Source organism: Phodopus roborovskii, unplaced genomic scaffold (genome assembly GCF_943737965.1).
Source record: "Phodopus roborovskii unplaced genomic scaffold, PHOROB, whole genome shotgun sequence".
Lineage (NCBI taxonomy): Eukaryota > Metazoa > Chordata > Mammalia > Rodentia > Cricetidae > Phodopus > Phodopus roborovskii.
The window spans coordinates 4,739,853-4,884,031 of NW_026126443.1; the positions used below are offsets into that span (position 1 = coordinate 4,739,853).

The 144,179-nt window shown below is 37.9% G+C and overlaps 1 protein-coding gene across 1 annotated transcript; it reads left to right on the forward strand.

Moving 5' to 3' along the window:
• Window positions 1–9,739: 9,739 nt before the first annotated feature.
• Smc2 (structural maintenance of chromosomes 2) lies at window positions 9,740–55,358 on the forward strand. Its single transcript, XM_051187804.1, has 24 exons — window positions 9,740–9,964; window positions 10,663–10,812; window positions 13,797–13,919; window positions 15,473–15,511; window positions 16,567–16,677; window positions 16,879–16,923; window positions 18,000–18,233; window positions 18,419–18,568; window positions 25,330–25,563; window positions 26,600–26,759; window positions 27,153–27,270; window positions 28,081–28,219; window positions 29,048–29,167; window positions 30,621–30,825; window positions 32,996–33,131; window positions 36,439–36,563; window positions 37,890–38,083; window positions 38,881–39,024; window positions 41,481–41,675; window positions 43,384–43,584; window positions 44,997–45,113; window positions 48,667–48,827; window positions 51,270–51,417; window positions 53,580–55,358. The coding sequence occupies exons 1-24, from the start codon at window positions 9,797–9,799 to the stop codon at window positions 53,736–53,738; spliced, it is 3,576 nt and encodes a 1,191-aa protein (XP_051043761.1). The 5' UTR covers window positions 9,740–9,796; the 3' UTR covers window positions 53,739–55,358.
• Window positions 55,359–144,179: the final 88,821 nt, after the last annotated feature.

The window sequence follows — 144,179 nt, forward strand, 5'->3', positions numbered from 1 at the left end:
AGCAATTAATTTATTAAAGTAAAAATACTGATGTCTGTCTGCCTTAATACTTAAAATTTTATCTCCCCAAATAGATTTTACATTTTGGAAAAAAATCTACATTAGATCTATACAAAACTAAAAATCCTACTAGATGACAGCAGAACACGCCTTTAATCCCAGCACTCAGGAGGCAGAGGCAGTGAATCTCTGGGAGTTTGAACCCAGCAGTGTCTACAGAGTGAGTTCCAGGACAGGTTCCACAGCTAAAGAGAAACCCTGTCTCAAAAAAAAAAAAAAAAAAAAAATTAAAATTCCTTATTCATTCCTTATTCATAAAAAAAAGTGACCAAAGGAAAGCAGCAGAGCTGAAGGTAAAATTTTATAATTCATCAGAGCCAACATAATTAAGGGAACTCATTGGAGTTCAGGAGCTATGGGAATTACAATGGACAAAATATCGTTATTAAAGTGATGTCAGCTAATTTCACAGGACAAATTGGCTGATACCATGGGAAGGTGGGGGGCATACTAGTATAGATAAGTGTACTTTTTCTTAAACAAAACTTCATAAAAATTAACTAACGTTGAAAAACAATTTCAAAATAAAAGACCTACTCTTGGTCATTTAAAACTGGTTCAAAATTTCTGTAAAGCCAGGAAGGCAATATTAAAATACATACCCATAATGTTATGATTTAAACCTCTTGCCACAGTGTTCACATTCTAAAATCCTAAATCCAAAGCAATAGTATCAGCAGGTATAGCCTTTGGAGCAGTCGATTAGCAATTCATTGGCCTTTATAAAATAGGCCTGGCAAAGCCTGTATCCTTATCAGTGGCTCTCAACCTTTCCAATGCTTTGACCTTTAATACATCTCATGTTGTGGTGACCCACAACTATAAAATTATTTTTGTTGCTACTTTATAACTGTAATTTTGCTACTGCTGTGAATCGTAATGTAAATGTCTGATATGCAACTCCTATTAAAGGGCCATTGACCCCCGAATGGGGTTGCTACCCACAGGTTTCAAACCACTGCTCTAGGCAGTAAGAATACAGTTAAGATGGATACCACCCACAAAGTTACTTTTACCACACACTGACTCTGCTAGGACTTTGTCACTGGAATGCCTAGATTCCACAAACCAGATGTAGTAACTTTCTATTGTTCATGAGATTTCTGTAGCACTACATTAAAATAGCACACAGGCCTTACGTTCTTATATATACCTCACTGTGCTGGATAGTTTTTACGTCAACTGGACACAAGTTAGTTATCTGAAAAGAGGAAAATGCCTCCAGAAGATCTGGCTATAGGCAAGCCTGTAGGATATTTTCTTAATTAGCAGTTGTTATAGGAGGGCCAAGCCGATTGTGGGTGATACTACCCCTGGGCTTGTGGTCCTGAGTTCTATAAGAAAGCACACTGAGCAAGCCACAGCAAAGCCAGGGGCAGCACTCCTCTGTTGCCTTTGTGTTAGCCCCTACCTCCAAGTTCCTGCCCTATTTGAGTCCCTGCCCTGAATGCTTTTGATGATGAACCATGATATGTAAATATAAGTGAAATAAACTTTTTCCTCCCAAAGTTTCTTTTGGTCATGCTGTTTCAAAACAGAAGCCCTGTTATAAAGCTAGAGCCCAGCAGACTATCTGCAGAGGCCTGTGTTTCCAAGCTGCCTCCATTCCCTGGGGACTTCACAGACCCTAACCAAACTCAGCCTTACTTCTTCACCCCATCCTTGTGTCTGCCTCCAATACCCAGGGACACTCTTAGCCTGAGAACCTTCTGGACAAGGCCATCCTGGGAATCAAGTAAGTGATGGTCACTTTCCTCCCTGTCCACTACTGTAAATTCCCCAGCCTGACAGTAGACCATCTGCATGGGTCTGCCTTCCCTCTCTGATTCCATTCCCTGCGAAGTCCACAGACTCTCTTGGCAGACCCAGCTTTCCTCTATCATGTGAATCCTTTTATACACATACACTCCATTCTAGCCCATCTCTCCTTATCCTTCCTGTCAGCCCCTAATACTTAAAAATACATTCTACCCAGGACTCCTAGGTGGCCACACCTGACTCAGGCAACCCACACCAACCACATGGGATAGAAAATTCACACAACAAAGACCAGATATCAACACCTAGAATTGCAATCACCCCTAACCCAGATGTCTAGACATGAGCATAAAAACACAGTCAATAACCGCTAGAACAATATGTCTTCACCAGAATCCAGAAACCCTATGACAGTATGTCCTAAAAAAATGTAACATAGCTGAAGCACAAGACAAGGACTTCGAGTAGGTATTATGAAAATGGTCAAAGATCTGAAGGAGGAAATCAATAAATCCATAATGAATTCTATGAAAACACAAGCAATCAGTGAAATGAAAGGAAGAAAACAGTTCAGGACATGAAAGGAGAAATAAAATCATTAAGAAAACCCACACTGAGGGAAATCTGGAAATAAAAAAACCAAAAGCCCAAACTGGAATTTCAGAGGCAAGCCTTACAAATACAAGAGATAGATGAGAGAATTAAGGTATTGAAAATACAACAGGAAAAAGAAGGAGGAGGAGGAGAAGAAGAAGAACCCCCCCCCCTGTCAAAGAAAATGTTAAATATAAAGAAAAAAAAATCTTGGCAAAAAACGTCCAGGAAACTTTCAACATTATGAAAAGACCAAATCTAAGAACAACAGAAGAAATAGAGAAGGAAAAGAAACATGAAATATAAGTAATGTAAGACCCAAATTCCAAGGTCCTGATGGGCCGATGGGAGAGCCCTACAACACAAACATCAAAACCAGGAGAAGCAACAAGCAAAAGGTATTTATTGAACGAGTGCACTCGGGTGTCTGAAATCTTGGGGAAAGCTGTACACCCCTCAAAGGGTTCAGGTTCCTTTTTATAGAAAAAAACCACAAACCAATATACATGCATAGGGCCCAAGGTGACTGATTACAAAGTATGATCTCATGTTTGAGAGATCACCCAGGTGTGACCTGTTCTTCTTTAAAGGATAAACCATAGAATGACTTGGAAAGTCCCCAGACTGTCTGTTGGGCTGGTATGACCCAGACAGGGCTGTTCATCTGGGACCATTTGTTCCAGGGTTGGGGTCTATTTTCTAGTGGTGGGCCAAGACCTGTGAGAAACTTCTTTCATACTCTGTCTTTCTCTTGGCTGTTCATTTAGAGCCTTCAGTTATTCCACAAAGGTTTGATGATTCCCTATTTAACAAGGTCAGCCTAGCATGTAACCACTAGCCCCATCACCATAGTAACCTTTCTTGTTCTCATAATTTCTCATCTTTCCACCCAGGTCCACGTCCATTCTTTGTGATTTTCTATATTCTGCTTACAAGAACTATTTTTCTTTCCCTTTTCTATATTCTTGCTCTGCAAACTAAAGTCTTTCAGTAAAAGGCACAGAAAATATTTTCAACACAATCACAGAAGAAAATTTCCTTAACCTAAAGAAGGAGAAGCCTGCCAAGGTACAAGAAGCATAAAAAACACCAAATAGACTAGACCAGAAAAGAAAGTCCCCTAGGCATATAATAATCAAAACACCAAATATAAAACAAAGAACATTAAAGCTGCAATGGAAAAAGGCCAAGAAACATATGAAGGCAGACCTATTAGAATTATACAGAACTTCTTAGTGGAGACTCTAAAAGCTAGAAAGGCCTGAACAGATATGCAGCAGACTCTTAAGAGACCATAAATACCAGCCCAGATCACTACATCCAACAAAACTTTCTTTTACTATAGATGAAGAAAATAAGACAGTATCATGTTAAAGCCAAATTTAAGCACTATCTACTAGTCTAGCTCAACTATGTTCACTGCTGCTCTAGTCATAGTAGACAGAAATTGGAAATACCCTAGATGTTCATCAACTGATTAATGGATAAAGAAAATGTGGTACCTTTACACAATGGAATACTAACAGGCTTTTTAAAAGAGTCAAATATACACAATGGAATACTACTCTGCAGAAAAAAATAATGGTATCTTGAAATTCGCAGGCAAGTAGATGGCACTTGAAGAAACCATCCTGAATGAGGTAACCCAGTCACAAAAAGAGGAACACAGTATGTACTCACTCATATATGGATTTTAGACCTACATCAAATGATCACCAGCCTATAATTCACATCACCAGACAAACTAGGATACAAGGTGTATCCTAACAGATTCATATAAAGTCCCTCGCAGAACTGGGAAGGGACAAGTCCTCCAGAGCTCAGGTGAAGTGGGGGAGGACAGCAAATGGAGAGAGAAGTAGGAGAAAATGAGGGGGAGGAGAGGAAGGCATGTGCGACCAGGAGGATTGAGCCTGGGTAGGAATGGAAGATAGGGAAGAGAGAGAGACAGAGACAGAGAACATAAAAGAGGGAGCCAATATTGGTTTGAAGATAAAATTGAACACAAAGAAAGGTCGAGAGAACTACAAGACTGCTCCCAACTAACAATCTCAGCTTCCGTGGAAAGGCTATCATAAATGCCCTTCCCGGAGAGTGAGATCAACAACTAACTTCTCCATGGAGCCCTCAACTAATGCCTGTTGAAAATAGGATCAAACACCCATACATAAACACTGAGTCGAACTAGAAACCAGAAGCAGATGGAGAGGACACGGCAGAAGCACATAGAGACAGCTTACCTGAACAAGGAGGAGCTAAGGGCCACTAGACTGATAGCTGGGAAGCCAGCATGGGACTGACTCGGGCCCCCCTGAATATGGGTCTCATCCAGAAGGACTGAGCAGTCTAAGAGACCTCAGACAGTGGAGCCAGGATGTATCCCTGGTGCACAAAAGGACTTTGCAAACATATCCCCCATGGAGGGATAACTGCCTTAATCTAGAGACAGGAGAGAAACCCTAGTCCCTACTTCACAGGACCTGTCAGATCTACATGACCCCAACTGGATGGCATTCCCCTACATATGGAATTGGGGTGGGGGATGGGAGGGGAGGGTGTTTAGAGTGCATGTGAGAGGGCAGAGAGGGTAAAAGGGAGGGAAGGAGAGAGGGATGGCTGGGGGAGGGAGGGAGGGGGAACTGGGATCGACATGTAAAATAATAAATTTTAAAAAATGCTTTGACTCCAAAATTTAAGTTGAAGGACAAGTTACTGGGGAAAAGGATTTCTATTTTTGTTTCCATAGAAAATGAAAAGATGTGGATTCCTTCCAGACTAATGTGGTTTGATCACGCCAGACCGCCTGAAACAGAGTACAAGCTGATCCTACATTCAAAACAGCTGGACAAAACAGCCCTACAGACTACAGCTAGGATATCTGAATCTTGTTCAAATCCCCCAAGACAGCGCCCCTTACCAGCAGGAAGTAGTTTGGAAAGAACGACGCCCAAATTCCCAAATATTGTGTATAAATGTTTGTTTTCATTTAATTGGACTTTGTTATATAAAATTAAATAAAAAAAGGGAAAAAAAGAGTCAAATCATGAATTTGGTAGGTAAATGGATGGAGCTAGACAGAAATCATCCTGAGTAAGATAATCCAGACCTAAGAAGACCAATATAGTATGTAATCTCTTCTATGTGGATGCTAGTTGTTAACTCCTTAATAAAAAAGCTACAATCCCTATAACCACAGAGGTTAAGAATAGAGTAAGGGACTAGATGGGAGGGAAGGGTTTTCCTTGCAAAGAAAAATAGAACAGATAGTTGTGTATGAACAGGGGGTGGAGGAGCACTGGAACAGAAGGACAAAACAGGGATGAAGAAGGGAATAAGGGAGGGATACAGAGTAGGACAGCTAAAATACAGGGCTATTTGATGGGTCTTATGGAAATCTGATACATTAGAAGCTTATTAAAATAAATACATATATTTAAGATATCTAAATTGAAATCACCCAATAATGGGGGAGACAAAGCACCAATTAGACATCTTTCATCAACAAAATAAACCTCTAGTGCTAGGGATAGGTTACACTGAATCAAGAAGTTGGCCAAAGGTGTCCCACAGAAACCCCCAAGCAACACAGGATATTGGTTGTACTCTACAAATGGATGGTAAGGCTCAAATGCTGAAGACTAATACCTATCAACTCAGCAAACACAGGGAAGTCAAACTGGAGCCTACCTAGAGCCTTCACCCCTACTGAATAGCATTCACGGCATGGGAAGGTACTCTGCATACTACAAATTCAGAAACATAAACACCAACATGTAGCACAATAAATAAAAGACCCAGAGACAGATATTGGGGTTCAAGCTTCAAGCTGAATATCAGAAAAGCAAAGCAGCCAGCCACTAGCTCTTACTTCTACGTCAGCTCAGACTGAAAGGTTGATCCTCAAATTGCTCCTGACATTTCTGCTCCTCAGAATCACTCAGACTGCTATATTTTCCTCACCGTGGCTAGAAACTCCAGAGATTGAATGCCTTCCTATCTTCAATGTGGCTGGAGAATGAATGCCAGTTGTGAGACTGGTTCCTGTCTTAAATACCTCTTAAGAGTCCTGGGATTAAAGACATGTGATCTGAAGTGTTGAGTTCATCTTTGTCTGAGATATTTCTCTTTAGGACTGGATCAATTTTGTGTAGTTCAGTATGTCCTTAAACTAACAGAGCTGATTCTACCTTTTAATTCTGACTCCTGGGTTTAAAGTGTGTGCCTCGAGTCTATGGCTTGAGGCTGACTTTGCTTTCTGAATCCTCAGGCAAGCTTTAATAAATTGTAAATATTACCACATCAACCCAGCTATAAAAGTTTGATCTAAAAGAGTGACCTGCCACCAGAATAAGCTGGTACAACAGTGGTACAAAAGTTGTAGGGGAAACCAACCACATGAGCAGAAATCTATGCCCACCCAACATTGCCTGGGTGGCCAAGAATCTTAGACAAGACAGGAAATCAGTCTTGGGGAAAACAAAATACTATCATTCTGCTAAAAGAATGTAGCAACAACAAGGCTCCTAACAACATTCAATTATATTCATAGATAAGTGTTTTGCTAAGCCATCATCAAAGAAGCATCCTCCCTTGAGATGGGAACAAATACAGACTCATAACTGGACAATGTGCACAGCGAAACCTTGGGACACTCAGTCCTAAATGGAATGTCTCCATCAAATCCCTCCCAGCAGGGCTCTGGAAACTTTGCAGAAGAGAAAGCAGAAAGATCCAATGAGCCAGTGAGGATGGAGGACACTTAGGAAACAAGGTCTCCTAGGCCAAACAGGACTGACACACATATGAACTCCCAGAGACTGTTGGCATGCAAAGGGCCTGCACAGATCTACATCAGATGGGGTTCCAGTGTTGAGAGGTAAGATAGAAATAATCCCCATTTCTACACACAGAAGCTCTATCCAATTGATTAATGCCTGCAAAGAACGTATTTTCTCCAGTGAAGTCTCACTGGGTATAGAATTCACACATAGGGCAGGCAGGCAGTTCCCACACCCAGCAATAAATGACCAACATGAAACAAACTCAGTGGTATTCTTGAAGGGGTTTTGTCTCACAATATTCTTTTTTTTTTAACCGTGCAGACCTTTTGCTTATATATTATAGTTTCTGGCTTTTATTTTTTCTCTCTCTCTCTGTATGAAAAAGTGTCTCAGCATATGCATGATTCTGGTGCTTTTTCTTTTGCTCTTTTTTCCTGTTTATTTTGTCCTAATGTTTTCATTATTATTATTTTTTTAATTGTCATCATCATTTTAGAATCCTTTTTGTATTCTAATGAGACAGAAAAAAGGCTTTGGGTGAGGCTCCAGAAGTTAGGGAAAAGAGAAAACTAATCAGAATATAAGGTATTGAAAAAAATGTATTTTTAATAAACATAAAGCCAAGCCCTTCCCAACTTAGTATCGATGCGCAAATATAATTAGCCATAACACCCTGTTGTTAAAAACAATACGCACTGTAGACGGGATTAGTTAGCTATTACAAGCACTGTAAAATTAGCAGTTGTAGATAAAGCTGTAAGAGTACATGCTCCGTAGTTAGGCTGCCTGGGAACACAATCCGTCTCTTCATTTTCAAGCCTTTTAACCTAGAGACTCAAAGGACTCATCTGAAACGAAAACAAACGCGAACACTAGGATTCCCTGTTTGTGGAGGAACCTTTGACAGCCTTTGAAACACAGCTATCCAAATGCATAGAACTGTGTAAACACCTCAACTTTCATGAGAAGCTTTAGCAAAACTTCCTGAACCGTCAGGTCAGCCGTTGCTTATCATTAATCAGCTTTTCAGCGCAAGGAATCGCACAGCCATTTCAACTGCACGTTATCGCAAGCAGAGGGTCCCGCCTGAAAACTGAGACGTCCCTTCTCCCCCTCCCCCCGCCAAAAAAAAAAAAAAAAAAGCCGGCGCCTTCAATTTAGTACGGTCTCCATTTTCCGGGAATCTCAGTGGTCCGAATTAATACAAGGCTGACAAGATACTTCGAGGCAGCCGCGGTTTCAACAGCGCAACTCCTCCTGGAAAGTCGACCGCGAGGAGGCGGAGCCTGAGGACAGACGCAAGTGGCCGGAAAAGGACCAGAAAGTGGGCGGGGTCGGGCACGCTCGAGGCCCAGACCAGGAAGCAGTGCTGCCCGCAGCATGCCTGCAGCGGATGTGCGCTCGCCCCATTTTCATTTGCACTTTTCATGCCCACAACATTATAGCCCCTACCATCCCTTATCGAGAACATTATTTACTGTGGCCCTGTTGCTTCCGTATTTTTGCTGGGGACAAAAGGTAAAGCGCTTCAGCCAGGCATATGCTGGGCACCCACAGAGGACAGACGCCTCGGAGGCGGGGTCCTTTGCTCGCGCCGAAATTCAAAGGGACAGTTCCGGCACGGTTGTGGGTCCGCGGCGGACGGTGTACCCGGGATGCTGGCGTTCTCCCGGTAGCATCCCAGTACAGGTCGGGTGTCCACGCTCTCCGCCTTGGCGCTGTGTAGGGACTTAGCTGGTTTCCCAGGCGGGGGCGGCTTTGTGGCGGTTGCGTAGTGCAGCCCTTGGTCGGGCCTGATGTCTAGGCGGGAGGTGGGGCGCGGGGGAGGGTCAGGTTCCAGGAGGGACCTTAGGCGGCAATTAGAGATGTGGACTGTTGTTCATCCGTAAGGGGGATCAAGAAATACGTGAGGGAAGCGAGAGGACGCTGGAATCTGAATTAAACAATAAAAAGCCGTAGAATGGATTCACTTCGTTCTTAAGGTCCGCTAACTATCCTGGTCCTGAGAGTCTTGCGTTCAGAAATTCATGGCAAAGAGCGTAGCGGAACTTAGGATGACGTGGATAGACAGATCATTACTGCTTAGTGTCATCTTTTACTGCCTTGGAGGAAAAAAGAAAGGAGAGGATGGGCGTTTGTGCTTTTATTGAGGGAGAGCCAGGAAGACTCATCTAAGGTGACCTTTGTGCAAAGACGTCTGCAGTAAAGGGGTGCCCATTCTAGTACCAGAAAAGCGCATTTGTGGCAAAGAGAATGAAATATGAAATAGTTGCCTTTATTAATTGCATTATTATTAGAGTGCAAAGTTAAGTCTAGGAAAGTGGGCAGTTGTGATAAAAGTTGGTGACTTCCAGGTTGAATGGTTTTAATTTCCAGGCAGTAGCCAACTGTTGGATATTTTTAAATCCAGGAAGCTGTTTTTAAAAATAAAAGTAGTTTGGCAAGTGTATTTTTTCAGTGTTCTACATTCTGATGTATTCTGTCATATTTACTGTGATTTTTTTAACATCTACTTATGTGATATTATTTCTGTTTTATAGAGACCTGACTTGTAGCTTGTTGCCCAACAAAGGCTTACTAGCCCAAGACAGTCTAGAAAAAAAATGTATGTTAAATCAATCATTCTCGAAGGATTCAAGTCCTATGCACAAAGGACTGAAGTCAATGGTTTTGATCCCCTCTTCAATGCTATCACTGGTTTAAACGGTAGTGGAAAATCCAATATATTGGACTCCATCTGCTTTCTCCTAGGCATCTCCAACTTGTCTCAGGTAAAGTGTAAAATATCTGACTTGTGTAAAGTTTGGCTAGTGCATCTTTCTTAATCTTTGGAGATTATTGAATTCCCTTTATTACAGTGCAACCATTTAAGCCAATACCATTATTATTCCATTCTGTAGAGGAAAAGATAGAAACTCTGAGGTCTTGACTCGTAAGCTGTTGGAAGTAATGCCTGCACCAGCATGGTTACTTTCAGTGTAGGCTCAGAGTCCATACCTGCTCTTCTGCCTTATGGTGCCCTTTTAGGTGTTCTGAGATAGGGTGGCTAGTAAAGTTCATAGACACTACTTCCTTGAGTTTTGCTAAGTCATTAAAATTCAGAAGAGAGTCAGTTGTGGTAGTGCACACCTTTGATCCCAGAACTCAGGAGACAGAGGCAATTCCATCTCTATGAGTTCAGGGCCAGCCTAGTTTACAGATCAAGTTCTAGGACAGCTAGGGCTGTTTCACAAAGAAACCCAGTCTCAAAAAACAACAATAAACAAAAAATTTAGAATAGAATGAAAGTTCTGTTGAAAAAGGTACATATAGGTTATTGTCTATAATCTTTGTTTTTCATCCTGATGGATGTGACTGCCTGTTTCTTACTTAATACTAAACTGGTGGGTTTTCCAAAGCAAGGCATATATTTTTAATGCTGCTTTTGTACAATAAGATGTGTGGTCGATGAACTTTCCTTTAATTATAGGTGCGGGCTTCTAATTTACAAGATCTAGTCTATAAGAATGGGCAGGCTGGAATTACCAAAGCCTCCGTTTCAATCACTTTTGATAATTCTGACAAAAAGCAAAGTCCTTTAGGATTTGAAGCTCACGATGAAATCACAATAACAAGACAGGTGAGTAGCTGTCAAATATTTGGATACTTTATATTGTGTGACAATATTTATACAACCAAAGTTCAACTTGGTGGACCAGTGAGGGTTACTCACAGGTTTTTTTGGGTAAGGAATTACTACTTAATAGGACTCAAAATGACTCAGAGACAGCTGTATCATCCACCATGGGTGGCAGACAAAGCTAGGAGCCTGGTGCACACTGCACAGCCTGCAGGCAGCTCAGGCTATAGAGAATGTCTTTTCCGGGTACCTCATTGGTCGAAATCTCTTCCAGGCAGCTTGTCTCTCAGTCACCTTTGCAACTACTTTTCTCCTCTCAGAGTCTTCTCTGCAGCACAGTTTCCTTCCCTCTCAGGGGGACTCAGCTTTTATTGCTGACTCTCACAAGGAGGGGCCTAGTGAATCTGGTGAGTTTCAAGGAGCTCCTGAAGCTATCATGTTCCTGTTTGAAGAGCCTCCCTGCAGGATGGAACATTTCACTCAGCCTTGGAGGGAACTGTTACATAACACTGCAGCAGCACCATGATAGATTAGAGCAGTAGTTCTCAACCCAAGAGTCAAAGGACACTTTCACGTGGGTCACCTAAAAATTCATAATTTACAGTTATGAAGTAGCAATGGAAGTAATTGTATGGTCGGGGGTTACACCATGAGGAACTGTATTAAAGGGTCACAGCAGTAGGAAGGTTGAGAACCACTGCATTAGAATTTCTCTTAAGGCAGCTCAGCTGATCAGAGCATCTTTCAGACAGTTGCTGCTTAACATTAGCACTTCCTCAGGTGTCTTGTCTTAAGCAAGATGTCTCTCAGCAGTACTTAAGTAAAGATGGGGTGTGCAGTGAATCTGGTCAGTTCCAGGGATTTCCTGAAGGTTTGAAGTTGTTTGTGTCTTTTTTTTGAGAAAGGGTTTCTCTGTGGCTTTGGAGGCTGTCCTGGAACTAGTTTTTGTAAACCACAGATCTGTCTGCTTCTGCCTCCTGAGTGCTGGGATTAAAGGCATGTGCCACCAACACCCGGCATTGTGTTCTGAGTTTTAAGGAGCTCCCTGCAGGATGGAAATGTTCCATTTAGAAAGACCATCCTGTGTTCCAAGGAACTTCTCACCAACATAGAATGTTTGTACTGGGAGGAAATTGTGTAACGCCTTGGAAATGTTTGAAGTTTAACGTGTTGCTTGGCAGGATAGCTAGGTAAAAGCTGCCTGGGACAGTGTTGATGAGCAAATTTTAGGAATACTGACTAGAATCCTTCAGGATACCTTTTTTAGAGAGTCCTGAATTACAGAATGATGCTTCTGTCAGTAATGAACTGTGGATTTGATAGTGCCTCTCTAAGATGTGTCATCTGTAAGAGAAGTGAAAAAGATCTTGAGATTCTTCAACTTATGTAAGCACTCAGCTCTGATTAGAACTTGAGCTGTGCCATGCTTGAATCTTTCTTCCCTGTGAGCACTCCCATTACTACAGAACTTGCTTTCTTTCTAATCTCCTTTTGTAAAGAGATTATTAAAAAGTAATCTTAAATCCAGCAGACGTCTGTTAACTTAGTTTTTATGCATTAATCTTGCTTCTGTTGAGAATTCGAATATAAAGTCAGTCTCTTTTTTGTATATTTCCATATTTAAGTTGTCTGCAGGTCTAAATATTTTCTAAGTGGAACCTTACCAGGGCTTTCACTGAACTTCTTCCAGGTCCTTCATTAGCTTAATCGCACCAAGTATGTAGCAGCCTCTCTTTCCTCACCCTCATCATATAATTGTTTTTTTTTTTTTTTTTTTTTAATCTCTGTGGCCTCAGATTTAGTGTGACAAAAAGGGTTAGTAAAAATGGGTTTGAACAGAATTAGCATTTCTTCACTGTAGATACTCCACTGGTTTTCTCATGTTTTCAGTATCTACAACATGACTTAAAGCTGGTCTGAATTTGTTATATGTGTTATTACTTAGCTTCATTACTGCCATTTCTTTTAAAATCATTAGCAACCTTTCATTCATCCTTAATATTTTTTTCTTATAGTCAGTGCTTTCAACTTCTCAGTTTTGTTTTAAAATTCTGTTTATTCTCTCTATTTTAGCATTGTTGTTAAAACAGGATTTTTTAATTTTTTTATCAAACTTCTAATTTTTTTGGCAAGGGCAGGACAAAAATAAGTTCTTGGTAGGTTTTTAGTAACCATAAATAGCTACTTTTTAGGAATTGTCTCTACATGCCCATTTAATATACATAATTTTTCTATCTTTATTTGGGTCATGAGACTGTATTCTTACCAATTTCTTTTTTGGATAAAATCCTTGTTTTATTTATGGACACACCTCCCAACCTACTAATCCTGTAAAGAAAGTAAAGTAGCTTCTCAGTATTTATTCATTATTGATTAATTACTGATATGTATTGGAGATTCTTGAATACAGTTTGGTGTATATTATGAAAAGCAAGTCTCTTAAGTCTTTCAAACTTTGGTAAATGTGGCAGTCATACCCTGAATGGCAATTTTGGAATTACAGTAAAATCTGGACAGGATCTAGAATGCTATGATGACCGAAGCTGAAGTACCATTGCTCTCTTTCTTTGAAGTTTTCAAATGCCATTTTAATAAATGCCTTTTGGAGTTCTGTCAAGAATTCATACCAAAATCCATGTCTTCAGCTTTTTTGATCTTCTGTTCCCATTAGAAAGTGGAAGACAGATATTAATCTCTAAATGTGGTCAATTTCAGAACATGATCAATGTTATACATATTGGAAAAATAATAGATATGACCTGACATATGTAGTCCAGTGTATGTTAGGAGGGGTGTGCAAAGTTACATCAATTAGTTATTGAAAGTACCAGATTGTCCTAACCCAAGTCAGGATTCCTTTGGACTGGGCCACACATCTTCCCCTGTTAATACAGAATATTGCTAGGTGATAGCTTTTGTCATTTTACTATTTTGGTACACAATTTTCTTTTATCTTTAAAGGTTGTTAAATGCTTCCTTTTTAGGTGGTTATTGGTGGCAGAAATAAATATTTAATCAATGGAGTGAATGCCAATAATACCAGAGTTCAGGATCTCTTTTGTTCTGTGGGCCTGAACGTTAACAACCCTCACTTCCTCATCATGCAGGTATCTTGGTGGGATCATTTTGTATCTTTCATAGTAGTTTTATTTTTCATTTGTTGTATAAAAGGCACATGGGATTGTTTTTATATCTGCTTTTTTGTGTCTATTTGCATTTTCTGAATTTTTGCTGTTATATATGGTGCTTTGTTGCAGTTAACTTTGTAAGTGAAGCCAATATGAGGTAAGTTAAAAAGTCATGTGTCAGGTTTTTATAGCTGACAGAATGGCCACCCCTACCCCCCCAAAAAAGAAAAATGTCAGGAAGATTTTTCATCCAGGTTTTTTAAGGTTTCTTGCCCATTGTTGACCAGCTCCACTGCTCTGTGCCCAAGATGAGGCTGAAATATTACATGGGACTGCATGGCAGAGGCAAGCCGCTTACCTCATGGGGTCCAAGGATGGAGGAGCGTTGTCCCTTAGAAACCCAGTTTCTCAAGTGAGACCTCCACTTACTATTGTTTCTTACCTTTTCCCAGTACAGCCATAACTGCATCAGTGGATTAGACCATTGATTATGTCAATGTTTTCAAGATTCAACCATGCCCCTAAAGCCCCGCCTCTGAATGTTTTATTGAGGATGATGCCTGAGGGGATACTTAATATCAATGCCATAGAATCGTTATCTTATAAATGATTAGTATTAAAGCATTTTAATCTTTCGGAGATAAACTGAATGATGTCATTCAGAGACTTAGACAAATGAAAAGTAAACTAATATACTAGCATTATTTTATTTGATTCATTTACCTGTCCATTAAGGGAGTCAAAGCCAGTGTCAAAAGTGAGGATCCTGGTGGGACCATATGTTTGTTCATTTTGTGTTGCTGTAAGGGAATAGCATAGACTGGATGATTTCTAAACAATAGAATTTTTTTTTTTTTTTTTATTGATTCATGGCTGTCGTTGCAAGACAAAGAATATGGCACAGGCATATCAAGGGCAAGAGACTAAGGGAGCAAGCATGGCTGAACTCACTTATGTGCTCAGTAAACAACAGCCCATTATAAATATCATTAATCTCTTCACTAGCCACTCATTACTGCATCTCACTTCCCAGCATCACTGCATTGGTGATTACATCCCTGATGCATAAATTATGTGTAACATATCCAAACTAACTAAAATTAAAATGTTTTTGCTACAATCTGGCTTCTAAATTGGGTAGGTAGGTTTTGGTTTTGGAAGTGAATATAGCTGGTGATTTCCCACCAGTGGAAAAAATACAGTTCCACTTTAGGCCTGGAATCAGGTAATCTGCTTTCTGAAGATATATTGCAGGGCTAAAAAAAATAATCAGGATATGCTTAATAAGCCCACATGTCTAGTATAGAATCTTATACTTCTATATTTTTATTACAGCCCTCTCAGAAATGTCCTGAATTAACCTTGTATAATTTGTATCAATGTCCTTTCTATCATTTAGTAAATTAATTTGTGTCACTCAGATGAGTGAATTACAGCAGCCTTCCACTTAAATATTAAATGACCTACATAGGTGACTTTTTTTTTTTTTACAGCTCATTGCAGTTAAACTAAATTTGCTGTTTTCTTTTCAGGGCAGAATTACAAAAGTATTAAATATGAAACCACCTGAGGTAAGAATACTATTTATTTATAACAAAAATGGTGATTATATATACTCTTAATTTTCTATGCAGTCTTTTTTTAAAAGTTGTTTCTTACATAAGAACTTTTGGAAGCCTTGTCTGAGAATGATTAGTAACATAGCTTAATATTTAGCACTGTGTCATAGTTAAAAGGTCCTGTGTGAAGCAGTATAGCTAACTAGAGTTCTATGTTGGGATAAATTATCAAAGAAAAACCTGATAGAAGAAAGTGTATGTGAAATTAGCTTTTTTTTTTTTTTGTAGAATACATTAGGTGGGACAAAGGACTTGTAACTGCCTTAAAAGTAGTTGGTGTGATGAAATGAATTTTTTACACTTACTATTGAAAAGAGCTAAAGAGACTGCAATTGACATTATACTCTATTTAAAGTCAAGTTTACTTTCCCTAAGGTACTGTCTTAGTGAGAATCACTAATTTAAAACCTGCCTAACATACACAAATCACAATGAATTCTAGGAAGGAAATGATCTTCTAGAGATGGGGATTGAAGACAATTAGGAACTTTGTAAAAAGTGTTGGCATGTATTTTCATTGCACTGTTGGTGCCATAAGACACTGTTCTCACTCTGAATGGAGAAACAGAAGTTTAAAGTTACTTCTCATAGCCTGTCATTTGCCGTAGTGTCATGCCTTGGAATTAAAATAGTTGAAGTCCAGCTTAAAATGGTTTTAAGAGTAAACAAAAAAAAAAAAAAAAAAATAGAAGAAGGGCTACTTTCTTTTTTGTATTCCCTTCTTTAGACTTGTATCAGGAAAATAGGAAGAATTAGTAGTTTGAATTTCAGAAGAGATAAACATTGGGAAATTAGTGTAGCAGAACACTTGATTTGGGAATAAGAGTGAAGCCATAAATATTTCTTCAGTTAACTGTTATGGTTACATGTATGTTTTAATCTGGAACTTTTGTAGGCTGGTATGTATTACTTAATAAAATTCGGTTGAGATCAATGTAATGGCATAGTTAATGGTGAATTCCAGTGAGAAACAGTGCTTTGAATTCTTAATACAATTTTCATTCCAGATATTATCCATGATTGAAGAAGCTGCTGGGACCAGAATGTATGAGTACAAAAAAATAGCTGCCCAGAAAACTATAGAAAAGAAGGAGGCTAAGCTAAAAGAAATAAAAACGGTAATTAAATAGACGCTTAACAGTTTTGGGGAAGAATCTTGCATTTGGAGTTTATGCTATAAATCGGGAAAGTGTTGGCTTTTTTAAGTTTTGTTTTCTATAGTCTCTCATGTACCATGTCTTAAAAAAATCATATCTCTTAGATATGTTTTGTATTGGTACTTGACCTACTGAAAATACTGCCTGCCTTTTGTTTTCCAGATATTGGAAGAAGAGATTACTCCAACTATTCAAAAATTAAAAGAGGTATGTGCTATATATTTGATATATAGTTAGGTTGGTTCTCACATTTGGTGACAGATTCCAAGTTATACAAATACCGATGAAGTGTCTACCATTTCTTGGGATTTTTTTCTATGGGATACAATACATCAAATTAGTATTTCACAATCCAGCCTTCTGCTTGCAGTGGATATGTATCTCCTATGTATTAAGTCTAAAGGATGTTAGAAAATAATTTTCATTGTCTTAGATACCACATTTGCAGTCCTAGAGATCCTAAAACTTGGTGATGTTTAAGTGAAAAAAAAGTGTTTATAAAGCACATTTTCTTTCTTTTTTTTTTTTTTTTTCTTTAAAAGATGACCTTACTTAAGACTTACTAAGTGCTTAGTGACATTTAGTGTGGCTTACCTCTACAGGGAAAAGCTGAAAAGCCATGGTCCTAAGGCACACCCCTTTTCATTAGTAACAAACAATAGATTAGAAATTAAACCTAATTCTTTGTAAATCTGGCAGCAGGGAGAGGCAGTGAAGTACTGTATGAATTGTTCTTTGTCTGCAGCTTGTGGACTTCAGTTGCTATGTTGCTTCAGTGGGTCCTTGTGTGAATCAGTTTCACTAATGTGCAAGCAAGTTGTAGTAGTACTTGAAAGTCCATAGGAATCTAGTGGCACGACTGCCAAATACATTTCAGTGTATCCCACTGAGTGCGTGCGTGAGTGTGTGTGTGTGTGTGTGTGTGTGTGTGTGTGTGTGTGCGCGCGCGCGTGTGTGTGTGCGTGTGTGTGCGCGTGTGTGCATTTTTATACACTTCTATGACCAGTTTTATAAATCTTAGAGACATTTCCTTGTTAATCTCAACTGCTTGATCATAATTTACAAAAAACAAAAATGGCCATATAGGATTCTGTCTTAGGAGGCAAAGTTAGTTCTGAGGTTAAAGTTTCTAAAAATTATAAAGTGATGTCATTAAATACAAACTATCAGATCCTATAAAGAGAAATTGAATTTTGATTCAAGTTTGCTGTAGTAAGGTTCTCCCTAACTTTGTTTTAAAAGTATGAAATTTGAGTTATTATTTACTATGTTTTTGCTTCCAGGAAAGATCTTCATACTTGGAGTACCAAAAAGTAATGCGAGAGATAGAGCACCTGAGTCGTTTATATATAGCATATCAGTTTTTGCTGGCTGAAGATACCAAAGAGCGCTCAGCAGAGGAGCTGAAGGAAATGCAAGATAAAATATTAAAGCTTCAAGAAGTGCTGTCAGAGAATGAAAAAAAAATAAAGGCTCTCAATTGTGAGATACAAGAGTTGGAGAAAAGAAAAGATAAGGTCAGAACAAATAAATTAGATAATCACTCTGGAAAAATACTACCATCACTAGGATTCACTGGGCAGGGTTTTCCACATTGCTTTGCTAATCTAAAAACAGTGCTGTAGCTTGGAAAGGGTTGACCTATCATAGAAATCACAGAAGAAAACTAACAGGAAATTAAGTGGTGTACATTTGATTGTAGGAAACTGGAGGCGTACTCCGATCTTTAGAGGATGCTTTTGCAGAAGCTCAGCGAGTTAATACTAAGTCTCAAAGTGCATTTGACCTCAAGAAGAAAAACCTGGCCAGTGAAGAAAGCAAACGCAAAGAGCTAGAAAAAAACATGGTTGAGGTAAGCAAATAAAATTTCCAGTAATATTCATTTGGATGTTCATTTCATATTTAGTGTCTACTACAAAAGTGGGGGGAAATGATTAAAAAAAAATCTGTTTTTTGGGTCCAGTTGGGGAAATGATAAGCAAAATATAAAGCTTGTACAGTGATAACTGATGTGGTAAAAACAGACAAAAAACAAAAAGTGGGAAAGAAGAGAAGGTGTAAGTTGTGCCAGAAAATGTTCTGAAGGCCAAGTGAGAAAGAACCTGATTATAGTGTGTCACATGGTATAGATTGACAACAGAAAACTATGCTAGTGAATCTAAATTGTTTTCCTCTTTTTTGAGGCAAGGACCTAACTTTCTAGCAAAAACTACTCAGACACCCTATGTAGCTGATAATCTTGAACTTCTGGTCTCCTAACTGTAGCTGTAATGATAGGATTACAGGAATACACTGTTAGGCTCACTATGTGGGTCTTTTTTGTACTAAGGCAGAACCCTACCGACTGAGCTGCATTCCTGGTAACCTCCATCTCCTTCTACATTTTATTTATTTGTTTTTAAAGATTCTATACTTCAGGCTATTCTGAAATTCTCTGTGTACTGAAGACTAATCTTAAACCTGTTTTGTTTCTCCTGCATTAGCCTAGTGGTTCCTGAGATGTTAAGCATCATGCCCAGTGAATAAAAATTATCCACAGACACATTTCCTTGAAAACAAAAGGATGGAGATACAAACTGTACAGCAATATAGGAGAAATTGGAAGAGGGCTTGATTTTACTTGGGATAATTAATAAAGTATATAAAATAATTAATAAAATGCACACTGGTAGCAAAAATCCAGTGGCTGGATATAGTAGGATATAGTAGCTCAGATTTCTAATCCCAGCACAGAGGAGCCTGAGATGCAAATTTGAGATCAGTTTTGAATTCACTATGAGACCCTGTCTTTAAAAAAAGGAAACAAAAAAGTGGGGGAAAAAATGTATGATTCAGAAACAGGTGGGAGAAGGTAAGATTGGATAGAAATGAGTATAACATTAAAGGAGGCAGACTTTGCAAGGGCTGGTAAAGAATAGGCCATTCATATAAGAAGCTGAGTATCTAGTTTCAATAGGTGATGTGTGTAGTGAGCACATGAATGTTACAAGGATGATTCCATTTTTAAAGTCATGAAAACAAAATATTCTTTATACTCTCCTATCAGGTAGTGCTATATATAAATCTAATCATAAATATAAGCAGTAAGAAATTTTTAAATAAAATATCAAAGCACTATTAGTGTGTTTGTTATAACAGTTCTGTTTGTGGCACCCAACTGTAGAAATCCATTTTTTAGTTTATTTCTTTTATCAGATTAAGGTTTAAATGTGTAGTCCTCTGCCTTGGCTTTTGACTCATTTCCCCTTATTTTTGCATGGTTGGTTAGCTTCAACACAGAGTTGTTGATTGTTACCTTTTTGTTTGTTGCTTATTTTTTGTCTTCTTTTCTGTATCCTTTATTCTTGATTTATAAATGTTAGCATGCCTCAGGCTAGTGCATAGACATCTGCTTACAGTTGCTTCTTATGAGAGTTCTTTTATTCCTGTAGCTTTAAATATAGTCAATAATTTCATGCTTTCAAATCCAAGCTGGGCTTACCTCCTTCCATGAACTCTGTGAAACATTGTGACTGTACTGGTTGTCTAGTTATCAGCCTGTTTGAAAGGTCTAGTAAAACAGGAAGTACACAGACACAAGATAATTTGTGAAGTAGGCTCAGGTTTGTTACTTTGGTTAAAGAAGGTCAACAATAATCTAGAATTTATGAGCTGATTCCTCAAGCTTAGAAAAGTTTCCTTGGGAGGTAGAACTACCTGCCCTGGATTTTATATCCCAAGATTATTTGAGGTGCTACACTAGACAAAGGACGGCCAGTTGTTGGCTGACTACAATACCAGTCCCTTCTAAGTCAGGATGTTACATTACCAACAAATTCTATAGCCATTCACTGGGTCCATAAGCCAGAAAGGAAATTTCAGTTAGTTCAGGACAGGCTAGAAAGCTGTTCTGTGTTCTCTCTTGAGGCCCAGATAAATCCCCTTAGCAAAGCTAGTACATTTTCTTTGCCTAAGGCCAGCCTGAAGTCTCGAGGAGGTTTGTCTCCCATTAGGTATAACACCTTGTTAGATATACAGTGCAGCATTATTGAGCCTCAGCCAGAACACACATAAAGAGGCCCAGGAGAACCACTGCCACATGCAAGATAGGAAAGATCATGCTTGCCTGGAGCAATGACTTGGCCCAGGTGCTATTGGTCCAAGTACTGTTAAAAAAGAGGTCAAAAAGCAACTTGGAGGGCTGGTTTCAGAGCTCCTCTGGTTGTATTTCAACCAGAGGTGTTGGCAGTTGTTGATGTAAAAACCATAGCTCTCATTTCTTTGGGTTGGGCGGGAGAGGAGGGTGGATTCCTTATATTATCCCTGGCTGTCCTAGAGCTGACTGTATAACAGACTGACATTGAACTCAGAGGGATCCACCTTTTCTCTACTTCCAAAGTGCTGGGATTAAAGATGTGTGCTGCAGTAGCTCTCATCTTAAAAGGAATACAAAATAATTTATTCGGGAGGTAATTTGAGTAACCGTGGCCTGGGAACACAGTTTTAAGTTACACCAGATTCCATTTTCCAACATGGAAGCAGTTTCACAGGGTTTTTATTATTATTATTTTTGTTGTTGTTATTTTCATTTTTTTAAGACAGGGTTTCTCTGTGTAGCTTTGGCTGTCATGGAACTCTGTAGACCTGGCTGACCTTGAGCTCACAGAGATCAGCCTGCCTTTGCCTAGCAAATGCTGGGATTAAAGGTGTGGGCCACCATTGCCTGGAGGGTTTTTTTTTTTTTTTTTTTTTTATAGTTTTACAGAACAAAGAAAGTCATAAATCAAGACAAATTTAAAATACATTGGGAGGTACACTGGGAAGGCAAGCATAATGAGATTGGAGGAGCTGTTCTGAAACCCTAAAATGCTATCTGAAGGCACTCTAAGCTCTCGGATTGGCAGAATTTAGTATTCTGCTAAGTTAATATGTTCTAATAGTTTTTAATTATTCTCACAGATGTTAGTTCAGCTACAGAGTGAGGCAAGGCATGTCTATTCAGAAGGCTGAAACTGGGCCAAGATAAAGTAAAGTCCACTCTCCTTTGTACTGAAATTCCAATCAATCCACTAGTCTCTGCAGACACAGACTCCTTCCAGGGCTGTTTTTTTTCATAGCCAGACACAGCTTCTTACATACCATACATTGCTCCTTTCAGTTGGACTATCAGGAATTTTACAGCAGTGCTGTTGTCTTAAATGTAGGTTTTGAGGAAACTGAAGGATTGTAATGGGCTACCAAGTCCATGATGGTGGTGAAAAATCAGCTGCCATGTGAATGATAACAGACTGATTTATACCTCTGGATAGGTCCCTAGCACACCTAGTATACAACTGTCAGCTCCCATGCCTCACATTCTTAGGAGTCAGACTTTGCATACCCTTAGCATACCCAGTGTATAGGATTCCATTATTTACCAGCTCTCCAAAGCATGACAGAGGCCATCCCACAGTTTGCATAGGCTCTAGGCAACATGCATGGAGGTTAAAGAAACATCTAATTCCATTGGGCTTATAAGACTAGCAAGGTTTTAATAGCAGTGCCCATTCCCTAAAACTGCTCAGTGCTTCAAAGAGCCCTGTTTAAAATTGGCAACTGTACTAAGAGGACCAAAACACCAGTTTTATGAATAGGTTCCTCCAATGCAAACACTTATTTAGAATGTAGGATATTTATTGGACATTTTGCCCAAGCAGTGTTGCCACTCAGCCTGTTTTAATACTCTAGTCCTAAAGGTCTTTCTAGCCAGAGGGATTACCCTGGTGTATTGTAGCAGGGTGGTTTGTAACTGTGTAGCTAAGTATGACCCTGGGCTTTTTATCTTGTCTTCACTTTTCCAGATGCTGAGATTATGGGTGTGTTTCACCATTGCTGGTTTATGTGGTCTGTGTGATCATCATTTTTGTTAAATAACCTATAGGGCCATGGGAAAATTATGTGGCAGGAAGTGAGTAGATGCCACTATTATGGCATGAATCCTTAGTTGTGAGGTAACATATGCTCTCAGATTGTGATGGTGTTCTGTTCCATAAGCAGCCAAAATGACGATGTAAATAATATAATCTGCAGTGGGAACCTGGGTCACTGGCACCCCCACTCATAACAAAAAAGCACCATATCACTGCATTCATCTCATGATCTGATGTCCTCCTTATAACTTTCTCCCTAAGAAAGCCCTGAAAGTGAATTCCTTTCTGTCTCTCCTCTTGGCAAAAGTAACAGTGTCATTGTTCACTGTCTTTTACTTTCTTTTCTTATTATTCTCTATAGACTATCCCGAGAAAACAATAAAGGAAAAGGTTTTATTTTGGCTCACAGTTAAAGGGAAGTTCCAGCAGCAAGAGGTTGAAGTGGCTGTTCTCATTGCTCTCGCTAGTGTTGAATGTCTCACTTTTCCGAGTTCAGAGTACCAGTGCAGGGAATGGTGGCACCTTCACTTAACCTAATCAGGACAGTCCCCCACAGGCACATCCAGAGTCCCATCTCCCAGCTGATTCTAGATCTCATCAGGTTGATCATTGACATGAACCATCAGAACAACCCTTTCAGTCTACAGTATCCACCCTTTGCCAAACAGAAACGTTAGCCGGGGTGTGTAAATCTCCCTTGCCTTTCCCTATCTCTCTTCTAGAAGGTCTGTTTCTCTGAAGGCCTGTACCGTGTATTACTGTCCTCCCACATGGCTTAGGGCCTGACAAACTACTTTCTGAGAATTCTAACCATTGGGATAAGAAGTTACAACAGTTCCCAAAAATTGGATCTTAAGCTAAACTCCCACATTCGTACATTTCCCCTGCTCTCTACATCAAATGTAGCTGACTGAATAGCAGTTAGAGAGAATAGCCGAGGTCCAGTTTACTGTCTTTCTCCGTAAAATGACAGGCCATGTGTCTGTGTCCACAAACGGTGAGACATGTCTGCTCTGTGCTGCTTATCAGGGGCTAAAGCCACTTTTGCTTTTTTAGTACACCAAACTGGATCAGTTTTTGAGTCCTATTTATTCACTGTGTACTGGTTATCAGATTGGCAGTCACACAGCAAGTTATGGGAATCAGATTTATTTCTTTCCTATAGGTGGTAATTATATAGAAGCCTGGACTATGTTGTGGGCCTATTGCACATGACCCTGGAAAGTTGTGGGTGGATGGAGTCTCATCTGTGTATGTCCATTTAACCTGAAATTGAGGGACCTCAGGAAGCACCCTGATCAGGGATTTATACACCAGAGTGAAATAGGATAAACCTAGAGTGAAGTGATGTGCAAGCCTGTGCTAAAGCTTAAGGAGATCATATTCCCAAAAGGGGAGGGATTAGAACACGGCCTTAGGAAGTCGCATTACCAGCAGCATACTCCTTAGTTATTTTTAAGAACTTCATCTAAACAAGGAAGAACTAGGTCAGTTCAAAACCATCTGGAGAATTGTCCTTTAATTATATTTTCATTTTTCAGATACTTAATATTTTTACTTGCATGGCTAATAAAGTGTATAAACTTACCACATCCACAGTGGAAGTCATAAAATTTTTCCACCAATGCTGAATTTTCCATATCAGTAAATGACACGACCATACTCTTCATTGTTTAGGCCAGAAAGCTTAGAGGTGATCATGACCTCATGACTCTCACTGCAAGTTCATTCGAGCTATCACCTCTTGTTAGGGCTATTGTAGCACTGGCTTATTATTTTCTCTGCTTTTACTCTAGCCACTATATAGCTTGTTCTTTACAGAAACTAAAATGTAAGTTGGCTAATATCAAACATTTCAAAGTCATATCTGATTAAATCAAATGTTTATCATAATCTCTTGTATGCTTTGTACTATGATGCCCCGTTCCTTTCATATTCTCTCTCTCTCTACTCCAACCACAGTTACTCAAAGTCCTGACACCAAGTAGAGTGCTGACTGTTTATTTGCTCAGTCTTCATTCAGACTTCTGCTCGAATGTCATGTCATGCAGGTTTTCCTTTATTGCTAAAGTAGCGGCTTCTACTACCTGATGTCTCCTGACCTTGCCTTATTTTATCAAATTTTCTGCCTTAGAATATAGACTCCGTAGACACAGGGTTTAATCTGTCTGTAAAATCTTTGAACAGTATCCAGTATATAGTAAGCACATAGTAGATGAATCACAAGTAGTCAAGTGGCCCAAAATATCTGCCCAAATTTTTGTAAATAAGGTCTTTTTTTCCTTAGTTGGTATTTTGTCATGTGTGAGATGTCTAATGAGTATTATTTAAAAGATGTTAAGTATAGCAGTATTTATTCTGCTACTTTATAAAATAATTTTGTATATGTATTCTTAATCCTAAAACTTTTAAGCTTGGTGTGGGGTAGCTTTTGTTTTACTCATAGATTTCAGAACTGAATTTTAGCTTTTCTAAGTGATTTCTTTAAATTTATCCTTTTTTTTTTTTTTTTGGCCTGGATTTTATTGTCCTGTATGGAACGAAAATGCCATTACTATATAGGTGTCACATACCCAAAACAGAGAGTTACAATGTGAGAATTTAAAATATTGATAGTTAAATTACTTTTTTTATTATGCCCCCTTAAAATGTTATGAACTTTAATAACAATGTAAGTTGGAATTTTTCTCTAAAATCTTTTTTCACTTTGACATTCTTCCCCAAGGACTCTAAAACATTAGCAGCAAAGGAAAAAGAAGTTAAAAAGATAGCAGATGGACTGCACAGCCTTCAAGAAGCAAGTCATAAAGATGCTGAAGCTTTGGCCGCCGCACAGCAGCACTTCAATGCTGTTTCTGCTGGCTTGTCCAGCAATGAAGATGGAGCAGAAGCAACTCTGGCCGGTCAGATGATAGCCTGTAAAAACGATATAAGTAAAGCTCAGACCGAGGCCAAGCAGGTACATACAGACACTAAGCATGGGGTGGAAATGGCTGCAGTTTGTGAGAAGCTACTTTTCACATTATGCTTTGGATTGCTACAAAGTCTTGAAAATAATTAGTTGAATGTCAAGGATTTTTTTCAAACATACATCTCTAATCTCTAATATGGAAAATCTCAATGCATTCTTTGTAAAAGATTGTAACCATCAATTGTCAAGAGCTTTGACAAGTGCTTTGCTATTTGTAGCACTGCTTTGAAGTATGCATGTATGCTTTTTTAATAAGTGAAGGAGCCACCTTTAATATACTTAACATTTTTATGTTTTATTAATTAATTCTAATCAATTTAAAACATTTGAATTTGCAAAATTTTTTAATTAAGTAATGACAGGCATAAAGTTTGTAAGAACTCAGTACTATAAAATTTTTAAATTTGTTTTTAATGAACTTACTCTGAAGAACTTAGTAAAAGCTGATCTGTCATCTTTTAGTTATAGACTGAGAATATTATAGTTCTACAGCTTGAGTATGTATTCAGTTATATACCTCGAGAATAAATGCATGACTTTAAGAAGCAGTGTTCACATGTATAAATTCATACGGGTCAAAAGTAGTTACCATTGAATATCAGACTTTTGACATAAAATTTCTGTCAGTGTACCTTTCCTTTTATGTATTGTCTTGTACAGCTTCTTTGCTTTTGACAGACAGGATTCAAAGGGATTTGTAAATAAGGTTAGAAACACATGAGTTGAAGAGAACAAAATAGTGATATGTAACTGTCAGGTGTATTTTTAAGTAGTTACTGAGTTACTCTCTCATAAAATTTCTCATACTTTATGAATATTAAAAGCAGACTTGTACTAAATTACTCATGTATGTTAATATTTTTAAGAGAAGAATACAGAGAAATTAACTTTTTGAGTATTAATCCAGGAAACTACACAGTTCTATTTTCAGTTCTGATGTTTCCTAGTTTAAATAGATTTGAATCTGTAGCTGTTTAGTCACTAATGTTGCCCGCCTCATGGTTTGTTACACCTTCTGTTATAGGCGCAGATGAAGTTGAAACATGCCCAGCAAGAGCTAAAGAGTAAGCAAGCAGAAGTTAGGAAGATGGATAGTGGCTACAAGAAGGATCAAGAAGCTTTTGAAACTGTGAAAAAAGCTAAGGAAAAACTTGAAACCGAAATGAAGAAACTAAATTACGAAGGTTTGTCTTAAACGTCTTTAAGGGCAAATCATTAGGAGGTTTTTATGCATAGACACTAACAAAGGAAATAAATTTTTATAACCTGTTCGTAAACATTAGAGCAGTGTTCATAAATACATTCAAAATTGTCTAAATTTATGATAATTTCTTGCTTGATCACTTGTAAGTTTAAAACTGGTGTTTATCTATTTTCTTTAATTGGCATTCAGTTCATGTGTTGTTCTTGGATTGAAAACTGCCTGATTTTGATGTTAGAAATATGTCCATTTGGTACTTGGGATATTTACATTTTACTCCTTGGAATACTTGAGAAAGAGAGGACGAGGCTCTGCTTGCCTTAAATGGTAATGTGTTTAAGACCGGCTTTCAAACGCCTTCTGATTTACTCCTCAGAAAACAAAGAGGAAAGGCTTCTGGACAAGCATAGGCAGCTCTCGAGAGACATTGGTAATCTGAAAGGAACTTATGAAGCTCTCTTGGCCAGATTTCCCAATCTCCGGTTTGCATACAAGTAAGAGATTTAAGCATTAAATAACCAACACACTTTTACTTCCACTAGAGACGATCTGATTTTTTTTCACAAGGTCTTTAAGTTACATTTCTTTATATTTTTTCCCTAAATACTAATTAAAGTATATCAAGAATTGGGTGTATGTAAGGCGATTCTTTTGAAAATAACAGTGACTGGTATCACTCATCTTAAACCAAATAGGGTGATTTAGTCTCCCTCTATTCAAACTGCCTTCATGGTTATTTTGTCATTACTGTTGCATCCTCTGATTTGTTTTACTACATGGGATTTTTATGACATTTTTTTCTCAGTGGCAGTGTTGAACATTGAATCCTGGATGTTAGGAATGAGAGGGAACCACCTCCTGAGCTTTGTTATAGCATTCTTAATCATAATCATGTAGTAGAGATTGCAACACCAAAGTTATAAGCTGAAAATTTGCTGAAAGGGACTGGAGAGATGACGTGTGTTTAAGGGGACACACTGCTTCTTCACAGGACCCAATTTCAGTTTTCATCACCCACATCAGGGGTCTTATCTCCTACTCTTGGGGACCCAACATCCTCTTCTGGTCACCACAAGAAATTGCACTCACATGCATCTGCCCCCACAGAGATACATGCTTGCACATAAATACAGATTAAACAGTAAATCTGTTGTAACTTGGAAATATTTTACTTTTCAAAAAGTAGATGACCTTTTTCAATTTTGGTTTTTGTAAAACCATACTAATTTGTTTGTTTATAGATCTTAACTAAGGTACTACTATATTTACCTGAGATTAATTTTTGGGAATTTCTCTATTTTCAGGGATCCAGAGAAGAACTGGAATAGGAATTGTGTGAAAGGGCTTGTAGCTTCTCTGATAAGTGTGAAAGATAATTCTGCAGCCACAGCTTTGGAATTGGTGGCTGGGGAACGACTCTACAATGTTGTAGTAGACACAGAGGTAAAGTAAATTTAATTAAAGAAAATTTAAAATGAATAGCCTGAAAATTCATATGCTACTAGAAAAATTTGATGCTTTTTTGATCTTTTTCTTTGGCTCTCCAAGCTGCTTAGTCTTTATGTAATAGAATTAATCAGTTAATGGTTTTTTGATAACTTTAATTGTAGTTTATTTCTTATGTTTTTGTTTTACTGTGCAAATTTATATTTAAAGTTTGTAAAGGGAACTGAATGCCATTTTTTTTTTTATTACTCTCACATTGGACTTATCTCTATTTCTCAGTTTCTACTATTCTTGTTCCTATAAATTAACCAGAGCCCATCATCTTACATTTTATTTTTTTTAAATTTATTGTTTAGCTTTAATTTGTGTGTGTTATGTGTCTGCACAAGCACAACATATGTGGTACCTGCAGAAGCCAGAAGAAGGCATCCTATACATTTTATCTCTAGATTCATTTAACTTATCATATTATAAATGCATACCCATTTGCCTGCTTTTGTGCATTTACTCCTTCTCCTTGCCACTTCTCTTCTACTCCATAACAATTTTTCCTTTTAGGATACATGACATCATACAGTATTTTTCCTGACTTATGTCACTTAGCGAAAACAGCTCCCAAGTTCATTTAAGGTGACCACAAAGGTCAGCATCTTTTTTAGTATGGCTGAATTATAATCTATTTTATATACTTTTGAAATCTATTTCTTTGAGATAAACACACCACAGATATATTTGATGATATATTCCTAAACTTTTATGCATTCTATTTTAATGCTTTTAGTCATCATTAGTAATTTTTCTTAACATGTCAAATGCACATTTTAGGTCACAGGTAAGAAGCTACTAGAAAAGGGGGAATTGAAACGTCGATACACAATAATTCCTCTCAATAAAATTTCAGCCAGATGTATTGCTCCTGAAACTCTGAAGGTCGCTCAGAATCTTGTAAGTCTCATTTTGTCTTAATTAAATGTTTAATCTCTTTTATAATTTCTTTCAATTTTAGAAAACACTAATTGTAAGAGACATGCTCATGTAGAATTCCAATCAACTGTCGAGGTAGCCCTGTCATAGTGTATCTGCTAGTAAGAAAATAGATATATACAAGGAAATATAATTTAAACTTACCATGCATTTTTATTTTTTTGATTTTCTGCCAGGCAGTGGTAGAAAATATGAGCACTTGGGAGGATCTCTGTGAGTTCAAAGTCAGCCTACTGTATAGATCAAGTTCCAGGACAGGCAGGGCTACACAAAGAAATTCTGTCTCAAAAACAAAAAACCAAAGGGGTTTTCTTTTTTATTATTTATTTTACTTATTATGTATGTGTATGCCTGTATGTCATATGCTTGTGTTCTTGAAGACCAGAAGAGGATGCTGGACCCCCTGGACCTTGGGTTACAAGCTTCCTGATGTGGGTACTGAGAATTGAACTATCCTTTGGAAGAAGAGCCACTGTTCTTAACAACTGTCTTTCCAGCCCCCTACATGGGTGTTGAGTGCTGGTTAAAAACATGAAGCTAATGACATTTTTGAACAAAATAAGCTTGTTACTGAGCAGTTATTATATGTGTTTGAGTTGAGAAGGTTATGTGAAACCAAGAAATAGCATTTATAGTTAAGATAGTAAGCAGATAGCCAGTGTATTTAGGGTTACTAGGAAAAATTTCAAGATGTCCTTATAGTTGAAAGTGTTAGTTTTAGTTTGTGTTGGTGATGTTCACAAACTTATTTTGCTTGTAGTTAAGCCCTGGTTTTGTGAGCTTAAATTTTACTTATTGGCAGAGGCACTTCCTCTTAGAGTTTGTAGCCAGGCTTGTTTAATGGTGTCTGTTGCCTCAGAAGGCAAATGTGAACAACAGCCTTTGCTGTGCCATAACGATGCTTGGTTCTTCTGAAAAGATGGGAAAGTTGGACATTGCAAACAAACTTCACGAAGGGACCAGGGTTTGGCATAGAAGACCCAGCTTTGTCCAGCCTTTTTATTCTTTCAGTTATTCATTTTGTTTATTTCTGTAATTTCAAAGTGGTTATTGTAGTACAATTTGAATAAAAAAGCATTCACTGAGATAGTCATATTACTAATAATTGAAACGAAACACTTTCTGTAACTGTGCTGATAAAGAGATTACATTAGTTAATAGTTGTATTTGTATAACCCACTTAGATGTACAAACTTGGCATTGCTTTTTTGGTAGAACCTGATAGTGCTGTGTACTTAAACTATTTAAGTTAGTAATAGATCTTTCAGCTTTTAAAGTTGTATTTTCAGTGAAAAATTAGTGCTAGTTATATATAATTTAAATCTTTATTGTATGTATCTGATCTTACTACTTTGTACAATAATACTTCAAAGAAAATAGTGTGTCCTGTGGTACATGTTTTGTTTTCCTGCAGGTTGGTCCTAACAATGTTCATATAGCTCTTTCTTTGGTTGAATACAAACCAGAACTTCAGAAAGCAATGGAATTTGTCTTTGGAACAACATTTGTTTGTAACAATATGGATAATGCCAAAAAAGTGGCCTTTGATAAAAGGATAATGACTAGAACTGTAACTCTTGGGGGTGACATATTTGATCCTCATGGGACACTGAGTGGAGGTATGTTATATATCTACTGTGTTAACAGTTCTAGGGTATATAATTTGTGCCTCTGTCTCAGTTTCTCTCTGTATCTATCTAAGTGCAGAATAGTGCTTTTAGCCTTCTCGTGGCTCATAATATGCTATCATGGATTAATCCAGTAGCTTATTCCTCTAAAAGTTGTCCCTGTTTGTGCTTAGGTTATTACAGTCACTGAGATGGTGTATAGTCTTGCTTGTGCATACTTGTGCATACCTTTTGCTTAGTTGCAGTCAAAAAAAAATGTGTGTGTGTGTTTCTTTGTAATGTCTTAGCCTCACTATCCATTTTCTTAGGAAATTTAGTAACTCACACAATGATTGTGTTCTAATGCTGTGTCCCAATAATATAATAACAATGAATAATATTTATTCTGCATCAGGAAATGTAGCACAAGTTCTAATTGGTCTTAATAATAAAAGCCTGGAGTCAGATAATAGGGGCCGAAAGCTGAAAGATCAGAGAAGCAGAGCAGCCATCCACAACAGCTCTACCTCTGCAAAATCTCCAGCTGGAGAGAGGGCTAACTCGTGTCTCTGCCAGCCTTATACTCCTGTCTTGCCCAGCCTGTTTCCTCTTCCGCAGTGCTGGGATTAAAAGTGTATACATAAAGCACTGCCTGGACTTTATGGTTAACTAGCTCTACACTCCCTGATCTCTAGGCAAGCTTTTAGAGTGCAAACAAGATGTCACCACAAGGAAATATTGAGGACAGTGTTGTCTAGTACAGTAGCCACAAGTAACTCTTCACATTTTATAAAATGAGAGTAACTTCCTTACTTGCACTAGCAGCTTTTCAGGGACTCAGTAAAAGTAATCGCAAAAAATTGGCAAATGGATTCTACATGCATAGTACATTCAATAAAGCTTTATTCTATTGGCCGTAAATATATAATATTAATCCTTATTAATAATATTAATCCTTATAACAACTTTAAGATAGGAATATATTAAACATTTCTAATATGCAGTTGCAGAAACTTTAGTAGTTTGGAGTTGGAATCCTAGCAGTCAGGTTGCAGCTTGTATTCTTAATCCAAATTAATATCTTTTAAAATATTTTCCTAAGATTTATTGTTATTCATATATATACATATATATATACACACACACACACATATATATATATATATAAAATTATGTGTTTGTGTGTACAGTGGCCCTTAGAGGCCAGAAGCAGCCATGAGATCCCCTGGAGCATGTAGTTTGTTGTAAGTTGCTCAACTTGGATGCTAGGAACTAAACTGGTCCTCTGAAAGAGCAGGAAACATTGTTAACCACTGAGCCATTTCTCCAGCCAAAAACTTGTATCTTTGTGGGCCAGATGAATTAAATGATTAAGCATCTTACGCTCCTCAGAACATTATCACATGTGAACTGTCTGCAAAGAAAATGAACTAAATATTTTTAAATATCTCAAGCAGAAGAAATTCTTGAAATTTTATTGATTCAGATGTGCTTACAGTTTCTGTGTAAGAAGTGGCATGTATATAATATCGTATTTTATTAGCTCCAGTGGCATTGTTAATTAACCTTAGCATTCTTCCATCAAATCTACAGAGCTTTCTTATTAACATAGTATGACAAGCTGTCACTGCTGTGTGAGTGCAGTTACTTGTATGGTAGGTATGTGAAAAGAATTGATGCTAATGGTTTTGCTTCATCTTTAGAGCCTATGACAAGTTATGAGATAGTAATAAATAGCTCTACTAGCTTGAAGTAGTTTATTTCAGTTACATTATATTTCCTACAGGTCTGTTGCATCAACTCCATATTCTCATTCTGTTACTCAGTCTGAAGAAATCCTCTTTTCAGTATGCTTTCCTTAGGGCAAATGGTGAATTATATGCTGATGTTCAACGGAGTTTGGTTTTCTTTAATTGGTCAAAACAAGTCATAATACTTGGAGTGGAAAATTTGCCTTAGCAAGATAGATCCAATAGGTAGGGCAGTGGGGTTTTTTTGTTTGTTTGTTTGTTTTTGTTTTGTTTTGTCAGTTTCTTCTTCGTTAAGGCTTAGTTAATGGAACAGGTTCCATATTGCCTTAAGTTCACTGGAGGATTTGCTGTATAATTCTCATAGAAAAGAATGTTTGGTAAATGTGTGGTAACTTAAAATGCAAAGCCTCTGTTAATTTGCTTCTATCCAGGTGCCAGGTCCCAGGCTGCTTCCATTTTAACCAAGTTTCAAGAACTCAAAGGTGTTCAGGATGAGCTCAGGATCAAGGAGAATGAGCTACACGCTCTAGAAGAGGAACTAGCAGGTCTTAAAAACATTGCTGAAAAGTAAGACTTCTGATGTACTACTAAGCTTCACATGGTCTGTATGATAGCAAATTATTGGAAATTTGACTATGTATGATTTTTTTTAAAAAAATATTTTTTCTTATTTTACATAATCGATCCCAGTTCCCTCTCCCTCTCATCCTCCCATGTCTCCCAGAGATCCCCCCATCCTATCCCCAGGGAGGATGAGGCCTTCCATGAGGAATCATCAAAGTCTGTCAAGTCATTTGGGGTACAGCCTAGGCCCTCCCCTGTGCTCTAGGCTAAGGGAGTATCCCTCCATGGGAAATAGGCTCCTGAAATCTATTCCTACACTAGGCATACATTATGGTTCCATTGTCAGACATACCATAGACTTCCCAGGCTTCCTAATTGAGACCCACTTTCAGGGGGCCTGGTTCTGTCCTATGATGGTTTTCAAGCTGTCAGTCTGTGGGTTTCCCTAGCATGATCTTGAACCCTTTCCTCATCATACCTCCCTCTCTGCAACTGGATTTCAGGAATTCGGCTCAGTGTTTAGCTGTGGTGTCTGCTTCTAAAGCTACTGGATGATGATGGCTCTAGGATAGCATATAAGGTAGTCATCAATCTCATTATCAGGAAAGGGCATGTAAGGTAGCCTCAACACTATTGCTTAGATTGTTGGGTTCATCCTTATAGGTCTCTGGACATTTCCCTAGTGTGAGGTTTCTCTCTAAACCTATAATGGCTCCCTCTATTATGGTATCTCTTTTCTTGTTCTTCTCTATTCTTCCCCTAGCTCAATCTTTCTGCTCCCTCGTGTTCTACTCTCCCTTTCTCTTTATTTTAGAATAAATTTTGAGTTTAATTTTTTATTCACTTTTTCTGATTTAAAAGGATGTCTTTGTTAAAAGAAGTTAACAGTCTAATTAAGAGAGTAGGAAAAACTGTGTGGCGTTGGTATCCAGCAGGGCTTAGTAGGAAATGCTTTGATACTCTGGAGTGACACTAGAGGACATTTGAGATCTTGATTTGAATTTCTTCGGTGTGTCATAGCCTTATCAGGTGTCAGCACTAAATGAGCTGTGTCTGTCCTTCAGATACTGAGATCATTGTGTTGCCTGACAAGGAGGTAGACAAGTTCATGTCAGAAAGTAAGCATTAAAATGACTTGATTTTTTTTTTTTTTTAATTAGGATACCTTGTAACAGGCTTTCTTATCATACTTTCATTCATACCTTATATTGATAGTTCTGCCCGTCTTTCTCCGCATAAAGTCTTCCTTCATCTCTCTAGCCTACTCCTCATGTGTACTCTTCTGTCGCTACTAGTCCCTATTCCATGTTTGTGTCACTGTATTTGGTTATTCTTCCAAAACCTTTTCATTAATCATGGTACCCTTAATAGTCTCATGGCACATACCCCAATTCCTCATACAGATACATACATAGAGAATTTAGAAACTGGAATCTTCATGAGAGAGACTGGAGTATTTACCTTTGATCCTGGGTCACCTCACTCACTCAATATTTTCCAACTCCATCAGTATTTGTAAATTTTATTATTTCATTTTCTATGGCTGAATAAAATTCTGTAGTATATGTATATCACATGGGTGGACATTGAGGTTGTTTCTGTTTTCTCACTGTTGTGAGTAAAGCAGCAGTAAAACATGGATGTGCAAATATCGTGGTAGAATCTGAGTAGGTGCCCAGGAATGTTCTTAGAGAGAAACTTTTAGTCACTTTCATTTGAAGGGTATTTGGCACACACAAAGCACTAAAATACTTCTGCCTTCCTTTGTTTTTATATCTAAGAACAATCATAAATTGCTAAAAATGTGTTAAAGCATTCTATAAAGTAAAAGGTAAATCTGGAAAGGAAGTAGGAACTGCCCAGCAAATAGGAGGGACTGAAATTTTGGTAGGATGACCATAACAGCCTTGATAAATACTACTGAGCTAACACCGAAATGTTTGTGTGAATGGCCCTATGGTCACCTAGAAGTTTGTGCTTGCCATGAAGCCTCAGCACTAAGTGCTACAAACTTACATAATTGTAATGTTTCCATTCTCTCTGAAGACAATAAATAGGGATTGATAAAAACACTTTGTTTAGGATTTGCAATACTGGATAAATATAAAAAAAATTCTCAGTATTAAAATGATTTGTGTAGTCAGTAGCATTCAATTTTTGAAGTTTACAGTTTCACCAAGACTTGAGATTTATGTATATATGGATGAAATATGGTTGACATCTTCATATTTTATTAGAGTGGATACTCCAATATGAAAATATCCATTCTCTTCCCCCCCCCCCCCACACACACATCATTTGTAGAATAACTGAAAAGTTTTTTTCTGTGAAAAAAATGCAACAGTTTTTCTGTTCTGTGGAAGCTCTGGCAAGGTGCTGATGAGTCTGTAGTGCTTTGGGCTTCACAGTCTTCATTTCTTCTAGGTGAAGGAGATTATTTAATTCAGTTCTCAGGCTTGCTTATTTTATTAACTAATTGTACCACTAAGGTAAAAGAAACTGATTTTGAAAATTTAGGAATGTAAGGATCAGCAAAAGCTATTCTTGTATATTGTGTCAAGACATTAGTACAGTTTTCTTCAAAATTTCTATGTTCCACCTTTTTTTTTTTCTTCTTTTTTTAATGACTGGAATGGAAAGTGCTGTTTTATTTACTGTCAAGCAGTTCCAAGTAAGAATACTCAAAACAGTGTTTATATTTGGGTTAATCCTTTTCTCCTGAAAGCTTATAAATTTCTAGTGATTATGTTGTGATTTTATATGAACTTGAAATTTCATTGCAACTGTTAGCTAAATACTTTGCAAGAATGGAGGAGCCAGAACATGGGTAGAAATATAGCACTGGTAAAATGCATATTGCAAATGCTATGGTGAATACATGACTTCTTAAACTTTCAGTTTCACCTTATAAAAAGTAGGTAACATTATTGCTGATATCTGAAAATAGGAACTAATAAGAAGGTGCAAGATTTGGGGGATTTTTATATAATTGTCACTAATTTTATTTTGTATTAATTAGTGGTTATGTATAAGTATTTATAGATATAGTTGTACATTTAAATAAACTTAATTTATTTAAAGATTTTTAATGTTTTCTAAAATTAAGGGTTTTTTGACAAAGCTATTTGGTCTTGATCATTTACAGTTTACTTCAGTGGTAGCAATGCTAATCATTGATTGGCATGTCATTCTGTTTACATAACATGGATATATTTTATTTGTATTGAACATGAGTTTATTTCAGATAAAAGCTTCAAGTTTGAGTGCATATCCCAAATGCCAGGAGTATTTATAAACTTGTCTTTTTAAGGTATCGCCAACTGAAACAGCATTGGGAGATGAAGACAGAGGAGGGAGATTTGTTGCAAACCAAACTTCAGCAAAGCTCTTATCATAAACAACAAGAAGAATTAGATACCCTTAAAAAAACCATTGGTAAGATGAAAACCTGCTGTGCCTAATCTCTTTGTGCTGTTCTCCTTTCCCTCACACTCAGAAGATTTAAAGATTTCTGCAGGAAAGTTCAAGTGTGGGACTTTGGGTATTACGGTGTGATTATCCTCATGTTTATTATGCAACACCAAAATGTGTCTTCCATTTTCCCAGTATTCACTTACATCAGTATGGGAAAGTCTTTATTTCTTTAAGTCCTCAAGTCTTCAAATTCTTTTCCAAACATTTTAGGATTCTCTATCCTTACAGTTGTGAGGAGGTGGCATGGACATTTAAGCTAGTATTTAATTTGCATTTCATTCATCATTGGGGTTGGGAAACTTTTTGTATGTTTATTGGATCTTTGCGTTTCTATTCCTATAAGCTTTCTTTTTTGCCCATTTTTCCTATAGGTAACTTGTTTCTCCCATCGTTTACATACAAAAAGTTTTAATGTTCAGTACAGTGCAAATAGCTATTTTCTTGTTGCTGCTCTGCTTGTCGGTGTGAACCTAGGAGAACAATTTTAAAAATGAGGTGAACTAAAGTCTTATGTAGTAGCCAACTTTATGCAGAGCATCAGACAATTTCTATTCTGAGGATATTCTTGAGGGTTAAGCAGGTCATGAGAGCAAAATTCACAAGTACAGTCAGGAGGGCAAGGTCACATTAGTTCAAGATATGTACAATCAGGAGGAGAGCTCCTGCTTGGAAATATTCTTAATAATTATGAATAAGATGATGGGTAATCTAAAATAAAACTCACTCCTATTTTTACACCTGGGAGGGGCATGAAAGTACATTCCAAGAAGAACCATGTTTATGGAGGAGCAGGGATTTCTAGACTCTTGCCTTGTTTACTTAGAGTTTTCTCATAGTCTCAGAAGTCTCACATGAACATGTTTAGACACTTTCTTCTGCAAATCCCTGACATGTTTCAAATTTATTTTTAAAAATTTTCTTTCCTCTTTTCATTATAATTTGATTGTGTATAGAAGTTTGTTTTGTTTTTTAATCATTATGACAAAAATTTGCATGTGCCTTTCTCTGCTAATATTTTATTCTCCACTAAAAAGTAATGGCATCTTAAAAACAAAAGTACTCTTCCACAAATACAAACTGATCTTTCAGTAGAAATAATTTCACAGCTACCAAATACAGCTTTTAGTGGGATTTATGTTTCATGATTCCATCTCCAGAACAGCTTTAATTTTTTAATGCTTTAAAAAATTCAAAGTCTAGCTCCTAGTTTTCCAAAAACATTGCTTTAATTAATTCGATTTATAAGCTTTTATCTGTGTAGCCATGTTTAATTACCTTGTGATTCAGAGGAAAGTGAAGAAACATTAAAAAACACCAAAGAAATCCAAAAGAAAGCCGAAGAAAAATATGAAGCATTGGAGAATAAAATGAAAAATGCAGAAGCTGAAAGGGAGAAAGAACTGAAGGATGCCCAGAAAAAACTGGATTGTGCCAAAACAAAAGCAGATGCATCTAGCAAGAAAATGAAAGAAAAGCAACAGGTAAAAACCTCCCTTCAAATGGTGGCAATCCTTTTCAATTGACATAGAACGAAGGTGAGGAAGTATCAATGGCTGGCCTTATTCATCAGCAGTGATTCCAAACTCTAAGCACCTTGTGTAAATTGTAAATTATGCATATTACAAGCCAGACAGTGTTCTCTGTAAACCTTGCAATTGAGAGTCACAAAAATCATGTGATGTAGCATGTGTTTTAACAGGTTATGTTCCCATTTGTCACTACCTTTGTGGATGTGCACTGTCAGGAACTGAAGAAAAAGCTTACTATGTTTACAAGGTGTCTTAGGATTGTAGACTTATCCTCAGTATATTTTAAATAATGCCAGAGCTGGTATTTGGACTTTTTAATCTCTTCAAAGTACTCCCTGCATTCTAAACTTTACTTCTTTACCCAGCTCAAAGTTTTCCCATTAAATAGTTTTGCAATAATTCTTTAGTGAACTAATTCTATATTGGAAAACAAAATCAAGAAACAAAAAGTTTTGCACACTGAAATATTTTGTCAGTAAAACTTGCATATGTTAAGTAGAATTTTATTACTTTGCTTTAGTATAATTAAAGATAAAGGGAATTATAATTTTCTAACCTTATAAAATGTACACATTTTTAAAAGAGAAATAAACTTATGTTTTCTTTTTCTTCTGAGGAAACAATTTTGTCTGTTGGTAGTTTAATACTTAGTGGTTAATGTTACTTAAGTGAGAATACTGTTAATTTTTATTTCTGTATGGAGCTAAATTATTTGCCAGCAGTTAACCTTAAATACTGTGTTTCTGTAGGAAGTGGAGGCTATTACTCTGGAGCTGGAAGAGCTCAAAAGAGAGCATGTGTCTAATAAACAGCAGCTTGATGCTGTGAATGAAGCCATCAAAGCCTATGAAGGTCAGATTGAAATGATGGCCGCTGAGGTAGCTAAAAACAAGGTAAGGATTATTTATCAGAGTAGAGAAATTAAATAATACTCATAGAAAGATTTGTGGTTTGGGTTCAAGGAGCACACTGAAGCAGATTGACCTTTGGGGTTCGAGACTTATTAACACCACATGTTGGATCTGAGAGGCCAGGCCCCAAGGCTGGAGATGTACTTCATGGTAGAGGGTTTCCAGTAGAGCTCTGGTCTCTCCCCTCAGAGTTTACTTGCCATGTGGATGCTGAGTAATTTACAGCAATGGCTTCCAGTCAGGCAAGCTGTGGTTCTCAGGCTTGTTGTGGGTGAGGGGCAGGGCTTGCAGTGTGAGAAAGAAAGGAAGACATCTTGTTAATGTAAGACCTAGATGTGGGGAATATTCAGAGAAGGGACATACCTAGTTAAGGTATACCCGTTATCAAAATGAAGGATATGTCAGTCACCCTCTCTCTCTAAGAATCTCGTAACCTGAGCCTGTAACTTTCTTAAGAAAGTAAGAATTATGTTCCCTGCTATTTTCTTGGAATTAATCACTTGGACAGTCTGTTAAGAGTTTTAGAAGCAGGACTATGAAAGTTAAGATTCAGAAAGATTTAGGAATATTCTATACTCATGCCTGTTTTAATCATCTTAAATTCTCTAATAGTATTTCTACTGCTACTTCTATAATATAACCTTGATTTTTCAAGTATTTGAGTTTTTAGCTATTTTTATGCTGTTATTAATGGCATGAGTTTCATGTTTTAATACACATTTTATTAACACATTATTACATACTGCATTGGTAGGAGAGTAATGATCTGTAACTACTCCTTTTCTGACTCAGAATTTATAATTTGTCTCCGCTTTATGGTTCATATTGATTGGATGTTTTACAGTTTCTGTTCAGTTTTCCTTTCTTGCTTCCAAGATAATTTTTTCTTCTTGTTGTTCTGATAGCTCTAATTTTGATCATGTATATATTTTTTTAATCTTCCTTCCTTTGCCTTCAGTGCACCCCCTTTTATTTTGTTTTTTTTTTGTTTGTTTGTTTGTTTGTTTTTTCTTTTTTTTTTTTTCTTTTAATAGGAAACTGTATGATAGATGAATTGCTCTTTAAAGGTTGTTCAGTCAGGCTTTACCTTCAAAATGACTTCCTTTTGCTGATAGAGCAGTTAAGCATGCTCCCTGGGAGCTAAGGGAAGAAATGAACTTCCTATTGACTAATGGGCTCGAGACAAACAAGATTAGAACTCCATTTCTGCTCAGTGTGAAGTGACAAAGCTCACATGTGTTTCCTTCCAGTGCAGAAAAGACTTGATGGTCACATCTGCAGCGCACTTGTGTCTTAGCATGACAGTCTTTATAAAGCATGCTCTGTCGGACATACTTAATGCCCATAAAAATGTATGGTATTTCCCCTTTAATGTGTCAGAATTTTACTCACTTTCATTCTCTTTTTCAAAGGGTTTTAAGAGCCAAAATGTCTGTAGATTTTGCTGTGAGTCTTGAATGTTCTTCCTCCTACAGAAGATGGTTAACAAACACAGCTAAGCACTGTGCAGAGATTAGGAATCTGTGGGCATGTCTAACAATCTGAGGTCGACACTGTTGTCCAGAATTGCGTTGTTTCCCCAGCTGTACCCCATTCCCCATCCAAGTTACCATTGGTTGTGATTACTTTAGATCATTTCTTAGAGTCTGTTGTAGTTATGCTATGAAGAGACACCAAGCTCTCGGCAACTCTTCTAAAGGAAAACATTTAATTGAGTGGCTTCCATTTTCAGAGGTTTAGTCTATTATCACCATGGGGTGACAGCATGGTATGCAGGCAGATAGGGTTCTGGAGAAGTAGCTGAATGTCCCACATCTAGTCTAGGCTTTCAGGCAACAGGAAATGATCTGTTTTCACTGGGTGTATATGAGACCTCAAAGCTAGCCTCCACAGTGGACACACTTTGTACAAGACCACACCTGCTCCAACAGTGCCACACCTCCTAATAGTTCCACTGCAATCTTTTGGCAGAAGTCTGGCTAGGTTTTTTGTTGTTTTGTTTTATGTAAACATCCTTAATGAGTTTGTGATCTGATATATACCAAAAGGACATTTAAAATCTGGGATGAAACAAAGGGGCTTGAGGGAGTTAGCAGACTAAACAATGCTATAATGAATATTCCAGAAGTTAGTAGCCTCCCTCCCTAGGGAGCAAATGGTAGTGACCCTCTTCCTAGACATTTCATTCCACCTATACTGCATACAGTAAAAACTCTCATTTATAGCATGAATTATGTACCAGCCTGGTTCATTTACAGGTAAGCTGAGTTTCACCTTGGTTGGATTTATTTTTTTGTGGGTTTAACATGTGAAGTGTTAGAGTCATTTATCTGTAGTCATATTGACATGGTTTCTAGAAGTCTGTCAGACAAACTTGGAAAGGATTTTAAATACTAATTACCTTACTTTGTGTTTGTTAATTTTTGTTATTGTTTTAGGAATCAGTAAATAAAGCTCAAGAAGAGCTGACAAAGCAAAAAGAAATAATAACAGCCCAAGACAATATAATTAAAGAAAAATGTGCAGAAGTGGCAAAACACAATTTGCAAAACAATGATTCTCAACTTAAAATTAAGGAGTTAGACCACAGCATTAGCAAACATAAGCGGGAAGCTGATGATGCTGCTGCAAAGGTATGGTTATGTTCACTTTTACAACCTGGATGATCACGTTTTTACTTCTGAACTCTTGAAAAATTCTAGTAGTTCAGTGGGAAGTTGTTCCGTGGGTACAAATGCAGAACCATAGCCTAAAGTCTGTTTGAGTTTACAGCTCTGTTAACTGTTTCTCATTAACAATCAGATTTTCAGTAAATGGCCCAAATGATTTGTTTTTAAATTTAATTGTAGACATTTATTCCTCTTTATGAGATGTATTTGTGTATTATTGATATCCAATAGGATTGGTGTTTTTATTCATACTTACGATAGAACTTATTAGTAATGGTAATATATATTCTTTATTTTATTACAAGTTGAATGTGAGGAACTCACAAAATTATGTATGTAGGTCTCATTTTAAAAGACATTGGTTTTTGGGTGTCTTTATATTCAGTTGTCAATGCTATTTACACAACTTTATTGAAAATATAATGTTGTGTTGTGCAGTTATTTTAAAATTATTCCAGGTTTTAATTTCATTTGAAGTCTCCCTTTGCTATGTCATTAGTACCTTAGGTATTTTAAAGAATGTATGGTTGCCTTTGTAAAAATTGTATCACACATTATGTTAAAGATTTAGGGATAAGTAACATGTCCACACAGTACCTTCAAAGCTCTTATAGATCATCTCAGAAGCTAGACTGTAACTGAAAGTTTACTTTGGGATTTGGAAGTGTACCAATCCAGTGGAAGTGATGTGGGTAAATAGATCAAGAAGTATTACATTCTGCTGATCAGAATAAATCTTACCCAGTTGTAGAAGAAACCATTAAGGATTATAATTTCAAGTTTGAATTGGTTGTATCATATGAAAAGGTTACATTTTACCTTGTCAGAAGGTGTGGAAAGTAGGGATAGCCAACATTTGGGGCATTGTTTTTTTCTTAGATTTTAATTCTGAGACAATTATTAAGTAGTCACAATTAGGCTTTCATGGTTTCATCAAATATATGACTATTCCTAAGGAAGTTTCATTACATACAAATTACATTTTGCCTTAATAGATTATATTTAGTAAAATCTGAATGAGCCTTATCTGGCTTACATTTTAATAGAGATGCTTTGATTATACAAATGAAGCATCTTCAATCTGGAAATCCTAAGTGCTTCATAATTTAAAACTTTTTGTATGCCAACATGCCATAAGGAAAAGGTACAACACCTGTGCTCTCATGTACCAGGTCTGAATGAAAGTAAAAAAGCAGTAAAAATGTCATGCAAAATTGTCTTCAGATGCTGTGTGAATTTTCCATTTTGACTTGGATCCTATCTTCAAGATATCTTATTCTTTATGTGTAAATATTCCAAAATTGAAATAAGAAAACCCAAAACACTTCTGGAACAAAGAACACTCAACTTTGTAAAACTTTCTCTTACTTGTCCCTGCTGCTGTATGGTGGGAAAATCCTTCTCTGCAGTCTGTGCTTGGCCCACTATCCCCAGCAAAACATCCATCCTTAGTGCTGTGGATGAGCTGACCTGTGCAGTCTGTGCTCCAGACAAAGCATCCCTCCTTATCGCTGTAGTTGAGCTGCCCTAGGCTTTCTTTGTCTGTGTCATTGTGATTTGTTTCTTTTGTTTTTTTTTTTTTTTCTCCCAAGTATTTGATTTAAAAGTACTAAGCGTTTAGAAAACCAATTTGAATACTATTTTAGTTCTTTACCTTTTCATATGTGGCCAGGTATCCAAAATGTTGAATGATTATGACTGGATTAATGCTGAGAGACACCTCTTTGGCCAACCTAATAGTGCCTATGATTTCAAAACAAACAATCCCAAAGAAGCTGGTCAGAGACTTCAGAAGTTACAAGAAGTAAAAGAGAAATTAGGGAGAAATGTCAACATGAGAGCTATGAATGTCCTGACAGAAGCTGAAGAGCGGGTAAGTCTGCTTCCTGTCACTGTTTGGCCATTTGGCCATAGTAGAACACTAGCATATGTGAAGATGTGTAACCTCGAAGCTGTTATTAGATTCAACATTTTGCCTAATGCCTAATGTAGTAGGGTTTTTTGTTTTGTTTTGTTTGTTTTTGTTTGTTTGTTTGTTTGTTTTTATTTAAGCTGCATAGCATGGTGGGACTTGTTTATTCTTATTAGATCATGATAACTGAGTTCTAATACCTTTTTTAAAAAGAATGTTAAAAGAAAAGTCTTTAAAGAATTAGAGGAAGATTATGCTGGTTAGGGTTATGACAAGACGCAACTTATCTGCCTTACAGGTAATGGTTACAGCCCATAGTGAAGTAAAGCCAGTGCAGCCACTCAGTTAGGGCAGGAACCTGGAGGCAGGAGCTCCAGGAAGCAGAGAGCACAGAGGAGTGCTGTTTACTGGCTTGCTCAGCCTGCTTTCTTATATAACCTAGTCAATATGCCAAAGGTGGCACTGCTCACATTGGGGTGGCTTGTCTTGCTTAATCATTAATAAAGAAAATGTCCCACAGGCTTCTCTACAGACCATTGTGATCAAGACTTTTTCTCAGTTGAAATTCTCTCTTCCAGTTGACTAGCTTGGGCAAGGTGACAAAAAACCCTAAGAAGCACCAGGGTTCTCTACTGATGGCAATTGACTTCTTCCCCTTGTGCTTTGTGCCTGTTTATATAAGAACCGAACTTATGGAATAAATAAAATAGAAATGACACGACTGGCTCAAGTTAATATGGGAGGTACAAAAACTGCTTGTCCTGTGAAATTATAAGGAGAAATGGGTTAGGAAGGATATTAGAAAACTCTGTACTGCCAGTCATACAATGTTCCCACTGCAGCCCTCTCAGCAGAATGGTGTTGGGGAGCAGTAGATGAGAGCTAACTGAGGGACAGACAGCTCATTCCAAGAAGACAAACCAGTGCAGGGAGCATAGAACAAGAATGTGTTGATTATGTTCAAGGAACGGAAAGAGGTGAAAATTGTAGAACCCAAAGAAGACCCTGGTTCTGTACTCAGAAAGATAAAGGCCAATTTCTGTATTCATGGTACTATTAAACTGGCCTACTTGTGCTATAGTTTTCATGTGACATTTTCTGGTTTGCCTCGATTGCTAGGAAGAAAAGGGCTATTAGTATAGTCTAAATGTTTTAGGACTTATAAGTTCTTGGTACTGGTTGTATTTTTCTATATATTGGTAATATATTTCTCATAATCTGGTTTATAGTATAGATCTGGTACATTGTATCTTTCTAGTAAATAGGATTGTTCATGTTTAAAAATAATGAAACTTCTTCATAGCTGACTAAATCCCAGAATGTAGAAGAAAATTTGTATTTTACAAATAAATTATCCCATTTTTCCCCTTCAGTATAATGATTTGATGAAGAAGAAAAGAATTGTAGAAAACGATAAATCCAAAATTCTTGCAACTATAGAAGATCTTGATCAGAAGAAAAACCAGGCCCTAAATATTGCGTGGCAGAAGGTACGCGTGTCCCAAAATGTAATACCAAGTCCTTGTTGGCCCTTTGTTTTGCTGTTTTGCAGAAATTTCTACTCGGGTCATTTACCCACTTTTAAACCAAGTTTTGTTCTTGAGTTTAAGCTACATGTATATTTCATATAGTAATGCTTTGTAAGTGTACAGATGTTTTCCCATTCTTCAGATTCCTAGCTTTCATTTTCAAGGTCATATTCTAAATATCTTTGTCTCTTCATAGTTTTTTATTTAAAGTCTTATCATATCTGATTTAAGTATGGCGGCTGCTACTCACTTTGGATTTCTGCTGTGTTTTCATTTTTTATCTTCATACATGGATTTACTAGTAAACTGAGTTTCCTCAAGGCATTATATCATTACATCTAGCTTTGTCTTTATCTATCACCCACTCTGTATCTTAAAGAAATTTAACCCCTTTGCCTTCAACAATATTAATAGTAAAGATGTACTACCTCATTCTGTTATTTTTTCTATTTTTTGTATCTTATTCCTCTCTGTACATCTTTGAGGTTTGGTGATTTTCTGTGTTGGTCCAATTTTATTATCTTATTTGTGCCTGTTGTGTTGTAAACTTTTGTGTGTGTTTTGTATGATTATATTCAGCATCCCTTCACTTCTAGTGTAGAACTCTAAAGCAGGACCAATTGGATGGTGATAAATTCCCTTAGTTTCTTTTACCTCACAAAGTCTTTGTTTTTTCTGATGGACAGTTTTCTTGAATTTGAATATCATTCCATATTTGGCAAAATTGAAATAATTTCTTGTATTTTATCTGACTGAATACATTAAAAATATTGAAGTAGCATGAGAAACTACAGAATATACACAAATTTGTAGAGACTAAATACCCAACTACTGTGAACCATGAGTCTTTGGAAAACTTAAAGAAACTTTGCTTTCTTTTGTTTTTGGTCTTTTGAGCTAGGCTTTCTTTGTGTAGCCCTGGCTGTCCTGGAACTAGCTCTGTTGATCAGGATGGCCTTGAACTCACAGAGATCTGCCTACCTCTCCCTATACCACCACTGCCAAGCCAAAGAAACTTTTTAAATCTAGAATTGAATGAGATACAACATATAAAAATATAAGGAACATTATAAAAGCAGTATTCTGATAGGAATTTCGACCTAAAGAAAAAACCTACATTTGAAAACATCAGAGAGATATATAACATACTGATGCAGCTTGGGGCCTTAGAAAACAAAGCCAAAAGCTTAATCAGTAAATGCAATTTCAGTGTTAGGGCAGAATTTAAAGAATTAGTTAGAAATGAAAAAGAAAATACAAATATTAGGCAGGAACAGTCATTACAACAGCTATCAGTGTAACTCAGAAAATCATCAGGACTTATTTTAATAAAATATATTCTATTGAATTAGAAAATGTAAGAAGAAATGAACTTCTAGATTCATGACTTCCTGGCTTAGTTACTGTTCTGTTGTTGCGAAGAAACACAGTTACCAAGACAATTTATGAAAGGAAGTATTTAATTGGGAGCACACAGTTTCAGAGGGTCCATGGTCATGACAGGAAACATGATAGTGGTGTGCAGGCAGGCATGGCAGTGGAGAAGTAGCTGAAAGTTTATATCTTTTTTTTTTTTTTTTTTTTTTTTTTAACATATCGATCCCAGTTCCCTCTCCCTCCCTCTTTCCCTCTCCCACTCCCCACCCCCACTCCACCTGTAGGGTGATGACTTCCAGGAGGGGTCATGTAAATCTGTCAAGTCATTTAGAGTAGGGTCTAGGCCTTCTCTCCGGTCTCTAGGTTAAGGGAGTATCTCTCCATGGGGAATGTGCCCCCAAAGTCCTTTTGTGCACCAGGGATACATCCTGGTTCCACTGTTTGAGATCCCTTAGACTGCTCAGTCATTCTAGCTGAGACCCATGTTCAGGGGGTCCTGAGTCAGTCCCATGTTGGATTCCCAGCTATCAGTCTGGGGGCCCATTAGCTCCTCCTTGTTCAGGTCAGCTGTCTCTATGTGTTTCTGCAGCCTGGTCTTATCTTCCCTCTCTACATCTGGATTCTAGTTTGGCTCAGTGTTTAGTTGTGGGTGACTGCTTCTGTTTCTATCAGCTACTAGATGAGAGCTCTATGATGGCGGATAAGTTAGTTTGCAGGGAGGATACAGAGACATTCTGTCTGGTAGGGGCTTTTGAAACCTAAAAGCCTATCCCCAGTGACATACCTCCTCTAACAAGACCACACCTCCTAATTCCCCCCAGATAGTTACAGCTAAGGACTAAATGTGTGAACCTATGGGGCTGATCTCATTCAAACACCTACTAACATTAAACCTAGGTGAGATAAATAATCGGACAGATATCTAGCAAGCAGTAGAATTGAAGTAATGCTCAGCAGTTGTTGGCTTCATTTTGCTTTTTCAGTGCAACCTTGAATATTCAACATATAATTCATTATTCTTCTCTTTCTCAATATTCAGTGATAAGCTACTGTGGTAGAAGCTATTAGTTTTGGCATATGTATGTAGCTCTTTGTCTGAGATAATGTAAGTTCCTTAGTTAGGTCCATATTCAGGAATTCTGTTAGTCTTCAGCTGTATGTTTAAGCTACTTACATAATACCTGAATGATTACTTGTTTAATATTTAGAACAATTCCATGCCCAGGTAGAATCACTGCTGAATCCAACCAAACCTTTAAAGAAATAATACCAATGCTTCTGAAATGTTTCTATAAATTCAAAATGGATGGAATGCTGGCAAATCATCTGTGTCAAATCATTATTGGTCATTTCAAATCCTGTGAAAGACACACACACACAGAGAGAGAGAGGAGAAATCATAAAGAAAATTATAGGGCAATCTACTTGCATACAGAAAGTTAAGTATTATTATAATAGAGATAATAAAGGGTGCTAGAAGGTGCACCCCCCCACCAATGGTTCCTAAATTTATTACAAATGAGAATATTTTGTAAAATGATTTTGCTCTTTCAAGTGCAACTGTTTGTTTATTGAATATTCTCTGTGTGTGTCATCATTCCTTATTTTCTCAATTTTCAACAATAACAATGTAGTACAAGCTATTAATGTTGGCATATATACTTTTGGCTGAGGTAATGTGTTCCTTAGTTAGGTCCATATTCAGGAATGTCGATTGCCTCTAGGACATTTCCTAAGAATATTTTCTTGTGTATTTTGGGTGCCAACCACTGAATCCAAAGATTTCCCCAGAGAACATAGCTATTAAATCCTGGAGAACATGCATTTGACAAGGGGTGATGCTGGTTTCTCTGTGATATACTCACATTTGTCTTCTCAACTCTAAAGTTATTAGTCATATTTATAAGATAAATGGCTAAATGCTGATCAGGTATATATGAAATATTCTGGATGACATGAATTTAGGCCTAAGTCTTTGTGTAGTCACTTGCTATGGCATGTCAGACAGGCCAAATATAGTTCCCTAGACCTTTTCTTTCCAACAGCACAGTGGACCTACTGAGTTGCATGTTATAGACTAATACTTGGAAAGCGTTCTGATGCTTTAACATTTTTTTTTTTAATCTATTTAATCCAGGTAAACAAAGACTTTGGCTCCATTTTTTCTACCCTTTTGCCTGGTGCCAATGCTATGCTTGCACCACCAGAAGGGCAGACAGTTTTAGATGGTCTGGAGTTCAAGGTTGCCTTAGGAAATACATGGAAAGAAAACCTAACTGAGCTTAGTGGTGGTCAGAGGTAAGTAATCCCTTTGAAATGTATACATTCCCATTTTTTTTATTATTATTATAACTCATCTTAATTCTGTTTCAGTTTTGATTTAGTTGGCTGCCTTTGTAGAATCGGAGAAGCCTAATATATGGAACTGCAAATTTGGTTGAAATATTTGTTTAAATTAGTAGACAATAACAAATAGAGCTAGCTCAGTATTGGATGCAACTCAATGTTGGAGTGCCTGCCTAGCACATGCAGGGCCCTGAGTTTGGTTCCTTTGCACTGTAAAAAAAGAATAGTCAACCAGATAACTAAACAAAATATAGGAGAAACAATTTGTTAAACATTTAAAAATGATCAAGTCATGTAGGACTCTGAATATCTGAAGGGAACAAAAATGGAAATGCTAGTCCTGTGTTTACCCTGCTTTCTCCCTAGTGACAATTACTGCTCATCAGAACCAGTAAGGAGAAGCCAGCAAGCATTTAATAGTGTCACTGCATGTAGAACACTTGGACTCTAGTCTGTGGAAACAGCAGAGAAATAAGCATTAAGTCTACATGTTCCTGAAGTGAACACTGCTTTAGACAAACCCTAGAAAACTGAACAGTAAGCCCTGACATCAATTTTATCACACACATACAGACACAATAGTGCTCTTTAAAGATAGTAAAGCAGACACTAAACATAGTATTCAACATTAAGAAGAATTACAAGCTGGGTGTTGGAGCACACCTTTAATCCCAGCACTCAGGAGACAGGCAGGCAGATCTGAGTTCAAGGCCAGCCTGAAGCTAGTTCCAGGACAGGCTCCAAAGCAATACAGAGAAACCCTGTTTCGAAACCCCCTCTCCCCCCCAAAAAAGAAGAATTGCAAGACACCAGGTGTGATGCCTCACTCCTGTAATCCCAGAACACCAGAAGCAAAGGGGAGGGAAATGCCTGGACTGCTTAGCAAAATCTCTCTTTTAAAGTAATAATAATATCAGCAAAGTTGCAAGAGAAGACTCAAGTGTGCTCACCTAGAGAAGAGTAATTTTTAAGAAGAAACAGACCTTGAAATGGTGAGATTTAATAGGTGTGAAATGAAGTAACTGTTTTCAAGAATTACACAGGAAATATACTAACAAATAATTAGAGAGATAAAACCTGTTAAAAATAATCAAGTGAAAGTGTAAAGATACAATATAACTGAAATGTAAAGGTCACAAGTTAAATGAATTAGACACCATAAAATGAAGAAGAGTTAACTTGATGTAGTAGTCAAATCTACTGAGCCTAAACTGAGCAGGAAAAAAAAGTAGCAATTCAAAATCAGTTTGTTGTCCTGTGGAAGCTGACACACATGTAATTAGTGTTCCAAAATTAGAGGAAAACAGGAAACAGAAATATTTGAAGAAATAGTGGGACCAGATTTCCCAGCTATGATGAATTCTGTAAAGACTGACATTTGCACTAGTGGCAAGGTAAATGTAGACATACTGATATAGCAGGGCATATGCAAAATCACTGGAAACCTATATAGTTAGGCAGCCAGCAAAAACCACATAGCATAGAGGTGAGGTAGATTTGAGTCTTTTAAGACTTAGTATCCTAAACTTTCAGCTAGAAGTGTTAGAGAATTTAGAAGTGCCAAAAGAAATCAATCTAGAATTATGTATCTAAAATAAGTGTTCATATTGAATTCAATAAACATTTTCAGACAAAAGCCAAAAGACTTTGGTAATCCAGAAAATTAAAAAAAAAAAGAGACCTGTTGCTTTTTCTTATGAACCCCTTTGTAATTTTTGAATAGAGATATAATCTATACATACAGTGTGTGTGTGTATGTATATACATATACATATATACATATATTTATATATAGTGAATATAATATATATGTATTTGTATGGGTACATGTGTAATAAAACTTTTAAAGTGATAACTAAGTTGTTATTACTTCCTTAATAAATGTATAGCCAGTATCTTATCTGTTATCTTGGCAGTTAAGCAGTTTGGGTCAGGATAAATATCACTAGTTAAAAAGGAGCAAGATCTAGGACTAGAAAGATACCTCATAGGTAGGAGCACTGGCTGCTCTTCTAGAGGACCCGGGCTTAATTGCCAGCACCCACGTGGCAACTCATAACCATATTTGACTTCAGTTGTAGTTATTACGATACTTCTGGAATGTAAGGGCACTAGGCATGCATGCAATATACAAACATACATGCAGTCAAAACACAAATATATAATAATTTTTTTAAAGTATCATAATCTTTAGTATAAATGCCAGATGTAATGAGAGTGTTCAGATTGTGTCATGGAACTCGTGTGCTTGTGAAGAGAGCTTTGAGACCTAGAATCTTTGATTTTGAGATAGTCTACACTATTACCACGTCAAGAACATTGCAAATTTGCTTCAGTGTTTTGGTAGAATGTCTGTAAATGTTTTTGGCTTTACTTCCCCCAACCTTTTTTCAGGTCTCTAGTGGCTCTGTCACTAATATTGTCCATGCTCCTCTTCAAACCTGCTCCAATTTATATCTTGGATGAGGTGGATGCAGCCTTGGATCTTTCTCATACCCAGAATATTGGACAGATGCTGCGGACTCACTTCACGCATTCTCAGGTAAGGACTACTCCAAAAAATGTTTCAGTAGAAGCTAAATGGTCCTTTTTGTTCATTTTTCAGAACCAAATCTTTTTTTAGTAGTCATTGTTTTGTTAGTTATTTGAAATTGTGTTGGACTGCAGCTTGGTGCTATAGTTTTTGCCTACTATGCAAATTATCAAAAAGAGGGGTTAGTCTCTTTGTTTAAGCATGACAAACACAACCTAGAATTGGTTTAGTGATGCTATAACTTTTCTGGAGCTATTTGCCACAAGGATGCCAATCAAATAAAACTGCTTGAAGAATATATATAAGGTATCAGAAATATGTGGCACATACGAGGAACTTTGGTTTCTCTTGGTTAAAATAGAGAAGTCTCTTAAAGCTAATGAAAAGATATATTGTTGCTACAAGAGCTGTAGCTGCCAAATGTGGTTAAATAAAACTACATGTTCAGTTCTGGAGTCTACTCATCCTAGCCACTCTAGAATATATATTTATTATGGCAGTTTTTGGGTGCCCACAGTAAAGTGGCGCTGTTTCCTAAGTATATGAAGGTAGTGTTTGGACTCAGGTAGAACTAACTGTAAGGATTTATAGTCTTGTTTGGTATTATTAAATTTATCACATAGAAACTTATTTCACCAATTGATTAGAACTGATAATTAAGCCATGCCAGCCACAAAAGTCAGCTACTGGGAAGTAATAACCTTAAGTAATGAAACACTGAAGGGAAAATGAAGAAACTTGTAAGATTAAAAAAAAAATTAGTGTTCATTTGGGTGCACAGGGTTAACTGTTTTCAGTTGGCATTTGAGAATGTTCATTTTCTTTGTGTTGTGTGTCTACGGAAAGAACAGAATGATCTCCAGATAATTCTCTTTTTAAATTCAAATCTAATTTTCCTTTTACTCCCTCTTTCCCTTCCATGAAACCCACCTTGCTCTCAGATTGATGGCCTTTTTTTAATTGTTACATACCACAAACACGTATTCCTAAATACATAAATATAGCCTGCTTAGTCCATATAATGTTACTTGTATGTATGTGAGGTCTGACTACTTGGTATTGAATATAGCCAATTACAAGGGAGAAACTTACTTACTTGTAGTTCTTTCTCTGTCTGCTGTGGATCCCCATGACGTCTCCCTCTTCTATATAAACATGTATGTTGGTGTTATCCTTATTTGTATCTTGTTTAGGCAACCATGTTATTGAGACTTTATGGGTATAGCTTCTTGGACATTCCTACGAAACACATCTCATGGCACACTTGATGTTTCTCTGTCCCTAACACTTCCTTCCCCTTCCTCAATATTGCCTAACCTTAGATGCAGGAGTTGTGTGTGTTACACATGCATTGTACCTATGCAGCATAAGATCACTTATTCCTTGCACTGTGATCAGTTGTGGTTTTCTAAGAGAAATTTCACTGATGAGGGCTGGGATAAACATTTAGAGGCAGTTAGGGATTGTGCTAGTTTAATACATTGCAGTTGTAGATTCTTTCTGCTGAGAATCTGTGTAGTTAGCCAAGGTTCCACTAACAGGCATGATTTCCCTCTTGTTGTGGGTCTTAAGTATAATTGGAGAGTGGTTTATTACTGCCCAGATATGTATGCAACTGTCGGTTGCTTCTTTTCCTTGAGAACTTGCACAGCACATTCTGATACCATGAAAACTAGCCTCATGGAAGAAGCTTTCAGCTCAGAACCAGCGAGTATCCTCCAGGTCCTGTGTCGAAAGTGCATGGTGTCCTCAGTAACAGGGTACCTTTCACCAGGGGCAACAGTTTTGGGAGTTTCTTAGACAGTCCTGACCAACAACTCAAAATGAAGTGTCTCATGTTCACATGCTTAATATTAGTGTGTAAGTGGTTAGCTTTTTAGGAGAGGGGAGGATTGTCAGCCCATATGGAAAAATTTCATTTAATGTGTGTGTATAGATTTGTGTTGGTATGTATGTATATAATATTGAACTTGTATTGAACTCCCTCCCTACTGCCGCCCACAGTTTACCATTTACCCCGCTGTTCTCCCTGTGCCCACCCTACCCTACCCCCATATTCTGTTTGGAATTTTGTGGTTTCTGTGCTCCATTCAGTTCTTAAAGCCTGTTTAAGAGAGTAAACTTTTAAAATATGTTCTTTAATGTGTTTGTTTTCTTTCTCTTCCCTTAAGTTCATTGTGGTGTCCCTCAAAGAAGGTATGTTCAACAATGCAAATGTTCTCTTCAAAACCAAGTTTGTGGATGGTGTTTCTACAGTAGCCAGATTTACCCAGAGTCAAAATGGGAGGATTCCAAAGGAAGCAAAGTCCAAGGGAAAAGGACCCAAATGAGCACATGCTAGAAGTTCAGAGTTCAGACTTCTCACCTTGACCTGCTTTTTATATAAGAACTTTCAAGAATTTGGGATCTAAGTTGTTTAATAATAGTATCATTATTTTCTTGCTTAATTCTTTTATCACTTGTAAAAAAAAGATTCCTCTTTTCTTACCTAGTGGTGATTATGATCCAATTATTGTAGCTATGATTACATGAATATCATCAATTTTTTTTCTTACAAAAATCTTTTTATGTGTTAAGGAACCTGTGATATGGCAATTGGTAAACTCGGTATTCAAAAGCCAAAATACAAAGAAACAGATGATGTCATAGGAATAATACAGCTGACAGTCATCTAACTAGTTTTATTGCTTAAGGGCAGTATTAATGAATTTTCTTTTGCTTATAAAATCATTTGAGTACAGAATATTTCTAAAGCATGTCACTGGACCAACAAAGGGAACATAGCAATTATGCATGCGTTGAGTTATTTGAGGCCAGGCCTTGTCAGGTTCTGGTGGGATAACATCCCAGATTCTCAGATAGGAAATGAAGCTTGAGAAAAATTTTCACTTTAATGATGTTTGACTATCATGTTTGTGTACATGTGATAATTGCTCTTTGAGTATTGTAGTGGAAGCTTGGAAAGAAATATGTTGTACTGTATTATATTTGTATTATTCTGTCTAAAGTCCTAATATTTTTTTTAGGGTTTTTGTCAGTCTTCTCATAATCTAATCAGTAACCTTTTTGGTGAATATAGGACCTAGCAAATGAAGTGAAAAATATATTTTATAAGAGTCTGATGAACCTAAATAAATCTGTCTTTTCTACCAAAATAGCTCAAAGGCTTAATGATTGATGTGATTCTTAGTGCCTTCTGCTTGTCCAGGTCAAAGGGTTAAAGTCCTTTAGAAAGCACGAGGCAGGTAATGCTCCCCTGAGATCCTCACCTGCACTTTTCAGTCTCTCTAGATACCTTTCCACATCAGTACCTCTACACTTGGAGCCCTCAGCTCTGATGGGATCTAATCTGATTTTACCTATTTTGGCCCCATAGTCCTCCCTGATACTTTAGCCTTAGTTTCTTGATGTTCTACTTATTCTGATACATTATACAGGTCCTAACTTGAACATTTCTCAGACTTCGTTTGCCAAAATGTCTGTGATGTCTTTAGGTAATTTGTGCCCTGAGACATACTGGAAATAATTTCATCTGGAGTAGTTCTGTTCACTATGGGAGGGAAGAGACATTGAACTGTAAATTCTGACCTACAGACAGTATCAATCGCAGATAATGGACCTACAGAGCTTTGTTTCTCAAGATGTTATATAAACTATTGGTCAAAACAGTTGTGTATATTCACACTGTCACTGATATAGTATTCTTTTTTGATCAAAATCTAATCATTGTCAGCTGTTAATATTTTGGGTTAAGCAGTTATAAAATAGCATTTAATTGCTATCTTAGCATTTTAAAAATGACTTATGGTTGACCATTTTGTGTGATTTCATTTCTTTGGCTATAAATTATTTCCTTGTATGTTTTCCTGCTTTTTTTAAAATTATGTATAATTTTGCTCTTTGAAAATTCTTGTGCATATGTATTAAATTTCTATAAGGCATATATTAAATTTTGTAGTAAGTTTTTTCAACATAAGGAAGTTACAGCATTTCATTTATCTATAAAACAGTGAGTTAACAATAATTTAAGCCAAAAGCTTTTCATTTGTATGTATTTTCTTATTTATTTAGTCCTCACATAACTCAACGTGGTAACCTTTATCATTATAGCACTGAGAAAACTGAACAGAGGTTAAGTAACTTGCACACAATAGTAACACTTAGTGGGTGACTCTAGAAGCACTGGACACTTAGGATGACCGTGTCTAATCCAAAAGTGCTTTGGGGCCAGAAGTGTGCCAAATTTGGGAGATGACATTTTTTTTAATATTGTGACAACTTATACATGAAAGTATTTAATTTGGGCCTCATAGTTCAAGAGAATTAAGAGTATATGACTGTCAGAGCAGGGAGCACAGGTTCAGGTGAGCAGGCCTAACATTGGAGTAAAAGCTATGAGCTCATACTCAGATCGAAAGTAACACTACACTGACAAAATTTATAATGGCAAGTTTTACAAGGTCACCATATTTTATACTTTCTCTTGCCAAGAAAGAAACAGTGCCTCCTAGGCCTGCTCTGATTGTGAAGGCAGCAGATTGAACAATTGGGAATACTATTTGACCCATATACCATATGACATGGTAGCTTCAAGAAGGACGCAACAAAAAAGGGCTCAATAAAAGCATAAAGCAGCTTCATGTCTTAACATATGACAAGGCAGAGACTCCATAGTGTAACATTGTAAAGGGCATCACGTAGAATTTATAGCAAACTCCCGTGGAATATTCACACCACAAATTCCTAAGGCAAGACCATGCCATCTATAGCAGGAACTTCATCTTCTGAAGCACCCAGTGTGTTACCATTTCCCTTGTAGAGGAAGAGCACCTAACCATGAAGTAGAAAATGACCATATAGCCCCAAAGCTCATCTGAAGCTCTGTTTTGTGGGATTCACCAACTCAATACTCAGCAACTTGTTCAAACCGGTTCTAGCTGGTTCTGAGTGTTCTAGCTGGTTCTGAGTGGTTCAATCCGGCTCTAAACTGTTCTTTCCAGTTCAATCTGGTTCTGAGTGGTTCAGTACAGTTTTGACTGTTTCTGACTGGTTCAAACCAGTTTGATCCCGTTCTGGCCAGCTCAATCTAGTTCATTCAGGCCGGTTCAAATAGTTTCAAATTGGTTCTGGCCTATTCAATCCGGTTCTGAGTGGTACAAACTGATTCTGGCTGGTTCAACCCAGTTCTGGCGGGTTCAAACTGGTGAGGTTCTGAGCGATTCAAAACATTTCTGACTGCTTCAAAATAGTTCTGACCGGATCGATCCGGTTCTGACCGGTTCGATCTGGTTTTGACCGGATCTATCCGGTTTTGGCCGATTAAATCCGGTTCTGACCGGTTCGATCTGGTCTTCACCGGTTCAATATGTTTCTGACCGGTTTTGTGCGGTTCAATCTGGTTCTGAACGGTTCAATCTGGTTCTGGCTGGCTAGATCCTGTTCTGGCTGGTTAGATCCAGATGTGGTAGATTTTGTCTGGTTCTGGCAGATTAAATCCGGTTCTGAAGGGTTCAATCCAGATTTGACCGGTTAGATCTGGTTCTGACGGGTTCAATCCGGTTTTAACCAGTTTAACCCGGTTCTGACAGGTTCAATCTGGTTTTGGCTGATTAAATCCGGTTCTGACCGGTTTGACCCGGTTCTTACTGGTTCAATCCGGTTCGATCTGACTCTGAACTGTTTGATCCGATTCTGACCTGTTCCATCTGGTTTTATCCGGTTCTGACGGGTTCGATCTGGCTCCCGGTTCTCACTGGTTTGATCTGGTTCTGACCGGTTAGTTCTGGTTCTTACCTGTTTGATCCAGTACTGACCGGTTCAATCCAGTTTTAACCGGTTTAATCCGGTTCTGGCCGGTTCCATCCGGTTCTGACTGGTTTGATCCGGTTTTGTCCAGTTCGATCTGGCTCTGACCTGTTTGGTCCAGTTCTGACCGGTTCATTCCGGTTTGATCCGGTTCTTACTGGTTCAATTTGGTTCAATCTGGTTATGACTGGTTCGATCCCGTTCTGACCGATTCAATCTGGTTCTGGCCCGTTCAATCTGGTTTGACCCAGTTCTTACCGGTTCAATCCGGTTTTGACTGGTTCGATCCGGTTCTGACAGGTTCGATCCTGTTTTAACTAGTTTGATCCGGTTTTGACCAGTTTGATCCGGTTCAATCCGGTTTTGACTGGCTAGATCCGGTTCAATCCAGTTCTGACCACAACTGAAGCAAGGCCCTAATTAAATGTTTGTTTTTGTTTTAAATAATAGTTCTTTGCCCAAAAGGCCAGTATATCCAAGAAGAATATGAACTCCAAATGGAGTGTCATTAGTCCCTATCATACTCTTTGGAATAACTCAGTGTTACCAGGAGCAATTGCTTCTCACATCAATGGAGTTCTAAATTATTAAAACATTTAAATGCCCTTTTCTTTAAGTCTTTGAAGTGTTTGAAGATCAAATATCTAAGCACATATAGAACCTAACCTCACTTTACTGGCAAAGCAAGATACCACTACAAAGCATTGCCTAATTCTTTTTATGAAACCATGGCTACCCCAACACCCAACCCACATAAAGACCCAACAAAGGAAGAGAATTACAGACCAATTACCCTTATGAACATAGATGCATAGATGCAAATATTCTCAATAAAGTATTTGCAAACCTAATCAAAAGATGCACCAAAAAGATTGCCCACCATGATCAAGTAGGCATCAATCCAGAGATGAAGTGATCTAGTAGTTCAGCATACAAAAATTGATTAACATAAAATACCATATAAAGAAATTGAAGGACAAAAGTCATATCACGTCATTAGATGCAGAAAAGGCCTTTGACAAAATTCAACCAACACCCCTTCAAAATAAGAGTCCCAGAGAAATGCAGTGATAAATCATTGCCAACATTAACTACAGGCTATTCCACTAAAATCAGGAACAAGGCAAGCCTGTCTACATTCTCTACACCTATTCAGTAGAGTACATGAAGTCTTAACTAGAGCAATAAGAATGGAAGGAAATGACCCTAAAAATTCTAAGAAACTCGGGATACAAAATAAATACACAAAAATCAGTAACTTTTTGTGGTTGCTTAAATGTAGTTAGCCCCCATAATCTCATTGGAAGTGGCACTATTAGGTAATGTGGCTTTGTTGGATATGGCTTTATTGAAGGAAGTGTGTCATTGTGGGAGTGGGCTTTGAAGTTTCCTATGCTCAGGATACTGCCCAGTGCTTCAGTCAATTTCTTATTGTCTGTAAGGTATAGAACTCTTAACTAGTTTCCCCACTTGCCACCATGTTCCCTGTCATGATGATAATGGACTGGACTTCTGAACTGGAAAAAAAGCCAACCCAATTAAAGATTTTCATTTATAAGAGTTGTTGTGGTTATAGAGTCTCTTCACAGCATGAAGAATAAACACACAAACTAAGACTGTTTCCTATATGTAGGAACAAACAGACTAAGAAAGAAACACGGAAAACAAAATCTTTGACAACAGCTTCAAAAATAATTAAATATCTTGGGGGTAACTCTAACAAAGCAAGTGAAAATCTTGTATAATAAAAAATTCAGATGTTAGAGAAAAAAATTGAAGAAGATACCATAAGATGTAAAGATCTCCCATGCTCATGGATCTATAGGGTTATTAGAGTAAAGATGGCCACCATACCAAAGCAATCTACAGATTCAATGCAATCCCTATCAAAATCCCAACACAATTCTTCAAAGATCTTGAAATAACATTTCTCAACTTCGTGGTTGGAGATAGCACCATCCCTGATTTCAAATTTTACTGTAAAGCTATAGAGATAAAAACAGCATAGCATTGGCACAAAAGCAGACACATTGATCAATGTAATCAAATTGAAGACCTAGATGTAAATCCACATACCTATGGACACCTGGTTTTTGATAAAGAAGCCAGAAATGTTGGTCAAATGGATGGATGCATGTACAAGAATCCACATTTATGGATTCTATTCAAATTAGATCCATATTTATCATGCTATCCAAAACTCAAGTCCAAATGCATCAAAGACCTCAACATAAGGTCAGCTATACTGATTCTCATAGAAGAGAAAGTGGGGTCTAGCTTGGAACTCATTGGCACAAGAAAGAACTTTATGAACTTTACACTGTTAGCACAGACAGTAAGAAAAGCAGTATGTGGGACCTCATGAAACTGAGAAGCTTCTGTATGGCAAAGGACACTATCATTCAAAGTCACATGCAGAATGGGAAAAGTCTGCTCTTAACACAACTCTCTAGGAACTGGATTTTTCTAGCTCAGAAGCAAGTCTAAAGTCTGCTGGAGGCTCTTAGTCCTTCATCACAGGTTGACTTGTCCCTCTATTCAATCCTAGTTCCTTTAACTCTTTTATAGAGATTGTTCCTAAGGGAACTCTTCAATAGATGGCCAGCAATTCAGATTCAGTGCTTGAGATGGCTCAACCATTCCTCTCATGCTGTAACATTTTAAACATCTTATTCCGCTTTATCTATGAACTTTCTAGAATACTTTATCCTAGGGACACGTTATAATTGTTTAGCCCTTCTAGTAGGCTTTCCAGAAAAGGTATAATTTTAAAATAAAAAATACATAAATTAATTAGAAAGATAATACTATACTTTCTCTAATACTCTCAATGACTGTTTAAAGTATCTAAGACTTTTGATTTAATCTTCTCCCTCCAATATAATGACTTGCCCATAAATGAGATGCTGGGAATGGTCTCTTTCTAGGACTTGCATGATTTATACTGATATTGGTACTTTGTGGAATGATTTGACAAATCTGGGGCGATTACACTTTCATTTGTCTTGTTAAATGTAAGTGGTTCCTCTTCTGATTGGCATCACTAATGACAGTGTGGGGTTTGGCATTCTGTGCTCAGCATCAAGGACAGCAAAAGGGTGAGCAAGCTGCCAATTTGACTGGCATGTCAGGCAAATGACATGAATCAATGCATCTCTTGTGCATGGCTCACTGAAAATTATAATTATATATTTAAAAATGTATATAAGCCATATTTTATATTGAAAGCATGTGTTTTGTCGATCACATAACATATGACAAGACACAAACACCTTTCCACTGCCCAGGAAATGAGACCTCTACAATAAAACACATGATTTTTCTTGAGAATGGAAAGTGTCCACTTTAGTGAGAAATTTTAATTATTAAAGTCTGTACTTAACTAAAGCCCATAGAGGACTGGGGACCACGTATTCTTTGATAACCAGTAATATGGTTTGGAAATTGGAATAATATGAGGCTTGTGTCATTAAGAAGAAAAACTCATTAATTCCCAGTTTTTAATTTACTTTAGGAAATCATTAACATTGAAAAGATTAGTTGGGAGGAAGACTGATGAGTTTAGTTTTCTCAGGGAACACCGAGATTGTAAAAAGTCAACTGTGATTTATCATTTTTATATTGTTTGTACTTCGTGTTTTAATGAACAAGTTGACATTTGATGCACTCAATTTTTATTATTTTATAGCTTACTAAGAGAGTAAACTTTGGCGAAGTTTCTGTCTTCACTGAGATTTAATGGCATAATGGGCATAAGCAAGGATGTGGAACTCAGAAAACCTAATCCCAATTCGGGCCTATTACCTACGCATCTAGATTTATCTTACTATTATTATTAGCCAAATTGCACTTATCTGTAAATTGAGGATGGTTGTAATAATCACTTAATGGAATTGAAGGGATTAAATGAGATAGTACACCCACTCATGGTAAGTGTTCTCATGCGGTAGCTACTCATTATAATTTTAGTGGAGTCAAGATTGAGAAATGGTGTAATTAATGCTCTTTTAATATCAGGGAAAAGTAACTCTAACACAGATGTTCATGAATTCCCAGAGACTAGTGATGAATGAAAAATCCAGCTATTCTAAATTCTAATTTAATGTCTCCCTACAGTGTACCCCTAAATACAATAGACTGTTTTGTGAAGAGAAGATTTTGATAACTGTAAGTGAAATGTGCAAAATGTTTTCATTTTGGGCTTTAGAGTGGAACCCTGTAAGCAGTGTATCTGTTACTGTTTGACATGAGGTAATCATAAGGATGAATGAACACTGAGCTCTTATACCAAACTGTGTTAAGTAGTTTTTCAAAATTTGGTTATCATCCCCATCATTTTCCTCATGACAATTGAATTGTCATAAAAAGTAATGCTTGTTTTATGTATACAACATTGCATATGCTATGCAATTCAATCCTCACATTGATTTTCACTGTTATTTTGTCCAATCTATTAATATCTGCTCTAATTTCTTCTGCCTAATCTAAATCAAGAGGTAGAAAATGGAAGGAAGTTGTCCTGGACTACTCTGCTGGTAAATATTCATACTAAACCTAGAACCCACTTCTCTTCAGCTAAGACCCACAGAAGGAAGGATTTTTCTGTTCCAGGTTGCTTTGTTTAGGTTTAGATCAGACAGAACTGGAAAATGTGATCTATGGGTAGCACTACAGAGGTCACAATGAGCGGAAGTAAGAGCTGTGTCCACACAGATAACATGTCACCTCCATGATTTCACAGATTTCTTAATTTGTTGTGTTCTCTAGGCATCACTCACCAACACAGAGATACTGTCATGACAAAATGCACTCACACTGCATTGCAATTGGTCCCGTTTACCTAATTGGTACAAAACTCTCAGCTTTTTGGAGGGACCTGTTTTGCTGCACTGTGTAGTAGAGGGGGTTGTGTTTTCACACAGTGGCTGGAGAGACTGGCTTGTGTAGCATAAGTCATGCCTTAGGATGTTTGTAGATGCCAGTTCTTTCACAATAATCCTGTACCTTGGACTTTATCCTGTAGACAAACACATGATGCAAGCCTTGCTGGCAGCAGTGCCTTCAGCTGTTACAGAGTTCACCTGGGTTTTCTCCACTGAGCACTGTCTAGAACCCATAACCCCAACGTCCAACTCACAATTCAAAATAATAGCCTATTCCCTCCTTACTATGTGGCCTCATAAATAAATTATAGAGTTTCTGTTAGGAAATAAACCAAGTTAAAGTAGTGGCCTCATAGCCAAGAAAAAAACATTTAATCAATTTTAGAGGTGCCAGGTAAATTTATAAACATAATCTGCAAAGCAACTTAGACTTCCAGCATGGGCTGTCAGTGTGGATCTTTTGTATTAAATTTAGAATGCTTCTATTCAAAGGCATCAAGAGACACATAGATGTCTCACGGGGGAAATTCTGTTGGAAGAAAATAATATCTTCTTTAAAAAAAAAAAAAGGCCTAAAACACCTTAGATGGTTTCTTATCTGAGACACTGAGATCTCAATTGTGAAAGAGTTTTCATTTGGGAATGTGAAAAGCAGACATCCCAGAAGCTCTAGTGAGTTCAAAAGAAAGGTCACTGACTGAGACAGTCAAGGTGAATGATGCTTGTATGATGCCCAAGGCCCACATTGAGGACCAGAGGGACCCAAGGTTTACTGATTTCAAGGATAGTATAAAAGCTTAGCCAGTGAGCTAGAAGGTCAGTGGAGATATCTAGTGAATCAGAGACAATTAGTTCAGTACCCAGTGCAGGATATGGAAATTGAGGAAGAGAAAGCTCTGTTTGCCAGTAGCTTCATGGCCAGCAGTTTATGCTGAAATTTACATTGTGGCATTCCAGAGTTCTCTCCTGAAGGCTTCCTTACATCCTTGCTGCTGACTTTGGCTGGGATATTTAAAGATGACAAAGGCAGTCTTGGGGAGGGATGTGGTTCTTTGTTCATGCCTGATTCATCATGAAGTCTATATGTAAAATACAGAAAACACAAGGTTATAACTGTCCTGCTGTGCAGCTAAGGTCTTTATAAACCAGACAGGGTTATTCCATATCACATCTGGCCTGGGAACCTGTGTCTTTTCATTTCCACCACAGTATTATTTTCCAGTGCATGTCCCTCTCAATAAAATAATGTCACAAGAAACAAGAAAAATGTATATTATAAAAGAAGACATCCAAGAACTTACTGGACATACTGGAAGACTTTTCCATGGCTGGCTATTGTTTCTGCTAGTGTACTTTTTTGTTGTTTTTGTTTACTTTAACAAGTATCTATTATGTTCCAGAATGTGATTATTTAAACCTCACAATATTTTGGAGGCGGTAGTAATTATTCCATTTAGGAACGATGAAGCTGAGGTTTTATGAGATTAAATAATTTTGTTCAAAAGATGAAGGTAATTACCAAAGCAGATTCCAGTCTTCATGTCCTTTGATTACAAAGTCTACTGTGCTTTCCCTGGGGATTTAAATATAAGTTTTGCTAGTAGGTCTGACCTGGACTTCAGCCTACTATTTCACTAGTCAGTTCCCTGGAGAATTCTGAAGTTGAAATATGACTTTGGAGGTACTTATTGATTGAGAAAGTGGTTTTCAGGCATTTATGACTTAGCATGGGCCAGTTTTTTCATTGAGTGTCAGCTACCACCACCTCTGGCCTATAGTTATTCCCAAGAACATTAGTCTGCAGGACAATGATTCTATATTTGTATTGCTACTGAGGTAGTTTTCAGCAATTCAACTAAACCTGGTAATTATATAAGTGTACAAAAAGAGCAAGTGTAGGTCACCAAAGTGAATAGCTAAATGCAGACTCCAGCAGAGACTGGTTGTTCAGATAACAGCAGATTGTTTCACCGACATATGTTTTCTTAGTTTGGAGGCTGGCAGCTTCTGAGCCTCTCTGCCTTGCACATGGCTATCTTCTTGCTATATCTTCACATGGGTACTTGCAAATCCAAATGTTTAATGCCCTGATTTCCTATTTTAAAATGATTGCTTAACAATTATCACTTATATGTGATGTAATTTGGTCTTTTTTGTTCCCATTGGGACATCTTGCCTCCTTAGGTCATAATTAGGTCAGCCTGGCCTAATTATGTAGTGAGTTCCAGGACAGCCAGGGCTACATGGTGAGACCCTGTGTCTAAACAAAATGAAAACAACAATTTCATAGGTGTGTGTGTGTTCATTCCTAAAGCATGGACAACTTCCTGTGCTATACCACTGAAGAAAATGCCTCCTCCTTCAGTAACCACTAACTGCCAATAACTCATCCAGGAAGGGAGGTCTTATGTGCCACTTCTTCATCCAGTTGGAATATTGACACGCTCAGATTTTACAAGTTTTTCTGCACATCACTACACATGCTGTGAGGTCATGAGTGCAACGGGCATGGCATGTCTAGTAGACACTGTTTCACACCCTCTAACTTTCATATTCTTTCCACCTCTCTTCCTTAGTGTTCCTTGGTTCTTAGAGTGTGCAATAAAGTCACCTAGTTTGGGTTCAAATGCTTGAGAAGGACTTATTCTCAGCACATTGACCAGCTACCAGTGTATGGCCAGCACTCATTACATGTAGAAGCTTCTCTGACCAAGATACACACTACAAATTATTTTAAGGTATAATTTATGTACATACCTTGTGTGTGTGTGTGTGTGAGAGAGAGAGAGAGAGAGAGAGAGAGAGAGAGAGAGAGAGACAGATACAGACAGACAGACAGAGGCAGAGAGACTGAGAGACTGAGAGACTGAGAGAGACAGATACACACACACACACACACACACAGAGAGAGAGAGAGAGAGAGAGAGAGAGAGAGAGAGAGAGAGAGACAGAGAGAGGGATGGGGAAGAAAGGGAGAGGGAGAGGGAGAGAGCAGTTGCCTGCAGATACCAGAAAAGGGCATTGCATCCTGTGGAGCTGTAGTTGGGGTTAGAGGCATTTGTGAGGCACTTGAAGTAGGTTCCTGGAACTGAACTTAGGTCTTCTAAAACAACAACAAAACAGTATGCAACACACACACTTCTTTAAATGAGTGCTGACTTTGATAACTGTTCTTTTCAGTATGGAAGAAGGTCTTGTATGTAAAAAGTGAGATTATTCCACTTTGTCATTTGAATCATGTTATTTGTAAAATATTAATTGATGAATAAAAATGTTAATACCCAGTTTGATATAATTTGGTACCCATAGTTATTCTCTGTGTATGGTGAAGATGTACAAAATCAAGGCTCCTGTTAAATTTCAAGTAAACAATCCATTATTGGTATTAAATATGATCCCATAGACATCGTCCTGCCAGAACTCACTATAGAACTGAAAATTTGTAGCTTTTTGTCATCGTCTCCTCATTTCTCCTAATTCCCCGGAGCAGCCACAGTTCTCCCTATACTTGCATGAAATCTTTGATTTAGAATTCAATTATTCACACAGACTATTCTTTGTCCACTTGTTTTGTTTACTTAGCATAACATCCCTGAGGATCAAATATGGTCTCACAAATGACAAAATTATGTTTTTATAATATATTTATCATCTCTTTTCCTCTAAGTAGTACCTGTCCCTGCGAGTGTGCACACATGGTCTTTATCCATTCATCTGTCATTGAACACTTAGATTCAAATCTCTAGCCTTTTGTGGATTACTCTGCAATCTTATAGCAAAGTGCAATTGTTTCCTTGAAATCTCCCATCATCTCCTCTTTTCTGTCTAAAACAAAAAAGAAGGGTTTTAACCTTAGCATAGCAAAATATATAACACAACAGTTATCAAGTAAGAATCACAGTTAACAATATTTAGTCCATTAACATTTAGCAAGATTAAAAGAAACAATTCTATCATCTATCCTATATTTGTGAGTCTAACGTCCTGTATGTATCTTATCTTTAAGCCTAACTAAGGAAAACTATAACCATAACTATCTGTCTTCAATTCCATCAAAGACCACAGAAGGATAGTATATAAACTCTAGAAATGACAGAGACATCTTGCCTTGTCAGTCACCTGAAGTTCTTCTGTAATCTTCCATCTTCAGCCCATAGGCCATAGTATGTCTGGCAGACTCTTCAGCAAAGTAGGAAACTTTACACTGTCCACCTGTATTGGCAGTTTGTCAGTCACTTTTCTCTGTGTCCTGCAGACTATCTGGCAGATTCTTCCATGGAGCAGGAACTCTGTAGCAATGTCCATCTTGAATCAGCAGTCACTTTTCTGTGGGTCCTGCATGTCCAGTTTATACAGCATAAAGTCAAACAGTCCAGACAAGAGCAGTATCTTGTCCAAATGGCTAGTCTTGCTATATTGAAAGCAAACTTCATAATGCTTTTCTTCGATGTCCATCTTCCATCTTCCTTTCTGGTGCAGGTGGTATTGCCAAGAGCAATTATGTCTCACTGTCATGATAACCCTAAACCATTTTAAATGCCATATTCTGCAGGTCTTTGAAAGGTTTGAAGAATGCCTATTCATCTCAAACACATCTCTGTATATCTAGAAAACCTAACTAACTTAACTATAAGTATTGACTATTATAGGTAACTATCTATAATCTGTACTAAATTATACATTACATTTCTAAATGAGCTATAAAAACACAATACCTAAATAAGAGGAGAAATATACATATCATAAAATTGACCTTAAATTGTATCAATAAATTAAAATCCATTCCAAAACAAAGTATCCATTTCTATACCATAATCCCCTTTTTACCTTTAAAAAGAATTGGCTGTGATCATTAACCATTTATAACCAACCCCATTTAAATGAAAACAAACATTTATAAACAATATTAGGGAATTTGGGCGTCGTTCTTTCCAAACTACTTCCTACTGACAGGGGGCGCTGTCATGGAGATCCTAAGAGGGTGTAGAAATTCTGGCTGTAGTCTGCAAGGCTGCCTTGTTCAAGCTGTTTTGAATGTTGGATCACCAGGAACACTGTTTCAGGGGGTCTGGCTTGCTCAAACCATATTAGTCTGGAAGGAATCCACAGCTTTTTATTTTCTGTGGAAAGAAAAATAGAAATCTTTTTCCCCAGTAACTTGTCCTTAGACTTAAAATTTTGAAGTCAAAGCATTTTTAAAATATATAAATTGAATTAATCCAGCAGCATTTCCTTTAACAGTTGTTGTTTTCTCAGCAGTCAAACAATACAAAGACAATATAATACCGTACAGTATACAAATTCTCTCCATCTGTGGCTTTTTTATGATTCTGTTTCTTTTCTATTTTTTGAGACAGGGCTTCTCTGTGTATTTCTTATCTGTCCTGGACTTTACTCTGCATACCAGGTTTACTTTGAAATCACAAGATCTGCTTGCCTCTGTCTCTCAAGTGCTGGGATTAAAGGCATGTGCTGCCACACCCAGCTGGTCTCTGTCTTTTTAAAACCATTTTTTAATTCTCTCCCAAGCCTACGTATTTTTTAAAAAACACACTGTAAACATTTAGAGGTTTTTCTTAATATGAATCTGTCTTTACTGTAAATCTTTACCTTTTTCTGGCCACGAGTCTTTTATCTGGTAAACAACAACATTGCTGAAATGAAATTCATAGTTGTTTCTGAGGCGGTTTATCAAAGATGGCGGCGACTATATTACTGCCAGCACTGAGAGCTGTGGTCACCACCTTGGTCTGCTTGCTGCCATCCAGCAAGGATGCTGCAGGCTTGGAGATGTGGTCACTGCCATTGCCATCTCTCATACACACCAATAAATTGTTAGCAGAGTTATTTAAAAGCCTTGCGGTTTTTTTTTTTTTTTTTCTTTTGCCACTTATGCTGAGTTCGGAATCCTCCCTTAAAGGAGCCGGGCAAATAAATATCTGCTTGTTTCTCGCAAAGCAGATTCCAACCGAGAAAAATGCTGCTACCAAGAAACTTGCTTGTCTGTGTTCTTTTGTTTCTAAAACCCCTTTTTTAAGCTTTTGTTAAATTTTAAGTGGAAGTTCTTACTAGCCACGTGGGTGCCATATGTAAGGAGTATGGTTTTTCTGCCCACCGCCTGGTCTTGTCCTGCCGCCGCGCCAGCCCCAAATAATGCACTGAGACTCTGTATTTGATATAATTCTGTTGGCCTGTTACTAGTTTCTTATCGGCTAGCTCTGTCTTAATTATTAACCCATTTCTATGTATTTCCACGTGGTTTCACCTACCGGGGAGTGGGGCAGGCGTCTGGTCTCCCTGGTCTCTCCATGCTGACTCTCCTTACTACTTCCTCTTTCCTCCTTGTCACCTACTTCTGCCTATCTTGTTTTCCTATTGGAAAACAGTGCTTTATTCATTAACCAGTATGAGAAACAATACAAAATGACATCTCCCATCAGGCTATGAAAGTAAATCCATACATTTACATCCATCTTTGACAGAAGTTTCAATGTTGCCTGGATTCAGTTTTACCTAACCACAGCAGTCTTGCTATCTTGAGTGGTAACCAAGGTTACCCTGGGTTAACACTGGCTCACTTTTCCCATATACTCTTACCAGACAAAGACAGGCAAAAGTGTCACAGCAATATTTTGAACTTTACAGTCAGAACCTGGTATCAGTTGACTGATATTAGTGTTAGCTACACCAGGTACATTCTAGTCTAGATAAAGTCACTTTTGTACCAAGCACTTATAAATTGTTGTCTTCTAACCCAAATTGTGACGACCCAATTAGTCTTACTGTCTTCACTCAGACCCACACTTGGGTCATTAAGTCCCGAGAGCTTTTCAGTATGTGAAGGTCTGGGTTTTTCCATTCTCTTCAGATTTACTGTCCTTCACAGGTAAAATTTTATCGGGGGAGGTGAGTCTCCCTTTGGGATGAGTCAAACAAGTAAGAAGGGGACATGTCTTAGATAAATGATGTTGGGGGAAACATGACATCTACTTTTACAAGGATGTAGCAAAACTATGTTTTATACCATCTATGTCTTAGTTAGGTTTACAATTATTGTGATGAAACACCATGATCAAAAACATCTCAAAGAGAAAAGGATTGAATTTTACTTACATATCCTGAATCACACTCCATTAAGAGAAACCAAGGTAGGAACTCAAATAGGGCAGGAAACTGGAGGCAGAAGATGATGCAGAGGCCATGGAGGGACGTTGCCACCTGGCTTACTACTCATAGTTCTCTCAGCCTGCTTTTGTATAGAATCCAATACCACCAGCCCAATGGGCTGGTGCCTCCCCCATCAATCACTAGTTAAGAAAATGCCCTACAGCCTGATCTTTGAAGACCTTTTTCTCACCTGAGTTTCCCCCCTGTCAAATGACTCTTGCTGGTGTCAAGTTGACATAAAACTAGCCAACATGATCCACAAAAACCAAAGCAAATGGATTTGACATTAAAACTGAATGACAAAAAAAAAAAAAAAAAAAAAAAAAAAAAAAAAAAAACGAAACAGAAGAAGACATGACTGGCCCCTGGTTTCATCACCAGTTAAATAAACAAACAAATAATGTGACTATTCCTAGGTAAGGTGGAGGACAAAGTTTATTGTAGATAACAGAGAGAAAATAACCAGAGGCAGGGACATCTGCAAGAGTTCAGAGTGAACATGATCCTGAGCCAGGCCATGTGAGGAAAGGAGAGAGGGGAGAGGAACTGCCGATCTTGAGACACAGCTTAGGCCAAGAGACTGGCTAAGATAGTAAAGGGTAGACCAAAGAGCTGAGTATCAAAATGGCTGGGTTATATAGGGAAGGGCATCTGGGGGAAGAGCAGCCCAGTCTTTGGGCTGGAGAAGTTTAGGGTAGTAGAGCTGGGTGTGCCAGCAAGGAGAATTCTGGAAGAGGTAGGGATTGAGGGGTGCAGGGAGGACCTGGCAATCAGTTTTAGTTTTGATATGTAAATGAGCACCCCAGTTAGCCATTTGGATCGGGTTTGTTACCTAACAAAAACTGTACAGTTAAAAACCATACATTTCCTTGGAGAAAACATGTGGAGAGTTCCTTGATGTTGACCTTGTCAATGACTTTTTCCGCCATGACTCTAAAAGCACAAGCAATACAAAAAACAAAGCAAAGCAAAACAAAACAAAACAAAGCTACCCCAAACCACAAAGCTTTCTTTTACACATCAGAGAAAGTAATGCAAGGTAAAGTATCCCCTAAAAGGGATATTGTTTACAAGTCAAATGGAATAGGCAATTAATATCCAAAATACATAAGGAAGCCACATACTTCAACAAGAAGTGTGGGATACTCAGCTATAGCACCATGTCTGCCTGCATGCTGCCATGTCCCACCAAAATGAACTAAATCTCTGAACTGTAAGTGATTCCCATTAAATGGTTTTCTTTATGAATGTTGCTAATGAAATGGTGTCTCTTTACAGCAATAGAAATCCTAAGACAGACCTGCATGGTGGGAAAGGGAGAGCTGCCTACCTCAATTTGTCCTCTGAACTCCACACACAAGCTGTGTCATGCCCACAGATACAGAAAGACACAAAACAGTAAATGGATGTAAAAATATGTTAGTTTTTAATTGAATGTATTGAATACTACATGGTATAAAGACGATATAAAACTGACCCTTAATATTCCTAGTTGGGGTCATCTTTGTGGATTTCTGTACAATTCTCCAGTGCCAGATTTCTCTTTAAATCTATGATGGCTCCCTCTATTGATGTGTCTATTTTCTTGTTCTCTTCTATTCATCTCCCAATTCAAACTTCTGATCACTCGTTTTCTCCTCCCCTTCCCCATTTCCCCTCTTCTTTCTTCTACCTCCCCCTTACCCCCAAGCTCCCAATTTGTTCAGGAGCTCTTGTCCCTTTCCCTTTCACTGGAGAACTGTATGTCTCTCTTATGGTCCTCCTTGTTTCCTAGCTTCTCTGGAGGTGTGGATTATATTCTTTGCTCAATGTCTAATATCCATATATGAGTGAGTACATATCATGTTTGTTTTTCTGTGACTGGGTTACCTCACTTAGAATGGTTTCTTCTAGTTCTATCCATTTGCCTGTGAATTTCAAGATCCCATTTTTTTTTCTGCTGAATAGTACTCCATTGTGTAAATGTACAACATTTTCTGTATCCATTCTTCGTTTGAGAGGCATCTAGGTTGCTCCCAGTTTCTGGTTATTACAAATAATGATACTGTGCACATAGTTGAACAGATGTCCTTATTGCATGGATGTGTATCTTTTGTGTATATGCGTAAGAGTGGAATTGCTGGATCTTGAGGTAGACTGGTTCCCATTTTCTGGAGGAACTACCATACAGATTTCCAAAGTGGCTGCACAAGTTTGCACCCCCACCAGAAATGGAGGACCATCTCCTTTCTCAACATCCTCTCCAGCATAAAATGTTGTTGGTGTTTTTCATTTTAGCCATCCTGAAGGGTATAAGATGACATCTTAGAGCTGTTTTGATTTGCAATACCCTGATGGCTAAGGATGTTGAGCACTTTCTTAAGTGTCTTTTAGCCATTTTAAATTCCTCCATTGAGAATTCTCTATTTAGTTATGTACTCCATTTCTTTATATATTTTAGAAATCAGCCCTCTGTCAGATGTGGGGTTGGTGATGATCTTTTCCCATTCTGTGGGCTGCCATTATGTCTTGTTGACTGTGTCTTTTGCATTACAGAAGCTTCAGGAGGACTGTGCAGTCTACAGGACCTCTGGCAGTGGAACCAGGATTATCCCTATTACATGAATGGACTTTGGAAGCCCATTCCCGATGGAGGGATACTCCCTTAGCCTAAAGACATGGGGGAGGACCTAGGCCCCACCCCAAATGACTTGACAGATTTTGCTGATCTCTCATGGAAACCTCACTCTCCCTGGGGAGTGGGTGGGCAACTGGTGTGAGGCACGGGAGGACAGGAGGGAAAGGGAACTGAGATTGCTATGTAAATTAAGAAAAAATATTAAATAATAATAAATTTAAAAATAAAGCATTAAGGAAAAAATATAAACAAGAGTAGATATATCTGCAGGTTGAAAATGGCAAAATATCAGCAGTCTCATATAACTCCAATTAATGCTTAAATGCATAATATAACAGTAGCTTTGCTGTTTCAACACTGCTCTTGGAAAGCAAAGACCACGAACAAGGAGAGACAAATCTGTGCATCAACAAGGGCAACTCAATGGAGCAGTTAGTGTGACATAAATCACATTGTCATTACTATGACAAGTATTTGACATGAAATTAATTTAAGAGGGGAAGGTTGTTTTGGTTTGTGTTTTAGAAGTTTCAACCCATGTTTCGTTGGTCCCATGTTTCTGCATCTGTGGTGAGGCATGGTGGCTGGTAGCATGACAGCCAGGAAGTAGAAATAGACCAAAGAGGTCTGTGGCAATATTTGCAACCCCCAGGACACATCCCTAGTGACTTCCTCTGAGTAGGCTCCACATCCAAAGGTTTTAATCTTCCAAAATTACTGTCAAATTATGTCTATCTGTAGATTAAATCATAGATTAGGCCAGAGCCATCAAGTTATAATCTCCTCACAGAAATTGTTCCATGAGCAGGCAATGGAAGCTTTCAACACAGAAGCCTTCTGGAGATATTCTTTATAGCCAAGCAGCACAGGTGCAGCAGGAAAGAAAATATGAAAAACAGTAAGAATCATCAGTTGTTTATTGTTTTTTTTATTTTTAGACATGATTTTTTTAAAATTTAAAACAATCTTTTCTTATTTTACATACCAAATCCAGTTCCCAGTTCCTCCCTTCCTCTAGCTCTCCCCACTTTGTCCTGACCCCACCTCACCCACTCCTCAGAGAGGGCAAGGCTTCCCATGAAGAATTAAGGAAGTCTGGGACATCTTTTTGAGGCAGGACCAAGCTCCCCCCCCCAATATGTAGGCTGAGCAAGGTATACCTCAAAAGAGAATGGGCTTCCAAAGGTACTACGGATAAATCCTAGTCCCACTGTCAGTGGCCTCACAGACTGTCCAAGCCACACCACTGTGACCCACATTCAGAGGGCCCAGTTTGGGCCCATGCAGGCTCCCCAGCTGTCAGTCCAGAATCAGTGAGCTCCTACTAGCTCAGGGCATCTGTCTCTGTGGGTATCCCCCAAACAGTTTTGACCCCTTTGCCCATATTATCACTCCTTCCTCTCTTCAACTGGACTCTGGGAGCTCAGCCCAGTGCTTAGCTGTGAAAACTTGTATAGCCACCTTGGATATCATCATGTCAGGTACTCAGAAAATTGGGAATCAATCTACCGCAAGACCCAGCAATACCACTCTTGGGCATATACCCAAACAATGTACTCTCATATCACAAGGACATTAGCTCAACTGTGTTCATAGTAATATTATTCATAACAGCCATAACTTGTAAACAACCTAGATGCCCCTCAGCTGAAGAATGGATAAAGAAAAAAAAATGGCTCATTTACACAGTGGAGTACTGATCAGCAATAAAACAATGACATCATGAGATTTTCAGCCAAATGGATGGAACTAGAAAAAAATCACTCTGAGTGAGGTAACCCAGACCTAGAAAGACACAGTATGTAGTCACTCATAAGTGGATAATAGACATATAACAAAGGATAATCAGTTGTCATCATAACAGTTTTTAAGGTTCTGGTTACATATAATATAAAATATTATTTTGAAATCATAATAGTGATATGGGATCTCAAAGGAGCTGGGGTCTAGACTTTCCTATTCTAGAATTTTCTTAACATTTAATGAACTTAAAAGTCATCCTTGTAAATGAGTGAAACCACCAAGCTAGATCACTCCATAAGTAGAAAGTTCTATCAGGGATCAAACTGACAAAGCTATCTCTTGGGGACAGGGAGAAATAAAATGGCAGAAAGCAAGTGAATTTTATGTGAAAGTGTATGTGGTCTCTGAGCTGATACCCTGGCTGTTCAGATAAATTGAGAACTAGATGACCTTTGCCTGAGGTGGTTGACCTTTTGGGTGATTGAGGGAGGTTCCTGGTAAACCAGAAACTCATTGTACGAGATTCCTGAGGAATGATAACTTTGGGCTTCTATTCTAATAACAACCCTTAATACTTCCAATAGCGACCCTTCTGTATACCAGTCAGAGTCCTTCCACTTAGTACACTGTCACCAGTACTGGCATTCTAGGGCTATTTCAGATCCAACAGTACTGAGCTAGAGTGGACCCTTGAGCATAGATTTGGTTCATGAGGGATCATTGCATGTTAAGAAGGGAAAGTATTTTGTGGCTGTTTGCATAATTACCACTACCAAGACAAGAACTTGAAAAAAATGGAAGGAAGTAGTGGAGAAGGAAGAAGAGACTGGTAAATATGTGTTGAGCTACAATATCTATAAACACATATGGCTGGGCACAGTGGGGTTGTTAAAGTGTTAATTACTATGACTACCTCAACTTTCTATTTCCTTGGCACACTCAGAAAATATTTACATACTATGATTTTAAATTTCCCTGTCAACATCTCCTATGAAGGACTGTAGGAGACAGAGAATGACAGGGTGGTATTTGTCTTTAAAGTTCCAATTTTGGTTGCATCAGTGGCACAGGTGTTGGGATGTTGAACCAGGCTCCATTCCTGCGCACAATAAATTGGGGTGCAGGGAGGAGATTCTGTGAAGAGAAATTATATGAGGTGGCACAGTCCTGATGTCACTCCCATTTGTATGCAAATGCCTTGTGTGAGGATAGTTTTAGAGCTTTTCAAATCAGTTCTATTAAGTTTGTAAAAAAACTTTTCTTGGTATTTGGCAACAATGTAGGCTGTATTCATGACATGATTTAGGGGATCACTAAGTACATTAAAGTGAAGCTAAACAGAAGGTTTTTCAAAAGTAAATTAATGTGAAAGGATCACCAAATCATATTCTAGACCCTCCTCAGATTCTAAGTGGCATATGGATTTCTTCACAGCAGAAGAAACAATACGTTGTCATCTCTACTGAAGGGGTCAAGGGGTCCAGTGTAGCATAGATGAGCACTTCATGTTATTTATGTATTTACTTAGGGGCCAAGGATTCCAGTGTAATGTAGATAAGTGCTTCATATTTATTTATTTAGTTAGTTTGTTTACATCGAGAACAGGTCTCTTTTGCCCAGGCTGTCCTTTAACTCACTTGGTAGTCTTTGTAGCCAACGCTGTCCTTGAATTTACTTAGTAGCTGAGGATGGCCTTGAACTTCTAATGTTTCTGTGAGTGACTCCCCATGCTGGGATTACAGGCACATGCCATCATTCTCCATTTATGTGCTAGTGAGGAGTGATCCCAAGACTCCCTGCTAGGCAAGCACTGCGGTTACTGAGCTACATCCCCAGCTCCTGGGTCTCGTTTTACACTATGAGTCCCCACACAACCATACGTCCATAAAGATAGAGATTTGTCTATGGAAAGAAAAAAATCTCTTTTATTTATAGAGCACAAATATGCATGACATAAGCTGACATATAGTAGACATGAACAATTAACATTTCATGGGAAAACAATAAAAAAAAATTCCAAAAAGGGTTCCTTACTATGTTTTAACTCAGATGTAAGTTCTCCCATGTTTTTACCAGCAAGTAGTTAGGTTTGTACTTAGAAACTTCTGTTATATTAAAGTATGTTGTGCTTTTGACTCACATTTGAATACTTGGTCCCAGTTGGTAGAACTGTTTGGGAAGGATTAGGAGGTGTGTCCTTGTTGGATGCAGTGTAGCCTGGGGGAAGGCTTTGAGACTTCATAAGCTTTCTGCCATCCCCAGTGTAAACTCTGCCTCCTGCTTGTGGTTCAAGATCCGAACTCTCAGCTGTTGCTCCAGCCACCTGAAGCCTCCTACCTTTGCTCTCAACCTGTGGGCCTTGATCCCTTTGGGGGACAATTGACTCTTTCACAGGAGTCACCTAACACAAAACACAGATATTTATATTACAGTTCCTAAGAGTAGTAAAATTATGGTTATGAAGTGGCAACAAAGAAAATTCTATGGCTAGGGGCCACCACACCATGAAGAACTGTATTAAAGTGCCACAGAACTAGAACAGGTGAGAATCACTATTTTAGGAAAAATAATCATATTTTCACTCATTGTCAGCATAATTGATTGAAGCACATTTGCTGTAAATTGATAAAAGGGGGATAACATAAAAAGTAAGATGGCTCAAGACAAAATTATTCAAAGAAAAATAAGGAGAATTTGGATAGCTAGTGCTAAGTGCCCTTTGCAGAGTTAGGAGCAACTAAAGGAAGGCATCCATGTCTGTGAGAGGTAGGCCACACATATTGTCCAGCAGTCTTTGTTCTAAATCTCTCTTTGGTCTGACTCTAGTCCTTATCAATCTCAAACCCCACCTGCCACTTCCCTTAAAGAATGAATCCTTCATAGCCCAGCTCATTTCCCTGTGTAACCCATGTAATATATTCCACAACTGACATATATGTCCCAGACACTCCAGGACAGACAACACATGGAAGCAAGGCATTTTCCTTGTATCCCGAGGGGGGGGATGTCATACAGAAATATGCTTGGAACTTAAGCTCTGAATCATAAAGAGGGGGATTGTTATATCAGTAAAGAGGGAGGAGAGGCAGTCAGGACAGCATGTGCAAAAGCAGGGACTAAGGGACAGGAGCTGCATCTTTGGGACACAGGGACCACAGGATTTAGGCAGAGGAAGACTTGTGGGATATCAGGAAGCACACTGGCAGCTTCCTGGGGAAAGCAAACTTTTCCTTTTCCTATGCTCTCAGCTCCAATCCTATACTATTACATCTGTACTTACTTCCTAATCCTAATTAGCCTTTGGAATCCCAAGGGATGAAAGTCATTTCTTTTGCACCAGCAAACACTTTCTGTAGTCTATTAACTTACATATGGAAAGACAATGAATACTTAATCACACCAACTATAGACCACACCCAATTAATTAATTATTGAGGCAAATATGAGGGGATATACACAGTATGTCAAGGACATGTAGCCATCAAATCATAGTGTTAAGAGTTGAAGGAGTTGTTTGTCATCTTTAAATATCACCTTAGTCTTTGAAAATGAGAATAGTTGTTTCTATCTCACAAGAAAGCTTTAAAAGTTTAGGTAATTCTTATGCATGTCTTTGGTTGCCTTCCCAATAGTCTGCCTCCCTATAAGATCTGTTGTGCCCCAAAGCAGATATCTACTGCCAACATTGCCAAGACCACCTTGGCAGGCTGATTTCTATGGATCTGGCAGCCCTAATATCATAGGCTCAGCCACCTGTCCTCCATAGAACAATTAGTAGTGAAAAGCACAGAGAAGAGATTTATGCAGTTTGGTCACAGTGGGAAAATAAAAATGAAGAATTCAGTGACCTCCAAGACAATCTTCTGAGTTCTGCAGTGAAGTTCAGGTTTAAACAGAAGGCAAGTGGTGTGCACCACATGGTGGTCCTAATCTGTGTGTGGTCTGCCCATCACTGACCCATTGTTCATCATCTTCTGGGCTATATTCTCACCTAGAAGATGTTATAAGTGTGCACTTATAAATTCTACAAGACAACTGTAGTAACTGTGTCCCCATTGTTATCACCTGCTGCCTGCTGAGTCTCTTTTGTTGTTCAGATTCCCCTGATCCTTAGTGCAATGGGTGATTTTTATTGTAGCTGGAACATTTTGTACACTGCGTTATGAGAGACCCTTTAGCAAGGGCAGGGCTGACTTACTGCTGGTGAATGATGGAGGGATTTGAGGCTCTCTCTCTTTCTCTCTCTCTCTTTCTCTCCTGATCCTACCATGGCTGGGAGAAAGGGGATGCAGTGTTTTTGCTCCTCCTGTGGTCTCCTTATTAACCCTGGGTGGTGGAGACTCTGCCTTCTCTGATACTAGCAGTGAAGGAAAGAGCTGGTCTGTTGCCATGAGGCAGAGTGTGAGAGAGCGGGATTCTCACATGGTCTTCAGTGACATGATGAAGGACAAGGACCTCAGCTATCTCCACTTGATACTATTGGAGTGCTGAAAACCTTCATGACAACCTTGTGGAAATATAGCATTCACTTTCAAATGGCCTCTGAATGGGACAGGGGTAGCTTTAATTCTTCATCTGTTATAAGGTGGTAATATGTAAATTTTATGCCTTTTAGTTTGCCCTTTTCCTGGTGTTGTGGCCATACAAATATGGTTGGTCTTGCACTAGAGTTTTCCTGATTTGCTTTCATTAGTGTTTCCAGATTTCCAAGATCCTCACATAAGGTATAAATTAACCTTTATCATATTATTTGAGTCATGTGGTGTCCAACAGGCCTGCATTTTTCTCTGTTGTTTTCAGTCTAATGTTTATTTTACAGACAACACCGAAGGGGTTTTATGCTGTTAGTGAGAGAAATAAGGAGAAGATGTATTTACTATGTTGAGCAATGTTACTTTGGATAGTGGGGACATGGGGAAATGTCTGTTGCTTGGATTCAAGGTCTGAATTAACTCATGTTTTTTTTATTTTTTTTCTCTCCAAATTGAATTTAGTTATTTGCTCAGTCAGAGAGAAACCAGAACTAACTGTGTCTTCCAGAGATAAGAGAACAAGTGTGCATATCCTTAGAGACAGCAGGTCCTTGGAGAAGGGTGGTGACCTTCCTTTTGGTGATATTCTTACATTGTTAAGACCTTTCTGTGGGCAAAATGAGCAAGGGGGAAGGCAGAGAATTTTCTTCTAACATGTTCAGAAAAGTAATATCTACTGTCATAGAGTCAGCTGGGGGGGGGCTCATGGGATAAGAGGAGGATTGTTCTTCCTACTGTCAGGTACTAGAGGGTAAAGATTTCATCTGCCTGCTGTCAGGATAAGAAAATGCTCTCTAGAAACCCAAGTTCATGAATAGAGCAGTGAGCTGGTGGCCAGCTACACTGTGCTGGAAATTATTCATTCAGCCCTGATGGATTAGAATTGTGTAGCTTGGTTTCATGCACGTCTTCTAGTGCACCATTAAAATGTTCTTCCCCATCTTTCCCACTTAATCTGGGACCCTATCTTATTACACCAGGCTCAAGGGTGATCCTCTTTTTGGAATATTAAAGGAGACTGTTCTATACTTCAGGTAGGCTAGTTTAACCCAAATGGGCGTGGTCAAGGACTATCTCACTACAAAACCACAAGTGGGTACAACTATTAGTAGCAACAATTAAAAATGAAAGGTACTAAAGAGTTACTCTGTCACTAAAAATGGACAGGAAGAAAAGGAAGCCATCTACTGCTTAGCACTGGGGAAGTCACCAAGGCTGACTGGCACTTTTCCTTGAGCATTGAGGCTTATCTTGTGCCTGTGCCTGTTCTATGTGATAAAGTGCACATTTCAAATTTCATCAATAAAGATAAACATAACTAAATAATAAACTTATTAGATTGAAGGGCTTAAGCTAATAAGGGTCAGCTGTCTAATTTTCTTTTTAATAATATTTTAATTATTTTTCTTTTTTATTTTAATTTTTTATTCATTTTATTTATTAATCACAGTACCCCTTCCTCCCCTCCTCCTCATCTACCCTACACCCACCTCCACACCCTTCATCCACTCCTCAGAGAGGATAATGTCTCTCATGGGGAGTCAACAAGGCCTGGTATATCAAGTTGAGGCAGGACCAAGCCCCTCCCTGCTGCATCAAGGCTGAGAAGGTATCCCACCATGGGGAATGGGCTCCAAAAAGCCAGTTCACACACCAGGGATAAATCTTGATTCCACTACTAGGGGTCCCATAAAAAGATCAAGCCACACAACTGTCTTCTACATTCAGAAGACCTAGTTTGGTCCTGTGCATGCTCCTCAGCTGTAAATCCAGAGTTCATGAGCTCCCACTAGCTCAGGTCAACTGACTCTGTGAGTTTTCCCAGCATGATATTGACCTCACCCCACCCCTTGCTCATATGATCCCTCCTCTCTCTCTTCAACTGAACTCTAGGAGCTCAGTCTAGTGTTTGGCTGTGGATCTCTGTATCTGCTTCAATCAGTTACTGGATGAAGGTTCTATGATGACAATTAGGGTAGTCACTCATTTGATTACTGAAGATGGGGTTTAAATGAGTTTACCAGATCCAAAATAAATGATAAATAGGTGTTTATTAGGGAAGAACTTACACAGATAAGAGTAAATAACTGCCCGGTCTTCCTGCTCCAGGAGATGTAGTCTCTGCTCTTCCGATGCTCTGTGCAACCCAAGAGAGTGCAAACCAGCCCCTCCTCTACCTTAATGGGTCACTCTGCACCTGAAACCATGCTCAAACTACTACAAGTTCACTGACAAGGCAAGATTACAAAAGAAAGCCAGTTCAGGCACCCCTCTGCTATTGTTAGGAGTCTTAGCTTGGGTCAATCTTGTGGATTCCTGGGAAGATCCCTAGCACCATGTTTCTCCCTAACCCCATAATAGCTACCTCTATCAAGATTATCTTTCATTGTTCTCCCTTTCCATCCCTCCCCCAATTTGACCATCCCTATCCCTCCTTTTCTCATCCTCCATCCCTTCCGTTCTACCCTCCCCCAGTTTACCCAGAGATCTTAATCTATTTCCCCTGCCTGGGACCCTCTGTGTGTGTCCCTCTTAGGGTCTTCCTTGTTACCTAGCTTCTCTGGGGCTGTGAATTATAGGTTGGCTATCCTTTACATCTAATATCCATTTATGAATGAGTACATATCACGTTTGTCTTTCTGAGTCTGGGTTACCTCATTCTAGATTTGTTTCTAGTTCCATCCATTTGCCTGCAAATTTCATTTCGTCAATTTTTTTTCTTTTTTCTCCACTGAGTAAATGTACTACAATTCTTTATCCATTCTTCAGTTGAGGAGCATCTAGGTTGTTTTCAGGTTCTGGCTATTATGAATAATGCTGCTATGGACATAGTTGACTAAGTATCCTTGTGGTATGATTGAACATCCTTTGGGTTTGTGCCCTGAAGTGACATAGCTGGATCTTGAGGCAAGTTGATCCCTAATTTTCTGAGAAATTGCCATACTGATTTCTAAAGTGGCTGTACAAGTTTTCACTCTTATCAGCAGTGGAGGAGTGTTCCCCTTACTCTACATTCTCTCCAAGAAAAGCTACCATCAGTGTCTTTGATCTTAGCCATTATGATATTATAAAATGGTATCTCTCAGAGTTGTTTTAATTTGCATTTCCCTGATGACTAAAGATGTTGAACAATTCCTTAAATGTCTTTTGGCCATTTGAGATTCTTCTGAGAATTCTGTTTAGATCTGTACCTCATTTTTTTTAATTGGACTAGTTGATATTTTGATGTGTACTTTCCTGAGATCTTTATTTTGGATATCAGCATTTTGGGGTTGGTGAAGAATTTTTTCCATTCTATAGGCTGCAGTTTTGTCTTATAATGTGCCTTTCCCCTCTCCCAATTCCTTTTAGGTCCTCCCCATCCAACTTTATGTTCTCTGTCTCTCCTTACCCCTCCCCCCTGTGTGTGTGTGTGTGTGTGTGTATGTGTGTGTGTGTCCAAAACAAAACAAAAAACAAGGAACAAGTTTTGTGTGTGTTGCCACAGACTCTGTGAGTTCATACATATGTCAGTCCTGTTGTACCTCAAAAACACTGTTTCCTTGGAGTTATCCATCACTGCCAGCTCTTATAATCTTTCTGCTTTTCTGTTTTGCATAGATATTTGAGCCTTAAGATGAGGGCTTTAATGAAGACATCCCATTTAGGACTGAGTACTTTCTGCACACTATCCAGTTGTGGCCCTCTGTACTAATTCCCATCTACTGCAAGAGAAAGTATCTCTGATGTGGTTTGAGCAAGGCCCTGATGTATGAGTATAGCAATAGGACATTACGTCACTTTATTGCTACTTCCCTGTAGCAGATTAGCAGCATTAGGTTTTCCCATAGGCCCATGACCTATCTAGTCTCAAGTTCTTGGCCACTTAACAGTATCAAGTACCAGTTCCATCTCATGGAATGAAAATCAAACTCAATTTTAAACAGTGGTTAGTTACTCCCATTACATTTATGCCATTATTACACCTATTTATCTTGCAGGCAGATCACTATTGTAGGTCAAAGGGTCTGTAGCTGGGTGATATTGATGACTACTTCTCTTCTTGGGTAGAATGCAGAGTACCTTCTAATACCATGGATGCTAATAAGTAGGGATTAAACTTTTAGTTAGGCACCATCTAACTTCCCCATGTCTAATGACATAAGTAAGTGACATCAGCGATAGATCCTAACCATCAAGTGTGGGGAACAACCAATAGCCTTGGCAATAGCCTGTGATGTTTGCTGGGGGAGAGGGAGTTCCATGGCAGAATTCTTGAGGATCTCTCTATCTTTTATGATGCCCTTTTACAATTCTTTCAGGAAACCCACAGTGAATTTCTGCAGTCCTTTTTTTTCTACTTGAATTCATGTTCATATGAAGATTGTACATATTATTACCAAACTCAGACAACATTCTGTACAGCTAGGTAAAACTTTTGTGCAGTAGCTCACTTTAGATGTTGGGTCAATGTGACAAAATATATCCTCTCTGCCTGACTGCACAATCTTCTCATGTCTCTATGCTGGTCATCATTTGTTGTGTTGCTAAGTAAAATGTAAAATTTATAAGTATATTTATTCTCTGTTGGAATGAAAAATCAATATTTCAGGCCTGAAAATTCATGACAGTGACAAACAACTTGTTTTCTTAAAGCAGCAAAAATTGGAAAATTATTGAAAATTTATTATTATCTAACAATATCAGGTTGAAGCCCTAATCACTAAATATAACACTGGTATTTTATATCATATATTGATTTTGGTATTGTTTTACTCCTATTTCATTACATAATTTACCAAATTATTTTTGCGAAACTTAAGTCACAGCAAACAAAATGTAAATTTAAATTCGAGGCATACACACAAAGCTAAATATTATTGGATTAAAAACTCAATATGTAATAAAAGTAAATAAAATAAAAAGCTGAAATTTGCTACCTTCCAATTCCTTACTTCTCTGAAATACTTTCTTTTTCTGACTATTACCAGTTATATTAGTATTATGTTAGTATTATCTGTTTCTCATATATGTATATGGACATACATATTATATTCATACATGCTTGTCCAAATTTTGTAAAAATATTTCTATAATACATTGATATGTAAACTTTCTCTTCTGGTAGCAGTACTCAGAAACCTTACTCATCCTTATAAATAATTAATGATTACTTAATAGACCAAGTATGTCTTCACTGATGTAAACTTCAGTATCATTTCATTTTTATTGATGCATTCATTCATTCATTCATCCATCCATTCATTCACAAGGCTCACTGATTCCCTATTATGTACATATTGTCTTGTAAACAGACTGACTATAAAATAAACATATTTCCAGACCTCCAAGAAGAGAAACAGAAAATGAATTAATCTACTTCTGTTAAATGCTATGGAGTAAGCTGAACATGGTGGCTCACACTCCAGTGTCAGAGACAGAGGCAAAGGCAGGTGAATCTCTGGGTTTGAGGCCAGCCTGGACTAAATAGTGAGTTCCAGGACAGCCAGGGCTTCATGGGGGAAACCCTGTCTGGAAAAAACAAACAAAACAAAGCTATGAAGAAGAGAGAGAGAGAGAGAGAGAGAGAGAGAGACAGAGAGAGAGAGAGAGAGAGAGAGAGAGAGAGAGAGAGAGAGAGAGAGCTGTTTTGATAAGGCTAGCATCTGTAGATAAACCACAGCAGGAGCTTATAGAGTTCAGAAAAGGCAGCCAGTGGTATTAGGTGCTAAGAGTGGCAGCCAGAGCCAAGAGCCATGAGCATCTGTAGGGAACTCTGATTGTATCCTACATGAAACTGGAAGCCAGGAAGCAAAGGATGATACAACACTATCTTCAGCTATGTGGAGAACTATCCAAAAGGAGGTTCAGAATGTACAGAATCTTGATTGTATCTCATTGTGGAATATTTGTTTAATTAGGCAAAAATGTGTTACATTTGTTTATGCTGCATTTGTTTAATTATTTAAAGACTTGCTGCAGTATAATCTTGCCTTTCTAAGGTTAATGAAAAACTGAACAGCTAATAGCTAGGCAGTATAGGGATAGGTGGGGCTGGTGGGCAGAGAGAATAAGTAGGAGAAGGAATTTAGGTTTGGTGAAGAAGAGAAAAGAGAGTAAATGAAGGAGAAAAAGAAGATGCTGGGGGGTCAGCTAGACAGCCATCAGTCAGTCAGATACAGAGTGGTATATATAGAATGAAGGTAAAAAGTCCTGAGGAAAAATGCACATGAAGAGAGACAGGTTAAATTAAATTACAAAAGCTAGCTAGAAAGGACCATAAGATAAGGTCAAACATTTATAACTAAGTCTCCATGTCATGATTTGGGAAGTGATTGGTGGCCAAAAAGAAAGCTTGTTACAGTTTCTAAATGTGACAAGTGTGTTACAGTATGTAAATGTGACATGAGGAACTTGATTGGAACAATAGAAATTGAGATAAAGAAAAATGGATGGATACAAGATGTCTCCTTCAGTTAAAGCCTGCAATAGCATTGGTGAAATACTGAAGTTGACTTTTGCAATTGAAATATGGGATTTTTCACACCAAATAGAGGATATGTATATGCTGTCCCCATTCTACTTGCCAGTAGCTAGGTTCACCATCGCTTGAGTTTGCTAGAGAGCTCTATCATGCTCAGAAGTAAATAAATAGTTGAAGCTTTGTATCTTTTTTGTAATAAGACCAAACAATCACTAAATATCCCAGTGTTTAAAGTAACTCATATATTTAAAAATTAATTGTGGTATAAAATACACACAAAATTTGTAATTTTGACTATTCTAAGTACAGTTCAGTGACATTTTCCTTGTGCATTGATCACTACTAACTATTTCCAAAACTCTGTTTATTTTACCAAAGTGAAATTCAGTACCCATTCCCTGCTTTTTTAACTCCTGGACACCAAAGTTCTATTTTCTGTCCCTAATACTCTTGACTCCTTTTAAAACATCTCATGTAAAAGCACAATAATTTATTTGTCCTCTTTTGATTGGTTTATCTTACTTAATAGGATAGCATCTAGTTTCCTTCATGGAGCAGTACCTGGCAGAATCATCTTTGTTAAGGCTGGATTTTGTTTCAAATATCATGTGGTTGCTACACTCAGCCATTGGGTCACTTTTATCTTTTGGTATTTTAACTATACATTCTGTTAATGTAAGTGAAAGGTACATATTTTGTAAAGCACATGTTTTAGTTCTTCTAGATAAAAACTTAGTATGCTTTGATAAAGATATTTTTACAATTATACCTCCAATGTAAGTTTTCCTTCTTTCCTTTCTTTCTCCATATAGAGCTCAAATCTCCTAGGCTGGTCTTGAACTCACAATCCTCCTGCTCCAATTTCTTTAGTGCTGGGATAATCATTATGTGACACAACACCTAGCTAATAACTCCAAATTTATATACTTTCTAATACCTGGAGTCAAATTAGGAATTATGAAAAGAGGAGACCAAAGATTTATTCATTTGGTGACAATATGTTATAGAAAGCTATTCACACAGTGTAAAAATTAAACCCAATGCTTTAAAACACCGTTTTACATTTACTTATTTACTTATGTAGAGGAGGGTATGTGTGTACTATGTCAGAGGAGTGGAAGTCAGGACACAATCTTCTGGAAATCTGTTTCCCTTTTCCTTCATGTAGGCTTTGGGGTATCAAACTCAGATGTCAGGCTTGACAGCAAGCTGTTTCCCACTGATCCATCTTGCTTGTGTTTAAGCCCAGTTTTTGACAATTTTTGCACCAGAGAAATTTCACTTTCCTGAGTCTCAGTTTTCTCATCTGTGTATGTGAATAAGATGCCTACTTAACTTATCACCAAGCTGCTGGGAAGTCAAAAGATAAAATAAATAAATAAAATAAAATAAAGGGGGAAAGGAATTTGTGATTAAAAATACTTTAAACAGTAAAAAGAAAATTTTAATAGATAATAATTCAGCCACCATTTGAAAAGTCAGTGAAAATTGCCAATGTTTCTTCTTAACTTGTTTTAACAGATTTATCAAGACATGATAGACAGATGATATACCATGCTCAGATAACTAACCTGTGGCATATGTCATCATATTCATCACCTCCAAAGTCTCTCATCTCCATAATCTCCCCTCTGCTCTTCCTCATCCCCAGCCAAAACAAGGCTTCTGTCTCCATTAATTTATTTGCATTTTGTGCCAACTTATGCACACGAGATTACTTACATCTTAGTTGTGTAACTGCATGAGGTCCCTCTAATTCATTCTGATGTTTCATGACCTCATCTGACCATGCAGGGTTCCTTAAAAAAGGAAACTAAGGAGAAGAATAAGGCCCAAAATGCCCTATGGGAGGATGTTAATATCATAAAAATTTATTGCCACCATCATCTGAATTTCAAGAGCAGCTGAACTATAATTTAAGAGAGAGCTACTATGATATAAAGGGCAGAAAAGGTGATAAACTGATGAGATGAGACTATGAGGATGTCCTCTGCAATTTAAACACAAAAATCACAGCAGAGTACTTACGTGCTCAATAGTAATTGACTAAATGACAAGTTTGGGCTATGGAGAAACCATACTACATCTTCTGTACCATTAGAAAATATAATAACTAAAGATGCAAAATGCATCCTGAAATGGATGCTGAGAAGTATTTCTTGAGAATTTGGATTTCCTACAAAAACTAGTCTTTTCTTTAAAAACAGAGGCATCAATGCAACCAAAGAAAAGCAGTAAGAGCTGTTTTGTGAAGCTAAGTCTACTTTTACTTAGCTATGAACTTCAGAGTCATAAATATAGCAAAACTCTTATAAAAACATTTTAAAAGTAATTATTTTTGATGAGGTCATGGGTTGCTTTAAAAAATTATTTTTTGAGACAAGGACCTCATGTATTCCAAAGTGGTCTAGAACTTGCTATGTATCTAAAAATGACCTTGAATTCTGGTTCCACTTCCTAAATCATGCACACCGACCACCACACTTGGTTTTTGTGGTGTTGGGGAATAGAACCCAGGGACTGTGCACAGCAGAACATTATACAAACTGATATATGCCCTAACACCTACTTTTACTGATAAATTTTGGCTGGTCTCAAATTTTAGTTACCCATTTAATAAATAGAAAAACATCTTCCAAATTAAATGTAAACAGCTGTGAAAAGAGATTCTACCTGTACTCAGGGAAGGAGGGAAAAGAACACTTCTATAGGTAAAATAATTGGTGTGTCTATGCTTGCTTCAATCTTTTATTTTTTCTATTATTAACAATATCCTCAAAATATGATAGTTATTTCTGTCACAGAAATGCCAGCAACTGTCAAAGCATAGGAAATCCTTGTCAAGAGTTCTAATTACTGCAGTAAGAAACTCTCATTTATTGTTATAAATTCTCTGGCATTATTGAAGAACTTGGGGATTAATCACAATATCTATTCATAGTCAGTATTTGACCCCAAACTGCCAAGTCATTTAAGATAAGATCCAGAGCAAATGAAGACAACGTGTTAGAGAAAGTCTTTGTGTGAACAGTCTTTTTCTATTTACCTTCAATCCACAAGAGGATTTATTTATTTATTTATTTATTTATTTGTATACTAGTCATGAGAAGTTGGGTGAATGAAAAGACCCAAGGCAACAAAGTCAGTGAGCAAATCAAGAATTAGTACAAATCTTCACTGAGTAAAGTACAGGGGAGGTGTTATATTTTAAATCTTTTTTTAAAATAAAACTGAAAAATGGCATTATAATAAAAAACAAATTTGCACATCTGAATGACACATTCCTGACAATTCTGAATTACCTAAAATATAATATTTTCAGAGGTGGGAACCATCTCTTAGTTATTGAAATTTCACATTTAACTCATGGAGAACTGTCAAGTAGCTGCCTGAATTGTGAATTATTGACTACCACAGTCTGGCCTGCTGTGGGTAGTAGGGTCAAGCAAATGATTTCTGTTTTATAGAATCAACATATTTTTCTTATATGAAGAAAATAATTCTCCTAATTGTTGCCTTATTTCTTAGCTTCCCACCTATCTTATCATAATTTATTATTTTATTTCATTTTTTATGTGTCCTGTATTGTGATAATAGAGAATCAGTTTCTAATATTTATAAGGAACTCTTCTATATCGAAATATCTTGCTCTACACATTGTATCATTTAGAATTATAAAGTTTCAGAAATGTGATCTCTATCATTCTAAAAGTGCTTTCCAGGAAAGAGTACTTGAGTTCACACCGCCCAGGAAAGCTGGATGTGGTTGTGCATATTTGTTCTCTCAGCACTTCTGGTTGCAGTGACAGCCAGGCCTATGACACTGAGACCCTGTTTAATAATAAGCCCCAAGAAAAAGCCTGACACACAAAGTTGTTTCCCAGCACCTACACATGTGCTGTGGCATAGGGAAGCTTGCACTCACACACACAAGCATGCACATTATCACAAAAGGGATAAATACATAAATAAACAAAATGTAATAGTGGAAATAGTTTTTTCATTCTTTACCTAATTGATTTTTTATATTATTTTATTTTTATTTTACATATCAATCCCAGTTCCCTCTCCCTCCCTCCCTCTTCCCCACTTTCCCTTTCCCCCTCCCACAACCTTCCCATCCTATCCCCCCTCCCCCCCCCACTGCACTGGGAGGGTGATGCCAATTTATTTTCTTTAAATAAGAATGACAGTTTCAATATGAAATAAAATACTGTTGTTCCACTGAACATTTATGACTTTCCATAAGTAATTCTTGCCCCTGTCTACCTCCCTGGCTTCATTTTGTAGAACTATCTTTGTTACTGTCATCTGAGATTCACTGAATACCCTCCTCTTTGTCATACTTTCCCAGATGGACTCCACCATTTGCTATTATGTCCACATTTAATGTGTTCTGCTCCAACCCTACTATTCAGGACAGTTGTCTATTTTAGGAACACCTTAGATGTCATATTTTTCAAGGAAGCTTTTTCAAATTATACAGTGAAAAAAGCCCTCTCATCTCTTTGCAGTTGTTCTCTATAAAAACATGTAATTTTGTTTATTACTACATATACTTTGGTTTATACTCATAATAATTATTGAAAATTATCTGATTTATTTGTTGTCTGGCTCTATGACTATAATTTATGTGCTCTAAGATATACCTTTCCAACAAGATCACTTTCTATTTCCATTAAACTGATGAATTTTATCCTATTTATTCACAAGAAGGTCCCTAAAAGACAGTAGAAGAAGGTACTATTTATTTCTTCAACACTTACTATTACCATGTGCCTTAGTGTTTCTATTGCTGTAAAGAGACTCCATGATCACAGCAACTCTTATAAAGGAAAAACATTTAATTGGGGATCGCTAATAGTTCAGAGATTTAATCCATTATCATCATGGCAGGAAACATGTCAGTGTGCAGGTAGACATGGTGCTGGAGATGGAGCTTAGAGTTCTACATCTTGATATGCAGGCATCAGAAGGAGACTGAGTGCCACACTTGGTAAGGCTTGAGTATATGAGAGAGACCTCAAAGTGTGCCCCCACAGTGACAAACTTCCTCCAACAAGGCCATACCTCTTAATAGAGTCAGTCCCTAGAGCCAAGCATTTAAACACACGAGTCTGGGTCTATACCTATTCAAACTACCACACTATATACTACATGGAAGAAAATAAGAACTGAATTTAATGTTGATATATTAAGGAATGAATAATTGGAAGGTTAGGAAAGTCTATGGTAATCTACAAATGAAGTATGAGTCAGAGGAACAAGCAAGTAGTGTATTGGGAGTCTAACAAAGTTATTATTTGACTTAAATCTTATGACAAAACTTTACATTAAAAGCTATTGAAAAGATACTCAAGAGTCGTATAAGTTAGAAGTGATGATAAATCAACACTAACAATTACTAGCTTTTTTTTATATAATTTTAATTTTTACTAGAAATGCGTTTTTTCATATAGTATATTCTGATCATAGTTTCCTCTCCTCCAAGTCTTTAAAGATCATCTACCCACCCACCCAAATCTTCTCTCTCTCTCTCTCTCTCTCTCTCTCTCTCTCTCTCTCTTACTAGAAAACAAACAGGCAACTGGAAACGAAACAAATAAACAAACTAGAATAGAACAAAGCAAACAGGAAAACAAAGAGCTGAAGAAAAAGGACAAGAAACACATACACAGCCAGGGAGTGGCCCATGTCTTTAATCCTGGCATCTGGGAGACAGAGGCAGGTAGAACTCTGTGAGTTCGAGGCCAGCATGATCAATAGAGCTACTTCTCTGACTGCCAGGTCTATACAAAGAAACCCTGTCTCAAAAGCCCTAAAAAAAACAAAACAAACAAACAAACATACACCATAAATACATACATATGCAGAGACACACTCTCTTGCACACACAGAAATCCCAATAAAACAAAAGATCTACAAGGTTAACAAATGCCCAGACAATGCACTATGAGACAAAACCCCTCCCAAAATACTATTGAGTTTGTTTTGTGTTAGCTACCTACTGCCGGGCCTGGCTTCCAAGTTAATCATTTTTGAGTCCCTGACAGGAGTTTACCATAAACTACACAGCATCTTTTCCTATATTGGATAACTTCAGTGTTGTAGCCTCTACTAGGCTGCATCACTCTTACAGTGGGTCTCCTTGAGCCTAGACCCCAATCCTATTTCAGGGATGGTCCCACTCAAATATTTTATGTTTTATGTTTATTGTATAAAATAGACTGCACCCATTACCTGAAGAACCTTGGCAGCACAGGACCTTCTCCGCGGCAATAACTTCTTTTAAATTTGAAGTAGATGTCCCACTGTGCCATTGGCAATCAGAAAGTTTTCCATATGTAGCAAGGCATTGAATCTCTGCAATAGCTTTGTCTTACAATCTGGAGAAGAACAGCAAGAAAACACACTAACAACAAGAAATATAACAAATGTAAACCTTTGTTATAGTGAAAAACGTATTGACACAGTTTTTGAATGATCAGAGAATGAAATGTCACCCACTGATTATAACTCTAAAATATAGTGTGTGAAGGAAAGTTACAGATGGAAAGTGTGACAGGTGCATGGTTTATTAAGGGTGATTATAGTTCTTTCCATCTAACCTTCCTTAATGTTTTCTAAAGTCAAAATTGAAAGATATACCTGCATGTCTTTCACACAAAGCCTGTGGGCTCCTCATGCACTGAATTGAGTGAAAGACTTTCTTGCTAGGCTTGTCCAAGAGTCCTTCAGTCCTTTCTATGTGTTTAGAATTTTTGTGACTTCCTCTAGCCATTGGCAGTACTACAAATAGCAGTTTCCGTGTATTCATGACTATTTGCTTGGCTTTTAGCTTATTTTGTGAAAACTGATGTGTATTCTTTTGGAAACTTGTTTAAGATGTACAGAGCGTGGAAAGATGGGGTGCCTTCTGTCTCTCTTTGGATTTCATACATGTCCTAACAATGGGTAAAATGCCTGCTTGCAAACCTCAAAGGTACCTCATCTTCTCTGATCCCAGAGTTTTCTGTTTGTACCTGACTTTAATACTGAGATGGGTCAGTTATGCTTTGTACCTCCAGGTGATTCTGACTAATTGTGTGAAATGACCCTGTAGCATTTGCCCTGGTAGAATGATCCCCAGAGAGTCTGAACCATATGGCCAGCTTGCATGCAGCAAAACTTGAAGGAATTAGTTCTCTCATACAACCCTTAAGTGACCCCAGTGGTGTTCATCCTTGAAATGAGTCTTACTGTTACAGTGTTGGCTCCTGAATGACCAGCTGGGACCATATGATCGTGATATTACAGGAGTTACTGACCTGCTCAGTGAGTACTGAGTCATGTGGTCAGTCAGTACTGAGTAATGACTGGAAGCTTCTGTCTGGGAGACATATGGGATATAAAGATTACAACTCAAATTAGATACAATACATTTTTTAAATTATGAGAAATTTCTAACTTCCAGATTATCACTGAGTCAGGACCACACCCTGTCTTTACTGAGAAACAGCTGTGGATTTTTGAGGAATTTTGGAAGGGGAAGCTGAAGGAGACTGCCTGTTTTACAGCTGGGAGCTGAGCCTGCCTGCTGTTGGTTCTGCTTTTACCTGGACCTCAGTTACTCCAATCCCATTTTGTTTCCTTAATTATCAGGAGGAAAAGAAAGCCTTTTACAAAGTTAAAAGTTTATTATGAGAACTACCTTAAACACATACTTTATATCATTCCTCAAACTCACTGTAGCCAAGCAGACCTTGAATCCCAATTCTTTTGATCCAGGTGCTGGGATTACAGGTATGTATTGTTATGTTCAGCATCTGACTTTAAAACTCATCATTTTACATGTAGCCTCTTCATAGCAAGCACCCTGCCATGCTATCTTCTGTCCTCTGTGTGCTCCATTACTTAGTTTGTCATCTGTGTTTCCTTGTTTGTCTTAGAGGCTAGATTGCTTCCCATGTAACGAGTTCCTAGATGTCTTCCCATACTACAGGGTCTATTCATTGCTACATTAATACTAGGGGTTGGCTGTCAAGTATTTATAGTTACTTGATAGCTGTTATTTAGAACATGTGATAACTAATTGTATGTGTTAAAATTTCTAGTCTGTACTGTCCAGTTTTTAATCAAATCTGTGTAGACATTGCTATGAAGGTACTTTGTAGATGGGATTAACAGTTACAATCAGTTGGCTTTTTAAGTAATGATCAATTCTGGTGATGGAGTAGCCTATATCTAATCACCAAAAGACTTGGGACATAAAAACTGAGATTTGGGGAAGAAATTATTCAGTAAGGATACAGGGTAAATCTCCCCTCCACCCCCGCCATTTCTAGGTGATTCAGATCAAGACTATATCAACTTCTCTCTGAGTTTCTACCTGTCCTCTAATTTTGGACTTACTGGAACAGCAGCTACATTGAATCAACTATAAAAACTATGGAAGCATTTATGTAGCAGTGATTTTATTTACAAAGAAGATATTTAACTGTTTTTATTTTTATTTTTTGTATTTTGTTTTTTTAATTTATTTTAAATACCAATCATAGTCCCCTCTCCCTCCACTCCTCCCCTCCTCCCTTCTACCTCCCCCTAAACCATCCCCCATTCACTTCTCGGAAATGGTAAGGCATGAAGAGTCAACAAAGTGTGGCATATTCAGTTGATGCAGGACCAACACCAACACCTCCCCTCATCAAGGTTGAGCAAGGAATCCTACCATATAGAATGGGCATTTAAAAGCTAGCTTATACACTAAGGATAGATCCTGGTCCCACTGTTAGGGATCCCACAAGCGGACCAGGCTACAAAACTGTCACCCACATGAAGAGGACCTGGTTCAGTCCCATGTAAGCTCCCCAGCTGTCAGTCTAGATATGGTTTTAAAAAATTAATTAAAGCATTAGTCATCCTTTTTATTAATCATATCTTATTAAAATGTGAAAATAATTCACAATGTATTATTCAGTATTAAAAGGTTAATTAATCTAGGTTAAGAGCAAAAATTGTCAGGATGCTGAATTATTTTTATATAATTTTTTAATTTAAATTTGAAGCAAGTTTGTTTTACATGTCAATCCCAGTTCCCTCACCTTCCAGTCCTCCCCTGCCTCCCCCATCAACCGCTATCCCATACCCTTTCTGCCTCCCAGGGAGGGTGAGGCCTTCCATGGGGAGTCTTCAAAGTCTGTCATATCATTTGGAGCAGAGCCTAGGCCCTCCCCCATGTGTCTAGTCTGAGAGAGTATCCCTCTATGGGGAATGGGCTCCCAAAGTCTAAGGACTCCATACAGGCAAGATCTGAACATCCCAACACAGATGAAGTAGAAGAGAACAACCCTAAAACAACCTTATGTCAATGATAGAGAACCTAGAAGAGGAAATGAAAAAATCCTTTAAGGAATAGAAGAAAAAAACAAGCAAAAATTTCAAGAAATCGAATAAAAGACAAACCAAAATTTGCACGAAACAATTCAAATACTGCAAGGCTGGATGACGGCAACATGTTTGGTTCTCAGCATAGGAGATACCTCCATTGTTTCTATAAGAAATTTCTGCATCACTTCCTGGGGATATACAAGTGTGTGACAAGTGCTAGGGGAAATTATGACAGTCAGGAGTGGACATATGAGATGAGACTACTGGTGCCTGTTGAACAGACAAGGTTATTGATTAAGTCTCCATTTGTGTTTCTCTACCCTTCTGGCATCTTTCAAGGATTTTTATGTCTATGTGTAATAGTGAAGTTCTTACTTGAGATAAATGGGAAGTAAATATAATAAAAGTACTCAGAGTCTAGAATTGCGTACTTAAATAAGAATCTTCCTTCCATGCCTTACTTCCCTTTTGCCAAGGCTTATGTACAATGGTTCTGTTGATCCAGTGTAACCTGTATCACACACACACACACACACACACACACACACACACACACACACCACCACCACCACCACCACCACCACCACACCACACCACACCTTGAAGAGCAGAACAAGTTTTAGAACCAGACGTAATAGGGCTATTGCTAAGATCAGATAAGTAATTTAAGGCAATAATGAGTAGCACATGGAGGGTTCCAGAGAGTAAAGGAGAAAGCTTTTGCAGAAAAATGGGCAATGTAAGTAGAAAATCTTCACATGGCCTCTCCTTTATCCTCTGGAAACCTTCATATGCAACTCATTATTGTGTTTTCTTAATTCAAGACGAAAACACCACAACAGAACTGGAATTCCTTGATTGGCTTCTTTGTGGAGTGGACACAACTGAAGAAAGTGTTCTTGAGCTTGAAGAAAACCTCACAACTGAAAAGTGAAGAGAATCAGATGATGGTGGTGCATGCCTTTAATCCCAGAACCTGGGAGGCAGAGACAGGTGGATCTTTTTGAGTTGGAAGCCACCCTGGTCTACAGAGCTAGTTCAAGGACTGCCAGAGCTACACAGAGAAATCTTTTCTTTAAAAAAAAAAAAGTAAAGAAAAAGAAAAGAAAACCAAAGGGAAGAGATAGTAGTATATAACACACAATGAAACAAATCCAAACATTATATCAGGTATAAAATATGGTGTAATGTGTAATGCCCATAGTGAAAATAGCAATGGAGAAAAAGAAAAATAAGGAAGAAGAAATAGTTCTAACAGTAATGGTTGGTTAGGATATCCTCCAGTTAAATGTCACACATCAAACCATAGATCCAGGAAACTAGATCAGTGAGGTTCACACCACAAATTTAGGCATATCATCTTCAAGTTTCAGAAAATGAGAAATAGAGAAAGGTGTATGTATCCTGAAAGGAACCATAGGAAAAACATCACCTTGCGTCCAAAACAGCACAGCACACAGAAGAATAACACTCAGTTTCTCTCAGAAGCTCTGTAAGCAAGAATAGAGTAGTATGAAATATATACTGTGCTGAGAGAATCAAACCATCAACCTAGAATTTTGTGCCCTGTGGAATTGCCCTCCAAAAGTGAAGGCAAAAATACATTTTCAGACAAATTGGAGGAATTTGCTGCCAGGAGATGTGCCTTAGAAGAAATGGTAAAAGAAGTTCTTTAGATATAAGGAAAATAATAGAGTTCCAAATCTCAAGTCTTCACAAAGAAACAAAATGGAAGAAAATGACTCAAATTCCCTTTTTTTTTTTCTTTTGCAGATTTACTGAAATGATTGTCAAATAAAAATGACATAAACTTGATGTTTTGGCATATGCATACATTATAAAATGAGCACCAAAATCAAGCTAAGTAACATATCCAGCACCTGCTATAGTTACTATTTCTCTGTGTGTGGTAAGTATACGTAAGAATAACTGCTGCAAAATTCAAGTCTACAATATATTGCCTTCATTCATGACACTCTACTATACATCTCTAGAATTTATTGTCTTATAATCGAAAGTTTGTGCCCTTTTGCCAACATTTCCTCACTTCTCCACCCTTCAGCACCCTTTAAATTTTTTTTTCTCACAAGCTCTACTCTTTTAGATTTCACATATAAAACCACACATTACCCATCTAACATTAGCCAGAGGCTATATATAATAGCTTGGGGAGTGTCTTACTTAATGTCCACCTTGTCTGTTTATCTCACTCAGAGTAATCACTGTGAACACAAAAGACTCAATACCTGGGAGGAATACTTTGAGAAAGCCCCTTATCTTTGGTAGACTTATGAATCTCTCAGGTATCTTCTTCAATCTTTCCTTTAATCCTTCATTTTTACTTCCTGCTCTCCACATTTGCGGCCAAGGCTGCCTACTAACCCTTATGTGTTCAGCTCCACATTCGATATTGCAACTAATAGCTGAGATGCTCTGTGATTTTTCTTTTATCCTCAAACTCTGCTAATTCTGTTTCCCTAGGTAATCATTCTGGCAGATCCAGTCCTAGCTTGGGATAGTGAGTTAAGATTGAGTTGAAGGACAGCTTTAGGGACCCCTGTGTGGAAGGACTGCTCTAGGAGACATCCTCTGGTTATGTGGAGAGGCATGAAGACATACTTTTAGGTCTGCTTTCCTTGGTTACATTCCAAGCCTATGCAAATTTACTGCAACCTAAAGTTCCCTTAGCAGGACAGCTAGACATACACTCTCAGGCTTGGTCATCTCTCTTTCTAGCTGATTACCTGACTTGGAGTTGGTTCTTGGTTAATTCTCATAGAGGGTAATTTTACATCAAAGTACTGAGAGTAATTTAGTATTATTATACAAGCAATAAATGTTGAGAAGCTGCTCCTTTGTCACTGTACTAAACCACAACAGATAAACCTGAATAACTACAAGAATTATGTATACTTGAAAACATGTAATTACATTAAACTTTGAAAAAATCCTTCATGACATTGTAATTTGTTTTTTTATATTTATTATATTTTTATTTTATATGTTGATCCCAGTTCCCTCTCCCTTCTTCCCCCTCCCTCCCTCATTCTCTCCCTCCTTTCTTCTTACCCTCTCACCCCCCTCACATGCACCCTGACCACCATCCCTTCCCATCCCCTCACCCCTATTCCACATGTAGGGTTATGCTATCCAGGTGGGGTCATGTAAATCTGTCAAGTCATTTGAAGAGGGACTAGGACTTCTCTCCTTTCTCTAGCTTAAGAGAGTATCCCTCCATGGGGGATGTGTCCACAAGGTCCTTTTGTACACCAGGAATACATCCTGGATCCACAGTCCATTAGACTGCTCAGTCCTAGCTGAGACCCATGTTCAGGGGGGGCCTGAGTGAGTCCCATGCTGGATTCCCAGCTATCAGTTTAGGGGGGCCCATTAGCTCCTCCTTGTTCAGGTCAGCTGTCTTTATGTGTTTCTGCAACTTGGCCTTGTCCTCTCTCTGTGCATCTTGATTCTAGTTCGACTCAGTGTTAATTATGGGTGTTTGCTCCTATTTCCAACAGGTACTAGATGAGGGCTCTATGATGGTGGATAAGTTAGCTGTTGATCTCATTATCAGGGAAGGGCCTTTCCACGGTTGCTCAAAGTGTTAGTTGGAGTCAGTCTTGTAGGTCTTTAGACCTTTCTTTAGGTTCAATTTTCACTTCAAACCAATAAGGGCTCCCTCTTTTATGTTCTCTCTCTCTCTGTCTCTCTCCCTCTCTCTCCTGAATTCTATTCCTACCCTGTCTCAATCTTCCTCCCCTCCCCTTCTCTTTCTCCTAGTTCTCTCTCCATTCACTGTGCCCCCACTTCCCATGTGCTCTGGGAGACTTGTCCCTTCCGACTTTTGTGAGGGACTGTATATGAATCTCTTAGAATATACCTTGTAGCCTAGTTTTTCTGGTGATGTGAATTATAGACTGGTGATACTTTGATCTAGGTCTAAAATCCATATATGAGTGAGGACATACCATGTTCTTCTTTTGTGACTAGGTTACCTCATTCAGGATGATTTCTTCAAGTGACATTCACTTGCCTGAAAATGTCAAGATTCCATTATTTTTTTCTGCAGAGTAGTATTCCATTGTGTAGATGTGCAACAACTTCTTTATCTATTCTTCAGTTGAGGGGCATCTACGTTGCTTCCAGGTTCTTGCTATTAGAAATAATGCTGCTATGAACATAGGTGAGCACATATCTTTGTTGCATGGATGTGGATCATTTGGGTCTATGCCTAAGAGGGGGATTTCTGGGTCCTGTGGTAAACTTATTCTCATTTTCCTGAGGAACCGCCATACTGATCTCCAAAATGGCTGCACGAGTTTGCACTCCCACCAGCAGTGGAGGAGTGTTTCCCTTTGTCTACATCCCCTCCAGCATAAGTTGTCATTGGTGTTTCTAATTTTAGCCATTCTGGCAGGAGTAAGATGGTATCTCAAAGTTGTTTTGATTTGCATTTCTCTGATAGCTAAGGATGTAGAGCACTTTCTTAAGTGTCTTTCAGCTTTTCATTTCCTCTATTGAGAATTCTTTCTTCAGTTCTGTACCCCATTTTTTAAAATACAGTTATTTGGTGTTTTGTTGACTAGTTTCTTGAGTTCTTTGTATATTTTGGAAATCAGCCATCTGTCAGATGTGGGATTGGTAAAAATCTTTTCCCAGTCTGTGGGCTGCCATTTGGTCTTGTCCACTGTGTCCTTTGCCTTAAAGAAGCTTCTAAGTTTGAGGAGGTCCCGTTTATTAATTGTTGATCTCAGTGTCTGTGCAACTGGAGTTATGTTCAGGAAGCAGTCTCCTATACCAATTTGTTCAAGGGTACCTCCTACTTTCCCTTCTAAGAGGTTCAGTGTAGCTGGATTGAAGTTGACGTCTTTGATCCATTTGGATTTGAGATTTGTGCATGGCCATAGACATGGGTCTATCTGCAGTCTTCTACACACCCTCATCCAATTGTGCCAGCATCATTTGTTGAAGATGCTTTCCTCCCCCCCCCATATTGTATACTTTTAGCTGTTTTGTCAAAAATCAGGTATTCATAGGTGTGTGGGTTAATATCAGGGTTTTCAATTCCATTCCATTGGTCTACCATTTATTTTTGTGCCATTACCAGGCTGTTTTCAGAACTATAGCTCTGTAGTAGAGCTTAAAGTCAAGAATGGTGATGCTTCCTGAAGTTCTTTTATTGTACAGGGTTGTTTTGGATATCCTGGGTCTTTTGTTTTTCCATATAAAGTTGATTATTATCCTTTCAAGGTCAGTGAAGAGGTGTGGGATTTTAATGGGGATTGCATTGAATATGTAGATTGCTTTTGGCAAGATTGCCATTTTTACTATGTTTATCCTACCTATCCAAGAGCATGGGAGATCTTTCCATTTTCTGGTATCTTCTTTAATTTCTTTCTTTAGAGCCACAAAGTTCTTATTATACAGGTCTTTTACTTGTTTGGTAAGTGTTACACCAAGGTACTTTATGTTGCTTGTGGCTATTGTAAAGGGTGATGTTTCTCTGATTTCTTTCTCAGCCTCTTTGTCATCTGAGCAAAGTAGGGCTACTGATTTTTTTGAGTTTATCTTGTATCTTGCTAGTTTGCTGAAGGTGTTTATCAGCTGTAGGATTTCCCTGGTAGTGTTTATTGGGTCTCTTAAGTAAACTATCATATCATCTGCAAATAGAGACAGTTTGACTTCTTCCTTTTCAATTTGGATCCCGTTGATCTCCTTTTGTTGTCTTATAGCATTAGTTAGAACTTCAAGTACGATATTAAAGAGATATGGAGAGAGAGGGCAGCCTTGTCTTCAATCAGTTTGATGTTGGCTATTGGTTTACTGTATATTGCTCTTATTATGTAGAGGTATGTTCCTGTTATCCCTGATCGCTCCAAGACCTTTACCATAAAAGGGTGTTGAATTTTGTCAAAGGCTTTTTCAGCATCTAGGGAGATGATCATATGTTTTTTTCTTTTTCAGTTTGTTTATATGGTGGATCACATTGATAGTTTTTTGTACGTTAAATCATCCCTGCAACCCAGGGATGAGGCCTACTTGTTTGTGGTGGATGATTTCTCTGATGTATTCTTGGGTTGGTTTGCCAGTATTTTATTGATTTTTTTTTGCATCCATGTTCATGAGGGATATTGGTCTATAGTTTTCTTTCTTAACTGTATTTTTGTGAGGCTTGGGTACCAAGGTGATTGTGGCCTCATAGAAAGAGTTTGGTAATGAACTTTTGTTTCTATTGTGTGGAACAATTTGAGGAGTATTGGTATTAGCTCTTCCTTGAATTTCAGGTAGAATTCTGCACTGAAGCCATCTGGCCCTGGGCTTTTTTTTGGTTGGAAGGCTTTCTAAGACTGCGTCTATTTCATTGGGGGTTATAGGTCTATTTAAGTTGTCTGTTCTTGATTTAATTTTAGTAAGTGATAGTTATCCAGAAATTTCTTCATTTCCTTTGAATTTTCAAATTTTGTCGAGTACAGGTTTTCATAGTATAACCTGAAAGTTGCCTGGATTTCCTCTGTGTCCGTTGTTATGTCCCCCTTTTCATTTCTGATTTTGTTAATTTGCATGTTCTCTCTCTGCTTTTTTGTTAGTTTGGATAAAGGTTTGTCTATTTTGTTGATTTTCTCAAAAAACCAACTCTTCGTTGCATTGATTTTTTGTATTGTTTTCCTGGTTTCTATTGTGTTGATTTCAGCCCCCAAATTGATTATTTCCTGGTGACTACTCCTATGGGGTGATTTTGCCCTGTTAATTCTCTAATGTGACTATCCTCTGTTTTCTTCATATGGGCACTTAGTACAATGAACTTTCCTCATAATACTGCTTTCAAAGTGTCCCATAAGTTCGGGTATGTTGTGTCCTGCTTCTCATTGAATTTAGGAAAGTCCTTTATTTCTTTCTTCATCTCTTCTTTGAGCCAGATATGGTGTAATTGTGCATTGTTCAGTTTCCATGAGTTTGTGTTGTTGTTGAATTCCAATTCTAAAGCATGGTGGTCTGATAAGATATAGGGGATTATTCCAATTCTTTATATCTGTTGAGGTTGGTTATGCCACCTATTAGGTGGCCGATTTTAGAGAAGGTTCCATGTGGAGTAGAGAAGAAGGTGTATTCTTTTGCGTTTGGATGGAATGTTCTATAGATGTCTGTTAACCCCAGTTGAGACATAACTTCTGTTAGTTCTTTTGTTTCTTTGTTGAGTTTCTAATTGGTGGTCCTGCCTAGTGGTGAGAGTGGTGTGTTGAAGTCTCCCACTATAAGTGTGTGAGGTTTTATGTCTGGTTTGAGTTTTAGTAGCATTTCTTTTGTTAATGTGGGTACCTTCGTATTTGGGGCATAGGTGTTCAGAATTGAGACTTTGTATTCATGGGTTTCTCCTGAAATGAATACAAAATGACTGTCTTTATCTCTTTTGATTAATTTTGGTTTGAAGTCTAACTTGTTAGATATTAGGTTAGCCACACCTACTTGCTTCTTGGATCCATTTGATTGGAAGATCTTTTCCCAACCCCTTCCCCTGAGGTAATGTCTATCTTTGAAGCTTAGATGTATTTCTTGTATGCAGCAGAAGGATGGATTCTGTCTTCGTATCCATTCTGTTAGCCTGTGTCTTTTTATAGGTGAGTTAAGACCATTAATGTTGAGGGAGAGTAAGGACCATTGATTGTTAATGCTTGTTTGTTTTAGATTTGTTGTTGGCAGTGGTATTGAGAATATATTTGTCCTGCTTTACCCTTGGTTTCTGGTAAAGTGGGATTATCTGTTGCCTATGTCTTTGTGAGCATAGTTACCTTCCTTGGGTTGGAATTTTCCTTCCAAAACTTTCTGTAGGGCTGGATTTGTAGATATGTATTATATTGTGAAAATCTGGTTTTGTCATTAAATATTTTGTTTTCTCCATCTATAGTGACTGACAGTTTTGCTCGTTATAGTAGCCTGGGCTGGCATCCGTGGACTATTAGTACTTGTAGAACATCTATCCAGGACCTTCTGGCCTTGAGGGTTTGCATGGAGAAATCAGGTGTAATTTTGATAGGTCTACCTTTATATGTTACCTGTCCTTTTACCTTCACTGCTGTTAATATTCTTTCTTTATTCTGTATGTTAGGCGTTTTGATTATGATATGTCAAGGGGTCTTTTTTCTTTGGTCCGGTCTATTTGGTGTTCGGTATGTTTGTATTTTTCATGGGCATGTCCGTCTTCAGATTGGGAAAGTTTTTCTCGATGATTTTGTTTAATATGTTTTCGGCATCTTTGAGCTGGGCTTCCTTACCTTCCTCTATGCCTATTATTCTTAGATACAGCCTTTTCATGGTGTCCCACATTTCCTGGATGTTTTCTGTTAAGGATTTGTTGGATTTATGATTGTCTTTGGTCGATGAATCTATTTCTTCTAGTTTATCTTCTGCACCTGAGATTCTCTCTTCCATCTCTTGAATTCTGTTGGTTATGCTTGCATCTGTAGTTCCAGATCGTTTGCCCAGTTTTTCTATTTTCAGCATTCTTTCGGTTTGTGTTGCCTTTATTTTTTCTATTTCAGTTTTCAAGTCTTGAACCATTTCCTTCACCTGTTTAATTGCCCCCCCCCCTTGGCTTTCTGTACTTTCTTCAAGAAATTTGTTTATTTCCTCCAATTTTTTGTTTGTTTTTTCCTTCCATTTCTTTAAGGGATTTTTTCACATCTTATTTGAGGGCCTCTATCATTTTTATGATGATAATTTTTAAGTTGTTTTCTTCTGCTTCATCTGCTTTTTTGTGTTCTGGTCTAGTTGGTGTAGCTTCCCTAGATTCTGGTAGTGTTAAGCTTGTCTTTCTATTGTTAGATGTTTTCTTGTATTGCCATCTTCCCATAGCTTCTTCCAGTAGGTGTTGGAGGGATGTTTCCCTCCCTCTAATGTATTTCCCCAGTGGGCTTAGTTGGGTCATAGGTTCGATGTCTGTAGCTCTGGGTGGTCCAAGCCCTCTAGAAGGTATCTCCACAGGCAGGGGCCTGGCAATGGGGGTCAAAGATCAGGCTCCAGCAGAGGACTGCAGTTGGGAGTCAAAGATCTCAAAGGCTGGGACTCAGGATGTTCCTTAAGCTGACAGGCAGATCTAGTCTGGGCCTGGCACTCTCCAGCTGAGGCCTCTTTAGCAGAGGCTCTGCGATGGGGGTCAAGGATCCAACCCGCAGGAACTCAGAGTCGACATTGTAATTTGTAAATGTTAAAAATGACTAATCATATCAAGCAATAATGCTTTACAGGAGATGTAACTGGCAGTCTTCTACATATAGAATGAAATATAAAAGCTGGATGCTAGCCATTCCCCAAAAAACATGTAAATCTTGTTTAATAGTATATTATTCAAATTTAAAGAAGATCCTAGGGCCTCTAATATCTGCAAATGTGAAATAGCCCACCAATGTGCGTAGATAAATAATACATCTGAACCTGCCTGTGCTGTTTGCAGGGTGGGAAGGCTTTCCAAACCTGTAAGAAAGACAGGTTTAAGTGCTCTATATTTAAGAGATAGCTGTATTCTTCAATTTGCTTAGAGCCAGCGCTCTTTTGTCTGCATATGCTAAAAAAAAAGTGGCTCATTCACCATTCTTTTTAGAGTCCTTTGTAAAATTATGAAATGTGTGAGGATGCTTTATGCATCACTACTCTTAAATGGAGTGAGCTACTTTAAAAAAAAATCACATACAAAGAGCAGTTTCCTTCAAAGATAGCACTGGACAACAACAAAAATATGTTCCTGTCTCACCACAGCTTCTGGCTGCATATTATTGTAGCCAGTCTTTTCTTGTTACCTAAAGTTACAAATTTCATCTTTCTATACTGAATTTTAGTCATGCCTTGGGTTTGGCCATGTCCTCATGGGAAGGATTGTCTCATGCATGCCATTCTCAAATGTCTAGATACATATGCTTTATCTTTAGTGTTCTCTGTCTTTTAGTTAAGCTGCACACGTAGGTTGGATAGTTTTATTTGTCCTTGTTGAGCTGTATATCTTTAGGGGGTTCATGAGGGTAATGGATTAAGATAGCTGTCCATAAATTACATGAACCTAGAAACTCTAAAGCAGTCCTATATTTGTGATAAAATTCAAATCGATAGATGTGACCATTCAGTTTCACAAACCACTTTTGCACATTGAGCATTATTTAAGAGATGGGTCTTTAGAGTTAACTATATCTAAATATCTCAGGTTTATTTCTTTCTGTTTATGAAAGCTACAACTTCGTGTCTTCATAAAAATAATTATTAAAAGATAACATTAAAGATAAATGGTAATAAATAGGTATTTAAATACTGTGTGCAAATATAGGATATTTCCTTTCCTATTTAGAGAGCAGAGACGTAACCATAAAGCATGTTCTAGGTTAAATAAAAGAAGGCTACTGTGAGACAGAGAAAATAATTCAAAATGCTAATCTCATTATGTGTCACTATACTCATTCCTTATTCATGAGGAAGCCCTGTCATCACAGCCATACTTGTAACAAAAGGGCATCCTATTGATGTTACATATGGCTTCTTAGTAGATTAAAATGTTTATTAATTTGTGATCAAAGGGCAGTCAATATGACAGATTTGAATATTATGGGAAACAAGACCTTGCTCCAGAGAATGATCTCAAAATCATTTTTGAAATTTATTGTGGTTCAAATGCAGTAGTTTTCTTACTCAGGAAGTCTAAAATGAAATACATTATTGAATCAGAGTTTCTTTTCCTACTATCTATTCTCACAAGCACATAGGTAATGAGATGTTGGGGGGACACAAAGGGAATCTAAATGGTAAATGACTTATCCTTTAGGGTATTTCTTCTCATTTACGTTCTTTTCCATCATTTGTTGCATTAAGAGCATTAACAAAGACCAAAAGGGAAGAAAATGATTCACAAGTCCAGGACTGGGCATCTGGAGTGAGAGATGGGGGATCTGAACTTCCAATGATTCTGTTCAAAATTTCATTGTTGGTGAAGATAATGACACCAATTATCCACTTTATTACCTGGCTTTGGGGTTGGGCAAGGCTGAACTTGAGTTTTCTTTCCTCTTCTTTGCATCTTGATATATCTGACCATGTTTAACTTTGATTTTGATTACCCTGGGCTTCAAATTTTGAGAGAGAGAGAGAGACAGAGACAGAGACAGAGACAGAGAAATTTGAATGGAGCAATAACTCTCTCTATGTTTAGTTTGTAGTGGTACCTGAAACTATCTCTTTCCCCATGTGGTGTGTGTGTGTATGTGTGTGTGTGTGTGAGAGAGAGAGAGAGGGGGGGGGCAATCTTAAGTGCAGCTCTCAGGTACCCATCCACCTTTGTGTCTCTTCACCCTGGATTCTCCAAGTGGGCCAGGCTGGCTGGCCAGTGAGCCAGTGAGACTCAGGAATCTGCCTGTCTCCATCTCCCTCTTCATTAATCTGCCTGTTTTAACTTCTCATCTTACCACATCTGATATTAGATTCTGTGGACTAGCTTCATGAACTGTCACCAGTCCTAAGAATTTGTTAAAACAACAGCTACACATTTTTTTTATGGAGGGATTAGGTTTTTATTAGTCATGAACAATTTTCTTGTGTGTGTGTGTGTGAGAGAGAGAGAGAGAAAGTGTGTATGTATGTATGTGTGTGAGAGAGAGGAGAGAGAGAGAGAGAGTATGTAGGTATGTATGTATGTGTTAAATGCTTAAATTCTGGCCACAAAAGGAAAATGAGAACAACGTTTTTATTACAGTTTGTACTAGTCGAACCCCAGAGATTACCTGATGATAAAAAGCTTCACTTCAGTAGCATTCTTAGAAATAGCTGTGAATTTCTTACCATACACTCCATTAATGGTAAATTCATTACTAGTAGCCCATTTCCTTTAGGGCATATTTTATATTGCATAAAAATGAGTCACTTTTGTTTCACTTCAAACATTTCTTTCTAAATTTAACTTGTAGAGTTATACCAATTTTTTTTTGTAAGATAAGTGTGCCACAAGGAAATCCCTTTGTGAAAGCACATGGCGTGTTGAGAGAACCCTGAAGGAGACATAACTGGATTACCATTTCAGCTCTATCATTAAGTAGTGTTCGAACCTCAACATCAGTGTTAAATGTTTCTGATATCTAAAGCTAAAGAGTGGTAAGAATACACTAAGTGGTTGCTACCCCCCATTACTTTATTGTTCTCCAACAGCTCAGGAAAGACCTTCAAGGTAATGCATTGTAACATATTAATTATATTAAGCCAGTGATCTTACTTGATATAGAAAAGAAGGTCTGATTTTATAATAATACCAGGTCTTGGGATTCTTTCCTATTTTCCTGGCCAAGAAAACATAAGTGACCAGATAACAAATCTTGCAGGCCATTTTTTTGTGTGTGCATGTCCCATTCTGTGTCCTTCATTTGTCCTGTTCCTTGGCCATGCCAGGGGCCCATGGAGAGTATCAAAGGCCTGGAAGAGAGAGATTTCAATACTTGTTAGTCTGGGTTCCCAATATCCCCAGAGAGATGACTTTCCTCTAACTAGAATTACACCACAATGTATATGAGAAAGGCAATGAAATTCTTGGCCATTTGCTGCAATAGTTAGTCTTCTCTTTAGCAATAGTGTGATGCTCCATGGTAGAACATTTACTGAGTGAAGCACTAGTTTCAATTCCCATGCTCCTCCCACAAAACTACGTACACCATAAAGCTCTATTTCCCCATACCCTGAAGGTGGATTTAGAGTTATATAATTTATAATCTACTCATTCATTTTTAGAAAACTACTCAATTATAATTAAGATATTGTCATAATTCCTCATGGGGAAAGATGTACTTTCATTTTATTTTAGGCTGCTGAATTCTGGACAATGATAAATGAATTCAAGCCAAAATACTCCAAGCCAAATACTACTACACCACAGCACAGAAGTCATTTGTTAGAAGTTGTATGCTAGGCCCACGAATGTTTTATTTGTATAATGCCCAAATTCATTAGAAAGGCACAAATGCCAGTTTTCTCTGCTTAACATTTTTCTTTCATTTTCTGAGTTACCCTTCTTGATTCACGCCACAACTCATTCTGACCATGGTACCATTATTTCTAGATGAAGCATATGAATATGGAAATACCATAGGCATTTCAAAAAAATCAAGCTGCATCACATTCTTTCACTTTAGGGTCCATTCACATTTTCACTTCTAAACTAAAACTGAGATGATAAGTTAACATCTATTAAATGTCTTCTGATTAAATTGCTTATACTCACATGTGAAGAGTAACTGATTTCAACATGAGGGGAGTATTATTCAATCCTTAAATGCCATCCCTAAAAGTTGACTTCAGAAATGTGTGGGGACCTTGATTTACAGGATAATATGAAGACTGTAGGCCTTAGTTTGCTTTCTACTGATGCAATACATATCAATACCAAGAGTAACTTTGGGGGAGAAAAGGATTTAATTTGGCTTATACTTTCTGCTCACAGTTTACCATTAAAGGAAGCCAAGGCAGGATCTCAAGTAGGGCAGAATCCTAGGGGCAGGAATTGAAGCAGAGTTCTTGGAGGAGAGATGCTTACTGGCTTGCTCATCACAGCTTGCTCAGCCTGCTTTCTTATAGAACCCAGGAGTATTTGTTCAGGTATGGCACTGCCCACAGTGGTCTGGGCAACCCCACACCAATTATTAATTAAGAAAACACCCACAGGACTTTAGAAATATCTATGTTGTCGATATTTTTACTTCTTTAATTAAAAAAAAATAAAAAAAGGACTTTAAAATAATGGAGAGCTAATCAGTAAGAGGTCCAAGGCAAATAGCTAAGGAAGTTTAATGGTCAAACTCTTGCCCGATAATAGCCCCCACCCCCCCTGTCATGTTCTGAAAATCTTAATAACAGACAGTTCAATTGGTGAATCCCCCAAACTAACCTCTCATTCCCCAATGCCAGCTGCAAGACTATTTTAAAGTTAAAATCTCTGACCCTGCCCTCTGCACAGTATTCCAAGGGAGGAAGTACAGCTCCCAGGAATTTGTCCTGGAGACTCTATACTCACTTAGTGCTCTTAGGCAGAGTTAGTCTTGTCAGATAGATTGTGATATAACTCAGCCTAGCTGGATCCCGGGGACTCTTCTTTCTTAACTTTTCTTTCTTGCACAGTTTTATAACATAGGGAAAAATGGAAAAGAGAAAGCTGGGTGGTCTCACCATCTTAGCATACTAGCTGCTTCCTTTGTTCCTGCCCTGCTGCTCCATAGCTACAAAGAAGCATTTTATTTTTTTTAATTTGCATTTAAGACAAGGTTGTTTTACATGTCAATCCCAGTTCCCTCACCCTCCCCTCCTTTATCACCCCACCAAATCCCAGCCCATCCCCTTTCTGCTTCCCAGGGAGGGTGAGGTCTTCCATTGAGAGTCTTCAAAGTCTGTCATATCATTGGGGCAAGGCCTAGGCCCTCCCCCATGTGTCTAGGCTGAGAAAGTATCCCTCTATGGAATGGGCTCCCAAAGTCCATTTGTATACTAGGGATAAATACTGATTCATTACCAGAGGTCCATAGACTGCCCAGTCCTCCCAACTAACACCCATGTTCAGGGGGTCTGGGTCAGTCCTATGCTGGTTTCCCAGCTATCAGACTGGGGTGCATGAGCCCTCCCTTGTTCAGATCAGCAGTTTTTGTGGGTTCCTCCAGCCTGGTCTTGGCCCCTTTGCTCATCAGTCTTCCCTCTCTGTAACTGGATTCCAGGAGTTCAGCTCAGTGTTTAGCTATGGGTGTGTCTGCTTCTGCTTCCATCAGCTACTAGATGAAGGCTCTAGGGTGGTATACAAAGTAGAATTTTAGGGAGTGGATTTTGCTACATATGTGATTTTATGTTGAGTTTTTAAGAGCCTAATGTTCATGATACAAGTATTTTATCTGCATGTTGCTGTGAAGTCATAAAAATCCAAATATTAATGCTGCAGATATTTTAACTGATTGATATAGACTTCAGATGTTTTTGTTGTTTCATCTTGTTTTTTGTTTGTTTGTTTGTTTGTTTGTTTTTTGTTGTTGTTGTTTTTGTTTTTTTTCTTGTAGCACAGCAAAGAATCTTTTTCTTAGATTTTGGCTTGGAAAGTTCTCTTTAGTTTTGCTGACTGGCTGAGAAGACATCTTTCAGCTGCCCTCCTGGGTCTACTTTGAAAGCTGAATTCTGTCTGCTTCTGATTCTCCTACATAAAGTGTTTCTGGGATATGGATCTCCAAATTTTTATCATTACTATCATCTGGAATATTCCTTTAGGTCTGATTTGGGAACTCACATTCTGAACTTAGTTTCAGCCTCCAGACACACACATACACACACACACACACACACACACACACACACACACACACACACACACACACGGGGGGTGGGCAAGAGTGTTTTAAAAGTTGGCAGTAAAAATTTGATATGGTTAGTTTGCAGTTGATAACAGGTAAATTCTATAACTTTTTAAAAAATATCACATGTGTATGTCTATGTGTAGCTCACATGGCTGAAGGTCAGACAACAAGCTCTATAGTGTTGGTCTTCAGGTGTCTTCCACCTTTTCCCTGAGACAGGACCTCACACTGGCCTGGAACTTCACCTTGTAGGCCAAGCTAGCTGGCCCATCATATTCTGGGGATCTTCCCATCTTGTCCTCTGGTCCCCCTCAACTCTACCCCCATAACCAGCACAGTACTACATCACCCAACTTTTCATGTGAGCTCTGAAGTGCTCCACTCATATTTTCATGCTTGCAAGGTGAGTGTTTACCAACTGAGTCATAGCCCCAGCTGTGAGATCTGTAATTCTTAATGTCATTTAAGGTCATGTTCTGGGTAACAAATGCATCAATGAGAGAAACAGGAGCATAGGACATCATTTGATCCCTATGAAACGTCCGGAAGTAGGCATTATTCATTTTCTTTTCATTTTAAGAAGAAATTTTCTTTGGACTACTTCAAATTTTGAGATTATAAAATAAATGCATCACTTTCATTCTGTCTTTTCTTCCTTTGAAACCTATCTTATAATATTATATCTCTGTTTGTTCTCTTTCAACTCTGTGGCCCTTTCTCATTAGCCATTGTTAAGTTGTTGCGTGCATGTGTTCCTAAATATTTATAAGTACAACCTGCTCAGTCAGTAGAATGCTATCTGTATGCATATTTTCAGGGCTGACTATTGGTATTAAGTAACTCTTGGTGTACTCTTCCTTGGGGAATAGTATTTCTCCTACTCTTTGAGAAAAAATGTTAATGTCACAACGTTCACATATCCAAGTACAAATTACCAGAAAAATGGCTAAACTTTAACTCAGTCTTTTTACATTGTTCAACTATCACTGTCTATTCTACATGTGCGAATATCTCATTTATCTTTATATCTCCCACAGTGTTGAGTAGATATTGATGGATGACAAGGGGAATTAAATGGCTGTTCTTAGCAGCATGGGATCTGTAGAATCAAGGACGGTCTTTCCAAAACATATTGTTGGAAATGCTTCTCAGGGAAATGCTGGTTGTCAAATATTCTGCTTGGATATGTTGATCTTTAAGTACTTCAAAAAATCTTGCTAATTATTGAAAGTGGGGAATAGGAAATGCATTAAATAGTTTTGTTCTCTGCTTTTGCATATATTTGAATATTTCCTTAATAAGAGGTTAAAGCTGAGTTCTTTTAAGATTTGACATTTTGGTGTACTCCATGTGTTAAGTATTTAAAGTTTATTTGTGATTTAAATAATGAACAGTCATGAAATGTATTCTGTGTCTCCTTCTGTCACCTCACAGCTTCTGCCAAGGAGAGCAGAGGCAGGGCTAAATCTTCATAGGAAGGAAGCAATGAAGACCAGTTGAGTAGATGGGATACTAGTGTAGATTTTTAAAATGGAGTTTTGTGTTCAAGGCTGTCACATGGCCTCAGAGAACAAGTTTATATACATACTAAGTGATAAAATGCCTAAATGGTGACTATGAATAACTGAGTGTGATGTTGCAATGTCTTGCTGGCAAGGAGCTTGTTGATGGAATTAGAGTGCAAGACAGCAGAAGAACTAGCACTGAAGAGTAAGACACAGGCAAAAAGCAAGGCAAATTAAAGCATAGGAATGTACACAGGATAATAAACAACAAACACAGCAGCTGGGATAGGACATGTGGATAGATTATAGGAGTCTTCTTAAAACAACTGCAGTGCAAAAAACAATCAAGGAGACAACTTCATTACTTAACTGAATAAGAATAAAAATGCAAATGAGTTCCCACATCATATTTTAAAATTTATGTAACAAATATTAACAAAATATGGTGCATAGGTTCTGTCTCAGGCACAATACAACAAGGAAAAGAGTGGGTAGGTAAGGTCAAGGGCATGCAAAGCAGCAGTAATTAAGAGAGAAGAAACATTGCCAGCCAACAGATACACTTGGAGATTTTCTTCAGTAGAAAGTTTTTGGCTAGTATTTCATTTGGAGAGGAACAACTCTCACTCCACAGGGTTTTGCTAGAATGGACCTGTCTGGAGACTAGGACAGTCAGGATTCTTTGAGGAAGAGTGCAGGCCAAACTAATCAAACAGAAGTCCTGGAAGACACTCTCCATTAGTTCCTGCTCCCTGCAGTTTCTAGAGCCATCTTTCAGCTGAGACCATGTTGCTCAGTTGTATTTCCAAAGTTGTAAGCTGGGGAAATAGAAGAGATCTCTTGGGTAAACTGAGGACATGGCAAGGGTTCAGGGGATAGCTGGGGGGCACAAGTTGTGGGTAGAATGGAGGGGGGAGAGTAATAAAAGAGATGTCTTGATGGGGTGGGGGCATTTTAGTGTTAGGAATCCATAAAGATAAACCAATCTAAGACTCCTAGCAATTGTGGACGGGTAGCAGGAACTGGCCATCTCTTATAATCAAATTGGTGACCACCCTAATGGTCATCAGAGAGCCTTCATCCAGTAACTGATGTAAGAAGGTGTTGAAATTCACAGCTAAGCACTGGGCCGAGATCCAGGAGTCCTCCTGCTGAAGAGGGAAAGGGAAGAGTACTAGTAAGAGGGGGTCAAGTCATGATGGAGAAAGATACAGCAACAGCTTACTGGACCTCCTGGGAGTTCATGTACTCTGGACAGACAATTAGGGAGCCTACATATGACCAACTAGGCCTTCTGCATGTGGTGACAGTTGTGTAGCTTGGTGTATTTGTGGGGCTCCTAGCAGTGGAATCAGGACCTGTCCTTGGTGCTTAAACTGACTTTTGGGAACCTAGCAGGCCTCGATGCAGGGGGAAGAGCTTAGTCCCGCTTCAATTTGATATGTCATGCTTTTTTGAAGTCCATGGAAGGCCTGCACCTTTCTGCATGGAAACAGAAGAGGAGTGGATTGGGGGGGGTATATAGGAGATGGTAGGGGAGGGAATGGGAGGAGAGGAAGGAAAGGAAACTGTAGTTAATATGTAAATGAAAAAATTCAATTAAGTTAAAAAGTTATAAGCTACCCAGTATTTGTTTTTTTTTTTTTTTTTAAGTTCTTTTGTGTTTGAGTTAACTATGGTCTGTTCAGATTCTCAGATTAAAATAAACTTAACATGGCAAAGAAGAAAAAGACTAAAAGTGGCCCTGTCTGGCCAGAGATGTAAATCAGTTGGTAGAGTGTTATGCATAAAGCATGCATAAACGGATTGTGGTAGTCACAAGGCCTTCTTGGGATACATGAGAACTTGCTTTAAAAGTTGGGGGGGGGGCAAACCAGAAAATTCATCTTGTCACAAATACTGGAAATTAGTGTAGTTTTCTGGATGTTAACTTTTCATAATTTCTTCTTGTGTCATACTTTTACGACTAGTTACAAAAAATGACATTTATAGATGAATGTAAGATAATGTACACACAAATGCATAAGATTCAAAATCATCAATAAACTGCACAACACAGAGCTGACTAAGAGTAGTTGCACATCTATAACAGTAGGCACTCTATAATGTTGCTTCTTTTACCAGGCTTGAGTTACTATTTACCAATGAAGGAAGCTTGAGTCAAAGTTACAGAATTCAGGATGGATTGTAACTATGATGTATCATCTTAACTTTGTAAAATGCTGGAAGGAAATGTTACCACATATCAGTTTTTTTTTAATGTTCTCTGTTTATACTTTGTTTTTTTTTTCATAAAGGGGAGGAAGTTTTCTTTAAAATCAGAATAGAATGGGTATCAGAATATTCACATGGCAGCTGCTAATCACTGGTGTGCTGGTAAGGGAAATCAGAGTTTGAATTCAAGAACTGTAGCACGAAAAATAAAAGACCCAGATAGATATTGGGTTCAAGCTTCAAGCCGAAGATCAAAGAAGCAAAGCAGCCAACCCAGTTGATCTTACTTACCTCTACCCAGTTCAAATGGCAATCCTGTCTCCACTAATCCTCAGAGGCAAGAGCTCTCAGTTCCTGCCTCCTTCGCCTCCTTATATTCCTTTTCTCTGCCGACCTATATCACTCCTGTCTCCACATCCCTAGTGCTGGGATCAAAGGTGTGATCTCTGTTACTCTTCACCCTTGTGTAGGTTAGGGTGGCCTTGAACTCAGAGAGATTCCTCTGCCTGTCTCCTGAGTTCTGGCATTACAGGTGTGTGCCACCACTACCTAGTTACTGTAGCTAACTAGTATGCCTGGCATTGCAAACTGATCTCCAGCGGCTTTATTGGATCATAAACAGTATAGCACCACAAAGATCTGCTGTTTATTCTCGGGCTCTTCCTTTTTGTTGTCTGTTGTCAAATGAAGCTAAAGACAGAACTGACTCCCTAGCTTCCTTTGAGGAGAGGACACATCAGCCACCACACTGGCCATTTCATAAGGTCTCAGCTCATTGCTAACTGTGGTATTCTCAGATTTACATCGTAAAACTATTTGGTATGCTGAGTATTTGATTTTCATTTCCCAACTCCCTGGTTATCACTTTTTGTTAATTTTAATGCAGTGTTTTGAAAACATGTCAGTCGCCTGACAATAAATCCTGCGATAGTGTTTATTACAATGCAAACAAAGCCTTTAGTTTCCCCATGGGTGCATCACGGTAATCATGGCTTCAGCCACAACATGCTTCTAATTAGATCAATTAATTCAGGCAGACAGATATTTATTTTGCATTTTTTAGTTTTATGCTCCCCAGTGACTTCCCATTGCTAAATTGTTACTCACATGTTAATTCATCTAGACCACTGACTGGAGTGATAAATCTAAATTTGCATCTATGAAAACATTTCATCCAACACTAGGACACCACTAAAGTCATGATCACTGAGAAGACAAACATGAGGCTCTGAAAATGGTGCACACGTCATTAGAACAAGCTCTGTATGTTTTCTTAATCTGGTCTAATACTTGGAAATATTATACTGCTAAGAATCAAATTAAGAATCGAGCATGTTGAGGCACACTTATAATCCAAGCCCGATAGGCTGAGGTAGGAATACCAGATGTTCCTGGTCACCCTTGGCTATATAGTGAGTTCATGGTCAGTCCAGTTTATAAGAGACCCCATCTCAACTCCCTCCTTCTCCACAAACAACAAAGAAACAAACTACCCAGAATTAGAAACTGAGAAGATTGATGACTTTTTAAAACTTTATTAGCCAATCGAACATTTTTACTCCTGTATGGTAACTGTATAAAATGATCATTATTTTATACCCAGTGTCCACTAACTCTCACTTGATCTCCTTTTCTCTTCTGCTTAAGCAGGAGAGAGAGGTCCTAAGGACACATGTATTTCACACAGCTCACCTGCCCCAGAAGTGCCTTTTAATGCTCCCCCCAGGGGGGGGCTTGAATTAAAAGTCAGGCAGAAAAAAAAAATGGTCCTAACAGTAGGGGACATCCAACAAGGATGCAGTCAATCATAGCTTCTTTGCTGCCTTTGTTTGGTGAGAAAACTTTTCCACCACTTCAGCAGATGTTTATCTCTGAATTCTTTGATCCAGAGGATAGATTCATAGCAAGTTCCATGAGGATGACTGACTCACAGACACTTTTCAGCAGCCTACCCTCCCCAGCAAGCTTCATGAGCAATGTCATAGATCCTTTCCTGTTTTCCCCATTTCAGCTCAAGAGAGTGGCTGTTCCTCCGTTATTATGTTACAATCTTTAGTATTTCTTCTTCATCTGCTTCCAGACTAACAATATCTCATGATTATGAACCCAATTATACTTAATGTTTCATGTTGAAAATCTTTATCTCCTTTTGAGCTCCAAACGATACAGCCCATTCCCACTTTTAACTAAAATCATAATTCTTACACTTAAAAAATCAGCCACTTGGTAAAATCACTCCATCATCTGAGTTCTTATGGCATGATATATTTGCATAGCTAATCATTATTAACATTAGCCCTTTTGGTTAGTTGAGCATTTCTCATTGGCATGGCAGAAAGCTGAATTGGGTAAGTCTTCCCTGTGAGAAGCTACCTTGGGCAATACTTTCAAAATCTTCCTTGGTTAAGAACAAGTGAATTAGAGTCTTCAAAAAAGTTTAGTCCTTTCACCTGCTTGGGATGAATTTTGATTAGGAATGAAAGCCAGTCTTACCTTCTCTTTCTTCTCTGTCGAGAGACTGCCATTGGGTTTAAAGTTTCCCTTCCACCGACTTACAATGCCGTCTTAAGCTTTTGTTTCTTCTCTTTAGTTTATTCTTTTGGGATACTTTTATTATATTAATATTTCATCCATTTTCATGGTGTTTTAATTATATTTTTATCTGCATGAGACATTTTTAAATATTTGAAAAGTTTGGGTCCTTGTAATTATTCTTCTTTTTCAAAATTTACATATTCATTATTTTCCACGTAGGTTTCCAAATAAGCTCTTAAATGGTTCTGTGAAGGTCTTAAACTGTTTCCTTTAGATTTTCAGCAGAATTACATTGGAAATATCAACCACAATGAAAAGAACTGACAGTGTTTCAAGGGCCACTGTCATTTCCAGGAATGTCATGTAGAGTCACTTATTCAAATTTCCCTGTATAAAATTCAAAAACCTTCATTGTTTCTTTATAAAATTTATGTTCCTTGCAAAGTATGTTTTTAGTTATTTGCTATTGAAATTGAAAATTAGGGTGTTTATTTGTTTCACTATATCTTCTAACTGTTCATGGCTAGCTTAAGTGAAACTTATACACTTTCTCATATTTATTATATTTCTGACAAATTCATTACATTGTTATAAATCATACTTTCCAGCTAATATTCTTTCATGATCAAATCTATTTCAATGCAAGAATTTCATAAAAATATAAATTTTTCATGAAGCTATTATTTCCTCATAAAGAAGTGAACCTTTATAATTTTTCTGAGAGTTTTAACGTTTTCATCTTATTGAAAGCATTCCAAAGAGATGTTCTAGAAAGAATACATTAAAAGGAGGGAACATTTTCTTGATGGGCCTCCTTGATTGACACAAAGTAAGATGTAGTATGTTTTCCTCTTTTCTTGGTACTATGAGATCTATCCTAGACTACATTTGATGGGCGATCTACATTTGCTGGGCAACCTACATTTGCTTGGCGATATGAGTAATATCAGCTACTGAAGTTCAAGCCAACAACAATGATATATCTGAGACTGGAGGGGCAGATAGACACCAGGTCTTAAAAGTCTTTCCATCAGGCTTAAGCAGTTAGATCTAATTTTATGGGTGATATGGGACCAATATATGAATCTGTAAGACTTTTAGACTTGATTTTGGCTGGTAAGTGGTGTGATGTGTGATGGAGATTTACACAGCTATCAGATAGACTAAATGAAAGTAAACAAGGGAAAAGATTACTGTCCAGGGAATGGGGTATTTAATGTAATTGAATTGGGTGCATAGTGTTGCTGATGATGAAACACTATGACCAAAAGCAACTTAAGGAGGAAAAGGTTTACTTGGCTTACATATCCTGAATCACAGCCCATTGAGGGAAGGTAAATCAACTCAAGCAGGACAGGATCCTGAGGGCAAGAACTCAAGTAGAGGTCATGCAGGAGTGCTGCATACTGGCTTGCTCCTCATGGCTTTCTCAGCCTGCTTTGCTTTAGAACCCAGTTTATCCACATCAATCTCCATAGAAGTAAATGCCCTACAGGCTTTCCTATAGCTAGATCTTATGGAGACATTCTTCTCAATTGAAATTCCCTTTTTCTGAGACAACTATAGCTTGCTTGAATCAAGTTGGCATAAAATTAGTCACCAAAATGGAGTATTCCAGCAGCAATGAAACAGATAACAGATCAGAATTTGCTAAGTGGATAGTCTGATGAATTTGTGTGGTTACAACACAGCTAAGTGGGAAGCATGTTTGTTAAAGCTCTCCTGTCTTCATAGTTTTGGATTAGCAATGTGAAGCATTTCACGTGAGATTTGGAAGGCAGGGGATCCAGTACTTGGATGAATTCTGCAGAGAATGCCTGAGAACACCTGGCATTCGGTGATATGCTGCTTGACCTGATTTGGTTTGGGCTCCAGTCACAGCTCATCTAGATCTTGCTAGTTCCTTTTCCATTTTTCGTAAGCCAGTCTTCATATTAAGAGACAGCTATGCATAAAATTTTTAAACTTACCTTTATAATTTCTTTTGGCCGTATCCTACTACAATGAATGTAAAAATAATTATTTCTAATGGCTCTGTTTTCCTTGTTGTCACTTGACTGATAACAAATATAGGGTGATATAACAGGAAGGATGTGCCATTTCTCCAACTTTCTATTTGGAATCCCTTTGTGGCTAATAGCAGAATGTGTTAGAGTGGAGGACAGACAGGAAGAGCAAATCTGAAGTAGTTATTATGTCTTTAAAAGTCATCTTTGAAATGCTGGACTGGATTTGCTTGAATTGTCTTGATGCTAAGTTAGTCAGACAGGCAATTGGATATTCTTAATTCTAAGGAATGATGAATAGGCGTGGCAACTATGGACATCGTTGTAGAAGGATTAGCTAAAACCATGAATATTTATGAAGTTATCCAGTGAAAAAGGTTTAACAAGTGAAGTGGGATGGACATAGTACAACATCCTTAGGAAAATAAAAATATTTAAAGTGTTCATCGGGAATAAATAGGCCAATAAAAGATGGGGAAACAGAGGCTTTTACAAACAAGGGGGGAACACAATGGAAATCAGGTATTAAAAGCAAGGTCCATTCAGTCTTTTGTATTCGGTTTACTACCAAAGACTGAGTAATATCTGAGTGGCAGAAGGACTAAAAACCAGCTGGGTGCTGGATGGTGACTGGGAAATTGAAGGGATGGCTGAGAACCCATCAGAAAAACAAATAGAATACAGAACAATAGGCGAACAGGTGAGAAATATATATATTTCTGCCTTGTTTTTCTGTGTCAGAGTGAGGTCCTTAGAAAGCTTTACAATCTTTCATTAGCTAGCGTCACAATAAAACCAGAGAGTTGGAATTAAGATAAGGAGAGAGAAAAAATGCTCTAAATTTTAACTGTCAAACACTTTTAAGTGTTCTGAGAATTCCACCACTGAATCTGTAACCCCAGACATTCAGAAGGTGCATGTCACATATCTATAGGGATATATGTCCACATCTATGCCAGTAGCAGGTAGATGTTAACAACAAAATATCACCTTTTGTATACTATAGTCAACTTTTCTTAACCATAAATTTTGTCTTAAAATTAATTGAGGTGCCAAGGGCCATGTGGATGTTTATAACCCTGCTGCAGCCGAGGGCTGTATTGATGTTCTTGTCCCATGTTCCTATCAAATGCCATGCAGATGTCCATGGTCTGTGTTGACACCTGAAGCTATGTTGATGTCCACAGGGTCTGTGCTGTAGCCAGAAACCATGTTGAATTCTATGATCTGTGCTGCTGTTGCTGCTGTCTATAAAGGGCAAAGAAGTTTCTTTTGAAGTGGCATTGATGACTGCAGACTCACAATTGAGAAAGAGAGACATAGAAGGCTTCTGTGACAACTTTCCCCTGGCCAAAACCAAAACAAAACAAAAAAGAAAAAAAATAAGCACTTTAGACAGGAAGACATTGAAGAGGACTCTTCAAAAATGTGATAGCGATGCTGAAATATAGTGCTTCACAGTTGATGGCTTCCGGCAGGGGTGAGGGTGGGGAAGGGCCATGCTCCAATGAGTATATGAGCAATACAAATTGGTCTTGTTATTTTCTTTTTCTTCTTTTATTTTGGGGGAGGTCACAAGGATTGGGAGGAGAGGTAGACCTGGGAGGACTGGGACGTGATCAGGGTATATTATGCGAAATTTCTGAATAATCGATAAAAGTATTATGTTAAATATATATTCAATTAATAATTGCTTTTTACTTTCAGAACATTGGTCTGAATTCTGTCATTGCTGGGCTATTTTCAAACCTCTTAAGTGCAAGTCAAGTCAGTTAAATGGATTCTCAATTAGACTTCCCTCTGGAATTAACCACTACAGCCTAGTTAATTACTGAGTGACTTAGCGTCATCTAGCTTAGAACTCATATATTAGATTTTCCAAGCTGTTACCAGTTGCTAAATGATCTCCTGTAATTAGAAATCTGAGGAGACCTGAAGCATCTTGTAATCGCATTCCTCATCCAGGGAGTGCGTCTTCTACCTTGAATGCCTTTCTTCTTTCTTCGCCTGTCTGCCTTCCACTTGTCTTGTAAGACACCCTGCCACAGCCTCCTTTCAGGATGGTCAACATGTTTGTTACTCACTTCTATCCTCCCTCATCACAAAGCAATAAAGTACCACATCATCATTACACCTAGTTTTCAGGGGCTGTTATTTTGTGTTTTCTGGGGAAAAGTGGTGATTGATGATAGGGCCGGATATTTATTTATTTATTTTATTATTAGCAGTATTATTATTGGATTCTACTTTATTAAACTACAGTGGAAGTGTCTTTATAACTAAGTATTCTTATTCATGGAGGAGACCCTTAACTATTCATATAACAAATATTTATTCATCACTTCCCATATGCCAATCATAATAAAAAGTATTAGGAATGCAGTATGATTCCCTGGAAGTTATATAGATCACAAACTCAGGCCTTCATCAGCTTATACATACATTCCTATGAGCTGGGTTACTCACAGGGAGTACAGCAGTGACAGACACAGTAATGAGTAAGTAGACAAGGCCCCTGTTCTCTCAGCACCATGGCATAAGTAAACTATAAGCAATCCTATGCAAGATATTACCATAAAGGCTAGTGCTGTGGTTCTGTAACCCCTGCTTATAATCCCTATTTCCACTCCGACTCAGACATACAGAATACTAAGGATCATTTAACAGCCCACACTGCTCTGCCTGTAGTTGGGAATGCATTTCATTTACTACACACAGAGAAAACATGTGAAGGATAGAACACAAATCCTAACATTCTATATGTCATTGGTCAAAACACTTTCATTTACATATTTTAGAAATGAGACCCAGGAGGGGTTTGTGACTCATTAGAAGTCCCAGGTAGGTTAGTGCAGGACACTGTACCCTAACTTTCCTTGGCCCCTCCTAGCTTTAGAATACTCAGTATCAGTCACATTTCTCAGCTTGTCTTTGTAGGCATGGCTGGCTTTGGAAAAGACAGTTTTCTGTTACTATGGAAACATAGACATATGAAACCTCCATTTGATAACTGCATGCTGAATGTTCACTATGTCAGAGGTATATGACACTGTCTATTTTACTTCCTTTTTACTGTACTTTTAGCTTAAGGTTTTCTAATTCATGTGATGCTTATCATAATTAGCAATATTTCAATTCCAAAATGCCTTCCAGAATTACTTTTTTATTATATACATAAAAATGTAATGAATTAATGCCGTGGTTCTTGACCTTAGGTCAAAATGAATTGGCCATGTAGAAAAGACCTAGACAGAGGACAAGAAAGGATAATGGGAGGGGTGAGTGTGATTGAAGTACATAATAGACGTGTATGAAATGTCATAATGAAGCCCATTATATATATTTATTTAATGTAACTAAGAAAAGGAGTGGCTACACTGAAAAGAAACCTTTCAAATATGTTCATGCTAAAATGATAAATAAGAAGAAAATAGTTGATAGAACACAAATGTATAATAAGGATTTTAGGCAGCACAGAGATGTATAATGAAGCAAGAAAATCCTCATTTAATGATTTATAAAATCTGAAACTTTATGGGCATGGCTTTCATTGATAATTTATTTTGTAACAGACTTTGGTGAAAGCACCAGGTTTAGATTTTACTCTTGGAAATTTATAGGGTTAACATTTTTACTGCCATATTGGGCCATATGACTTAGAGTTCTAGTCATAGAGGGGAAGCTATGCAAACTGTGACTGGCTCAATTTACATACCTGCCTGGAAGCAGGATTCAACATAAGTTGGATTGTTTTTTTCCAAATTGTCACACCTCTGATTTGAAACCCTGTGTTCTCATTGGCCCTATTTTCAAGATTATCAGGTTGCAATTATCAAATCATTTGAATAAAAATGTAGAAAACTTACCATGAAAAGCCAATACAAGAGTTCTACTTGCACAAAATGTGTTTGTACACTGAAACCAAGTATCGAAACACCCTATGAAATGAGTCAGTTTCAAAAGTGAAGTTTATTAAAAGAAGTAGCTGCCATGCAGTTATAACTTAGGTAGGTATTTGTGAAATCCAGCAATAAAATTTTATGGAATTATAGCTCATCATTTGGTTTGAAAATGTTTAGAAACTGTTTCTAAGTTTGAGAACCTGGAAATTAATTTGTTTAATGTTTGGTAGAGATGAATTATCTGGAGAAAAACAGATAACCGCTTTTGAAAAACAGTATCTCTAATTATAGGTGATAAAAATGGATTATAAGATTATGTAGGTATATATTAAAAGATGGTCAGTAGTAAACATGGAAGGCAGGTGCCTACAGAACATCCTGGCAACATCAAGCACCATCTTTCTTCCTAGATCTCTGCTGATATGATTGATGTGTTCCTGACGGCCTTGACAATCACTGTCAGAATGAGTTTCTCCTTCATGAAGCCCACATGGCAGTGCCGAATGTAGGTCTGCCTGCACATAGGAAGGTCGCCAAATCAAATGATGAATGATGTCCTTTGCAGTAAATGTCACCTGTGCTCTAAATGAAATTCTCAGAAAAATAGATGGAGGAAGATGTAGAAATATATGTTTATATACCCACTTTACACAGATGTTCCAAAGACTGGATTTGTATCTGCTTTCTATTGAATAACCAATGTCTAGTTAGAGCTATTGTCAAATCTGAGTGTTTGGGAAAGGAGGAACCGAATAGAAGGCAAGAATCTCACTGTTGAAATATATCAATGCTACCAGCACATCTATATATCAGGTCTAATTGGCTTTTACTTCATTGTAGAGAGAGTCACTACTTAATCAGTTTCAAGAATCAGCTCTGCGGGGTATCCTCCTCCATCTCACCATGTCTTAGCAGAAGTAGGTCTAACTGCACGTTTGCTCACAGAGGTTGCTGGTGTTTGCTCTGTGGGCTTCTAGTCGGGTTGACTCATCCTTTACATCTCTAGCACTGCCCTCTTTTGCTATTTGGTGTTAATGAAAACTGATGGTTCCCAGCATGGGGACCATTGCCAGAGTGTGTGCCTGCCTTTGGCTGTACTTACACAGTCAGTATTGCTGCTCCTGGTCATTTTAGTCAAGGACTCTTTAGGTCCTTCAGCTTCTCAAGCGTTCTGAACTTCCCTGATATACCCTGCATTGCCTGCTTGAATATCCTGCATGTCCTGCAGAGTCTATGAATAACTGAAAATGCTACTTCAGCCACCACTCTAGACATCTCCCTCTTTGCTTGCTGTCACTATGCCCCATCTACACTGGATGGATTATTACAAAAGAGGTAATACTTTCCAAGAAACTGCTATTCCCTCCCCCCCACTTACAGGCTTTGCCCTAGAGAAGCCTACCACTGTCCTTAACCACTCTACAATCCATCACTTCCCATGCAAAGCCTTGAATAATGACAGAACAAAAAATTGTTCTTTGCCATTTCCTTCTGTATAAAAATGCAAATTTTAAAATGCTCTAATATATCAGTATAGCTACTACATAATTTATTTGCAACAATTTTTACATTTTCTATTTGTAAGTTACATACTTTACTCTTTGGATCTCACATTATCTTTTCCATATAAAAGGCTTTAAATGAACTATTTCATATCAGATATTTATATTTCAAATACTTACAGCTTAGAAGATATTTTAATATCTTCTTATAAAATGAACAGTACAGGGAAATGAATCAAGGAGTAAAGGTCAAAGATCAGGGTGAGTGGATTTGTTTTCAGTGTTATAGCATGAGGACATTTGATGTTACTCCTCCCTAATTTTCAGATGGATAGGATTTTACCAATACTCTTCTATGAGTAAATATCCAACCAGACAGTATGTGTTAATTGTCCCCTATTGGCCTTATTATGTTTTTTTTTTTTAATTAGGCTACATATGTGTGAGACATTCAGGATAAATCTAAGAATAAAAGACAAAAAAAAAAAAAAACAATTGAATGGGGCTATTTATTAAAGAGCTGGCTGGAGCTGTGAAGACAAACAGTATGCTCATATCTAGAACAGCTACATATTTCATGTGCTAACAATTGTCTCTCATAAATTAGTTTAGTTATAAAGCCTTGCTGCAAGGTTAAATTATAAAGCTAAAGAGAATTCCAGGGGCTGTTATTGATCACCAAATTAACAGGAAACTCGATTTCTCCACAAAGTTGTAATTCATTTCATTGCCTTTAATTGCTATCTTTTATCCATTATTAATCACTAGTAAACTTGCCTTGCCAAATGAAGAAGGCTGTACCTTAATGCTATCAAGCAGCAGCAAAAGGTATGCTCATTGCTTGTGTCTACAAACTAAAGCAAAGAATTTCACCACATCATTCAAGATCCAGAAACACTGCAAAATACCCCAAATGAAAGCTTTTCCATTACTAAGTAAGCAGAGTGCTCCAAGTCTGTCACCCTGAGGAATATTTTCAGAATGCCCACATTATCTTGGGAGAGGCACAAGGTTATCGTTGCGGTGAATCACAAAGTGGGCTGATGTCAAGAGATCTGGAATTGATACATCCACAAAGCTAGCGTTTGGATTCAACCTATGTACAGGCACCTTTGATCAATGACAAGCAAAGTATGTGAGCTGACTATAATTGGGGAACATGTTGTTTAAGGCAAACTAAAAAGCTGCCTTTGAGAAATAAGTGTTTGAGGCTGTGGTTGGAAAGTATATACTGCGGCTGAAGAGAAGGCTCAGTGATTAAGAACACTTCTTGCTCTTGCAGAGGACTAGGGTTCTGTCCCCATCACCCACGTGGCAGCTCACAATTATCTGTAACTTCAACTGCAGGAGATCTGACTCCTTCTTCTGGCCTTCTTGTGCACCAGGCACTTCTGTGGCATATACACACACTCAGAGAAACAATACATACAATTTTTAAAAAATTAAATCTTAGAAAAAAGTAAGTAGATACTATAAGAAAGAGTCATATATTGAGCAAATACAGTGGTTCAGACAATATCATGGACTCAACTCTATGAAAAACAAAAAATCTTGTTTCTACCATAGAAGAAATGCTGGATAAAATATGAATTGAAAAAAAATGAAGAACTGGGTGTAGTGGGTCACACACATAATGTCAGCACTTGGGAATCTGAGGCAGGAGGGTTACTACAAGTTAGAAGCCAGCCTGAGCTACATAGCGAAAATCATCAGGCCAGCCTGGACTACAAAGTGAAACCCTGTCTCAGAAAATTAATGCATTGATTAAAAGACTGGATAGCCAAGTATACAAGGAGAAAAGAAGGAAACAGTCACTTCTCCATATTGGGGCTGAAGAGAAGCTCAGTTGACAATGCACTGGATTTGTAAGCATTAGGAGTTGCATTAGAGTCCCAGACTCCACAAAAACAAGCAAACCCTGAATGTATAATGCCAGTGCTAGAGAAGGCAGAGAAAGGTGGATTTCTGTGGTTATTTGACAACCATCCTAACTACCTTGTGAACTCCAGGCCACTCAGACACTCTGTTTCAAATGCCAAGGTAAGTGTTACCTAGAGAATTACCCGTGGGGTTGATCTCTGACCTCCAAAGGCACAAGCACACATGCACCTGTTCTGTGACATATATGTTCTGCAAACACGAACACACACATGAACACACGCACAGAGAGAGAGAGAGAGAGAGAGAGAGAGAGGAGGAAGCCAGAGAGAGAGAGAGGGAGAGAGAGGAGGGAGTCAGAGAGAGAGAGAGAGAGAGAGAGAGAGAGAGAGAGAGAGAGAGAGAGGGAGAGAGGGAGTGTGAGAGAGAGGCACACAAACTGCAAGCAGATGAGAAACTGACGACCAGGGTGGTGTGAACACTGGCTGAGTGGTGGATCTTCAGTGAGTAGGGACCTGCTTACTAATGCCTCCATGCAAACAGAGAGGCTTTGGCTATTTCTACATGGGAAATTGAAATCTCACAGGATTGATAATAAGGGAATCTGAGATTTTCGTGATGGTCTGATTTTGATGGCTACCATGTATGGATTTTGTGTGAAAAGGAGATTCAGAGAGAATTTGACATAGACATAATTTTTAAAAAGATTTAACAGTTGCTTATTAAAAAAATAATACAAAGAAGGCATTTCCTTTTGAGAAAATTTCAATTCATGAAGTGGCATTGATCTATTGGCCAAAGAGAGGATTTGATGATAAAGACTATATGATACAAGTGGTCCTGACATTCTGGGTTACTGTAATTTTGTGTTGATGTCATATGTTTCTAACCACATGTGAGAAGGAAGCTCTATGGTGTTTTTGTTGTTTGGTTGGTTAGTTGTTGTTGTTTGTTGCCACTCCGCCATCTTGTGTGTACTTTCTTTAGCATTTCAAACAAATAGAACACTTCCACATGGGACATGAATTTTTTTTTATCCCCAAATTCCTTTCATTTATGTTTACTATGTGAGATTTTGAAGGTATCACAACACTTAATCCTTGTGTAAGCCTGTGGGACAGCATGTTGCCATACTGCTCCATATGTAAGTGCAACCAGGAGTTGGTTGTCATTATTGGCTAGCTCTCAAATGGTGCCAGGTAGATTCTGCAGCTCCAGGAACAAGCATTCCTTGCTGATGTGTAATTAGATATTTCATTGAAATCTTAGTGGCTCTAAGACTCTTTTGCCTTGAAGCTAAAACAAAGCTCCAACGGTTTGCAAAAATAAGCATTTATATAGAACATCCCAGAATGTGTTGCCACAGTCTCACTTTGCTCCTGCTGGGGAGAAGCAACACCAATCAGTATTTCTGTCAGTGTCAGAAGATGTTTGCTCAGTGAATGATACTTTAAGAATTAACTTTGGATACTCTGGAAAGGCGTGCGCGCGCACACACACACACACACACACACACACACACACACACACACACTCACACACACACCAGTCTCATTTCATAGGAAACTGTTAGGGTTTAGCTGTGTTCCACTCTCCCCACTGAAGCTCTGATTTATGCCCCCCCCCAAAGCCTTCATGCTCTATTATTCCTCTTTCTCCCTTCATGTCACTGGTGTTCCAGCCTCGTCTTCTCTTCAAAGTTTCCCTATAATTTATTAACTACCTTCCTTACTTCTATAGGTAATCCAATTTAAATACAAATATCTAAAGATTTAAAGCTAGAACCCACATTTGAGACAGAGTATGTGGAATATGTGGCATTTGTCTTTATGGGTCTTGTTTCCACACTAAATGATTATTTCCAAGTCTATCCATTTACCGGCAAATTTCATACTTTCCCATTTAACACCAAATGTATACATAACATAAAACAGGTCATAGAAGTACAGTTGGCACATTTTCACAAAGGGAATATGATGCCATAATCAACATCTCCATCACAAAAATTATTTCTTAAAAATTTTTCCTTTTTTTTTTTTTGTTTGTTTGTTTTTTGAGTCAGGGTTTCTCTATGTAGCTTTGGAGCCTGTTCTGGAATTCACTCTGTAGACCAGGCTGGCCTCAAACTCCCTGCCTCTGCCTCCCAAGTGCTGGGATTAAAGGAGTGAGCCAGCACCATCCTACTGATTCCTTTAAAATTTCTGGCATGCTCCTCTCAACTTCTACACCATTCAATGTCATAGTAACGTAGACTTCCAGCACCGGAGATTAGTTTTGCCTTCCTTTAGCTCTATGTAAATGAATTATATTGTAATGTGGAATGTAGAAGTCCATTTTGTTGACACTGTTCTAGCTGTTGGATAAGAGTTTTGTTATCTCTATGATTGAATAGAAGGGACCAATCAATGACCACCAACATATAACAGAGTATAGAAGGGAAAGAATACATTTTCTGAATGAAAGGAAGGAAGGAAGGAGAGAGAGAGAGAGAGAGAGAGAGAGAGAGAGAGAGAGGTAGAGAGAGGTAATTTAGAAAATGAAATGAGGCACAGGACTTCTGGGAAAGAAGGTTAGCCAGTTGGAGAAGAAATTTGAAACGGATGAAAATATAGCCATGAAATTGAAAATAAAAAAGAATCAAGCAGAAGTTCTGTGAATTGACAGCCCTACAATTAGAAAATAATTCACCAGGATAAGTATGATCAACAAACAAAACCAAACAGAAGAATGAATATCCAGGGTACAGAACAAGGTGGAGAGAATAATACACTTATGCAGATCTAAAAATATTTAATAAGCATGAGCAAAATTTTTAAAAATACTAAGGTACTTTCTAGAAGCAAAATCTAAGAATCCAGAGGCTAGAAGGAGCTGCTGAGATACAATTTAAAGGCATAACTAACTTACATAATGATATTGTATCAGAAAACATCTCAAATCTTGAGAAAAAAATGGACAACAAAACACAAGAGAAATTTAGAACCCTAAATAGATATTGCCAAAGAAGAGCATCACTAAGGCAAAGCATAGTCAAGCAAAGCAAATATTAGAAGTCACAAAGAAAATATCAACTACCCTACAAGGCAAACATGTCAGACTCACATCAAAATTCTTTTAAACTATAATATTGTGATCCTTTCAGAACTTCATGCAATATATTTTCATTCTATTCATCCCCATTCTTGCCTAACTCCTCCCAGATCTCCCATACCCCCTACCCACCGATTTTGTGTCCTCTTTCATTTTTAATAACACACAAAGTCCAAGTTGTGTTGTTCATTTTCCCTGAGTAGGGCCATTCACAGGAAAGTACTTGACACACCAAAGGCCTCCCCTTGAAGAAAACTGAGAGAAATTTCTCTTTCTCAAAAGCCATTAACTATCATAGCTCCTCTTTTAGGGGAGAGGGACCATGAGCCCTGCCTCCTTCCATGTTAGAAGTGTTGATTGGCTTGGTCTTGTGCAGGTGTTTGAGTTCCTGAGTATAGTGATCCTATTACGTCCAGAAGACATCTTCTCAGAACTCCTTAAGGCCAAGAAAGAATGTAATGCATTTCAAAACCTGAAAGCAAGATTGCTCTACTTTAAAAAGTTATTACTAAAAATTACTGGAGAAATAAGGATGTGTCAAGATAAATGAGAAGGATGATGACTGGTAACAAGCCAGCCAGCACTGCAGAACATACTTAAAAGAAAACCACCCATAGAGGAAGAAGAAAGTCTTACTCATGAAGGCACAAGAAAAAGTTTGATATAAGAATGGATGAAAAAACAAGAGTTGTGAAGGAACCCATCATATCTAACACAGTAAACCAGCAAAGCCCTAACATCCATATGGTAGAAAGAAAACCCAGAAATAATGTAAACAACAAAAACAACCACCAATGAATCAAAAAACAAACATTACCAATGAAAGCCTTTAATGCAAATGGCCCAACTCACCATTTAAAAGATGCACAAAATTGACTAAGCTGTTATCAAAGAAGTCTTGGTTGTCTGTTGTCTACACGAAATACTTCTCAATGGCAAAGTTTCCTGCAAACTAAGAGTCAAAGGATGAACATGAACCATCAGAATAAATGAAAGCTCAAAGCAAGCTGGTAGAGCTATTCTTCTATCCAATAAAGTAGGTTTCAAACCAAAACAAATAAGAAAAGAGAAAGGGGTTCACTACACACTAACAAAGGGAACAATTTCTCAAGATGTAAAAATTGTACATTTTTATTCACCAAATATTAAGTTCTGATACAATAGCAGTGGAAAATAGCATCAACATCCACTCTTACCTGTAGATAAATATTACAAATTAAAATTCTGCAAACGAAGCTAAACTATACCATATAAAGTTGAATTTAACAGATATCTGTAGAATATTTTACCAAACAGATATAAAATACACATTCCTCTCAGCATCCCACAAAAACTTCTCAAATATCCATCACATAATAAGCTACAAAGCAAGCCTTAACAAATATAGAAATGTTAAAAATAATTCTTTGTAATTTTTAGCAGGTTACAGTGAAATAAAACTGGATGCCAACACCATGAGAAAGCACAAAGTCACTCAACTTTGTGGAAAATTAACAATACATCTTTGAATAATCAGCAGGACACTGCAGAAATTTTGGTGGAATTAAAAAGTTTCTAAATTAATTGAAAATATTAGCACAATTTATCAGAACCTCTGGGATATAGCTAAGGCAGTTTGAAGAAAGTTTATAGTTATAGGAATTTGCAATTAAAAGATCAGAAGTACCTCAAAGAAACAACTAATGCGCTGGCTTAGGGTTTTAAGTGTCAACTGGAAATGCAATAGATGGTAAGAATAATAAAGATTATAGCAGAAAATCAGAAATAGACACAACAAGAACAACACACTGAATCAATCAAAGAAGAATTGGATTCATGGAAAGTAAATATTTACAAAGTCCAAGACAAACTAATGAAAAGAGGCAGAAGACCCAAATTAATAAACTTAGAGATGAAAAGGGAGATTTACAAAAGATTTCAATAAAACCCAAAAGCTCATTAGGGAACACTTTTAAAACTTTTATAAAGGCCAGGAAAAAATGAGAATAAATAGATAAATTCTTAAACACACATAAACTACCATATAAAAGAAAAATGCAAGCAACATAAACAGAGTTATAACAAGCCATGAGGTTGAAGTTGTAATTAAAAGGGATGAAGAGATGGCTCAGAGTATAAGAGCACTGGCTGCTCTTCTAGAAATTTACAGGTCCAAATCCCATCACCCACATAATGACCAAAAACTGTAACTTCAGTTGCATCTAGAGGATTCAACACTCTCTTCCGGCCTTTGCAAGCACTGCTTACATAAAGTGCACAGATGCATATGCAGATAAAACACCCCTATACTTAAAAATAAAAATAAATGAATTTTTAGAAAATTTTAAAGTTTTCCCCACAAAGAAAAATCCAAGATTAGAAATATTAACTACTGAATTCTACCAAATTTTTAGAAGGAACAATAGCATACTTACTCTATAATGTGTTACTACCCTAATACAAAAGCAGTTAAATTAACAACAAAGTCAACACAATAATTTCTCCGATAACAATAAATTAAATTACAGACTGAATTCAAGAACATAGTACAAAGATCATACATCATGACCAAGTTGCATCTAATTCAGGGATCCAAGGCAGATTGAACATATGCACATTAATTAATATAACATATAAATAGATTTAAGGACAAAATCCACATAATCATTTCAAAAGACCAAGAAAAGACTTTGAGAAACATCAACATCCCTTACTGATAATTTTCTGGAGGATCTATGAAAGGAAAGACTATATTTCAGCATAATAACTGTTATATATGACAAACTTAAAGCCAGCATTATTTTTTGCAGTCTTCATTTAAATTAGAAACAATCATATTTTATATAATCAATCCCAGTTCCCTCTCCCTCCCATTCTCCCATGTCCCCCCATACTAATCCCCATCCCATCCCTCTTTTGCTCCATAGAAAGGGTGAGGCATTCTATGGGGGTCATCAAAGTCTGCCACATCATTTGGGGCAGGGCCTATGCACTCCCCAATTCATCTAGGTTGAGAGAGTATTCCTCTATGGGGAATGGACTCCCAGTGTTCATTCATACACTAGGGATAAATGCTGTTCCATTACCAGGGCCCCATAGACCTCCTAACTGACACCCACCTTCCGGGTTATCCTATGTCAGTCTGGGGTCTATGAGCTCCCCCTTGTTCAGGTTAGCTGTTTCTGAGGCTTTCCCCAACATGGTCTTGACCCCTTTGCTCATCATTCCTCCTTCTCTACAACTGGATTCCAGGAATTCAGCTCAGTGCTTAGCTGTGGGTCTCTGCTTCTGTTTCCATCAGGTACTGGATGATGGCTCTATGATGGCATATAAGATAGCCATCAATCTCATTATAGGGGAAAGACATTGAAGGTAGCCTCTCCACTATTGCTTAGATTCTTAGTTGTGGTCATCCTTTTAGATCTCTGTACATTTCCCTCATTCCAGATTTCTCTTTAAGCCAGCATTATTTTATGTGGGGAAAACTAAAAGTATTTTACCTAAGCTTGAATTGAAGTAAGGAAAGAGGGCCCATTCTCTGAAATCTTATTCAACATAGTACTTGAAGCCTCAGCTAGAGTGATGAGACAGAGAATGAAATAACAGGGATACAAATATCAAAGAAAGAAATTAAATTATCCATATCTGCAGATACCATGATTTCATATTTTAAAGTCCCCAGAAAGTCCATCAGAAAACTACTAGAGCTGATAAATATTTAAACAAAGTAGCAAGCTACAAAATCACCATCAAAAGTTCAAACTCACTAAGAAAGAAATAAGGAATAATATTCCATTCACAATATCATAAGAGAGAAAAATGAGGGGGGGAGAAGGGAGAGAGAAGGAGTAAGTCCAACAAAAGAGGTGAAAGACTTTTCCAATGAAAGTTATATGATAATGAAAAAAATTGAAGAAGATATTAGAAGACGAAAGATCTTCTATGCTTGTTGAATTAATATCATGAAAATCTTGGACAGATTCACTGGAGTGCCTCATAATTATTTTGATTACATTCAACAAAGAATTCTCAACAGAGAATCCTTACCAAAAAAAGCACAAGCACAAAAGACCTTAAATTGCCAAAGCAATCTTCAGCAGAAGAAGCAATACTGCAAGCAACACAATGCCTAAGCTCAAGACGGTACAATACATGTATAGTGAGAAAATCTGCATGGTGCTGTCACAAAACAGACACATAAATCAGAAGAATGGTACAAAGACTGTGGCAGAAAATTCATGAGAGAAAGGTCACATAGTTTTTGAGAAATAAATAAAAAACATACATTGGATAAAAGATGGCATCTTCAACAAGTGCTTCTAAGGAAATGGGATATCCATATACAGGATGAAACCAGCTCTGTATCTCTGATCATGCACAAAATTAAGCTGTAATGAATCAAAGAACTGAAACTGCTCGAGGAAACCCTCAAGAAAATACTCCATGATTTAGGTGCAGAAAGAGGCTTTCTGAAAAAGAAAAAATGGCTCTAATAGCTGAAGAAATTACCCTAAGAATTTGATTACATGAAATCAAAAATCTATTTCAGAACAAGAAAGTAATTTCAATGATGAAGAGAGAGCCCACAAAATGTGGAAAAAAACTCACAACTATACATCACGTGCAGGTTTGTCATTTAGGGTATTTGAAGAACTACAAAAATTAAACACTTAAAACCTCCCCATATCTTCCAATCAATAAATGGGCTAATGCATTGAAAAAGCACTTATTGAAAGAAGAAATACAAAGTGGAGTATGATGACATATAACACGAAAATGATCCAGAGACAGACATTGGTGTTCAAGCTGAAGATCAGGGAAGCAAAGCAGCAGGCCAGTAGCTCTTACCTCTAGCTCAGGCTGACAGGGCTGATCCACACAGGAATTCTTTATCAAGCCTCAAACTGCTGCTTCTCCTTAGCATGGCTGGAGAATGAATGCTCCTATCTTTAGTGTGGCTGGAGAATAAATGCCTGATACTGAATCTTTTCCTGCCTTAAATACCTCTTATGAGTCTTGGGATCAAAGGCATTCTTTTAGACTGATTCAATTTTATGAAAGCCTGGGTGGTCTTAAACTCAGAGAGCTCCTTTTTCTCCTTTGTCTTCTGAGTTCTGAGATTAAAGGTGTGTGCCACCACTGCCTGACCTGTATAGCTTGTGGCTGACTTTGCTTTCTGAATCCTCAGGCAAGCCTTAGTAAATCATAAATAATATATCACTACAATGGTGCATGATTTCTATCCCAGCCTTTGGGAGATAGAGGAAGAATAAACAGGTGTTTGAGGACAGCCTCAACTATACAGTGAATTTGAGGTTAGCCTGGGATACATGATACTTTGTCTCAAAAAGAAAAAAGAAAGAGAAGCTGGTAGAGAGGAGGCACACATTAATGATCAGTAGATATTTGAGGAAGTATTTAATATTCTTAGGCTTTAGGTAAATACAAATAAAACTGCTTTGAGATTCTATCTCCCCTCAAATAAAAATCCAAGCCATCAAGAAATCAAATGTATTTGCTGTCATCCTGCATGGGGTATAAGGAAAAAAGGAACCCTGTTCACAACTGGTTGAAACTGGTGCAGTGTTAGGATAAAAAAGATGGAGATTTTTCAGTAAACTAAAAAAGGAACTACTTTTGATCCACTCACACAGTTCCTAGGTAAATGCACAAAGATGCTAAATCCTATTACAGAGACACTTTCACATTGTTGTTTTGTTACACTAGCCATCATATCTAAGAAATGGAAAAGCCTTTCTGTCTGTCCATCAGCAAGTGAATGAATAAACAAGCATAGCAAATAAGTACAATGGAATCTTTTTGTTCTGCAGAAACAATGGTATTGTGACATTGGCAGGAAAATGGATGGAACTAGAAATCACTCTTAAGCAAAATAAGCCAGACTCAGAAATACAAACACGTTTTCTCCCACACATGAATCCTAGAGTTTAATTGTACACAACACACACACACACACACACACACACACACACACGTGTTTTTCTGAGTAAGGAAAGTAGAAAAGGTGATGGTAGAGATGAAGAAAAGATAATAAAGGAAGGAAAAGAAAAAAGCGTCTGTAGAATACTTGTGCTATGAAAGCAGAAGGAAGCTATTAGAAGGAAGGAAGGAGAAAGGAGTACAGTAGCAGGAGCACTGGGGAAAGGAATGATGGAGGATTAGCAGGAAAAGAAGTGCAAAAATGTTACAATGAAACCCAGTTCTTATACGTTCAGAAAATTAATTTAAAAATATATAAGGAATGCTAATGATCCAATGTCCTACTAATAGAAATCCCACAAGGAGAAAATAGAAACAATTGAGGCAGAAAACCTCGAAGAAAATTGTTGAAGAAAAAAATCCCAGAAGTCAAGACTTTGAGAGTCCTGTAGGTTTCAGTACAACAAAGAAAGGGCTTTTCAAAGTTTAGATTGTTTTAAAATTCACAATGTCAATGATAGGCAATCCCAAAAAGGAATCAGAGAAAAACTATGTGATTTATTTTTAGGGCAACAATAATGACTTTACCATCTGCAAAACTCGATGTGCAGTAGAGAAAGATGTAGCAAGGCCCCGACATTTTAAATCAAAGCTATTTTCCATACAGGAATCTGGATTCAGTCACAGACAGGAAACATTCAGAGATTACATGCTTTATGCCACTAATATTTTTGTATGAAGTCATTTGAAGAATGACTGAAGCCTAATAAAGGGGTAAATAATTCAGAGAGCTTCAACTTCATTTTAGGAAAGGAAAGAACACAAAGTCCCCTATTTGCAACTTTTTAGCCGGTTTAGACAACAATGCATATTGCAGTACTAGGATAGGCTGCTCAGTAAGAAAACAAAAGAAGGAAGGAAGGAGGGGAAGGAGGAAAGAAAGAGAGAGGGAAGGAATGAAGGAGAGGAGGGAGTAAGGGAAGGATTAAAGAAAAGGCAGATCACTGAGATTGAACGTATGAAAAAATTAAATGTAACTAAGAGCAGTGTAAGTCAAATAATGCAAGACTGGAAAAGAAAATTCAAATGGTGATAGCTTGCAAGGAGACATTAGGTCTTAAGCAGTATTAACTCATTTGGTTTGATGCTATTCAAACTCCCTTAGTATAGAAGTTACAGTACTTGCATTAAAGAGAAGAAAAGCAATGCTTGAAAAATACATGATGTTCATGAAACTAAAGGCTATGGCTTTTAGCTTTTGAAATCATCCTACTATAGACAAAGCACAGGATCTGACTGCAGAACAATATGTAACAATTAATGAAAATTTAAGAACAGAGCTGATGTCAGGTGAGAAGGGAATAGGCAGAAAAAGTGCAGGATGGACAAAAGTGTTAATATCTTCCAACTAGAAAGTGAGAAAGGAAGACATGAAAATCGATGGAAAAACTTACACAGATAATAACATAATCAACATACCATTATGACTATGTAACCAAAAGATGGAAGCTGGGGAAAGTATATAAGATAATTGTATAAAATAAAATCTTATCATTTCGATGGAAGAGGCATTCAACTTGTTTATACTGGTAGAAACTGGAGTCAATTGTAGCCAACTATTAAAAATCATTTAAGGGTATTTATAGTGGTATATTCACTTTGTCTACTTCTGTGACACTGACCACGCCCATTGGGGGTGGAGCCAGGGATGGAAGTGACCTGTGGAAGTCTTCTGAGGAGGAGCCAGGGATCGCTCACTTGCTGGCAGGACTCAGAGAGGAGAGCAACTGGTGGAACTTGCTGGTGTTCATCTGTCTAGGTTGTAAGTTATTTCTCCCTGAATAAACATCTATTTGGCCTATTTGTTTATCCTGATCTTTATTAAACCGCAATAGGTATTGGAAAAACCATGTGATTTTCAGGATAATAACCAGGTTCAGGATCAATTCACCAGGAACAGTATCTAAGACCACAAAGGCAGACTAACACAGTAAGGAGATTAAAGTGTCCAGTGCAAGGGATACTGAAGAACACCAACATCAGTGATGGACTCCATTCAAAGTCACCTAATTATTACCTCTGCAGGATGCCAACCAAAGCCCATCTCCTTAGCTCACTGCCAAAGCAAACACTCACACTGTTGGTTATCACTGGGTGGACAAGACACCAATTTGCCAGCTAACACGTCCTCTGCCTGAAAAGGAGCCTCGGAGTTCTTTTTCTCATTTAAAGGAGAAAAGATTCATAAACCTGAACATTCAGCAAGCACAGGAAAGGTGTCTGAGGGTCTGCACAAGCAGAAAGCTGAACACAAGTGTATTGTTATTTGGGGTTGATAAATCCAAAAACAGAGTAAGAGAGCATCCTCCACAGCTTTAATACAAGCATGGGGCAAACCAAAAAGCAGAAATAATCTAAGGCACTTCCATTCTGGATGATAAAGTAGAAGCTTCACCCCGGTCGCTGGCATCCATACACCCAAAAGAGTCTGGAATGTTATGGTAGAAGTTCCACCCAAGCTCCCCGCACCATCTCCCTCCAAACCCTGTTGTATCTCAGAAAGCCCACCAAAGGATGGCCCCTCCTCCAGGGATGCTCAAGACCACTCCCACAGGGAGTGGTCCTCCTCTGTGTGGGGCTGGAAGGCCATCTAGTGGCATAGAGCCCTAGATTTGATTCTCAATGATAATCCCTTATAAACATATTTTAAAATTACAGGTTCAAGATAGAATACTTCCTTAGTAAGCTCTAATGGTGTGGATGGCTCAGGTCTCTCATTCAAAGTTAGAGATCACACTCATTGGCTGTGTGGAACTCAGGATGAAAGGCCAGGAGAAAAAGAAAACACAATTACAGTGCAAGGAAATAAGCATAAATTTAAATATTCTTGCCTTACCCCCCCCCCTCCAGCAACCTTGAAAGCCACAAAGTACCCCATGCTGATGTGATTGATGGCTGGAAGCCATTTAAAGCTATTGCAGATGAGGATTAGGCAAAATACTCCTGGGGCTGGCTAGGAACCTTAATAGAGTGGAAATTCTCTGGTCCTCTGCTATATCCTGGTGCCTGGGGATCTTAAAGTTGGCAGAGGAGAAAAGGCCTATAGTCATTCACAATATTACTAAAAGATGAGTTCAACTCCCATGTATGCATGAAAATGAATTTCTCTCCTTAGTTTTTTTCTCTTCTTAAATTACAGTTACTGCACACAGTTTCACTAACTCATCCCACCCAGATCTAGTTATCAGATTTACTTTTATTTCAATAGTGAAACTCAAGAAAAAAAAATGAATTGTTCTACATTAGAATTTTTTAGGAAAACTTTTCAAAACATTAATATGTATGAAAACAACAAGTTATTGATGAGGAAAGGGAAGATAATAAATATATATTCATTTAGCCACTTTCAAAGTTTTAAAGATATAGCCATTACATTTACTGATTTTTGTCATAGTGCATGTGTGGAGGTAATAGGACAATTTGAGGCAGTTAATTCTCTCCTTCCACTATGCAGATTCCAAGTGTCAGCCTGGGTAGTAAGCTCCTTTACCTACTGAGTCCTTTCACCATCCCCAGAATCTCCAAGGTTTAATGCTTGGGTGACAGAGCTGGAAATACAGATTCACTGGTCTCCTGTGTGAAGTGCATGCTGTTTGCAATTAACTTACTGTCTAGTGTACTAAAAGAGAATCTAGTCGAGAAATTCCCAGGCTGACATGAATTCCAAATAAATAACTTACTAAAATTTCAGTATTTCCTCAAATAAACTAATTGATACACATCTGGTTTCTCTGTCAATGGGGGATGACATAAAGAAGTTCCAGGGAATGAGAGACAGAAAACCAAGTGCTGCTGTTAACTAGGAAAAGAGTCGCAGGAGCATCTCTTCCACTATTTCTTCCACTTAATTTCACTCCTTTGACTTGTTAATACCTCTCTTAATTCGCAAAGAGGAAAGCACATACACTCTGCCAGGATTAAGTAGTTTGTCCACTACCAGGTGGTGAGTTTTGAGCCAGCACTTGAAGTCAAGACTTTCTCCACTTGAGTCACTTTTGAATGGGCCCAGATCATTAAACACTGAACTCAAGCATCCATTTCTAAATATTTTCTGATGAGAATCTTTTTTGTGAAGTTTGATAAATAACTCAAAACTATGCTTAAAACTCCATGTAATAAGATTGTGTAGACATTATTCTATGCCAGTTAATGTGCACATAATATCTAGGATAGTGTAAGATCCCAGTGGAAAGGACAACCTTTAGAAGGAGGTAAGTGTATTAGCCAGGGTTGTCTAGAGTCACAGAACTTGTGGGAATTTATTGGAATGTCTTACAGGTGGCAGTCCAGGTAATCTAACAATGGCTGGCTGTGAACAGAAAGTCTAAGAATTTAGAAGTCGTTCAGTCCCATGAGGCTTCTGTATATGCTGGAATCATGAAGAAGTAGGCTCCAATGCCAATGAATGTACTAGCCAGAACCCACTATGGATATGGAGCTACAATTACTGGCTGAAACAGCAGTACATTCAGCTATGGCTTCTGTACCAACAGAAAAACTCCAAGAAAGATTTATTTTGTACTACTGGTTTAAGGGTTCTCTGTCCATGATTGCTTGTCCCCATCACAGCAGTAGAGGCACGTTCAACTCTTGGTGTATCAGAAACAGAGATACAGAAAAAAAAATATCTTCTAAGAACACACCCTCAGAAACCCATTCCCTCCAAGGAGACCCACCTCCTGTCTTTCCTTCCATCCAGTCATTCTATCATGAGTCCATCCAGGGATTAATCCACTCCTTCTGTGAAAGTCTTCATGACCTAATTCTTTTTTGGAAGCACCATAAAAGACTCATTCAGAGGAATGCTTCATTGATCCTAATTCAGTCAAGATGGTTAATTAAAATTAAACATGACATCCATAATAGTTTCTTAGGGCTATTTTATCAAACTATACAATATTTATTGTTAAAACCAAATTTATTCTCTTATAGTCCTGTAGTTCAGGAGTCCAAAATAAATCTTGATGGCTAAACTCAAGTTGTCAACAACAAGGTAATTTCTGTAAGCTATTACAGAAAAAAAAATGTTCATTTGCTACTTCTAGAATCTAGAGCAAAAGTTCTCAACCTGCAAAGTGACCCCAGTCACATTTCAGATATCCTGCATATCAAATATTTATGATTATGTAGCAAAATTACAGTTGTGAAACAGCAATGAAATAGTTTGACTATTGGGGGTTGCCACAACATGAGGAACTGTATTAAACAGCTGCAGCATTAGGAAGGTTGAGAACCACTGTAGTAGAGCCTACTAGCTTTCCTTGGCTTATAGCATCTTTCTGTTTCTTCAGATTCAGTCACGTACATTATTATCAGCTGAACATTCCTTTGTTCAATTTAGGTGTAAATTAGGAACAGGAAAATGCCACTCCCACAATATTAGCGACCGGACTTTAATTGCTATAGTTCTCAGCTTCTAGTGTTTGATGTTCCCCATTACTTTCCTAGCAACCACAGCTGCGGACTGCTCTCTATTGCTTTTCGTCACTGTGTATCACATATGATGCCAGAGACCCTTAGCATTATCAGCTTTCAGTGTGGCCAACTCAGCCTGCTCCCATGGAGATAAAACAGCAGGCACAATAAAATGATCTGAAAGAGGTTTTATTAGGCATTGGGCTGCAGCCTAATTGGCTGCAGGGCACAGAATGACCTGGTAAGGGCGATAGAGGTGCTGTGCACCTATATGGAAGGAATGGCTCATGCAGTCTCCATCGGTAAATGAGGGGCTCCTTGTAATCCCAGAGTGAGGATGTGTGAAGTGGCTATAGAAGACTGGAGTCACCCTGGTGGAGACTGGTGCAGGGTCATCTGGGATGGATTGCCTTAAGTTATCTCAGATTCCTGGGAAGAGTTGTTCCCATCTGTCTCTCTCAGCATCTTCAAATCTCTCTCTGACTGGAATCTTCCACCACCTTTTCCACTTAGAAGAGTTTGTGTGATCATGCCAGGCAAATGAGAATAATCTCTGCATTTCAAACTACTTAAAGTGTTGTCTGTGAAATCCTCGAAATCCTCCTTGTCATGTTAGGTAACAGCCATGGGTTCCAGGCACAGGAAGTAGTCATTTTTTTTTAAACCTTACTAGCACAGCAGACCTTCTCTAAGTTCTCCTAATAAGAAAGACTACTCAAAATGTTCTTTGGATCCCAAAGGAGAGCTTTAATATATCCTTTCATGCCACATTGCTTGTAGCAGCAAGTGAGTAGCCACCTCTCCAGTCCCAGGGGCTGGTAGTTCACACAAGACCCAGTGTGGAAAACAAACATAGTCTAAGCCCAGAAATTTGCACTTAAGAGTATCAGCAAATAAAAATCAGAGTGGCTGCCATGAGACCTCCTTTCAAATAGCCACCCACTCCTGCCTCTAGCTCTGCCCTTAATTCTTTGTGTTGATAACCTGGATAGTTAGATATTGAAATGTTTAATATTGTGCATTTAACCTATCTCTTCAGAAAAATGTACCTTCTCCACTAACATGGGAGAACATCAAGAACAAAGACAAAAATTTCTTTGTCTATATGCCTCTCATGCATATATATATATATATATATATATATATATATATGCATCTGCTTATTTGCTTTACAATTTTCTACCAAAAGCACTCTATTGACACAATGTTCACAATGTTTTTACATTGTTTGTTACATATATCATGCCCATTGCATCTGAAATCTTTGTGGAAAAGGCATCTACAGAATCTGTGATATGTGTATGTGCCAGATGTTTGGTGTGTAAAAAGGAAAACCATCCTTTTCAACAGATGGAATATAGCATCCAGACCCTCCCACCTCTGGCTTTCCTCCTCCTGGCAGAGATATTGCACGCATCCTTAGACATTTTGACAGGGTGAAGGTTCAACATCACCCAGAGCAGAATGAAAGATGGTTGCAGTTTATTTTTGAGAAACAATTGGCTGTCTTAATCGTGTCACTGTTGAATGGCCACAGTTACTTTTTCCATAACGAAAGGTCTAATTGTTTTGGGTTCCAGCTTCCATTTTCAAGCTGGCCTGGGGCATTAGTGTCTGTCTCCATTAGCCTTTGCTGGAAGTTATTTGTATGACACTTTTGTTGCCAACTACATTACAGAAATGTTGACGGCCAGTATTTTGGCCTGTGATAATTGGTTGCTTTCAATGTTAGATGTGCCAAGCTGTTAATTAGCTTGATGTAAGGATGGAGCAACCACATTTTATCTTCATTCCAATCTGCCAGCGTTACCTTCTTTTAAAGTTGATATCTGTTTAAGTGCTTTTGAGAAGTGCTTGTTTTCACAAAATAATCACCCTGGATTAGTGAGTTATGAACAGCTGCCTTTTAGGAGAGCTGTTTTAGTTCATTAGTCAAAGCATGAAGCACAGCATTACTGGTGCACAGAGAATTTACAGGAAACCCTCTTTGCCATGCTCTGACAGCAGCACTGCTGTTCAGTGCATGCTCTGAGACTGGCACAATTTCATCATTCGTAGGACTTTAATGGCTAATGATCATGTGATTAGCAAAGAAAAGGTACATGCGTCAGAACTCAAGAGAAAAGAAAGACAGGTCTTTGTATTTCCACCGCAGGTCTATTGATTCTTCCATTTCCATTCGTCTATTCTAAAAGTTGACAGCGTAAGCCTAAGTTTGACTATAATGACCCCAAAACCCATGGGATTTGAATTCTTAATGCATTTTCCTGCTTTTATCAGTCATTTTACCGACAGATTTTTTAGATTGCACGTTGAGTTTGCTGAGGTGGTAGCTAGGCAAATAATCATTAAAACTTTAGATGGAATGGCTGTGACAGCAAAGTCTTTGAGCTCTTTTGAAACCCAGGAGTAGCTGGAGTCACATGTGTGATTCCAGAAGAGATAACCTGTGCAGGGTAATGCCCCGACAAGGCAAACAGCAAGTGCTACAGTCCTCACCAAGAGCAATAATGAAAATGCTAATGAAATGACAATGATAATGTGATAGTTGTGTGACAAAAAGTAGTGAAATGCCTGATTCTCAAATTTAATTATTATTGAATTATCACAGTGAAGAATTCCAGAATTAATTAGTTTGGACAAAGTGGTTGTCAGGTGTCACGTATTCTAGGTCTGCTCAGAACACTCATTTTTATAGTCTTACCAGAATGGAATCATTTTGCTGAATGCCAGCTTCCTCAATAAGAATGGATGGAATGGAGAGCCGACTACAAATGCCCACACCAAGACTTAACGTGATGACAGAAATGCTCTGAAAATGAACTGTAGTCATCACTGTTGGACTTGCATTTATTGAAGATAATAACAGTAGAGACATAAACTATATTTTAATAACTTTTCTAAACACATGAAGGCCTTTAAAGTCCCTACAGTAAATGCATATCACATTCTGTTTTCAAAGAATTCATAATCTGAAATTGAAAATAACAAATAAGTTTCCAGTCACACTCTCACCACAATGTAACTTGCCAGTGTAGCATCCTTCACTGCCATGTACCGTTCCAAGCAGTGCTTAGTGCTATTCTGTTTCTTCATATTGAATACCCTCCTCTCTGCACACAGAATGAATACCCTCCTCCTCAGAAAGAATGAAAATGCTCCTCTTTGCACACAGAGTGAATACCCTCCTCTCTTCACACATAGTGAACACCCTCCTCTCTGCCCAGAGTGAATACCCACCTCTCTGCAATAGAATGAATAACCTCCTCTCTGCACACAGATAATTGTGCAGACCTCTGCAAATCACACATCCATTAAATGGTGGAGCTGAAATTCAAACCTAGAGCTTTTGGGCACTATAATCCCCCTTTCATCTCTATTTGTCTCTATTTAGTTTTATTTTCATAAATAAAATATTAATGTTGTGGCTATGCAGACATATAAATATATGAGAACATCCTGCTGAGTTTATTTATTTTTGCTCATATATATATGATTTTAGGGCTGGCAAGTTGGTATTAGGTCAACAATTAGAGGGCTCATTCCTGGAAAAGACTGATTTTCCCCTTCTCCAATGCCATGAATTATTTGTAGCTCTTTATCTAGGTGAGGGGACTTGCCTTCTCTTCAGAGAGTTTTCCAGAGTCTTAGGTGTAGTGATCACACCTAAGTATCAGTGTATGAGCTGAGACTGGGTACCCCATGGCCAGTTGTTCTCTGCATTTTGACCAGTTGTGGGTTGCTGTAATGCTCTCCATCAGCTGAAAAGATCAGACTCCTCACTGGTAAGAATCAAAAAAATGTATGGCACTAGGACTTTCTACAACACCACCTTTTCCAGAAAGGGTTCAAGGAGCTGTGACATATATGTTGAAAACTGACAAAGAATTTACTAAACAATGAAAGCTAGCAAATGTTATATGCAAATGAAACAAAAGGGAAGAATTCATTTATTATTTTATGCAGCTTAATGTTGGTGCTTTCCTTCTGCTATATAATTTTCCTCTATGAGTTATCTGGTACAGAAAACCAAAATATAACATTTCCTGCCTGTGTGCTAAGAGGAACCTCATGGCCAGCCACATGGGAATCCACAGTGCAAAGTCACTGTCTTAGTTTCCTTCTCAGACAGAGGCAGGTGGGAATGGGGAGGACTGGAAGGTAGTAGGCACAGGTGCCAAGTCTATTTCTATTCAGTGGGGATTGCTGTTTGCAGGTGGCTTTGCTTGCAGGCACATGGTTCCATTCAAAATATTACTAAAGGAATGAATCTGTTAAATGCTGGCATTTAGGGTTTCCCCAAATGATTTGGGCCGCTGATCTATTGTAGGATAATATCCTCTTCTCAGTTTTTGTAATGTGTGTTTTCTTTTTACAATGTCATCTTTAGTTTATTTGTTGACTCACCTACATATCCCATTCCACGTTTATCATCATTTTGCCTGCGTATTTGTACCCTAAGTTGCTACTTCTTTCAATTTTTTATGTAAAGTCTTGTTTTACTTTTCTTCATGTGTTGCAAAGAATGACTTGTAAAGCCACCAACTTGTGTGCAAGCACAGCTTTGGTCACGTTAGTAATTACTTTACAGTTAGTTGTGATTCGCTGAATGAATAGTACCAGCCCAGTGAGACTTACAGAGGAAACTGTTAAATTCTTCTTTTAGTCAAAACCTTTCTTTACTTTTTGTCAGTATCCTGTGCATATTTCATACCACTTCTGTTATTGCAATTCAGTCAATTTATATACTTTTTCATAGTTCTAGTGGGTTTGGAAGTGATAAGAGTTAAATAAATCAACTCAGGTAACCATGTGAAAGTGAGAAGAT

What these genes read in the sequence shown, in the direction of transcription:
- Smc2 (XM_051187804.1), top strand. Translation starts at nt 9,797, where the DNA reads ATGTATGTTAAATCAATCATTCTCGAAGGATTCAAGTCCTATGCACAA. An exon ending in TCATGGGACACTGAGTGGAG is followed by an intron (nt 30,826 to 32,995) that starts GTATGTTATATA and finishes GCTTCTATCCAG; the next exon opens with GTGCCAGGTCCCAGGCTGCT. An exon ending in TACCCTTAAAAAAACCATTG is followed by an intron (nt 36,564 to 37,889) that starts GTAAGATGAAAA and finishes CTTGTGATTCAG; the next exon opens with AGGAAAGTGAAGAAACATTA.